Below are 144,179 nucleotides of genomic sequence, written 5' to 3'. Positions count from 1 at the left end.
CTTAAATGTTAAAATAGCTAAATACGTATTGCTGAATCACTTTGCTTTACACTTGAAACTAACACACTGTAAAGTAAATATACTTCAATTAGAAAAAGAGATTAAAAATATAAATAAAATAGCTAAACAGTTAACCACGCAAACCACTTAAGATATGAGAATACAGAAATAATTTGAGTATATTTAAGTATGTCAAGTATTTAAAAATTCCTGTAAGTATTAAAAAGTTCTGGAAATGAAAATCTTTTTAACCTTAGCCAGGCTGTCCATTTATAACACTCATTTTGTTTTTTAACTTTCTGGCGTCATATAGACTTCTGAAAATCTGGTGAAAGACATGCTTTTTCTCTCATAAAATGTGAATTTACCTTACAAATAAAATGTACTCTATGAAACCCACCTGTAGAGTTTCTAAGAATCCTGGTCTATAATTTTACATCTACTTTCTTATCTCTGTAAGTAAGTTTTGTTTTAAATAGTTATCATACTGACCCACATTAAATGTTTTAAAACTTTCTGTTCTATACACTACACAAAACAAACAAATCTACATAAGAAAGAGCGGGCAGTGGATCTACATTGTTTACCATTTCATTTAGCACACCAAACCACACTGTTTATACAAGTTTTTAGAATTTATCCTCCAAACACAATGAGCTTTCTCTTTAATATTTAACCTTGCATAAGATGATACAATCTAATACTATTGCTAAACATATCCATAACATATCAATATAATATGTCAAACATCAAAATTCTGTTCTGCTCTTTGAAATCACTGTCATTTAAAAGAACTCAGCCATAAGAATCCGCCTGCCAATGCAGGAGACCCAGTTTCACTCCCTGGGTTGGTCGAGAAGATCCCCTGGAAAGGAGAATGGAAACACACTCCAGCACTCTTGTCTGGAGAATTTCATGGACTGAGAAGCCTGGTGGGCTATAGTCCATGGGGTTGCAAGGAGTAGGACATGACTGTGCAACTAACATAAGAAAAACCATTTAAGAAAGGTAACTATGGGAGGTGATGAATGTGTTAACTAGTCTGATGGTGGTAATCCTTTCCCAATTTGTATGTGTGTCAAATCATCATATTGTACACCTTACACAGTGTTATATCAATTACATCTCAATAAGGTTGGAAAAAAATACAGCTTCTCAGTGTGGAAGATGTTGAAAAATTTAGCAAAAACAACAAAAAAAGAAAATCCATAAATAATTTGAACGATGATTTCTAATGGATATTACCAGTACAGGTATTTTTAAAGGCCATATCAATAACTTTCAATTAATTATGACTCATAAGCACCAAAGGAAATACCTACCTAGGTGAGTGCTGTACTTCGAATTAAATACTTATATGAAACTACTCCCTTTGACTAAAATAGCCCCCAAAACAATCATGACTCTTTAAAGTAGCAAACCCAAATGGAAGGAAAAAAGCTTGAAAACATTATCGATCATTTCAATCGATTAATATTAGTACCAGAATAGGTAGTCAACGAAAAACACTCATTAGGTCAAAAGAAGAAAATTAATAGTTATTACAAGGAATTTTGAAAAGCATAAACTAAACCGCTTACCAGGAAGACACTTCAGCCCTTTACCAAATTCTTTCATTAATATCAGAATCGTTAGGACAGAACTGTCAGGAGCTCACTGACAGAGTTGCATTAAGTAGCTGTTTTTAAGGAAGTGCTACAAAAGGGGATTTTTTTTAAAAGATACAGTGCCTTCATTATTTCTCTTTCATGATATGGCCAGTAGACACCAGGGGCTATTATTTTGAAGTGGCACAGAATATTTGTATACTATAGGCCAAAACCATTAGAACAAACCCCATGAACCCCCACCCCACCCAGCATGAGTTGTGGCCCCCGGGCCCACACAACCCGACTGGGCACCTCTGATCTGAACAACCCTTGTTCATATTTCTGTTTTTAAAAAATTATTCTTATATTTCTTCCCTGATTCTGGAGCCTGTGTTGCTTTTCTTGCCTGAACCATTAACAGCCTTCACTCTGGTCTTTCCTTTCAAATCATTTTCTTGATAAAGTCATTCAATGACTGCCCCCACCTCTACACACACACACCTCCCCCACTTAGAGATCTTAAAGGCACAGGCCCTGGCCCTGGCACTCAGGCTCCTCATTTCACCTTATTTACCACCACTCCTTTAAGAGGAGGCAATTGAATCCATGCTATAGTCTTCCCTCCACACCTGGATAAAGAAACAATTCCAAACCAGAAGCTTGTGGACATGTTTGAGGCCCGTGCACTTAGAGAGCAGGTCCAGCTCTCTTGTTTAGCTTGAAGGTTTATTTGGGATGGTTTTGATGGCTCTGATGGAAATGATGGGGACTCCATTCACCTGTAATGCTTCCTTCACAGCCCACCCCTCTGCCTATGTACCCATTTTATCTTACCTGTCCATCAGAGGCCAATCCAATATTCACAAGTGCTCCAGATGGAAACAACTTTCCCCTCCGAAGCACAGGTCTGCAACACTCTCAAGTAACTGTAACCTTCTGTCGTTTTAATAGATGTCACAGTTAGCCAGGGGGAAAACCACCTAAGAATTTTTTGTAAACCTTGTGGGTGGGGAAGAGAGATTTTCTATTTTGCATAATTGGAATCTGAGCTCACCTTTGATATGGGACTATTGTTCTAGACCAATTACGTTTTTTGCCGAGTTTTATTATGCAAATATAAACACACATTCCCCTCTTGTGAAATGTAGATGTTATAAGTAACAACTGTATAAAACCAAATTGCTAATGCTGATGAGTTTTTAAATCTGTACCATCGCCAGTCTACGCCCTTTTCGCGCCTTTTGATTTTCTTTGGTTCATTTAGTCAACAAATACATATCAATGATTTCTTTCCTCTGATGGATACTGTCCTGAGTCCAGGGATCACAACCCTCAACAAGTTCTGATGAGGAAAAATGAAGTTTTTAAAAAGCAAACTATAAAAATGTTATTAATGATGAGTACTGCTACTGCTAAGTCGCTTCAGTCGTGCCCGACGCTGTGCGACCCCATAGACGGCAGCCCACCAGGCTCCCCCGTCCCTGGGATTCTCCAGGCAAGAACACTGGAGTGGGTTGCCATTTCCTTCTCCAATGCATGAAAGTGAAAAGTGAAAAGTGAAAGTGAAGGCGCTCAGTCATGTCTGACTCTTCTCGACCCCATGGACTGCAGCCTACCAGGCTCCTCCGTCCATGGGATTTTCCAGGCAAGAGTACTGAAGTGGGTTGCCATTGCCTTCTCCGAATGATGAGTACTAAAAAAACAATAACAGAAAGGTCATAGTGAATGTATATGGCCATGGTGAACGGTCAAAAAAATTCTAAGGGAATGTGTATGAGCTGAAATCCAAGGATAAGAAAGAGTGAGCAAAAGAAAAGCAGAAAAGCTGCGAAGCACCTCTCATCAGAAGAAACAGCAGATGCCAGGAATCTCAAGTGGAAATGAGTTTGGTTTATTTAAGGCACAAAAAAGAATGGCAGTGGGGCTGGGGTAAAATGAGTCTGGGGGCCAAGAGGCAAAGGTAGCAAGAAAGGAGGATGGGTCTGGATCAAATACACACATCAAGCCCCCCCCCAAAAATATTAGTAATATAAAAATGTTCAAAAGAATCTAAAAATCACATGTGATAGTAGTTACTGCTCTGCTCCATTTCACAGATGAAGTCTCTAAATCAAGGCTCAAACACATTTTATGAATTTTTTTCCCCCTAAAGTCCAATTGCTAGTGAGAGATGGGCTGTTCTGGGCCCAGATTTGGGCCCAAATGACTTCATGCAGATGCTCTCAACTGCCATGTGCTGAAGTCCTATGTCCGTAGATTAGGTTCCATTGGACCAGGGTTCTCAGTATTGATAGCAGTCTCCATAGCACCCCGAAGAATCTCATAGCAGCACAGGCTTGGTATGTATTTGAAATAAAGGGAAAAAAGAACAAGTCAATATTCTAAGCCCACATTTTCCCCAACAGGTGTCTCCAAAGTTTTATTTTGCAAGATGTAAATAAATGGACCCTGAAGAATAGTTGAGTGAAACCAATGAGCACATGATGTTTGCGGGGCATGATTCTATATTATAGATGAAAAGTAGAAATGCAGTTTTGAGTCTTTTGTAAAGGTAAAGTAAGAAAATGCTTCCAGCAACTTAAAAAAAAAGATACATTCTTTTAGCATTCTAGGGGTTAAGGCTCCTATTCCTTGAGAACCTAAGGAAAGTTATGATCAGCTATTTCTTCAGGACAATGTCATCAGCACATTTTCAGGCAAGTTCTCCTAGTCAGGCCAACAGAACCCAGTTTAGGAACTCCTACTATATTCTATTTTCAAAGCCTTCTTATCTAAGTATTCCTTCTTGAGATATTTGTAACCAATGTACACGTAGAGCATCTTTTTAAAGGTGGTCATCAGTGTTTCCCTTCCCTCTAGGTCTGAGCTGAGTAACAAGAGCTCTACAGAGAGGATCCCTAATCAACAGATTCGCTTTTGCAAAAATTCATTGTCCTTGGTGGCAACTGATATTATTTTATAAAATTGTAAGTAACAGATGTGGTAGAGTCTAAATCATATGGTGCCAAACTTCAGGTGGAAACCTGCATTTTCTGAGAATAGAGAACTTCAGAACCTAAGAAAAGAGAGACTAAATTCAGGTTCTTTCTTCATAGTTGCTATGTAAATAATTCGATTCTTTAGGGGAGTTAAGAACTAGATCTTAATCTTGATAAGATCTCTGAAAACCTAATAATCGAGTAATATTGCTAGACCAGGAAGAAGCTGCTAGAGAATTTGTTACGTCTGAGTAGCATTCATAGAACCATAGATTACAAAATACATAGCTAACTCTCATCCTCATTTCACCCTCATGCACTGGATTATTCTTTGAAATTTATTGAGACTTGTTTTGTCCTAGGCATAGGGCCTATCTTGATGAGTGTTTCATTTGCATTTGAAAGAATGTGTGTTTTACAGTTATTATATGTGGCACTGGATAAATGTAAATTATATCAAGTTGGTTCATAATGTTATTCAAACCTTCCAGATCCTTACTGATTTTTTTTCCTTTGGATTTTCTATCAGTTACAAAGACTACAGAGATTACAAAGAGGACTGTCAAGCTATAATTGTGGATTTTTATATTTCTCCCTTTAATTCTGTCAATTGTTGCTTTCATGTGTTTTGAAGCTCTATTATTTGAGGCAAACTTATTTAGAATTGTTATGTTCTAATGAGTTATGTTCTAATGAGTTCAGCCTTTTATTATTGTAAAATTTCTTTCTTTCTTGTAATCCTTGCTGATAATCCTTGAAGTCTACTTTGACATGAACCACACTAATTTTCTTATTCCTTTTCCTTTCAACACGTCCAATTTGTCTGTGTCTTTGTATTTAATGTCTCCTTAAAGTAGCGTATAGATGGGCATTGATTTTTTACCTAGTTTGATGACCTCTACCTTTTTAGCGCTTAGTTTAATTTAGTAATTACTGCCACAGGTAGATTTAAGTCTACCATCTTGCTATTTGTTTTCTATTTATTTTTTGTTTCTTTGTTCTTCCTTTCCTCCTTTCTTTTGGATTAGATAAGTATTTTACTATTTCATTATATTCCCCCATTAGCTTTTTATTATGTCATGGTGTAATAATGGCATGATATACTTCTGTACTTTGTCTTTAGTGGTTGCTCCAGGGGTTACAATATGAATTCTTAATTTATCGAGTCTACCTTGAGTTACTATTATATTGCTTCATGCATAATATAAGAAACTTATCATCATGTAGTTCTGTTTACAGCCCCTCTCATCTTTTGTGCTACTCTGTCATATATTTACTTCTACATAGGCTATCATAATATATTATTTAATCCTCACAATAACACCCTAGGAAACTGTTACTATCCCTGAATTCCAACTGTGGCTCCATACATACCACCCATCTGTGTAAACTTGGACAAGTTATTTAAACTTCCAGTTTCCTCTACAAAGTGTAGATAATGATTTTACTTACCATATACACTGTGAAAATCGAAGTGAATTCATGTCACATACTTTGAACTGTCCAAACATCTAATATATGTTGAACAAGTGTTAGGTCCTACTTTGTAATTATACCGGTATTATATATAAAGTAACAAAGTGACGAGGGAGTGAAATGACTTACTTAAGGTCAGTGAGTGATAGCAGTCAAACCAGTTCTACCTGACTCCAGCCAAAGGCTTTTAACCATTCAATCCAACTTTGCTTCTTTATCTATGGAATAAGACTGAGAATGAGCATAAGAACAAGAATTCGATAATGGCCTTATGTCAAAGGGCTCTTGAGAGGTTTTACTGAGATAGTGCAGAAGAGTAGTAAACATGCCTGGTGGTAGCTATTAATCACCAAAACTGCTCCTGTTTTACTATACCTGAGACCTTCACCACACCTGTCCATGGGATTCTCCAGGCAACAATACTGGAGTGGGTTGCCATGCCCTCCTCCAGGGAATCTTTCCTATTCAGGGATTGAATCCCCATCTCTTACGTCTAACCTGCACTGGCAGGCGGGTTCTTTACCACTAGCGCCTCTTGGGAAGCCCATAAACTCTAATAAAAATTTTTTTAATTTTTAAATAAAAGAAGCAAAGGCAAAAAAAAAAAAAAGCGCTCCGTAGGCTCTAGTATTTATTGTAATTACTGTAATAGCTCCCACAGTATTCATACCAATGGAGGAAACTCCCCTGACACAGGATTGGTTAAAAACAAAAAAACGACGCAGCTGGGGACTCTTTACCCCCTCTCAGTGTCTATGCTGAGAGCTTTGTAATTTCCTTCTCTTTAATAATTTTAATTTGCTTCCTAATACAAAAGATGGGGGAAAAAAAAAAAAAAACAACAAGCCACGCAGCCATATAGGGAGGCAGGGAGAAAACAGATTGACTCTCCTGGTTTCCATGGAGGCACTGACTGAAGGGGTGGAGGTTTGTTTAGAGCCAGGACAGAACCTGTGCAAGAGCTGTCTCCAGTCCTCTCACAGCTAAGTTCTGAAAACCTACTGTGTATTCTTGGCAGGGAGAGGTGAGCTAACCCATTGTGAAATTCTTATACATCTTTATCTGGAACCTCAAGAGCAGATATGCCCCTCCACTTCAGCCCTTCTAGCCTGCTGCTGCTGCGTTGCTTCAGTCGTGTCCGACTCTGTGCGACCCCATAGACAGCAGCCCACTAGGCTCCTCTGTCCCTGGGATTCTCCAGGCAAGAACACTGGAGTGGGTTTCCATTTCCTTCTCCAATGCATGAAAGTGAAAAGTGAAAGGGAAGTTGCTCAGTCGTGCCCAACTCTTAGCGACCCCATGGACTGCAGCCTACGAGGCTCCTCCATCCATGGGATTTTCCAGGAAAAAGTACTGGAGTGGGGTGCCATTGCCTTCTCCGCCTTCTAGCCTAGAAACTTCTAAACCTAAACCATTCACTGGCCTAGGAAAGGGAAAAAGAATGACTCCCTAGTACTGCCATCATGCCTATTTTCACTTTCTAGTTCACTAAGAAGACAGGCTTGCAATTGATTCAGCTTCATCTCCAGACCCTCTTGGCTAGGAATTTTTTTTTTCCCCTAGCCATTTGTGAGTGGTAATTCCCTATATTTTAGCAGAATCAAATAGCAGGGCAATAATATCTCTCACTGTGGAGAAACAGGGATCCCATTCCCAGAGAAGTGAACTGAGTAGGAACTGATAAGGAAAGTGGGATGAAGTGGGGAGGAAATTGTCTGAACTCAGAATAGTTTGGGAAACTGACAGATTAAAGGGATCCCAAGTTGCAGCTGTGTGCCTATCGCAGCTTAGATTTTCTAGCTTCAGGTACTTTTCATTATAAAATTTATAGTTTCTTTGTATTTAACTTTTATCAGATAACTGCAATTAGCAAAAAATATACTCATTTTTGACCTTCCCAGGTGGCGCTAGTGGTAAAGAACCTGCCTGCCAATGTAGGAGACAAGGGACCAGTTCAGTCCCTGGGTTGGGAAGATCCCCTGGAGGAGGAAATGGCAACTTACTCCAGTATGCCTGCCTGGAGAATCCCATGGACAGAGGAGCCTCGTGGGTACAGTTCATAGAGTCGCAAAGAGTCAGACATGATTGGAGTGACTTAGCTTGCATGCATACTCATTAAAAAAAAAAAAATCTATAGAATGCCTCTGGTATGGTTAGAAGAGAAAGCTTTGAAATGTCTTCTTAAAGGGTTTCTCAGTATTGTTTTGCTTCAGTTTTTTTTTAAAACTTTCATATAATCTTCATATAACCACCATGATCATACAACATTATACCTTCATAACATTCTGTCATTTTCAGCATTATCTCTGTTATAATAACTTTGCCAACTCCAAGGGGTAGGGGGTGGATGGGAAACAATTCTTACATGTTTTTGTTTTCCCAAAACACATGGTAAAATACTATAATCCAACATAGGACTTCAGTGGAAGTGGGATGGGTGAGTACTGCATTGTATCATTTAACTCACAATAGCCCGTAAGGCTGGCAGGGTGTTATTTTCGTTTTGCTGGTGAGGAAGTCTACACCTAGGGAGATCAGAGATCATTCAGTGAGTGAGTGTTAAGTGAGAATTGAGATCTCCTTGTTCTCAACTCAGTTTTTCAGATAATGTCTCTAGAAGATATTGGTAAATACCAACTGACTTTTAAATTTGTATTTTCTTCAGTTCAGTTCAGTCGTTCAGTCGTGTCCGACTCTTTGAGACTCCATGAATCACAGCACGCCAGGCCTCCCTGTCCATCACCAACTCCCAGAGTTCACTCAAACTCACGTCCATCGAGTCAGTGATGTCATCCAGCCATCTCATCCTCTGTCATCCCCTTCTCCTCCTGCCCCCAATCCCTCCCAGCATCAGAGTCTTTTCCAGTGAGTCAACTCTTTGCATGAGGTGGCCAAAGTACTGGAGTTTCAGCTTTAGCATCGTTCCTTCCAAAGAAATCCCAGGGCTGATCTCCTTCAGAATAGACTGGTTGGATCTCCTTGCAGTCCAAGGGATTCTCAGGAGTCTTCTCCAACACCAGAGTTCAAAATCATCAATTCTTTGGCGCTCAGCTTTCTTTACAGTCCAACTCTCACATCCATACATGATCACTGGAAAAACCATAGCCTTGACTAGACGGACATTTGTTGGCAAAGTAATGTCTCTGCTTTTCAATATGCTGTCTAGGTTGGTCATAACTTTCCTTCCAAGGAGTAAGTGTCTTTCAATTTCACGGCTGCAATCAACATCTGCAGTGATTTTGGAGCCCCCCAAAATAAAGCTAATATACACAAATGTAAACAGTTTTAGCACATAAAACTAGGTTTATTTTTACTAAGAAAAAATGTCTTTAAAAAACATTACACAGCTGCTTTTCTACATCAAAGTTTTGTGGTTGGGGTTTATGAAAAATCTATTTGAAAAGAAAGGAAGAAAAAAGAGCATGAGTTATCAAAATATCATGAGCTTCTAAAAGGAGATCAGTCCTGGGTGTTCATTGGTAGGACTGATTTTGAAGCTGAAACTCCAATACTTTGGCCACCTGATGCGAAGAGTGACTCATTTGAAAAGACCCTGATGCTGGGAAAGATTGAGGGCAGGAGGAGAAGGGGACAACAGAGGATGAGATGGTTGGATGGAATCACCAACTCAATGGACATGGTTTGGGTGGACTCCAGGAGTTGGCGATGAACAGGGAGGCCTGGCGTGCTGCAGCTCATGGGGTTGCAAAGAGTCAGACATGACTGAGTGACTGAACTGAACTGAACTGAATGCCCAGATTGGATATAGCTGAGATCACTTTGAAGTGTCAATTGGTATACATTGCAATGTATGCAAAATTAGACAGCTGCCAATAAGACCAGCAGTGCGTCCCTGGTGGCTCAGTTGGTAAGCCTGAAATGAAGGAGACCCAGGTTCTATGCCTTAGTTGGGAAGAGCCTCTGGAGAAGGAAAGAGCAACATTCCAGTATTCTTGCCTGGGGAATCCCATGGACAGAGGAACCTGTCCGGCTACAGCCCATGGAGTCACAAGAATCGGACTGAGTTACTAAACCACCACCATCTATAAGACTATCAGGAACTGTGATGCTGCTTCCACCTGATGATGCAGGGACAAGTGGGAGCTGCCATGTGGGCAATCAGTTTCTCATGGCCAAGTGCTGCAAGAGTTTCAGTTTGGAACCAAATCCATCAACTTTGACAAAAGGTTTTATTCTGTTTTTAATGCTGTGGTTGAGATTAACAAAAATTAAGAAGTCTGATTTGTTGTTGTTTTGCTAAGTCCTGTCTGACTCTTTTGCAATTCCACGGACTTGTCACCTGCCAGGCTCTTCTGTCCATGGGATTTCCTAGGTAAGAATACTGGAGTTGGTTGTCATTTCCTTCTCCAAGGGATCATCCCAACCCAGGTACTGAACCTGTGTCTCTGGTGTCTCCTGCATTGGCAGGTGGATTCTTTACCACTGAGCCACTTGGGAAGCCCAAGAAGTCTAATAATACCAACTAAATGAAGAAGATGTGAATCAATGGGAATTCTTCCCATTACTAGTAGGAGTCTAAACTGGGACAACCATTTAGGAAAACGGGTATTTACTAGTAAAGCTTAGGAGTATACACAAGTGATACTTTTGTACATGAAAGCCAGGATATATGTGAAAGATGTTAGCAGCTGTGTTTATAATGGAAAAGCTCTGCAACATCTCATCTCTCTCAATCTCTCTCTTTCTATATGTATATATATATATATAGGTAGATAGGTAGATAGGTAGATATGTATCTACCTATCTATCTATATGTACACAAAGACAAGGATTGATAAATAATACATATATGCCTACATATAGCCCAGATGGCACAGTGGTAAAAGAATCTGCCTGCCAATACAGGAGACGCAAGAGAAGCAAGTTTGATCCCTGGGTCCAGAAGATCCTCTGGAGAAGGAAATGGCAACCTACTCCAGTGTTCTTGCCCAGAAAATCTCCTGGACAGAGGAACCTGGCGGGGTACAGTCTGTGGGGTCGCACTAAGGTGGACGTGACTGAGCACAAGCACAAGCTCTATATATACATTTACGTGTACCGGTAAGAGAAACGATAAATTGAGATATGTTCGCATAATGGAATAATACACAAAAGTGAAAATGAGTAGACTATAGCTAAATGCAATACCACGGAAGAATCTTGAGTATATAAAGTTCAGTGGAAAAAGTAAAACCCAGAAATTTACCAGGTTCAGAAATAAACAACTAAACAATATATATTTATTCAGGTTTTCTTTTTTTCTTTACAAAAAAGGTTATCTAACAAAGCAAGTTAAACTCCAAGACAGAAAATTCGAAGGAGGTGATTTTGCTTTGGATCATGAACACACTCATCAGTCAGTATTATAAATTTACTTTTTTTTTTTGCCTGTATCGCTTGTGGGATCTTAGCTGCCCAACCAGTGGTGGAATCCAGGCCCATGGCACTGGGAGCACAGAATGTTAACCACTGGACCACCAGGGAAGTCACAAATTACACTTTTAATTCTGTTAAAACTCCAGCATGATTTAAACATAATCTATACATTTATATCATGAAATAAATATGATAGTAATAAAGATTTACAAAGCACAGAAATAGGTTTTGTCCCTCTCATCTCAGCCTTCAATCAATTCCTAGTGTTATTTCTTATTTGAAGCCTTTTACTCAAATGGGAATAATTTTGCCATCAGTTCAGTTCAGTCGCTCAGTCATGTCTAACTCTTTGCAACCCCAGGGACTGCAGCACGCCAGGCCTCACTGTCCATCACCAACTCCCGGAGCTTACCCAAACTCATGTCCATCAAGTCGGTGATGTCATCCAACCATCTCATCCTCTGTTGTCCCCTTCTCCCCCTGCCGTCAATCTTTCCCAGCATCAGGGTCTTTTCAAATGAGTCAGTTCTTCACATCAAGTCCAAAGTATTGGAGTTTCAGCTTCAACATCAGTCCTTCCAACGAATATTCAGGACTGATTTCCTTTAAGATGGACTGGCTGGATCTCCTTGCAGTCCAAGTGACTCTCAGGAGTCTTCTCCAACACCATAGTTCAAAAGCATCAATTCTTTGGCATTCAGCTTTCTTTATAGTCCAACTCTCACATCCATACATGACTACTGGAAAAACCACAGCCTTGACTAGACGGACCTTTGTTGGCAAAGTAATGTCTCTGCTTTTGAATATGCTGTCTAGGTTGGTCATAACTTTTCTTCCAAGAAGTAAGTTTTTTTAAATTTCATGGCTGCAATCACCATTTGTAGTGATTTTGGAGCCCCACCTACCCCCAAAAAATTTTTTTGCCATCAAATAATACAATACCTCAGGCTGCCCTGGTGGCCACTGCAGTGGAGGAGACTCTGGTTCCATCCCTGGGTTGGGAAGATCCCCTAGAGGAGGAAATGGCAACCCACTCCAGAATTCTTGCCTGGAGAATCTCATGGACAGAGGAGCCTGGGAAGGGGCCACAGTCCATGGGATTTCAAAAGAGTTGGACATGACTGAGTGACCGAGCACATATACGAAAAGCAGACCCACCTTCCTTTACACATATTTAGTAAGGCATCTTATTGTGTTTAATGAGAAACCAAAGAGCTTGGCTATTTTTCTTTTGTATTCATGGTGTGAATTCCCATGGTTTCTGTGGAAGTTAAGATCAGTTGTCAGGTTTACAGTGTATATAGATGCCACTGTGCCAGAATGTGGCACATTCTGTGAGAGGATGTGAGAGGATCATTACCAGTTGAGGTCCAAGTGAGAGACTCGTGGATCTTGGAAAGGGAAAAGCATAGCCTCCATTAGCTGAAACAGCAAGAAGAAGAAAAACCAACCTCAAAGTCTCCGAAAAAGAAGGACAAGAAGGAATATCTGAAAGGAGATGAGTCATTCAGACAGGAGGGCTGTTACTGAAGGAACAAGCCTATTCTAGAACTCCAGAAGGAGAGGTAATCTGCTTCTAGGCAAAAGAATCCATATCTAGATGCAGGGTGTGGTAGTGCATGAGTATTAGAAATCTCTATCATCTTTATCTTGAGGTGCAGAGCCAGATAAAGGGTGGGCCAGGCAGGCAGGATCCAAGACCTAAAATATGTAAATCCAAAATAAGACCACAAACAGATGTAAGGGAAATGTTTTTTTGTTTTGTTTGTTTGATTTTCAGCAAGATCCTTTATTTACCTTTTGTTCTCAACCACATCACATGAGTACAGGTAGCCAGGTACCTGTGTGGGCTGTTGACTTTGTAAATGTAGAGCAGTCAGTATGTGTAGAAACCATGCATTTCAGTGATTCTTTAACAAGAAACTTAATGAGCAAAAAGACTTCATGTGTGTTTGAAATGTCTGCCCTTTCCTGCATTCCAATCACTGAAAATTACGTGTTGAAATTTTACTCAATGTAGACATGTTGTCTTTTTTTTCCTTTGACCACGCCACACAGCTTGTGGGATCTAAAGGGATCTTCAACCAGGGATTGAATCTGGGCCATGGCAGTGAAAGCACCAAGTCCTAACCACTGGGAGTGATTGAGAGTCTTCTTGAGAGTCCCTTGGAGCAAGATCAAACCAGTCAACCCTAGAGAAAATCAACCCTGAATATTCATTGGAAGGACTGATGCTGAAGCTGAAGTTCCAATAATTTGGCCACCTGATGCAAAGACTGACTTATTTGAAAAGACCCTGATGCTGGGAAAGACTGAGGGCAGGGGAAAGAGGGGACAACAGAGAATGACTTGATTGGATGGCATCATGTCAAACTCCAGTTCAAGCAAACTCCAGGAGACAGTGAAAGACAGGAAAGCCTGGCATGCTGCAGTCCATGGGGTTGCAAAGAGTAGGACATGACTTAGCGATAACAATGACAACTAACCACTGGACCACAGGGAAATCCCTAAACATGTTTTCTTTGCACATTTTGTTAGTAACTACCTAGTGTGTTTCAGGTCATCTTTACTTCTGACAGTTGTTCCTCCCAGAAGCTGCTGGTTCGCTCAAGGACAAGACTATAAATAGTTGGGGGAAAAAATGTTTGATAAACTGTGGGTTAGAGGGGAGAAGTGAGACATCTGAGATACTCCCTCTCATATCTCTGATAGTCTCAGAACTGCCTTCATTTATTCCTTCCGATAGTTGCTGTGGGTTTCCCAGGTTGCTCAGTGGTAAAGAATCCAAGGGTCAGGAAGATCCCTGGGAGGAGGAAATGGCAACCCATTCCAGTGTTCTTGCCTGGTAATACCCATGGATAGAGGAGCCTGGTGGGCTACAGTCCATGGGGTTGCAAAAGAGTCAGACAGGATTTAGTGACCAAACATGCACACCTATATAGATGCTGTGCTAGGTGCTAGGATATATTTGTGGATAAAACAAAAATTCACATCTTTGTAGCATTTCCATGGGGGAAAGACAGATAATGGGCATGACAATTAAGTACATCACATAGCATAGTAAACAGTAAATGGTTCATGAAAAAAAGAAAGCTGAGTAGGGTAATGAAAAGGAGGAAGGAGAACAGTTCCTCTTTTAAATAGGGTCATCAGCCATGCCGTTTTAAGATGGTAGACTTTGTGCAAAGACTGGAAGGAGGTGAGGAAGTGAACTGCTCAGTTGCCAGTGAGACAAGTCAAGGACTGAAAGAAGCTTAGGATCAATAGTTTCTTAGGAGGGAAAGCCGCAGTTAATTCCTGGGATTATATTGGGGTCACAGAAGTAGTCTTTATTTCACCTTTCCTGCTTTCAGAACCCACTTCTAAATGCTTTAAATGTCACATTACTATCTCATGGATATTGATTTGAGTATTGACAAAATCAGGTTCTCAGGATGCCCACTTGTTTCTCTCTCTTCTTGTGCCATTAATGCTATGAGTGATGTGTGATGTGTGCTCAGTCACGTCGACTCTGAGACCTCATGGAGTGTAGCCTAGCAGGCTCCTCTGTCCATGGAATTTCCCAGGTAAGAATACTGGAGTGGGGATTGGAGTTGCCATTTCCTACTCTGGGGATCTTCCTGGCCCAGGGATCAAACCCACATCTTCAGTGTCTCCTGCATTGGCAGGCAGATTCTTTACTACTGTGTCACCTGGGAAGCCAGTGCCATGGGTAGTGGAGGCATAAATTTTCTAACTTCCCTGGTGGCTCGGATGGTAAAGAATCTGCCCACAATGCAGGAGACCTGGGTTCAATCCCTGGGTTAGGATGATCCCCTGGAGAAGGGAATAGCAACCCACTACAATATTCTTGCCTGGGAAATTCCATGGACAGAAGAAGCTGGCAGGCTACAGTCCATGGTGTTGCAAAGAGTTGGACATGACTGAGCAACTAACACTTGGATTGAGAGCTTGCAAGCCCCTATGCTATAATTAAGTCAAAATTGGAAGTCAAATTGCCTTACTAGAAGTTTTAGCCCAGTTTGTAGCTATCATTTTAATTCCTGAAATTGGATTTAGGGACTCAAAGTTGCTAATGCCCTGTGGCACTTCTAGATAGAAGATAGCACTATGGCCTCAGGGTTTCAAATACAATGCCCACAGGCATTAAAAAATCATTAAACCTGTAAGAAGATAAGGCAATTTGAAGGAGAACAAGTAGTAATAGAAAACAGAGTTACCACATCAGGGCTTCTGATATTGGAGTTGTCAGCCACAGGCTTTAAAATAATTATGTTTGATAATGTTTAAGGAGATAAAATACAAGATTGAAAATCTCAGCAGAAGACTAAAAATTATTTTTGTTGATAGCAGAGGTTAGGGGTATGGCAGATTTGAAGAAAAACCAATGGAAATTCTAGAAATAAAAACATGCAGTAATCTAGATTAAGAACTCAATACATCCATTCATGTCTTTTCTATCTTAGAAAATAGAAAAACAAACCAAATAATTTTGTTCACCTTTTTGAAAAATTTTGGCTTTGCTGATTCTAATTGTGTGCCTTCTTCTATTCTTTGTTCTCTGTATTATCTATCTCCTTTCATTCTGTTTGGATTTATTCTGTGTTCCTTTTCTAATCTCTTATTTGAGATACATGTCTTTAATTTTTGTTTGTTTGTATTTTATTAGCTAACATGAGCATAAAAAGATAAAAGTATTTGCTTTATCCTACAAGTTTTGTTTGTTTTTTTCTATTCAGCAAGTTTTTTTTTTTTTATGACTAAATTATTTATTTAAGCCATCTCCTCCTGCTATAAGCAAAAGGATGGAAGATCAGTATAATGGTCCTCAAGTGTAATGGTCATCAATGGATACAAGGTGGTGAGCTTAAGGTCCCGTGTACTTTTCCGGTCCATGCGTGTAGAGTAATGGTCCAAACAGTCCTGTGGTCCCCACTGGGTAGTGGTCCAGGTTCTCTTTATTCGTCTTCATAGCCGGTTGGAAGTGGATTCACATGAGGGTTATGGAATAGGGTATGGTTACCATCTCCCCAGGGAAAGGGCTTGGATCTGATGCGGAGATGGGGGTAGGCCACGAACTCGGGTCTCTCCTCCTCTCCGTGGTGCGACTTCAGGAAGACATTCAGCATACTCACTCCCACCCCGGGGAGCGCCACGAAGTAGGTGAGGGCCTTCCATATGCGAGCTGAGCCCTCCTCGCCATGGGTGCCACTGGACATACACCGACTCAGCTCCAGCCCGGAACGACCCAGCAGCCCAGAAACCCGAGATCCAGCTGCCGCCGCCATCTTCGACCTGGGTCCCCATTCAGCAAGTTTTGATGTAGAGGGTTTTCACTATCATTCTGTTCCAAGTATTTATTAACTTTTCATTATTATTTCTTTTTTACCCTGGAGCAATGTATATTTTAAATTTCTAAGTACAGTATCTCAAAGGGCTTTAAATATGTTTTTTGTAATCCTGAGACCATGTTCTCTAATTACTCACTATTAAGTTAAGAATTAGCAACAAAAAGAGAACCCAAAAAACTTCCTCTGTAAAAGGCCAGGTAGTAAATATTTTAGGCTTTGCACAATATATGTAATAGTTTCTGTGACATATTCTTTTGTTTTTGCCACACCACGTGGCTTCCTGGATCTTTGTTCCCAGGGCAGTGATGCAGTGGTGTGTGCTCAGTCATGTCCAACTTCTTTTGACCCTGTGGGCTATAGCCCACCAGGTTCCTCTATGCCTGGAGTTTTCCAGGCAAGATCCCAGACCAGGAATTAACCCAGACCCACCGCAGTGAAAATGCTGAGGTCTAACCACTGGAGTGCCAGGGAATTTCTGTGGCATATTCTTTAATGGACTGTTATGTAGGCATTACAATGAGGCGTTTTTAAAATATCAATATGGAACTCTAAGTTACATTATAAAATAGAAAATGCAAGATCTAGTGTATATATGATAATTCAATTTGTATTTTAAAGAATATATTAAATACATGTGCTTACATATGCATGGAATATCCTGGAAGGATATATAGGAAATTGTTAAAAATGAGTGTCTCTGGAGAAAACTGGGGACTGGATACCAAAGATGTGAGACTTACTTTTCACTATATACTTTTTGATATTCTGAATTTCTTTTTTATAATGTGTGTTATCTAGTTTAAAAAGCATTAAACCTTAAAAAAATTATAGGCTGGCATTTTATCATATAATACTGTTTAATATATACTTTCCTCCCTTGTCCAGAAGAAATGTCACAATTAGAAATAAAAGTTACTTTGAAAACAGGTAAGAATATTTTATTAACACCTAATCTCAGTAAAATAAATCTTCTTAAATGTTGATAACAGAAAAACAAAAAACCTTAAGCATGCATTTAAAAACTGGCTGTTTGTGGCCTTTAAAAATTATATTTTAAACAGAATTACCTCTTGTCCAAAGTCTGTTGCTCCGATTCCAGAATAGTTTAGCACTTTTTTTTTCTTAATATATGTATTTTATTGAAGTATAGTTGACTTACAATATTTTAGGTACACAGCAAGGTGATTCAGTTATACATATACACACGTTATTTAAAAATTATTTTCCATTATAGGTTATTACAAGATATTGACCATAGTTCCCTGTGCTATTTTTTAAAATTTTAAAAAATTTTTTGGCCCCACCATGCGGCATGTGGGACCTTAGTTTCCTGGCTAGGGATCTCAGGGATAGAACCCGCCTCACCTGCATTGGAAGCAGAGTCTTAACTGCTGGACCACCAGGAAAGTCCCAAGTTTAGCTCTTTTAAAAAGCTGAGCTGACAAAAGTTAAAATCTAGCAGAAAAAGTCCAAGAGTCATAGAATTTAATATGAGTTAGGAAAGTTAAATTTCAAAGCCTTACTTCTTACTTACTTAAGAAGTAGCAGAGGGCACGGCAAGAGCATAAACTTTGAAAATCTTTCACCTTGTAATAGCTACAGGAATTTGAATAATGGCTTACCTATTGGTTCATTTTCTTATCTGTAAAGTTTATCAACTACCTGACTCCTTGGCTGTTCTGGATCAACTGAGACCACACATTCCAGAATGGAGTATTGAAAAAGAGTTGGTTTTCTCTCTCTTCCCTTGGTATATTGTCACATAGAAGGAACTATGATGATATAAATGCTGCTTTGACTTTCTTTATAATAAGAAGAAAATGATAAAATAACACTAAAGAAAATATATGAATGATAAACATATGAAATGTTGCTCATCAGTATCATTGTCATTGGGGAAATGCAAATTAAAAACCACGATGAGCTACGTCTACACACATACTAGAATGACTGTAATTAAAAAGATTGATAATTACCAAGTGTCAGCAAGGGTATGCAGTGATTGGAACTTTCATAAGTTGCTGGTGGGAATGTAAAATGGTATAGCCATTTGGAAAATAACTTGTTAGTTTCTTATAAAACTGAACATGTGTACCTCCTGTTATGACCCAACCATTTCACTCCTAGGTAGTTGCCTGAGAGAAATGAAAACATGTTCAAATAAACACTTGTATGAAAATGACCATAGCAGCTTTATTCATAATAGCTCCAAACTGGAAAAACCCAAATTTCTATCAACTCATGAATAAGTAAACAGTTTGCTATATAGCCATGCAATGGAATTTTACTCAAAAGAAAAAGGAACAAATTATTCATACACATTCATTCAACATGGATAAATCTGAAAAGCATTATGCTAACTGAAAGAATCCAGACACAAAATACTACAAACTGTAAGATTCAATTTATATGAAATACCAGAATAGGCAAAATGATAGTGTCAGAGATCAGATCAACAGGTGTCCAGGGTTGGGGACTGGGGGAAGGGACTGGCTATAAAGGAGGACAAGAAAAATCTGGGGGGAGGGGTTGATAAGTATTCTATATCATAATTGTGGTGATGGCTGTATGAGTGCTAAGTCGCTTCAGTCATGTCCGATGACTTTATGAACTGTAGCCCTCCAGGCGCCTCTGTCCAGGGGATTGTCCAAGCAAGAATACTGGGCTGGATTGCCATGCCCTCTTGTAGGGGATCTTCCTCACACAGAGATCGAATGCACGTCGCTTACACCTCCTGCGTTGGTAGATGGGTTCTTTACCACTAGCGCTACCTGGGAAGCCCACGTAAGTGTATACATTTGTCAAAACTCTTTGCACGTTTAAAACTGGTGAGTTTTATTGTGTGTAAATTATACTTTGATAAAGCTCATTTTTTAAAAACTAATGATAGAAGATATAATGAACAACCTTATGTCCAAAATTTAAGTTTAGATGAAATGAGCAAATTCTTTGAAAAACATAACTTACTGAGGTGACAAAAATAGGAAGGTTTTCTAAACTAAGTACATTTGTGAAAATGAAGCTAATACTGGCAAACAAACCAGCATCATACTTGTCAGGAGCATGTAGAAGATGCAATTAGGACTTGTTATTTTTTGTTATTGTTGCTGTTTCATTTTGAACTAGTATTTTGAAACCATATTTATCCCTCCTTTTTCTGTTTGCCTTTTTTTCTGCACCAAAAGGCTTGTGGGATCTCAGTTCCCTGGCCAGGGATTGAACTCTGGCCACAGCAGTGAAAATGCCTGAGTCCTAACCACTAGATCGCTGCTGCTGCTGCTGCTAAGTTGCTTCAGTCGTGTCTGACTCTGTGCGACCCCAGAGACGGCAGCCCACCAGGCTCCTCCGTCCCTGGGATTCTCCAGGCAAGAACACTGGAGTGGCTTGCCATTTCCTTCTCCAATGCATGAAAGTGAAAAGTGAAAGTGAAGTCGCTCAGTCTTCCCTCCATTTTCTTAGGAACTTTATCAATGAATACTATATTGCTTTCAGAAAAAAAAAAATTCAACTACATTTGTTTACCAGAAACCTGGAGACATGTATTGTTAAAATTAATTATGAAAACCACAAAAGAAAAACAAATGATTAAATATATGAAAGATATACATAACTCAGTGTGAAAATAAGTATATACTCAGGATATTAAAAAAATTATAGTAGAAAGAATTTTTTCCCCCATTTATCCTGTCTTTGTAATCCCCAATTTGGTTTTGGTAGAAAATAAAATCTTACTTAATATGTTTTTATGATCATCTGGTAGTGGGTAGGAGAAGAAGGTAGGTCTCTGGATGGTATTTTTGCTTTCTTTAAACAGAAAACTATTAAAGAGATTATTCCTACTCCCATTTTTCTTACCCTTAAAAAAAGCTAAAGCTAATGTTGAATCTGTAAGTTATTGACCTTGCTTTTGTGTATCTGCACTCATTCAAACTCATTTACATAGTGTACTTCCTCTTGGATATCTTCTCATCTATTTTTGCTCTTTTTTTTCTCAATTTAATAAATCAAGAAAAATTGTCAAGGGCACAGAGTCCTAAATCTGGAGACAGATTCCTTGGGTCAAAATCCCAGCTCTTCCATTTTCCAAATTCAAATTTTCCTATACCTAATATTAATAACAATAACAACATCACTGACAAATATTTACTATATGGCATAGAGCAGTTAAGCAACTTGGCCAAGGTCACGTAGCACTCGATACCTGGGAAAAGCCTCACCTTTATGGAAATTCTATGCAGAGGCAAATTAATCTAGACACTCCCATTCAAGTCCGGGAAAGCAAAATTCCCTTCAACCCATCGTTGTTGATTGAGCAGCCACAGAAACAAGACAAGACTTACAACCTTAGGTCCTTGATCATCTCAAGGGGAGGTGAATGAGGAGATAGCCCAATAGTCATGTGTGAGAAATAGACATGGGAAAAAGAATTGGGGAGCTGATTTAAGTATGGATATGAGGTCCTAGAATAAATCAGGAAAAGCCAAGGGACATTGGAAAGGCAACCTTAAAGCATGCTCTTTAGAATCATCTTGGGGCTTCCTAGGTGATGCTAGTGGTAAAAGAACCTGCCTACCAATGCAGGAGACATAAGAGATGAGGGTTCATTCCCTGGGTCGGGAAGATCCCCTGGAGGAGGGCACAGCAACCCAATCCAGGATTCTTGCTTGAAGAATCCCATGGACAGAGGAGCCTGGTGGGCTACAGTCCATAGCGTCGCAAAGAGTTGAACGTGGCTGAAGCACCTGAGCACAGAATCACTTTGAACCTACAGATTCTGCCAATGTCTGCTAACACAGTTTTGGTAGTTTTTCTTCCAAAGTGAACTGACAAAGCCAGTCTGGTGAACACAGGGTTCCAAGCTGTTTACCTGGGACTGAATGGTCTCCTGGGATGTGGGACTTTCAATTTTGAAACTGAAGATTTAAAACAACCCTGGTCAAACTGAAAGAGTTAGTTGCCACTGCAGAAGTAAACCATACCAATGCTTGCTAGCATCTGTTGATTACCTGCACTGTGTTGGGGGCTTCTCAGGTGGCTCAGTGATAAAGAATCTACCCGCCAATGCAGGAGATGCAGGAGATGCGGGTTCGATCCCTGGAGGAGAAAATGACAACCCACTCCAGTATTCTTGTGAAGAAAATTCCATGGACAGAGGAGCCTGGTGGGCTACAGTCCATGGGGTCGCAAAGAGTGGGACACGACTGAGTGACTGAGCATGCATGCCTACTATGTTAGATGGACAATGTTCTAAGAATTTTTCATATGTTTGTTCATTTAACTCTTCTAATAACCTCACCCGCCATTTGAATACTATCAGTAGCTCCATTTGGAGAAGGAAATGGCTACTCACTCCAGTATTCTTGCCTGGAAAATCCCATAGATAGACGAGCCTAGTGGGTTACAGTTCATGGGGATGAAAAGAGTCGGACACGACTTGGTGACTAAACAACAACAACAATTAGCTCCATTAGGCAATGAAGGACACAGATGCTCAAGGTCATGGTTCCGGGAAGTGTTGGAACCAAACCCAGACATTGTCCTTCTGGGGTCGACCTTCACATTGTTCTATCCTGGACAAACATCCAAATATCCAGCTGTGCGTTATGTCTTAGTATCTTGGATCCCCAGGAAAAACAGAAAGGTCAGACTTGCAAGGGGCCAGTATTACAATGAATAATGCATCTGACTACGGATCAGAAGAAAGGTCAGACTTAAGAACCAAAGCATTAAAAATGTCTCTTAATTTGAACCCAGGACTGCTAGACTCCCAAGTCCATAACTCTCTAGGGCAAAATTCCTTCTGCTTTGGATGAAGTTCTAGGTCCTTAGGATACTTTGCAATTGGTTCTTATGGGTTCTGACTTGTTCCCAGACAACAATGGTTTAAATGGGATTCAATCTCAATACCGCTTAGCCAATATTTTTTTCTCTTTTAAAAAATAAGTTATCATTAGTTGATAATGTACTGTGTGCCTGGAATTGTTCTGAATACCTTGCCTATATTAAATCATTTAATCCTTATTTCTTGTAATTAGTTGTATGCACACCTGCAGAAGAGAAATTTGAAAGTTATCTCTTTACCCTCTTTTAAAATTGATGATGGCTCATGAGGAAGGGGAAATGTGTATATTTATAGTTGATTCATATTGTTGCACAGCAGAAGCTAAAATTGAATTTCACCAATTGTCCCCAATCCCCTCATTTGGAAATTGATCATAGTGAGAGTATATATAGTTCATTTATCTGTAATGAGGTTTTGTAATAAAGCACTTAGCTCTTGGCTTGGCACAAAGTAAGTGCTCAATAAAAATTAGTGATTGTTACTATTATCATCAACGTGTACAATGGCAGGCAGAGACAGCTAGTTCTCCTTAAAATTTTCTCAACTTCTTTCACCATTGGGATGGGGTCATATGATCCAGTCTGGCCACAGGACTATAGGTGGAAGTGTCATGTGCCACTTCCAGGCTGAGGGAGAGCCTTACAAGCTGGGGCTCTTCTCCTGCCACAGTGACCCTGGAGGCTTTGCGTTCCAAATGGAGTAGCTATAAGGTGGAGATAGGCTGCCTATTTAAGTTGGTGTTGGAAAAAACTCTCTTGGTGACCAGAAGTGTCTTAAGTGGGGTGTTCTATATGAGTAGTAAAGGAGAAGAAACACACAGGGAAGAAACACACAGGTGGGAAACTAAATTTAAAATAAATCAGAAGTAAACTTTTTTATCTTAAGCCACTGATATTATATTTTACTACATACAGTAACACTTAACATTTCCTTGATTAGGTAGCATGTCCACATAATATGTGAACAATAATTTGAAATTATTCAAAAGACTAAAACATACTGTTAATTCTGTCTTTACTGCTGGTTGACTCTGTGTTTACTGATACTCATTTAAATGTTTATTGAGACTGCCTGACTGTCCTGCCAAGTAGCAATGCAAAACCAGAGTTCCTGTAATCGTGAGTATAATAGTCTAGTGGGGGAAATAGGCATTAATCAAATAATGGCATAAGCAAATGCAAAAATGTAACCAGCTTATGCTATGAAGAAGGGAGAGGACCATAGTGCTTTAAGAGGCTATGATTGAGAAACAAGATCTGACACTGGCAATGTCATCTTGGGTAACCTGGCTTGTTGTTTACTTGCTAAATTGTATCCAACTCTTTTGCAACCCCATGACCTGTTGCCCACCAGGCTCCTCTGTCTGTGGAATTTCCCAGGCAAGAATACTGGAATGGGTTGCCATTTCCTTCTCCAGGGGATCTTCCCGACTCAGGGGTCGAACCTGAGTCTCCTGCCTTGGCGGCAGATTCTGTACCACTGAGCCACCAGGGAAGCAACCTGGCTTAGTATCCTTAGTAGTTTCTCTATAAAATGAGTACATTGGCCTAGTCGATCCTGAAGGCCCCTTCTTTTTTAACTCTCATAGTCTATATTTCTGTGTGGATTCCTCTTTTTCCCTTGTTTGTGTGAGCACTTTTTAATTAAAAAAAAAAAACAAATTTAGCGGAAAATTTGGCTAGCACATGAGGCAATGTGACTTCTTTCCTTATAGCTAACTTAAATACAATAGTGTTAGGCAGCCTCCCTCAATGTTTTTGCTGAAACTTTGGAATAATGCTTACTAATCATCTGCAGGGGAACCTTGTGAGCCATGAGTAAGCAGTTTCATTGAGTGACAAAGGCAGGAGGCTGACATCCATTTAGCAAATTCTCTGGGGGTAGAATTCGAAAAGTCCATGAAGAAATCTGAGGGTGGAGACAATATTTCCCCCTTTGGCTACCTGAATTCCCATATTATTTATAACTTCAGAAAATCTTGAAATAGCAATGAAAGAGTTTTCTCAGGAACATCATAGTTCTTTTTTTCTAATGCTTCAGTGCGAATGTTTTAGGGTAGCTGGAAGTCACTGAGGGATAAAGAAGAGAAAGAGCTCAGAAAAACTGAGTTTATGGTAGCTCGGTCACTGAGGGATTGGCCAGAGAATGCAGATTTGAGTCTGTGTGCAGAGGTCATGTGCTCTCGGAAGGCCCTAGCTATCAGGCTAAAGACAGCACCCACAATGAAGGATCCAGGGACAACAATCCTGCCTCACAATGTTGCCAAGGGCCAACAATGAGTACCTGGCTTGTTTATTATCAAAGTTCACTGCCTCATACCAAGTACCATAATAACATGAAATAGTGGACTTAACACAATCTAAAGAAAGAAACAAAGTACTCTGAGAAAGAAAAGTAAAAGGCATGATTTATCCCCCTGGAATGATTGGAGGTCTTTGATACCAGTTTCATAACACTTGTCTGCCCTAGATAGGTGTCAAAGAGGAAAAAATGACAGAAAAACACTAGCACAAACTCCAGTTCATGTGACTTTGATTCCCACGTTGATGGCAGCGAAAAAGCCAATACATAACTGCAAAATAACTTTAAAAAATTACATGACTAAGCAAAACTGGTATTAATAAGCCAGTTCTTCTTTTTATAAAGGACTCGAAACTTGCTAACATAATAGGAGCAGTTTTCTCATGCCCATAGAACCATTTTCACATCCCACATCTTGCCAGTTTGGTATTTCCTTCCTTTATTGCTTAAAAGATTGTCAGACATTTTTGAAAGGAGAGAAGAAGTCAATTAAAATACATTTAGACTGTTCTTTAAAAATTCTAATAGGACAAGGAGAATTTAAAATATCAAAATGATTAAATATGAGGAGTTTATTTTTTGAGAAGGCAAGGAACTTTGGTTAATGTTTTGTATCTCTGAGGGGAAATACTATATTTTGTTCAAAGTCAAATCAGATCAGATCAGTCGCTCAGTCATGTCCGACTCTTTGCGACCCCATGAATCACAGCACGCCAGGCCTCCCTGTCCATCACCAACTCCCGGAGTTCACTGAGACTCACGTCCATCGAGTAAATATGGTTTTTTGATTCATTCAAGCAAAGAAACTTACTTTACTTTATATTCTTGAGTTGTCTCAAACATTATGTCTATATAAAGTTCTTAATGATAATACACATACCTAAGATTGTATGGAGACTTTGGGGACTCACTGACTTTCAAATCCTTTTCTTTTTTAATCAATGGAATTAGTGTCTCATGGGAAATGTCAACATATGAAACATATGAAAGCCACTTTGATGGGAGAGATGATTGAAGACCCACCTCAAACTCAATCCAATATTCATATCAAATAAACTTCATTTCACTACTTTATCACCAGAAACCAACAAAGTATCTGGCACAAATGTTTGTTGAAAGAATATGTTATGCTGCTTCAGTCAATATCAAATAGAGGTCATCACTTATAATACATATTAGAAAAATTATAAAAATAAATAAACCCCAAGTATTCACCAATAGATGAATGGATAAAAATATTATATATATATATATATATATATATATATATATATATATATAATCTGTGCAATGGAATATTACTCAGCCATAAAAAGAATGGAATTTTGTCATTTGCAGCATCATGGATGAACTTGGAGGGTATTATACTTAATAAAATGTCAGAGAAAGACAAATACTGTATGATATCACTTATATGTGGAATCTAAAAAATACAACAGACTAGTGAGTATAACAATAAAGAAGCAGAATCACAATGCAGAGAACAAAGTAGTGGTTACCAGTGATGAGAGGGAAGGGGAAAGGCGAACATAGGAGCAGGGGCTTAAGAGATACAAACTATTAGGTATAAAATAAGCCACAAGGATATATTATACAACACAGGGAATGTAACCAGTATTTTGTGACTATAAATGGAGTATAACCTTTAAAAATTGTGTATCACTATACTGTACACCTATGATGTATAATATTGAATAGCAAATATACTTTACTATAGAAAGAACAAATTAAAAAATAATGTAATAACAGAAACTACCATTTAGCATATTCTTTTTAATAATGGTAATTAGCCAGGTAACAGCCTTTGAATAAGTTTTAGTTCTTGGCAAAGCAATGTGAATTCATTTTCATTAGAGAAATATATTTTGAGCTTGATAGGGTATGTGCGTGTGTGCTAAGTCACTTCTGTTGTGTCCGATTCTTTGCAACCCTATGGACTGTAGCCTACCAGGCTCCTCTGTCTGTGGGATTCTCCAGGCAAGAGTACTGGAGTGGGTTGCCATGCTCTCCTCCAGAGGATCTTCCCAAACCAGGGATCAAACCCACATCCCTTATGTCTCCTGCATTGGCAGGCTGGTTCTTTACCACTGGCACCACCTGGGAAGCCCCTCTCAAATGCTACAATGAACTGACGAGCTCAAGTAACTGGTGTCCACTTTGCCTGGACGCTCTTCTCTGGTCTTCACATGACTGGCTGCTTCTTCTCTTTCACCTTTTAGGCTTCAGTGAAGATGTTACTTTCTTCCAGGCCTTCAGGGATCCTTCTATCTAAAACAAGCCTTTTCCCCCAGTTACATTTTATCACACTACCCTACCCATTTCCTCCACAGAATTTATTGCAATCTATATGTACCTTGTTCATTTATTTGTTTATGTGTTGAAAGTGACATGTTCTGCCTCCTTTGCAGGCGAAACCCAGGGCTAGGCACAGTGGCTGGCCTATTGTCAGGGCTCAATGAATAAAGAATCAAACATGTAGTGCCCCAAAGTACATAGCTGTCCATGATGAGCTTAGAATTTAATAGGAGTTTGAAAACAGTTTGTGATTGGAACGGCTGTGGATGGAGGGGTTCCCCAGCTCTGGGGAGGCACTCTGGAAGTACAGAAGACTTTAATATCAATTGATTAATATCAGCCCCCTGTTTGAACACCCCAGACCAACTTCTTCCCATCCATGGTACTGAACCTCACTTTCTTCAACTGTAAATAAAAACAGTAACATCAAATTTGATGTCTATTGATAAAAACCTTCTCTTCTCCATGCATATTGATAAATTTTGCACGAGGCAAGGGGACTCTATGGGAGCGCCTCATCATGTATATTTAGGAGATGGGAAGTAGAGGGTGGGGTGACTCATTTTGAGCCAATGAACAGAGTTTTATTACGTAGATTGAGATCCAACTGGGAATAGTTGGACTTTAGTTAGAGAGGGTCTACCAATTTGTATGAAAGGCTCAGGAGCTTCCTAAAAGGCTCTTATTTCAGGGGAATTAGTTACTGGAGAAAAAAGCCAGTTTCGAGTGTTGCCTATCATTTATCAGTCAGATTGAAGAGCTTGTGCATCGTGTCAAAAGCAAGAACTGGACAAGCTGTTTTGACACAAAGGTTTTAGTAGGACATAGTGGGGGAAGGAATGTCCCATTGTTCTCTGTAGTGCAGTGATAGGGTTACCGAATCAGGTCCAGCTGTTCAGTGCTCAAAAATCGATACTCATGAGACAAGACAAATTTTGGTAGGAAAGGAAAGTTACTTCTAATCAGAATGCCAGCAATCTGGGGAGATGGTGGACTCAGTGCACCACCCCCCTTCTCAAAACCAGGTCCAAAGATTCTGCTCAGCCATGAACGTTTTTAAAGGGAAAAAGGGAAATAATCTCAATCATTGAGATGAGGGGGTCAGAGTCGTCACCATCCCCCACTGTTTGCAGGCTTGTCGACTCTAGATGCTCTCTTGTTCACACAGTTTGTTGATGAGGTTACTGAAGGGGAAGCTAGGGAAGACATCCGGTCATCTGTTAATTATTTATTCTTCATTTCTACTTCTTCGATCTACAGAAAGAATCAACAGATTAGGTGAAGTATTGTGTGGTCAAAAAGATCTGAAATGTGTCCTTAGACCAGAAATGTGTAGAGTGTCGGGGTGCCTGGTTTAGGGTTAGTAACAAGACAAGGAGACCTCCTGCAGAGAGCTCTGTCTTTACAAAATCTACTTATAAGAGCGCAGTGTGAACTCCCTGTATGATGGCACCAGTATCCACCTGTATCTATTCCCATTAAGTGCAGGTTGAGAGGACATATCTGTGGACTTTGCAGGGGGCCTAGGAATCTTCTAGTCACATCTAGAAGGTAGAACCTAAGAGATGTTCTTTATTACTGTTACTCAGTTTCCAACTTTTCATTTCACTTTATTCCTCCATGTCTCCCCAACAGAACATTTCACGAGTGTTAAAGAGAAGGAAGTAAATCTATGTGTATAGATATAGAATATTCTCCAAGCTATATCATTTAAAAATTTTTTTATTGGAGTGCAGTTGATTGACAATGTTGGGCTACTTTCTGCTGTGCAGCAAAGCAAATCAGTTACACATATACACACACCCACTCTTTTCTAGATTCTTTTCTCACATAGGTCATTACAGAGTATTGAATAGAGGCCAAGATATATTAAGTGTAAAAAAGTACAGAAAAATGTAAATATTATACTACCATTGATAATAAAGGAAATATACATATAATGCATAGAAGACATTGGAAGGATACACAAGACCACTCAGATCAGTTCAGCCTCTCAGTCATGTCTGACTCTTTGCAACCCCATGGACAGCAGCACGTCAGGCTTCCCTGTCCATCACCCACTCCCAGAGCTTGCTCACACTCATGTCCATCGAGTTGGTGATACCATCCAATCATCTCATCCTCTGTCGTCCCCTTCTCTTCCTGTCTTCAATCTTTCCCGGTATCAGGGTCTTTTCAAATGAGTCAATTCTTCGCATCAGGTGGCCAAAGTATTGGAACTTCAGCTTCAGCATCAGTCCTTCCAATGAATATTCACGACTGAAGTCTTTTAGGATGGACTGGTTGGATCTCCTTGCAGTCCAAAGGATTCTCAAGTGTCTTGCTCCAACACCACAGTTCAAAAGCATCAATTCTTCAGCGCTCAGCTTTTAGTCCAACTCTCACATTCATACATGACTACTAGAAAAACCATAGCTTTGATTAGACAGACCTTTGTTGGCAATGTCTCTGCTTTTTAATAGGCTGTCTAGGTTTGTCATAGCTTTTCTTCCAAGGAGCAAGCGTCTTTTAATTTCATGGCCGCAGTCACCATGTACAGTGATTTTTGGAGCCCAAAAGGCTCTTTAGTTTGTAGTGATTAATTCTGAGAAGGTGACTCTAGGTGTGGAAATCTGGGGAGAGAGAGACTTTTTTATTATTTCTTTTTCAACCATATCTACATATATATATTATCACATATCTTGTATAACTTTTAAAAACTATGCATTGCAAAAAATAAAATTAAAAATGACTGATAAGGAGAGTGAAAAAGTTGGCTTAAACCTCAACATTCAGAAAACTAAGATCATGGCATTTGGTCCCATCACTTCATGGCAAATTGAGAGAGACTTTATTTATTATTTTTTGGGGCTCCAAAATCACTGCAGATGGTGATTGCAGCCATGAAATTAAAAGACACTTGCTCCTTGGAAGAAAAACTATGACCAACCTAGACAGCATATTAAAAAGCAGAGACATTACTTTGCCAACAAAGATCCGTCTAGTCAAGGCTATGGTTTTCCCAGTAGTCATGTATGGATGTGAGAGTTGGACTATAAAGAAAGCTGAGTGCCAAAGAATTGATGCTTTTGAACTTTGGTGTTGGAGAAGACTCTTGAGAGTCCCTTGGGCAGCAAGGAGATCCAACCAGTTCATCCTAAAGGAGATCAGTCCTGGGTGTTCATTGAAAGGTCTGATGTTGAAGCTGAAACTTCAATACTTCGGCTACCTGATGCGAAGAACTGACTCATTTGAAAGGACCCTGATGCCGGGAAAAATTGAAGGCAGGAGGAGAAGGGGTTGACAGAGGATAAGATGGTTGGATGGCATCACCAACTCAATGGACACAAATTTGGGTAGGCTCCAGGAGTTGGTGTTGGACAGGGAGGGCTGGCGTGCTACAGCTCATGGGGTCGCAAAGAGTCGGACACAACTGAGCAACTGAACTGAACTGAACTGATAAGTTAGTCTGAACTTTCTAATATTGACTATCTAGCCTAAATAAAAGGAAAAGAACATACCATTTAGAAAATAATATGTAAACACTTTCAGTTTTCATATATATGAGAAATATTTTCAGTTATACATATATGTTCAGTCACTAAGTCATGTCCAACTCTATATGTGTATAAATATATGTATATATACACACACATATGTATATATATTATTATTATTTTTTAATAAGGAACTTTCTTATTTTGGGTAGGCTGGTTTCTTTCCCAGAACATAGCAATACTGCTGAAGAGGTCTGGCTCTAACATCAAACAGCTTGAGATTTAATCTTAGATTTGCCACTTACTAGCTATGCACCTAGGGTAACTTAACCTGTCTAAGCTTCAGTTTCTTTGCCTTTGAAATGTGGGAGCATAGTTGTACCTAATTTATATGGTTGTTAATGAAGACTACATGAAGTAATGCACTTGAAGTGGTTAGCGTATTGGCTGACCCTAAGTAAGCACTTGATAAGCATTATTAGAAAATGCATGATGAAAATGAAGGGCACACAGCAGTGAGGATTTGTGGGAAGTCAACATCTGTTTTCCGTTTTGAAAAATGTGGACATCCAGTGACAAATATCGATAATAAAACACTTTAAGAGACATTCCATTGTGTAATTAAAAATCTAGTAATTTCCAGTCACTGGTTGAAGTTTTGGATGTGGATTAAGTGGCAGGGCTCAGTCAGTTTAGAAGAGACTGTATTACCTGTGTTATCGACACGTCTTTCTGGATTCTCTCACTGTTCCTAGTTTTCCCATGTGTCATTTAACAAGGTGGATAGAACCAGGGAACAAAGAGAAAGAGAAGAGTCCAAGCCTGACTGTAACTAATGAGCTGGGCAACCTCAAGGCCCCACTGGCCCCACTTGAAAAACAAGGAGACTGGCCCAGATGATCTCTGAGGTTCTTCTAGATCTAACAGTTCTACAAAATGCCATGCCTGCTTAAGCTCTTCTGGTCTCGACTGATTCTATATCCTGTGTTACTCCATTCTGATGAACTCAGGTTATGAGGTGACAGAAAGCTTTGTAAAGCGGGAGCTAAAAATAACCTCTTCCCATAAATATTTTATGAAAAGCTAGAGAGCTAAATAAAATAAAGGTAATTAAAAATCAGTATTAATGTCTGTTTTCTGAGAATTTTCACTTGGTTATTCATTTTGTGAAGAGAAGTTTCCACCAGAAACTAAATTAAGAATGAAAATCCTTCAGAGTTTAAATAGAATAAACAGATTTAAATGACTAAAATCTGCTAAGAATAAAAATCGTTTTGCTTTATATCTCCTATTCAGGTGACCCAGTACTTTTAACAGGTGTACTCATTTAGCTCATATTTTCTAGCATTTTGTAGAAATGTTATAAATTATGTGTAATAATGATTAAATGCTTTACATTTGTGGAATTGGTGTCTCATAGTTTACCAAAAGATTTTTACAGTTTAATAATTTACAATCAAAACACCTGTCTGGTCATGAATTTGATAATATACAACATAGCTCTTTTCTCTTGTCAAAATGATAAATTGATATTTGAGTTAGGGTTTATTTTATAAAGCAAATATTGCAAATTGGTTAAAAAAAACTGTTCAATAGAAATGCAAAATAGGGTGGTATGTTCTGGAATGCTTCTTTTTTCCCACAATAGTGAGTTAGGCAATATTCAAAGAACTTCCTTATTTTAACTTTAAAATTTAAAACAACTTCTCTATATCAATAATAAAGTTTCTTTGTTTTTCACCAGGCAGGGAGTTCACTTCATTATTTGATATGCAACATGGTATTTGGTATAAAGCCTGTTGTTTAACCAGGCTACTAAAATCATGCTATGATACTAATTCATATGCCATAGGACCAATCTTTTATTCTCTACAATCCTGAAGTTCTCATACAAACTATGTGCTTTTAGTTTTGGGACGGAAACAGCAGTAGCAAATTTCATTGTTTCATTGTTTCAAATACCAAAGAGAAAATTTTATAAACTCATTTTAGGAATTTTAATATCATTAATTTTTGAACAGATCAAATTATGGGGAAATTCCACATTGCCTCTTTCCTCCATGTTCTGGAAAATGACAGTATAGACAAGCAAAGCATTTGATTTATCTTTGGGATAATAATGCTGAAGTGTCATTCAATCATTCACCAACACTTTATTGTGTATTTACAATTTCTTTCCTCACAGCAAAGAAAAAGAAGTATATAACTGTGTTCTTGCACATACACAATGATAATCATTAATTGCTTGCAGATGATGGTTTCAAACTCCAAGTACCAAAAATGGATACTCTAATATATTAAAAAAAACCCAAAACACTGGGAGCAGAAGCACTAGGTTAGCCAGGGAAGGCTAGAAGGTAGAATTTGGATCACTAAGCAGAGAAACAGGAAAGTGGAGAGAATGAACCATATTTGGGGGGGTTTGTTTGTTTTACTTTTTAGCTGGGCAACACATATGTTCAATTTTAGATATGTGAATCTTGAATGCATGTTCAACAAGAACTTTCTAGTAAGGAGTGGGAGGTTCAGAACTGGAGCTTAAGAGAAAAACAGGGCTGGAGAAATGATTGATCAGATGTTTTTTCTTCCTAACAGATCATTTGAATCATTGGACAATAAATAGGATTGATTGTGCATTTTGAAGTTGTCTGTTGCAGGTTTATTACATTTTGTTTATTTTAAAATAAATCTTCAAACTTCGCTTTCTTAGCTGAGAACAACACAAGCTAGTTCAGTGATCTCAATCACAACTATTATGTTCACCAACATCACTTTATTTCCTTTTCCTGCTAGAGCAACTCTAACAGCAAAAAAAAATTACAATAGCAAGTTTTTCTTTAAATTCCATTTGCAAAGTCCTACTCTAGTACATTTCGCCTGTGTTCACTTTTTAAATGTGTTAGCTAACTTCGGAAACCACAGCTGTCTCGTATCCTACAAAATGTGAACAACTGTATCAACGGTTATTACAGTCAATGCACAGCTGAGTGACTTAAATTTCTCAAAAGTTAATCGTGCAATTTAATTTTAACATGCAGATTTCATGCTATATTTACCTATTATGCTCTTGCTCTCCCCCAGCTTCCGGCGAGATTTATTGACAGATTTATTTCAACTACCAACTTCTACGTGGTATTCTCATTTGGTAGGGACTGAGTCTTATTGTGGTAGACTCGGTGGATGGAGTGTCCTGGGGTGATTTCTGAGCACTGACGCCATGACTCAGCAGTAGATCTCTCCTACATACCTGTGGTGTTGATTCAGTTCATATAACGGAGCTTCCATGTTGGTTTCCAGAGAGACCCTTGCAATGCAGACAAATACATTCACTTTATAGGGGAGAAAACTGAGACTCCACACGAGGAAATTCAGAGTTACAGCTGATGGTATGGGCTTTGGTGTTAGATACCCTAGGACTTAAATCTAGGCTCTGTCACTTTTAACTAGATGACCTTGGACAAGTAAAAACAAACAAATAAAAAAAGTCAGCTAGTTTACTTTTATTAAAAGAGTAATTCACGTACATGGTATAAAATTCAAACAGTACAAAGGGTATACAATAAAAAATGTCTCCCCGCACTTCAAGTCTGTAGTCTGTGCAGAACGATTCTTAAGTGTTTCTTGTATAAATGTTCAGAATGTCATGCATTTGCAAGCACAGCATAGTACAAATGTGGCTGTGCAAACGTGCAAGCATATGCATAATTCCTAAAAGTGACATTTTGGTCAGGGGTATGTATATTTAAAATTTTGTATGTAGATCCTGCCTAATGGTAAATGGACTGTGGGTGAGAGTGACAATTTTCCCACACGGAACTACTTAAAAAATTTACCAGTTAGATACGTGAATGTCATCCTAATGTGCTTCCTTCAAATTATTTTTAAAATATAACACAGACAGGAAAACACACAAAATATAAATATGCTATTCAGTGAATTATTAAAGAAGCAAACAAGTCAGGTCAAGAAAGAGAATATCTAAACATTCCAGAAACTTTCCTCGTGCTTCCTCCTACCCCATTTCTCCTTTCCCAAAATTAACATAATAGTTCAGTCATGATAGCTTTGCCTGATTTTGAATTTATATCCATGGAATCATACATAATATACTTTCTTTGGTGTCTGCTGCTTTTGCTCAGTAATGTGTTTATGAGATGTCTCCAGGATACAACTCTAGTTCTTTTATTTGTTTTGTTATAGATTTCCATTATGTAAATACACGGCAATTTATGAATTCTTCTACTGCTGACAGACACTTGGGGTGTTTAGTTTTTTATTCTTTATGAATAATGCTACATAAATGTTTTTGTACATGTCACTTGGTGCACATGTGCATGCATTTCTGTTAGGTCTATACCTAGGACTACAGCACTGTCACAGCCATGTCAAGATCAGTCTAGCCTTTGCGAAGATGAACCACCACATGCAGAGAGAAGCCAACCAACTCAGCCAGTGTACCAGTTGCATATAGCTGCATGAATAACCTCCAGCAAGATCAGGAAAAGAACTGCTTAGCCAATCCATATGATTGTGATAAATACTACTTACTGCTGGTTTAAGTCCCTACATTTCAAAGCAGTTTGTTACACAGCAGTAAATAACTGACCTAGAAATTGGTACCAAAGAGATACGGTACGTAAAAATTGCATTTCCCCATGTAAGGAAATGACAACCCACTCCAGTATTCTTGCCTGGAGAATCCCATGGACGGAGGAGCCTGGTGGGCTGCAGTCCACGGGGTTGCAAAGAGTCAGACACAACTGAGCGACTTTACCTTATGTACATGCATTGACTTAGGAACCATACTGTGGGTGGGGGCTGGAAAAATGAAGAGGCTGTTAGTGAGAGCTGGAGGACTGGCAAAAATTATTTTAGGAAAGGATATAAAGGTGGTGAGAAAATATTAATGAAGGCTTGGAAAAGAGTGAACTGTGGTAAACAGTTGTGGAATAGTGGATAAAAATGCTGCCTGTGGTAACTTGAAATAGAGATAAATGAACTTGCTGAACTGATATATTTCCAGGAAGAATATTGATAGTGTCATCTGGCTTCTTAGCACTGAGTATGATAAGGTATGGGAAGAGAGAAAGGCACTAGAGAGCTTTTCAGTTTGTAAGAAGAATTTGGAGGAAATACAGAGAGCCCAGACTTCCTGGGTCAGAAAATAAAACTGTTCCTTATCCCAAGTTTCTCCAGCTGGCAAGAATTTCAAAATAAGAAATATCCCCCATTCTATAATGAGGTTTGAGAGGAAATAAAGCAATGAGAGAAAAGCTCTCACTTCCGGTATAATAACCTTGATAGAGAGACAAGCCGGTCTTGCCCTTGGGGAAAAGGGGAAGGTGGGAAGAAGGGGTAGGGTTGGTCAAGAGGCAGTCTATAAAAGAGACCACAGACTCTGTGCTACTGTGGCTTGTGTCGTGTCCTCTGGAACAGAGGGCAATCACAGTAAGACATAGTTTAGGAGGAGCCATTAATACTGTACCTAACGCCTGCCACATCCACCCCCAAAGGACAAATGCTGGTATTAGAAAAGAACTATAGTGAATACCTATTGTGTCCAGCTTCTATAACTTCCCCATTCCTGCATCCTTATTCATGCATATGGTGCATATGAAAGCAAATATGATTTTCCAGTGGGCACTGTTCTGAGCGCCAAAGTTGATGCTTTTGAATTGTGGTGTTGAAGAAGACTCTTGAGAGTCCCTTGGAAAGCAAAGAGATCCAACCAGTCCATCCTAAAGGAAATCAGTCTTGAATATTCATTGGAAGGACTAATGCTGAAGCTGAAACTCCAATACTTTGGCAACCTGATGTGAAGAACTGACTCATTTGAAAAGACCCTGATGCTGGGAAAAATTGAAGGCAGGAAGAGAAGGGGACGACAGAGGATGAGATGGTTAGATGGCATCACTGACCCAATGGATATGTGTTTGAGTAAAATCCGGGAGTGGGTGATGGACAGGGAGGCCTGGCGTGCTGCAGTCCAGGGGTCACAAAGAGTTGGACATGACTGAGTGACTGAACGGAACTGAACTGCTCCCCTAGCCACAGCTGACAGGTCCAAGTGTGAGCAGCCTCGTTACAAAGAATTTAGTGTGTGGGTTGTGGGGAGAGTGGGTACAAATGGTAGGGATAATTATGAAGCAAGAGTGACTCTGAAGTATGGCCATAAATTGATGATTATTACAGATGAGTGTTAAGTGCATGGGTGTTCCTTGTAACTATTCTCTCAAGAGTATTTTGAAATTGTGTATCAAAGAGAGTATGATGGAAGTGCTAGATTGTCTTTCTGGGAAAAAAATGCATGTACACAGAGAGAGAAAATTCTAGAGATAATTTCAGTAGGTTTACAGTCTCCCACAAGTCTATCTATGGATTTGTATGATGCCAAGTTAAGAACCCTTAGTCTCAAAAAAGCTCAAAATATTCAGGAATAAGTTTAACCAAAGAAGTATAAGACCTGTACACTGAAAACTATAAAATATTGCTGCTGTTGCTGCTGCTAGTCGCTTCAGTTGTGTCTGACTCTGCGACCCCATGGACTGCAGCCCACTAGGCTCATCCATCCCTGGGATTCTCCAGGCAAGAACACTGGAATGGGTTGCCATTTCCTTCTCCAATGCATGAAAGTGAAAAGTGAAAGTGAAGTCGCTCAGTCGTGTCCGATTCTTAGTGACCCCATGGACTGCAGCCTACCAAGCTCCTCCGCCCATGGGATTTTGCAGGGAAGAGTACTAGAGTGGGTGCCATTTCTTTCTCCGACAAAATATTGCTAAAAACAAGTAAAGATGACCCTAATAAATGGAAAAACATCCCATGTTTGTGAATGGGGAAGACTCACTATAATGATGGCGAAATTTCTCAAATTAACCTACAGAGTCAGTGCAATCCTTACTGAAATTCTAATTGCCTTTCTTTGCATTAACAAACTGATCCTAAAATTCATATGGAAATGCAAGGGATCTAGAACAGCCAAGACAATCTTGAAAAAGGACAAAGTTAAAGAATTCATAATTCCTGATTTCAAAATCTATCACAAAGCTACATGATGGTATTGTATGAGAACAATACATGAGAACAGACATAAGCATCCCAGGACTAGAACTGAAAAGTCCATAAATAACTGAAAAGTCCACAAATCTGTACATTTATGGTCAACTGGTTTTCAACAGAGTGAGTGACATGACCATTTAATGGAAAAATCAGTTTCAACAATGGTGTTGGAACAGCTGAATATTTACATGTAAAAAAATGAATCTGGACTCCTACCTCATAAATTACACAAAAAACAATTAAAAATGGATCAGAGACATAAATGTAAAAGACAAATCTACAAAATTATTAGAATATGGGTGTAAATCGATGTGAGCCTGGATTAGGCAATATTTTTTTAGATATGACACAAAGAGCACAAGCTAAAAAATAAAAATACATAAATTTGGCTTCATTGGATTTTAAGTTTGTGCATTAAAGGATACTAACAATACAGGGAAAACACAATTCACAGAACTGGAGAAAGTACTTGTGAATCATGTATTTGATAAAGGTCTAGTTTCCAAAATATATAGAGAACTTCTACAACTCAACAATAAGATGACAAATAATTCATTAAAAAATAGGTAAGGGATTTGAGTAGACATCTCTCCAAAGAAGATAAACACATAGCCAATAAGCACTTGAAAAGATGTTCAACATCACTAGTCACCAGGAAAATTCAAATCAAATACACAATGAGATACCATGCCATAAGTTAAAAGTCAAAAATAAGTGTTGGTGAGGAAGTGGTGAAATAAGAACCCTCAAATGTTGGTTTGAGGGAAGCAACCAGGGAAGTTTCCTTGGGGAGAGCAGTAGGGAATTATTGCTTAATGGGTACAGAATTTCTGTTTGGGGTGATGAAAATATTCTGGGATTTGACAGTGGTTATAGCTGCAAACTTCATGAATATATGAAAAACCACTGAACACTTAAAAAATGATGCTATTGTATGTGAATGACTTCTCAATTAAAAAAAAAGACCACATAGTCTAACAAGAAATTCTGACAAAGTACATTATTGCAAAGAAACATTTGAGATATAACACGTATCTAATATGTGAAAATCACACATCTAGTTATAATTTCAAAATGTTGCTTAGTTTAAAAGACAATTATAAATGCACAGTGTGAAAAGCCCTTCTGAAGCTTATATTTACTATCCTTTTAGATTTATTATATTTCATAGGTTCTGCTTCACTCTGCTTGGAATTTATTCTACTTGGAATAAAATCTAAGCAAAGAATGTAACTTTCACTAGCAATGGAACACACAAGTCTTAAGTTTCTAACTTCGGAAACTACAGAAAACTACAGTATGGCAGTTTGCAAATCAACTTACCACATGTACAGTTACAGAAGGCATCATAATGTACTTTAAGTCTGAAGTCAAATGATCACAGTAGATGTCCTAGCTTTATCGCTTAGCTCTTTTCCACTTCTTCATCTGTGACTGAGATAGGTGGAATTGAAGTTCCTTCTAGCTTTAAAATTTTAAACTTACTCCATCTAATTGTGGCTTTACAGTCAAAAGAATTTTGGAATTATTTTCCTTGCTTGGACTATATTAAAGCGTTCACATTTTAAAATTTAACATAATATTATTGTACCATAACATTTGAAAGGGATTAAATCAATTAGACCAACTGATCTCATTCTGCTGAGAACTGGCCTGAGGCAATACCTCCATCTGGTGGTTTCTCTTCAAACATAACATTCTAGAAGACAGTTTGGCCTCTCATCAAATTAGGACAGGTGGTTTAGATATGCCTATTTTAGGAAACATTTAATAATGTTGCATATGTTTAAGTTAACTAATGCTTATGTAATTGGTCTTAAAAACTTGTAATTCAACACATTCTCTCAAATATTTGTTTAGTGCCCAAGTATAAGAACAAAACAAGTATAGTTCAAAATAAAAATACGTTTATTCATAGATGTAACAGTCTAGTGACAGAAAGTAGACAGATAAGCATAATAAGTAAGTAAATTATGTTAACTGGTAAGTTCTATTAAAAATCAGGATAAGGGGGATGTAGGGTAGGTTGCAATTTTAAATAAAATCTGAGCAAATACTTTAAAGAGGTGACGTCAATTCTACACGCTTGTCTCAAGAGTAAAATTTCACTGACTTACAATCTAAGTATCTAGCTTTAATTCTATCGTGCTGCTATACTTCTGCTTCCTCAAATGTGCCTTTTTAGTAAGCAGGGACTGCAATACCAGGTCAATATTAACAAGATAATTAACAGGATAATTAACAATTAACAGGATAATAAAATACTAACAATATTAACAAGAAGGGCTGCATTTTGAAAAATGACGCTGCCCTAAAGATACACACCTTTCCTAGAGTAATGACTTTAGTATCAGGAAAGGTACAGGTGGAAGAAAGGACGGGCTCTAACGCTGACCCTACAGACCACTGCGACGCCTAAAATCTCGATAGCGGCCTCAACTGTAAGGCTGCTCCGCAATGGTGGCGCAGGGCTCTTCCTATCATTACTATGTAGTTCTATTTCCTGATCCAAGAAAGGAACGGGGGGAAATCAGATAAACTCCGCAGGGTGCTTCTGGACCAGGAATGTCTGCTACGCCGCAACCTGCGCCCGCACCCAGTCAGACAGCCGTATCCAGACGTGACGCGCATTCCTGGTTGGCGGATTCGTCATTTCTTGGTGTCAGAAGTTAAAATGAAAATTCGAATCTATATACCTCGGAATCCCTTCTTGTCCAAGAAAACAGAAGCAAGAGCAACCGGAGTCCTTGAATCTTTTTTTTTTTTTCCCTCTAGTGACTTCCACAATATCTACACCCTGTTTGCCGGGGACTTGCGTCGAAAGCGACGACGCGGACGCTCAGGCCTCGGTTTCCAGCGCGCAGTCGCGGCGGCCCCTAGCTCCCGCCCCTGCCGGGAGGTCCGACGTGGAAGTTGGCTGGCTGACCAAGCTTCCAAAGAAACTGTCTGGGAGCCAAGAGTCCGAGCCGGATCCGGAGCGCAGGCCTAGGCTAGGGGAGGTGGCGGCGCCGAGACTCGAATAGGAGTCGCTGCCGAGGTCGGGGCCAGTCTCTGACAGTGGACGAGGGCGGACAGGCGGTTCATCATGGGTGAGAGATCTGAGAAGGGAGCCTGGGCGCACCGAGAGGCCGAGGCCGAGGGGACGGGTTGGGGAGAGGAGGAACAGAGGGGCAGGCCTGGGGAGCCCAGCTAGCGTCTCAGGGAGCTGGTTGCTGAGGACTTCAGTCACCTTGGCTCTTCACTAGTGTGCGTGGACTCTGCCTCGAACCTTCGCTTCCTGTCTCCCCGCGGCGTCAGGGGTGGGTTACCGTGGGTCGGTGAAGTTTTCCCTTAACTCCTCGGACCCAGCGCCGCTTGCTGGGCGGAGCTGGTCTGCGAAGCTTGGCAACATGTCAGTCGCAAGTTCGCTAAGGTTTCTTGGGTGAAAGATGAGCTCTGACCTTGTAGTGGCAGCTTGATACTCTGTCCCTGGTCGCTGAGACAGCGTCAGTTTAAAATCCAAAAGGTGTTGCTCGTAATGTTTTATTGCCAACACGGCATTTATCTGCTTGCCTGTAACTTTTTCTGAAAGAGAGGAATAGGGAGGGGGAAGTGGGCAGGGAAGGTATTACTGGTCAGTGATGACGTTTTGAACTCAATTTTTGGAGTGCTAATTGAGAGAGCTACATTGTCGTCAAGCATCAGGTAGAGCTTCGCTCCCCACTGGAGCCCAAATGAAGGTGCAGATTTTTTAACTTGGTCACAACTCTCCAAGTGATGCAAATTCTTTGGGTTATTTAAATACCTCGGCTATTTTCTGGGGAGTTTCCATCTTGCTCTGAAACATCAGAAGCGCCTTCTTGTCTTTTTGCATAACCCTTTCAGTTTTTTTCCTACTGCCTCTTTTTAACCTGTAAGAAAGGATTTTGTCAAGTCACACTCCTTATGTTACAAACTTTCAAGGTTCTCTAGCGCATGGTGGATTCATTTTTCCAGACTTGTAGTTTTTAATTTTTTCATTTCTTTGTAAAATAACCAGGTGGTGTTTGTGAGCATCATTTCTGTTGTCAACTTTTTTATATTGTTAGTGTAACTTTTTTTTAATCTTTTCAAATGTCTTTTGGTAAGAAAGGGCCAGAGTGCTTTTATTGGGTGGGGAAGGGTAATTAAAGAAAGAACTTATTTTAAAAGAGCTTCTTGTTTGATTGTAGAAATAATAAAGATTCTGAATTTTCACCTCCGTCACTCTTCGGGGTTATTTTATTTAAACACACATCAACAATTTAATCTATTACTGGGAGGCCCTGCTGACACAGAGAATGATTTTAAATTTTAACATTTTTTCAGCTGTATTGAGGTATGAATGACAAAAATTGTATATATTTAAGGTGTACAGCATGATATTTTGATATATGTATACATTGTGAAATGATTACCACATTCAAGCAGATTAACACATCCATCACCTTACAGTTACCCTTTTTGTGTGTGTGATGAGAACACTTTGAGATCTGCTGTCTTAGCAAATTTCAGGTGTACAATATGTTATTAATTAAATATAGTTACCATGATGTTCATTGGATCTCCGGAACGTATCTTCTAATGAAAGTGTGTACCCTTTGACTGACACTGTCTCATTTTCCCCACTCTCCCAGCATCTGGTAACCACCATTCTATTCTCTATTCACAAGTGCTTTTGTATTACACAATACCTTGTGTATAGGAAGCTTTCTGGGAATAGTTCATGATATGCTGAATGTTGCTTTATTACTATTTTTAAAATGTTTTCATCAGAAATAATTTTTGTTATTTTTGGCTTCTGTCTCAATTCCTTTGCAAGTTACATTCCTTATGGAGAATTCTCAGTGATTGAAGGTACTTACGGTACTGCTGTTGTACAACAATAATAATTGCTTTTCATGTTCAAGGACTTCATTGTCCCACTGTCATTCTAATTTGCCCTCTTAATTTCTAGGGGTAATGAGGATATCACATTAAGCTATCCATATTCTCTTGTTTAGAAAGTAAGCTCCATGAGGGGAGTCATATTTCTCTTATTTTTGAGTATATCTTCTGAGCCTGCCTAACATAGTATCCAGGACATGGTAACAATCAGTAATTACTAGTTTGATGTTGAATGATGTGTTTCATTGGAAGCAATGTTCCTATGAATGGAGGAAAATACTACAATGTTATTGAATTTAGTATAGCTTTTAAAGATCAAGATTAAATGTTTTGTGGATCTAGTTCGTGAAGTGATATTGAAATACATTTTTGTTATTTTCTAAGGTGGCTTTTTCTCAAGCATTTTTTCCAGTCTGTTTGGAACTCGGGAAATGAGGATTTTAATTTTGGGATTAGATGGAGCAGGAAAAACTACAATTTTGTACAGATTACAGGTTGGAGAAGTCGTGACTACTATTCCTAGTAAGTGTTGGTATGATAAACTAATCATAGGATAGGGGCTTTTGTTTTCCATTGAAAAAAAACTTTATTTCTGAATACGTATGTAATGTAATTAATAAGATTTGTAGACTTCTATGAGCATAATATTGATAACATTTTTTTCATAAATTTACGGACAGTTTGGTGTAATTTATGAACCCCTGTCCATGGCTGGGTTCTGCTGTTTAGAGTTGTTTTAAAAGTTGGGTAGAGTTAAGCTACAGAATATCATTGAGAGCCAGTATCTTTATTGATAAAATGAAGATAATAAATATTCATCCGCTTTGAAAATAAAGCCAATGAATAAGGAAAATGAATCAAGTATATAAAATACTTTGTAAATCTGAGTAAAGAATTATCAGTATGTTGATACTAAGTTATATATATATATACATGTACAGTGTTTTTTTTCTGTACTTGTTATTTGATTAAGATTAGTTTTTTGGTTTTTTTTAAGTAATCATATTGATTATTTTTAAAGATCTGAGTTGAAGAGACTGAGTGTTGAATTAGTCTGGAACTTAAAAATATCAAGAAAAGTAACACCTTTATTGATATCTTAGAAAAATATTCTTCAATAGTACTAATTTACTACATAAGAAGACTGTTCTGTTACTTATACTATTTTCATTTTTTTGCTCTGAAGATTAATATACTTAATAGTTTGTAGAGTTTGCTCAAGAATGTCTTTAAGTTACTCCGTCACTCAAGGTATTTCTATTTAGTACCTATTTAAACTTCCAGATTAAAAAAGAAAAGTCTAGCTTTTACAAAAGAACTTTTTGAACCATGTCATCTGTTACTTCTTGCTACCACCTTCAAGAAATTTCAGTTTCTTTGGTTTTTGGTTCTCAAATCTCCCATCTGTGCTGCAGTTGAGTCATGGTGGCCGCTGTGGTGCCCATAGCTCAGTGGATTGCGTTTTAGCAAATGTGGTTTATATACCATGTTCTTCTCTGCAAATAAACAGCATTTGTAATTGAGGTTGAAGATGATGATTACACTGCTACCTAATTCTGAGGGAGACATCATGAACTTGCTTTTTACTTTTTCACTCAGATTTGCTATAGTAATTTTTTTATACTTGCCATATATACTCTTAAGCATCGTTTACCAGTATAAACTTAAATCTAAAAAGTTAATTGTCCAATTATAGCTGTAAGTTACATTTTACTTTGATTTTTTTTTAAGTTTGTAAATTAGTAATTTTTATATGTATAGCTTCTAAGTTTTTTCAGCATCCTCTCCAGCTGCTCTGGATTCCTTTCATTGAAAGTAATGGTATCTTGCCTTAGGCATGTGATGCCAAGCTCCACCTAAGAAGGATGGCAGGGAAAGGGGTTGAGACTCTTCCCCTTTGACCATCTAGCTGTGACCTTATTGTGGATGAGCTCTTGAGGAAGTCTTCAGAGGGTCTGTGAGAGTCCCTGCCTTAGCGAACTCAGCCTCCATAAAGAGGTATACAGCCATTGCTGTCCCTTACTGAAGTTTAGAATCTAGGCTTTTATCCTATTTGCTACCTACCAAAATTCCATTTTTTGTAATACGTTTACAACTGTCCTTTCTAAGTATAACTTTCTGAACGCTTTTGTATGCCAGCGTTTAACATAATAGGATTTCCATTGAGCCAAGAATTATCTAATTGCAGAGGTGGCTGGGGGTTCTTATATACCCTGAAAGTGGGGTTGATCTTGCTTATTGTGGGGGGGTGTGTGTGTATATGTATAGCACAGCATACTGTCGTAAATGGAATAATATTTGAACTAATAATGTGATTCAACAATTACCACTAATTGCTGAAACTCAGACTGGACGCTTTGAAGACAGAATGTATTAGTCTTCATATACTATTAATATGCTTTTTCTTCCAGCCATTGGATTTAATGTTGAGACAGTAACATACAAGAACCTTAAATTCCAAGTCTGGGATTTGGGAGGACAGACAAGCATCAGGTATGGTACAAAGGCCAGACCATTTTGTAGTATTGGGATCTTTATTGTTCTTTTAGGGCTAACAGCAGTAAATCAAAATATGTCTTCTTTTGTAATGTAATGGGAGCCACCTAGTTTAAAATGAGGTAAAACCATCTTATTCTCTCAATTAAAATCTGAGAATTAAAGATTTTTAATTGAAAATAATTAAAATCTATGGAAGTCAGTTTTTCCTATATCACTTAGATGAAAGTTTTTTCCATGAAAGTCTCAAGACCTGATTACTTCAGTAATTTTTAAATAAAAAGAATCCTCTAGTTAATTCTTGTCAGTCCCTTCCTCTGTGAGACAGTTTTGGATTTCATGAAAATACCTTTTGGGCCCACCATTTAGGACTAGATGCATTCCCCAAGCATTTTGCTGCCTTTTAACTCATTTTATTTCTTGAACCACTTTGGAGTCATTTGTTAATTTTAGCCATTTCTACTTCTTGTCTTCAGTGATCAATTTAAATCTGTTACTAAAATTATTTTTAAAGAACCCATTTCTCTTAAGGAGTTTCTAGTTAACGATTTATAAGATACAGTGCTCAGGTCTGTATGAAACATTTTTTCATCAGTACATTTAGTGATTTTATAGATTCTTCTCTCAGCCTGTAGTCTAAACTCATTCTGAAGCTCCTTGATCCTATGTTTTATCAATATTCTTTCTACCCATTCCCATCTGAGGGATATGATATATGTCCATGAGAAACAATCATTATGGCATTGATACTGATATGGGTGCGAAAGGATTGGCAAGTAATACACTTCACCCCACCATAGCCAAGTCCTAGCATATAAATTAACCTATCAGTTTCATCTTTCAAATAGTAATGTATTCTCCCTTTCTGAATTTTCTTTAGGCCATACTGGAGATGTTATTATTCAAACACAGATGCAGTCATTTATGTAGTAGACAGTTGTGACCGAGACCGAATTGGCATTTCCAAATCAGAATTAGTTGCCATGTTAGAGGTAAGAAAACTTTATTAAAATGTGGCTAAGTCATTTATATTTGCTTGCTCTTTTTATTATTTATTGTCACATGCAGAAATAATTAAAAGGGAAATAGGGGTCTCCCCCACACCCATGTCTTTAGTATCATTTTCTTTTATGCAAATTACTTTCTATTCCAAAAATACTGTTGGGGAGTGTTGAAGACAAAAAAAAAAAATTCCAGTCCTATAACTTCCTTTAAATTAAATTCCTTAATTTCCAGAAAATTGAGAGCTAAACCCTTTCTAAACTGAAGTGACTATTCTAAGTCACTTCTGTGAAGTGATTGTTTTTTTAATGTCTTTATTTCTGGTTGTATAATTTAGCATATGGGAGCAGATTTATTATATAAGTATATAAATAATAAAGTATATTTGTTTTAGGAACATTGAAGTTCAGAATGGATTTCTGGCACAATTCTGGCCTCTGTTTACCTCACCCAGCTTTATCATTTTTTTACTCTTCCCTGTGTTTACAGTACCTCAGCCATACCGGTATTTCTTTTCTTTGCTCACTGAATTTGTGTACCTGACACCTGGTTTAGGGTTTTGTACTTGCTTCTCTTGCTTGGAATTTTCTTTCCCCAAATCTTTGTGTTGCTGTCTTCTTGACATGTTTTATCTCACATGTTTCTTCCTCATAGAGGAGGTCTCAGTTATCTTCTAACCCTTTATCTTGCTTTATTTTTTGTAACTACTTACCATTTCTTTCCATTATTTTAAACATATTTGTTTACTTATGTATGCTTCCCACCCTAAAGTGTAAAGTTCTTTTGTTTACCTTGTTACCCCTGATGTGTGGAACAGTGTATAATAGCTCTTAACTAAGAACCCAATACATTATATTCACTGAGGTTTGTAAGATACTGATAAGCTAACTGAATTTAGAGGGTGCATTAAGTAGTCATCTAAAAGATTTTAAAATTGTTAAATAAGCTTCTCAAATGTACTAATGATTAACTTAATAATGAAATTGCCTTTGCTTGAGAAAATTAGATGTATAGGTTTCCTTTTCCCACTAAAACTATGATTCTGAATTACTCAATTATTAAATGTTTAAGTTCCAGGTAACTTGATTCCTAGTTAGAAGCAAAACTTAGAATATTTCGGACTTCTGAGTTTTTGGATGATTAACTTCTTAGTAGCTTCCAATTTATAAATTTCAACCTAAAGTTTTAAAGTTTTGCCTAAATTTTTTTTTTTAAACAACATAGCATTACATTTATCATAAGAGCTTCTTAGACCAAATTCAAAGTATAAGGAATTTTAAGGGACTGGTTAATTGCCTTGGCTATAACATATTTTTAAAATATAAGCTTTCAGTTCAGTTCAGTTCAGTCGCTCAGTAATGTCCGATTCTTTGTGACCCCATGAACCGCAGCACGCCAGGCCTCCCTGTCCATCACCAATTCCCAGAGTTCTCTCAAACTCACATCCATCGAGTCAGTGATGCCATCCAGCCATCTCATCCTCTGTCGTCCCCTTCTCCTCCTGCCCCCAATCCCTCCCAGCATCAGAGTCTTTTCCAATGAGTCAACTCTTCGCATGAGGTGGCCAAAGTACTGGAGTTTCAGCTTTAGCATCATTCCCTCCAAAGAAATCCCAGGGCTGATCTCCTTTAGAATGGACTGGTTGGATCTCCTTGCAGTCCAAGGGACTCTCAAGAGTCTTCTCCAACACCACAGTTCAAAAGCATCAGTTCTTTGGTGCTCAGCCTTCTTCACAGTCCAACTCTCACATCCATACATGACCACTGGAAAAACCATAGCCTTGACTAGACGGACCGTTGTTGGCAAAGTAATGTCTCTGCTTTTTAATATGCTATCTAGGTTGGTCATAACTTTTCTTCCAAGGAGTAAGCGTCTTTTAATTTCATGGCTGCAGTCACCATCTGCAGTGACCCTGGAGCCCCCCAAAAAATAAAGTCTGACACTGTTTCCACTGTTTCTCCATCTATTTCCCATGAAGTGATGGGACCAGATGCTATGATCTTCGTTTTCTGAATGTTGAGCTTTAAGCCAACTTTTTCACTCTCCACTTTCACTTTCATCAAGAGGCTTTTTAGTTCCTCTTGACTTTCTGCCATAAGGGTGGTGTCATCTGCGTATCTGAGGTTATTGATATTTCTCCCGGCAATCTTGATTCCAGCTTGTGCTTCTTCCAGCCCAGCATTTCTCATGATGTACTCTGCATATAAGTTAAATAAGCAGGGTGACAATATACAGCTTTATTTAGCTGTAATTCACATGGTATAATAAATTTTTATTGTATAAAGTATGGCATAAAAGAAATGGATTATTAACTTCAGTTCCCAATTCTCAAAATTGTATTGGATTGTTGTTAGGTTTTTTGTAGTATTAGGATTTGACTTGTGTAATCTTTCTTCCTAGAAAACTAAAAATTGTATTCATTCTTTAGGAATTAACTTTTAATTAATTCAATCAATATTTATTTATTAGTGATATAAAGTACATGTGGAGGTTGAATCAGGACTATTATATTAAAACTTACAGACACAAAACCAATTTGTTTTACCTTTGTACACAAAACTTCTAAATGGAGTAAAGAAATATAAAAAGGAGTTAGGAAATATGCTTTTAAAATAATAGATTTTTTTTTTCGCATGTCTTCCTAAACTCAGGAGAAAATTGATTAGAGAGTATTTTTTTTTTATTTTATTTAGGAAGAAGAGCTGAGAAAAGCCATTTTAGTGGTGTTTGCAAATAAGCAGGACATGGAACAGGCAATGACTCCCTCAGAAATGGCAAATTCACTTGGGTTACCTGCCTTGAAGGACCGAAAATGGCAAATATTCAAAACTTCAGCAACCAAAGGCACTGGCCTTGATGAGGCAATGGAATGGTAAGTATCATGTTTCCAGAAGCCATTTGAGGATTTGTGTGTATATACATTTGTAATTTCCCTTTGGTCTTAAGGATGAAATCAGATTACTTTGCATTTTGTCATATTAAGTTCCTCCATCCTTTTCTTCCACTGGTTTTCATGTATATCTGCTTTTGTTTTAGCCACACGTACTAATTATAGTTAGGTAAACCACCTCTCTGCTATATTTCGAGCTTTTTCCCTTACTCGGCTCACCCTCCAGTTCCTTATCCTTCAGGACTTAGGTTGAGGCTCTCTGCTTCTCAAGAGCCTTCCTATCTCCAGGCCCACTGCCTTAGCACACACACAGATGTCCTTGTCCGAGATCAGTGATAGAGTAGTAATTGTTACACTGTATTGTAGTTGGTTTGTGCATCTGCTCATTAAATTATCATCTCCTTGGGAACTGAGGCTAGTTTTCATCTCTGAATCATCTACATCTGGCCTGGCTATAGTAGCAGCCTGGAAAGTGGCTATTTGGTTGTTTTTGATTTTTCATTCAAAGCACAGAGTGAGAGCTAAAATACACCCTTGTGGAAATTGAGTCCATAACCTCATTCTTCTAATATAACCATCTTAACCTTCATCATTTAAAGTGCTTTGGAATTCATCTTCAGTATAAAATTTATATTTAAATGGTCATTCTCTATACCTGAAAATTTGAAGTTAATTTTATGAAACTGTTCATTTTCTCTTCACAGGTTAGTTGAAACATTAAAGAGCAGACAGTAATTCAGTCACTTTTGCTCCTCTGAAACGAAGACCACATCACATATCCCTTTGGAAACAGTTAAGTGTGCTCCACACTACTAAATGTTAAAGCTGTCTGATTGTCGGCATATACCGAACTGACTGGAACATTTGTAATACGTATTAAAACTAAGTGGTTGGTTGGAAGGGTAACTCATTGTGATTGAACCAACTGAATGTCTGCCCTATATAATGTAAAATATTCCCTCCTTGTTATCTTGTGTTAAGGTATATATTCTATTTGTATGCAGTTCTTATTCAGATACAGTCCTATTAAAGAATGTACTCTTAATGAGGAAAAAAACCCTCCGATTTTTAAATTAGTGGTTGCATCTTGTTTGTATTAACACTAATGAATATCTTAACTCAGATTTTTCCCTCTAAAATGAATTAGGTTTTTCCAAAGATTAGGCTCAACAGAGTAGGCCAAGAACCTAGCGTGGGTAATTGTAGTCTTCATTTGCTTAATGACCACTTTATGTAAGCTGTTTCATTTAAAAGCTTTTGGTTATAGGCATGAAATAATTATTTTGGTGGCTAACTTCACTGACTTATCTGTAATTATTATTTTATACTATTTATAGTTGTTTGGAAATTTTTTTCAGATTTGGACCTACTCAGTCAATTGGTACAGGAATCCTGCCATGTAGCTAGGACATCATTTTTACATCTTCATTTTTATGGACATGGACTCAAAATGCTGATAGACTGGCTTGACTAAAGTCATCTGCAAGGGAATCTTACAGTGAGATTTCAGGGTCAGACAGAAGCTTGTCCCATGAACTATAAATTCCTGGAAGTGCCAACATTGACAATACAACTTAATTCCTTATGTAAAATTAAGCTAATAGAAGTAGACATGGTACATTCAAAATAATGTCTGTAAATTTTTCCATACTAGTAGAGGTAGTAGAAATAGTCCTAGATGGTTATATTTGATTGAATTCACAACACATTAAACAAAATTTCATATTAAAGGAAATTTTTTGAAAACAAGACTTATTTTAAGAAGCATTGTAAAGGATGTTTTTTACTGCCTTTGGTTCTATCTGCCTGTAATTGAACATGTGACTTTGGTGAAAAGTCAAAATCTTATTTGATTCTAGAGGGAGAAAGTATTCCTGATTTTAAAAATTAGACTTACTGCTGCTAGACTACCAAAAACAATTATTTCCTAATGGACTTTTAAAAGGAACTTTACAAACAACCCAGTCTACAGTGAGACAGAAATGGAGACCTTAGTAATTACTAAAATTGGGAGCAATTTTTTTCAGGCCTTCTTCCAGGAGCATGTGTTCCCAGTGTACCGCAAAGTACTAACAGTATATAACTGACATCGTGTCATAGTTTGCAAGGCACTCCGGATGGGCAAACTGTCTTATTCATATACCTAATGTCCAGTATGGTGCCTGGCACATTATGGCACCTCAAAATATGTTCATGGTTAAAAATGGTAGGCTGTATGTTTGTCAGCTAGGAAAACAGTACATCAGCACTTTATACTTGGGTCCCTTTCTGGTCAGTGGCACATATCTCGTGTTAGACTTGTACCTAAATGGATAAGCACTCCCCAGTGGTTCACGAACACTGTGAAAACAGAAGTATGGGGAGGTGCAACCCTGGCAGGCAAATGCTGCCTGACAAATACCCTTGGTAGCAAAGGCCTGCACTTGGATGATCCTGATCCCTCTGGTTTGTCACGAAGAATAGGATGGGATAAATAGAGCATACATTGACATTAACCTGGTATAAATGAGAAGGTCCTTGTCTAGCAGCAAACAGCTGTACAAGTATGTTACAGGAGGTTGAATGTTTATATTTATAAAAATCTACTGAGTCTTGTTTCATGAGAAGCCTGAAAAGGACCAAACTTGAAATCAGAGCATATGAGTTCTAGGTGCAAAGGGCCACTCCATCAGTTTCTGTTTGGTTTTTCTTTTTGTACAGATAATATCAAAGGTTTCTTTTAGCGCTAACATTCTATTTTATAATTCTGTTTGGTAGTTGTGCTGTGTCATGTGATCAAATTTAAAAAGAGAAATTGAGAGTGGAATTCTATTATCAGAATACCTGAGATGCACTTTAAATTGTGGAAATGTAAGCTCCTTGAGGGCAGGGACCATACCTTATTTACTGTTAGAATCCCTTGCATCTAGTGTGGTGCACCTGGCTGGTACATACTTGGTACTGGGCTCTCAATAAATATTTACTGGAATAAATATTGATTAAATACTGATTAAAATGATTAAATATTAAAACAAAGCTGTGCTCAATATACTGGAGATATTTATTTTTCCTGACTTTGCCTTTAGTATTAATAACTTTTGATTTATAAATTTTTTATAAAAGCAAATACCTGCACTTTAAATCACTTAGAATTAGGTCTGCTTTCCAGGATGCCCCATGTTTATTGTTTTGGGATATTACAAACACCTTGCAAGTGTGAGAACTCCTGTTTGAGATACAAACTACATCACAACACAAATTGTGAAGTTCATGAATGTTTGAACATTTGATTCCTATGCCATATGCTGTAATATTCTAACCCTGTCACCATAAACAGCATGGGCTTTCAAGTCCTAGGTTTAATCTTGACTCTGCCACATTCAACCTGTGTCACCTTTAGCTAGATTATTTAACCTGAGATGAGATTCCTTATCTGTAAAATAATGAGTTTTAGGAAGCTGTCAGAAAGACTTAAATAAATGAGTTAAATAAAATGTAAAGTGTATGATGATTTTTCCTCCCCCTACCCTTCCAGATGTATTGGATACTAAAGAATATTGCTTCTGTTTAGTACATCAAGTGTAGAGAGGCAAAAGATACCACATGGTTGAACAACATGCCAGACTGTTTTCCATAGTATTTTAGAAAAAAAGGTTCCCTTTCTTCCACCACGCTTGCCAACATTTGGTATTGTCAGCCTTGTTAATCTGAAGGGTTCAAAATGGAGTTTCATTCACATGTTAATCTGAAAGGTTCAAAATGGAGTTTCATTCACATGTTAATCTGCATTTCCCCAATTATTAACAAGGTTAATACAGGAGTGACTCAAAAAAAGGACATAACTGATACTAAAACCCTACTAGCACAGGTTTTAGTCCTTTAATTTCTGGCGTGGGGAGACAGTGGTGTCTAGGGACTCCTACAGCCAAAGTGGCGGTTTTGAAGTTCATGAGTGCCACCACAAGGTGGTCTCAAGACAATGACTTACTAACCAATACACAAGTACTTTAATATTCAAGACCTGTTATAGCCTGTTATTTGGTAACTGGGTTAAAGGGCCTGTTATTTGGTAACTGGGTTAAGGGCCACTTACATTTCCTTTGCAATGCCTGTTTCTATCTTTCGCCACTTTTTCAACTGTATCATCTTCGTTGGTTTTTGGTATTTGTTATATAGCCTGGGTGCTATTAATCATCTATCAGTATAAGGTACATACCACGTCCCGGGTGTGTCACCTTAGAAGTTCTTAATCTTTATCACATCATCCCTCTCTAGATAGCACTTTTTGTCTTATTTTTCATTATCTGACAGGGCAAGCCCCTTACGCTCTTCTAAGAGTATCATGGCTATTTTCGACTTAACTATCTTCCATATAAATTTTAGAATCAGCTTGTTGGGATAATATGAAGAACTCCTTTGGGATTTTGCTCAGATTTGTATTTAACCACAGGTTTCCAACTGGAGACAAACTAGCAACTTATGATACTAAATCTTCCTACCCATGAATGTAAAACTCCATTTGTGCAGGTCTTTCTTAATGCTCAAGTGTTCAGTTCAGCAGTCACTCAGTTGTATCTGACTCTTTGCTAACCCGTGAACCACAGCACTCAGAGGGTTCCCTGTCCATCACCAACTCCCAGAGCTTGCTCACATTCATGTCCACTGAGTTGGTGATGCCATTCAACCATCTCATCCTGTCATCCCCTTCTCCTCCTGCCTTCAATCTTTCCCAGCATCAGGGTCTTTTCAAATGAGTCAGTTCTTTGCATCAGATGGCCAAAGTACTGGAGTTTCAGCTTCAACATCAGTCCTTCCAAAGAATATACAAGACCGATTTCCTTTAGGATGGACTGGCTGGATCTCCTTGCAGTCCAAGGGACTCTCAAGAGTCTTGCTCCCAACACCACAGATCAAAAGCATCAATTCTTTGCCACTCAGCTTTCTTTATAGTCCAACTCTCACATCCATACCTGACTACTGGAAAAACCATAGCTTTGACAAGACGGACCTCTGTTGGCAAAGTAATGTCTCTGCTTTTTAATATGCTGTTTAGGTTGGTCTTAATTTCATGGCTGCAGTCACCATCTGCAGTGATTTTCAGATCAGATCAGATCAGTTGCTCAGTCGTGTCCGACTCTTTGCAACCCCATGAATCGCAGCACGCCAGGCCTCCCTGTCCATCACCAACTTCCGGAGTTCACTCAGACTCAAGTACATCGAGTCAGTGATGCCATCCAGCCATCTCATCCTCTGTCATCCCCTTCTCTTCCTGTCCCCAATCCCTCCCAGCATCAGTCTTTTCCAGTGAGTCAACTCTTTGCGTGAGGTGGCCAAAGTACTGGAGTTTCAGCTTTAGCATCATTCCTTCCAAAGAAATCCCAGGGCTGATCTCCTTCAGAATGGACTGGTTGGATCTCCTTGCAGTCCAAGGGACTCTCAAGAGTCTTCCAACACCACAGTTCAAAAGCATCAATTCTTCGGCACTCAGCCTTCACAGTCCAACTCTCACATCCATACATGACCACTGGAAAAACCATAGCCTTGACTAGACGGACCTTTGTTGGTAAAGTAATGTCTCTGCTTTTGAATATGCTATCTAGGTTGGTCAGTGATTTTGGAGCCCCCCAAAATAGTCTGTCACTTTTTCTGTTGTTTCACCATCTATTTGTCATGAAGTGATGGGACAAGATGCCATGATCTTGGTTTAATGTTGACTTTTAAGCCAGCTTTTTCACTCTCCCTTTCACTTTGATTAAGAGGCTCTTCAGTTCCTCTTTGCTTTCTGCCATAAGAGTGGTGTCATCTACATATCTGAGGTTATTGATATTCCTCCCGGCAATCTTGATTCCAGCTTGTGCTTCATCCAGCCCAGCATTTTGCATGATGTACTCTGTATATCAATTAAATAAGCAGGGTGACAATACACAGCCTTGACATACTCTTTGTCCAATTTTGAACCAGTCTGTTGTTCCATGTCCGGTCCTAACTGTTGCTTCTCGACCTGCATACAGATTTCTCAAGAGGCAGTTCAGGTGGTCTGGTATTCCCATCTCTTGAATTTTCCAGTTTGTTGTGATCTACAAAGTCAAAGGCTTTGGATTAATCAATAAAGCAGATGTTTACCTCTTGCTTTTTCTATGATCCAATGGATGTTGGCTATTTTATCTCTGGTTCCTCTGGTTTTTCTAAATCCAGCTTAAACATCTGAAAGTTCATGGTTCACGTACTGTTGAAGCCTGGCTTGGAGGATTTTGAGCATTACTTTGCTAGCATGCGAGATGAGTGCAATTGTGTGGTAGTTTGAGCATTCTTTGGCATTGCCTTTCTTTGGGATTGGAATGAAAACTGACCTTTTCCAGTCCTGTGGCCACTGCTGAGTTTTCCAAATTTGCTGGTGTGTTGAGTGCAGGATTTTCACTAGCATCAACTTTTAGGATTCGATCTAGCTCAGCTGGAATTCCATCACCTCCACTAGCTTTGTTCCTAGTGATGCTTCCTAAGGCCCACTTCACTTTGCATTCCAGGATGTTTGGCTCTAGGTGAGTGATCACACCATCATGGTTATCTGGGTCATGAAGATCTTTTTTGTATAGTACTTCTGTGTATTCCTGCCACCTCTTCTTAATAGCTTCTGCTTCTGTTAGGTCCATACCATTTCTGCCCTTTATTGTGCCTATCTTTGCATGAAATGTTCCCTTGGTATCTCTGATTTTCTAGAAGAGAGCTCTAGTCTTGTCTCCTTGCTATTCTTTGGAACTCTGCATTCAAATGGGTACATGTAGCTTTATAAATATCTATATAAAATTTTGTAATTTTGCAAATCATCTGCTTGATTTACTCCTAACTTCTGTTGTCTTGCTATTTTAATGTGTATTTTTAAAAAGAAAAGTACATTTTAAACTCTTTATCATTAGTGTCAAATGCTTTTTAGACAGTGAAGATACAGTAGTATTATGAAATATTTTAATTAAAAACAAACATGAATTATATTAAACTGTATAATATTATACAATCTATGCCAAAGTTTAAATTAAATAATAAAACCTGCTATGATTTTGGACTAGCAGGTACACCAGAAAGTTCATGTTTCAGGCTAAGTTCGGACACAGCACAGGGAGCACTTTATTCCACCATTGCTAAATCTTTCAGGCTGTGGCTCTTTTGTCTCTTGGCCTTATAGCCTGGCCGCAGGAACTCAATCTTTCTCTTCTTTGCTTCGCTTTTATTTTTGTGTTTCTTCAGCTTTTTCTTGGCGGCAATATCAGGATTAGTTACAAACTTGAAAAAAGAAGAGAAATTTTGTATTACTTTTAAAGTAAATGTTAAACCAATAAAAATCAAATGCAGAAATGGACCATTTTTGAACATCACAAAATTTGGAGCCCCAGCTATAAAGTCCCACCTCTCAAACACAGCCAATTCCTCTTTCCTCCCTTGGTAAGTATGATACACACACGCACACATGCCTGGTTAAAAATAGTTAAGCCCAATGAACAGGTCAATTTCAAGCAGCAAGCCTACCTCCAAAGCCTTTCTCTTTTTCCGGAGTGCCCTTTTCTCAGTAGCCTGTTTCTGTACAGAGGCAAAGGCTAATGAGAAGCTCTCGAGCCCAACCAGCTTTTTCAGTAATTCTATGATTTCCTGGGATAGATTCTTCAGTGAAGGATCTAATGACACACAGAGTAACAATCAGGAATGCATAGGAAAGAACATATTTGGATATGTACAAAATTAACATGCAAAATTTAAATTCCCAAGGCATGATCGCTTTTATTACTTTAACATTAAACACTGATCTAAAAACTAGTCTCTTCGTTTCTGAGTTCCTGAGATAGGAGAATAAGCAGAAGTGTTGGACACAGCATTCCATGGCACCTCCTCATCAAGGATGTGGCCAGAGATCAGAGACCGTGAAGCACTTTCCTACAGGGATCCTGGCTCAGAAGACATTAAAGTAATTTGAGAACTGGACAAATGTTTTGTGTTACCTTTATTACCCTGCTCAGGTCTGTGCAGATGGGGGCAAAGAAAGGTAAGCATGTATCTCTAGGTCCTCTCTAATTCATGGGTCACAGAGGCTTGGCTCTGGCTGTAACCTCTTTTTTTTTGGGGGGGGTGGACGGGGCAGATCAAAGACTTTTAACCACCAGTGCCTGGCAAATATTCAGTGCTCAATAAATGTTGGTTGAGAGCCAAAGCCAACCTGACCTACTCTAAGGAAACTCAAGGTTGTAGGAATAGATAGCTCCTGTTTTGACATTTACGTCATTTACTAATATTTTAAAACTCTTTTTAACATTTTTTTTTTTTTTAACATTATTCCCTTGCTTTCCAATCCCTAATTTCCACTAGTCCTGTTACCAAAAGAGATAACTTAAGGATCACTGAGGGAAAGGTACCAAATAAACCAGGCAAGAAAATATACTGGGAAAAATGAGAACATCTGAAGTAAAAACTATTTGATAGTTTTGCCTTATAATTCTTAACAGACTTATAGTGACATTTGTTCTTTATTGTTCACAGTACTGTGAGGTTTAGAACCACTCCAAATTAGTTTTCTTTTAATATTTAATCTACACTTAGGAGTTAAAAAACATCATCCTTTAGGAAAGAAACCTTCACTCTTAGACACAAGAAAGCATACAGAAGATAGTAAAAAATAACACAAATATGCCTTATTTGTTTGCTGTTGCCTTGATACCTAGCTAGTTTTCTTTCTTAAACTCTGGCAGAAAGGGAGGACAGAAAAGAAGAAGGAAGCATTCAGGAGAGAAGATAGGTATTTTAACATGTAGAAGAGGATGCAGAATTACCCTGCTCTGAATAGGTGCTGTTCAGTTCCCGGAACAAAGGCGCTATGATCACTGGGAGGTACGGCTTCACCTTGTCTATTCCAAGGTCCATTGCTATGGCTCCAAGAAATTTAAAGATGCATGTTCTCTGAAAGTACAGATCATTTTTCGTTTGTACTTGTAGCTACAGAGTTAACTTAGAAAACAAGGTCTATTTAGGGGCAGATATTATGCTACAGTTGTGGGTTCAAAAGGTTCTAGGGACTTGGGAGGATAGCTAGTATCATTAAAAAAAAAAAAAAGACTGCTTTTCAGCCATTCTGCATATGCACACCTTTAAGGGATTTCTAGGTGAATACGCAGCTTCCACTTTTGCGATCCGGGACAATTTCTGGATCAGCCAGAGCAGTGTGGCTGGCCTGCTGTGCTCTTCTTTCTCATCTGCACACGCCTTGTGTTCTTCCACACCCTCTCCGGCCATGCCATCACCTAAAACTTCCTGTTCTTCCGTGTCTTCTTTTATGTCCCCAGAATCAGGTTCCAGTAAATATAAGACTTTGGCTACAAACAACAAATTCTTAACAACCTTAAAAAAAAGGGGTGTGGGGAGGTGGGGAGAGGGGAAAGGTAAGAATTAGATTCTGATTTTGCAATAAATATGGCTTGGTAAAGCAGAAGCTAAAACAGGTATCCTATAATTAGACAAAAAACTGGTATTCCAATATTCATGAGCAGTCCCTTTTTGTAAAAATTCAGTTTACCCAACAGTATGTCCAAATCTATTTCCATGTAACTTTTATCCATTTGGCCTGCTTCTGTTCTTTAAGGTCTCACTGAGTAATTTCATTCTTGACCATCCATTTATATTTTTCAAGAGAGCTTTCATCCTCATTGCATTAAATTCCTTCAGCTAGTCCTCATAGAAATAACAATTTTCATTTTTTGAGCACTGACTAGTTGCTTTGTATACATTCCAATTCACCTTTAAAATATCCCTATCAGGTACTACTGGGCTTCCTGGGTGGCATTAGAATCTGCCTGCCAATGCGGAGATGCAAGAGACATGGGTTTTATCCCTGTGTCAGGAAGATCCCCTGGAGCAGGAGATACAACCCACTCTAGTATTCTTGCCTGGAGAATCTATGGGCAGAAGAACTTAGCAGGCTACAGTCCATGGGGTTGTGAAAAGTCAGACACAACTGAGCACATCAAGTACTATTATCAGCAGAGAAAACCAAGGCAGGCTCAGAATTGTTGAATCTCACCCAAAGACAAAGTGGTAAACCAGAAGTCAAGGTCTTTAGAATTCAAGCCCAAGTTCTTATATACTGAGCCTCTTCTTTCCCACATATCCCATTAAATTAAACGGCCCAGGGGTGGTTTTTTCAGTCTTCTAATAATGGACCCATTTATTAAATTCTAATCTTGGGACATCTATGAAATCTCTGCTGTGGGTATTTCACACCTATTGTGTGAAGGAGGAAATCAAGTTGGTTTTGCACACACCTTCATCATCCTGGCTACTCCAAGGCTACTGTGTGCCTAAGGTTCCCCCAAATGTGGTACTCAGAGTACTACACGCTGTCCAAGGCCAGCCTGTCCATCAAGAGTTAATGCCAAGAGTATCACTTCCTTCTAGAAGCTGGGCCTTTGTGAGGACAGTACCAGATTTGGAGGCCTTTCCCCCCTTAACAGCCACTTCACATTGTTAACTCCAAGATTAAGGTGAACTAAAATCCATAGTTTCATTCATCCTGGGTCAGTATAGTCAATCTCTTCCTACCTGTCCTGAGTATGTATGGTTTATCAGCCTCTACTAAAATATATTGTGTGAGACCCCACCCACTGTCCACCCTGGCATGACTGCTTTGGCCTCACTGTGCCATCCATTCCCCCTGCATTGGGAGCATAGTCTTAACCACTGACCACCAGCAAAGCCCCCAAATGTACCATTTTTATTGGTAATTTTAAACAGAGCCAGGAATAATCCCAGTATGCACTCCAGAGTCGATTAGATATGTGTGCCTAATTGATCATGTATATAAATGTTTGTTTATATTTCATTTAATTCCCCAAGACTTAACTAGGAAAAACAAAAACCAAATGTGAGCTTGTTCCTATACTGTTGGTAGCATAGGTCCCTTATATTTAACTGGAAGGATTATTAATACCTGCTCTCCTAGAGACTGGTCCAAGAATTTGGAGTGCAACTGATGGCAAGAGGCTAGGGAGATACTTTTCATCTGTGAAAAGAAAATGGATATTAGCAGACACAACACAGGGTATTCCTGATTGTTTTCAAAAACTTCAAGTAACTATAATAATGCAACTAAGGTAGTAGATTTTTCTCTGAATGAGCACCTGCATAGATCTGGAGAAGGAAGGTTCATGAGCAGAAATTAAATGTTCTCTTCTATCTGTCATAAGCGTTTTAACTAAAGGACACGGGGAGATATAAATCATAATCTTTAGATTACCGGTAGACAACTTTACAACCTTCAAATACTTTCCCTCCCTCTTTTCTTTTCTTCCACCCTCCACTCTATCTCCCCAGAGAAAAATCCGCTACCTTAGTTACACTATTATAGTTACCTGAAATGTACCAAGGGAACATTTCATGCAAAGATGGGCACAATAAAGGACAGAAACGGTATGGACCTAACAGAAGCAGAAGATATTAAGAAGAAGTGGCAATACACAAGCGAACTGTACAAAAAATACCTTCACGACCCACATAATCATGATGGTGTGATCACTCACCTAAAGCCAGACATCCTGGAATGCAAAGTCAAGTGGGCTTTAGAAAGCATCACTATGAACAAAGCTAGTGGAGGTGATGGAACTCCAGTTGAGCTATTTCAAATCCTAAAAGATGATGCTGTTAAAGTGCTGCACTCAACGTGCCAGCAAATTTGGAAAACTCAGCAGTAGCCACGGGACTAGAAAAGGTCAGTTTTCATTCCAATCCCAAAGAAAGGCAATGCCAAAGAATGCTCAAACTACTGCACAATTGTACTCATCTCACATGCTAGCAAAGTAATGCTCAAAATTCTCCAAGCCAGACTTCAACAATACGTGAACCATGAACTTCCAGATGTTCAAGCTGGTCTTAGAAAAGGCAGAGGAAGCAGAGATCAAATAACCAACATCTGTTGATCATAGAAAAAGCAACAGAATTCCAGAACATCTATTTCTGCTTTATTGACTATGCCAAAGCCTTTGACTGTGTGGATCACAACACTGTGGAAAATTCAAGAGATGGGAATACCAGACCACCTGACCTCTTGAGAAATCTGTACGCAGGTCAAGAAGCAACAGTTAGAACTAGACATGGAACAACAGACTGGTTCCAAATACGTCAAGGCTGTATATTGTCACCCTGCTTATTTAATTGATATAGAGAGTACATCATGCGAAATGCTGGGCTGGATGAAGCACAAGCTGCAATCAACATTGCTGGGAGAAATCTCAGTAACTTCAGATATTCAGATGACACCACCTTTATGGCAGAAAGCGAAGAACTAAAGAGCCTCTTGATGAAAGTGAAAGAGGAGAGTGAAAAGCTGGCTTAAAACTCAACATTCAGAAAACTAAGATCATGGCATCCAGTCCTATCACTTCATGGCAAATAGATGGGCAAACAGTGGAAACAGTGACAGACTTTATTTTTTGGGGCTCCAATATCACTGCAGATGGTGACTGCAGCCATGAAATTAAAAGACACTTGCTCCTTGGAAGAAAAACTATGACCAACCTAGACAGCATATTAAAAAGCAGAGACATTACTTTGCCAAAAAAGGTCCATCTAGTCAAAGCTATGGTTTTTCCAGTAGTCACGTATGGATGTGAGACTTGGACTATAAAGAAAGCCGAGTGCCGAAGAATTGATGCTTTTGAACTGTGGTGTTGGAGAAGACTCTTGAGAGTCCCTTGGACTGTAAGGAGATCCAACCAGTCCATCCTAAAGAAAATCGGTTGGTCCTGAATATTCATTGGAAGGACTCATGTTGAAGCTGAAACTCCAGTACTTTGTCCACCTGATGCGAAGAACTGACTCATTTGAAAAGACCCTGACGCTGGGAAAGATTGAAGGTGGGAGGAGAAGGGGATGACAGAGGATGAGATGGTTGGATGGCATCACCGACTCAATGGACATGAGTTTGAATAAACTCTGGGAGTTGGTGATAGACAGGGAGGCCTGGTGTGCTGCAGTCCATGGGGTCACAAAGAGTTGGACACGACCGAGCGACTGAACTGAACTGATCCTCCACTCATTCAATATTTATGGCATTCCCACTGTAAGCCAGGTGTGCTAGGCCCTAAGATATGGGAGACAGATATAACATGGTCCCTGCCTAACATTTTCATGAACATGATGATCTCACTGAGGCATCAACAAGGTTATGAAGGAGGCACGACAGACAGTATCTTCCTTTCTAGCACTGATAAAGAACTTAAATATGTAATGGAGGATACATGTGCTAAACAAGCAAATAAAAAATCTGATCAGGGTCTAAAATTTTTCTTCGAAAAACCTTGGCCTTGAGGGTGACCCCTCTCTAGTTACTAATGCTCGTGTGGATCCACATGTACATCAAATTGTTGACTGGAAGAGTTCCTCCCAAGGGCCAACCCCAAGATAGTAACATGAACCAGAATGAATACCTCACGAAGATGAGGGAAGGAAAAGGTGTTAGAAAAATCTTACCTTTTGCTCAAGGTCACTTGTTAGGAAGCGGATTGCGACAGATTCCGAGACTTTCTTTTTAGTTTTTTTGACATGCCATTTTCTAATAAGTTCCTCAGGTTGGCAAGAGGCAAAGAGCAATCCAAAAATCTGGGCTGCTGTGAGCCACACCCAGCTGTGCGGATATCTCAAGTGGGAGTGCACGTGACCTGAGGGAGCCAAAACACATTCTCAGACGCCTTGAGACGTCTGACTCTATGGTGGTGAGCACGACTAATTAGGCATTTCTTGAGTATCTATTATGTGCTTGAATTTAGGAACCAAAGATGAACAAAATAGTCCCTGCTTCTCGGAAGTGAGGTAGAGACTGAAATAACTAGAGAACCAACTCCTACCATGAGAAATGACATGAGAAAAGAGATCTGAGTAAGCCTAAAAGCAGGCCAGTTTCATAAGAACTTGGCTTCAGATTCAAGGAGGTAAGGTAGCATTAACAACTGCAATTTCAAATTAAAATTAATGTAAATATATATATGAGTACACTCGTTTCTCCTAACTGTTGAAATCAGTGGCACCAGGTAGCTGACTGGAAAGGTATCATTTAATAAGGCATTCTGTGTGCCAGCCATAGGCTAAGTGTATTACACATATTAGCTCATTTAGACCTCACAACAGTTCTGTGAGGTTGGAATTGTCATTCCCAGTTTATAGTTCCAAAGGGGGCTAAGTAATGTGCCAAGCTGTAACAGGCAGAACCAAGCCTGGACCCAAGCTCAATCTGGCCCCAAAGCTCATATCCTTAAGTATGACCTCTTAAAGGATCTTCATTATGCGCCCTCAAAGCTCATACTCTTATGCTATTCTCAGAGCAACTCTCCATATACCACACTTGGGAAGTGCAATAGAAAAGCCTTGTGTTGGGGAACAGGCCTAAAATTTTGAACAATCCGTGTCATATCTTAGTTTTAGTCTATGCTATATTTCACAAAGATGGTTTTACTTTTTTTTTTATATGAACCTTTGTAATATCTCAATGGAGCCATACCAGAGTAGGCTATACAGTAACTTAGTAACTGGATGATTTTTCTCATAAAATCATGAGTTCTCTTGAAACAAATGGTTATTTAAAGCATTCATTGCAGTGTCTATTTCCTAGTATTTAGTTTTGATTAATCAAAGCGAAAATGTTAAATTAATAATTCTAGGATCTTATTTTTTATTTAAAGAGTGTTACCTAACTTAAATATTTCCATAGCAATGAAATGATTTAGTAAATTATGGCACATTTACACACAATGGATTATTTATAGCCAATTAGAAGGATATCTACTAAATATGTTATATATAATATGCTTGCTGCTGCTAAGTCGCTTCAGTCGTGTCCGACTCTGTGCGACCCCATAGACGGCAGCCCACCAGGCTCCTCTGTCCCTGGGATTCTCCAGGCAAGAACACTGGCACTGGAGTGGGTTGCCATTTCCTTCTCCAATGCGTGAAAGTGAAAAGTGAAAGTGAAGTCGCTCAGTCTTGTCCGACTCCTAGCGACCCCATGGACTGCAGCCTACCAGGCTCCTCCGTCCATGGGATCTTCCAGGCAAGAGTACTGGAGTGGGGTGCCATTGCCTTCTCTGAATAATAATATGCTTACTTATATATAAACAGGATATAAAAGTTTATATGGAATCAGGCAACCTCAAAAAAACCCTATGGCTATTTGACAAAAGTAAGACTGGATGGACATGTGTAACAAATAAGTAGCAAGGAGGACTTCGGGAAACTTCTTCCTTTCTTTTACTCTTCCATAATTAACATAATTGGGCTTCCTTGGTGGCCCAGTGGTAAGGAATCTACTTGTGATGCAGGAGACACAGGTTTGATCCCTGGGTCAGGAAGATCCCCTGGAGAAGGAAATGGCAACCCACTCCAGTGTTCTTGCCTGGGAAATCTCATAGATAGAGTAGCAGCTTGGAGGGCTACAGTCCATGGGGTCACAAGAGTCAGACAATACTTAGCAACTAAACAATAATTAACATAATTTTTTTATTTATAAATGATATATATTATTTATGAGATTATATAATTTGCTTTTCCTCCCAGAAAAACATACTTTCACTGTAATCAATCTGAAAGACCTATTAAATCTTTTTCTTATGAACCTTCCCCCTGATACTATATATTCCATTTATTTTTAAAGAAAAAGGAAATACTCACTCCAGATTTTACTCAGAGTTTCAGAGGGCTTGGTAAACTGAATGATATTACATTCCTTGATGAGTTTACTTATCAGTATAAGAAAACTGAACAGAAGGCGATCTGCAGCTTTTTCTTCAGTCTCTTCCATGATCTAAAAGTAGGAAGAATGTTAAATTAATTAAGACAATAATTTCAAAGTATTCTATGGACATTTTTACTCCAGGATGTACATCTGTAGCAGGGTTTCTCAACCACAATATTGCTGACATTTTGGTCAGGTAATTCTTTGCTTTGGGGGACTGTGCTGTGCATTAGAGGATGTTTAGCAACACTCCTGGCATCCACCCATTAGACAACAGTAACACTCTTCTATCCTCCAGTTGTGACAACCAAAACTGTCTCCAAACATTGCTAAATGTCCCCTAGGGGCTTATGAAATTTTGATCATATACTATGGAAGATAACTTACTTTAATCTTCATTTCAAAAAAGAAGAACTGCACTGAGTTCTTACTTTTATTAATAAAAAATTTTTTGACACAAATATGTAACCTGTTAGCTACACTATCTCAAGTAAAACTACAAAAATAAGCCAATACTTTTACTCCCTAACATATAACTTACATCTGTAAAGTTTTCAGGATCAATCTCCTTTTCAATCACAGGAAGAACAATTCCAAGTCTTCTCTCAAAATTGACTCCTTCACTCTCCGCAAAAAAGCCACAGATCAGGGCAGCTAGTTGTCGATTTAAGTGCTACAGAAAATAAAACCATCACAAGACAATAAACTTGGGAGGCTGTTTCCAAAACTGAAATGAAGGTGGTTATGACTGCCCTCAGTAGTTCTTTATGATACCAAAAGTCAACAGAATGTGGATTTTTGGTAGCTAATATGAAAAATACAAAGAAATCTTCATCTCCCTAGAACAAAATTTTTAAAAAGTGGTATTCATGATTATCCACTGAATAACTTTTCTCATTTTTTCATTAAAAAAAAAAAAAAAAAGCATTCCAGGCCCCCTGCCCAAAATCCCATTCTGATTTTAAAGCCAGTGTTACGTTACGATGTGTTGTTTGTATTCTACAAAGATGGGCCAGTGATGATGGGGCTAGATTTAGCAAGTTGATACAATTATTGGCAAAATACATTCTATAAATTGTATAAGCAGATATTCATCAATGGGGATGAATTGGAAACAAAGATATCAATGGAGATTGGTTAAGTAAATTATAATACATTCATGTAGTGGAGTAACTGGGCAACACTGACCTTGTTGTGGGAATACAGGTGATTTTTATGTTATTCTCTGTTTGTTGTTACTCTCTGTAACTTCTTATATTTTCTAAAAGTTTCCTATAAGCATATATTATTACCATAATCAAATAAAAACAATAAAGCTACTTGGGAAAAACTAATTCAACAAAGTATAATATGTATTCTTAAAGTATAAACACCAAAAGCTCAGTATTTTCTTTGCAGTATGACTATTAGCAACCCTGACCTTCTTTGCCCCAAACCAGGTGGTAACCATATCGAAGAGCCAATCTTTTTTCTCAAGGCTGATTTTACTGAGTAAGGATTTGATTGCCATGGATGCCATCTTCTTACACATGGCAGAGTCATCGTTCACCATCATTAGACAAAGAGGAATAAAGAACATTCCACAGTTCTCATGGAGCAGTCCCTAAAAGAAAACAGATACTTCTGAGCACACCGAGACCAGAATTCTCACATATGTCCTACCAAAGGAGGACCAGGGGCTCCCAGGAGCCACAGCTAACAGACAGTCTGTCTCTGTGATTCACAGTACCTGAGGGAACGTGTCAAAGAGATAAGCAATCATTTCCAAGGCGGACTCTCTCCCGGTCTCATGTTCATAACTAGGGTAAGAACATCAGAAGGACTTGTTAGTAACTTTAAAATTGACCAGTAATTATTTTTAAGAATTTAAAATATTGCCTCAAGGTACCAGTCTATTTCTTAAAAAGTGGGAAAAAACTCCATTTTCCTAACTTTAATACAGGTACTTATCAGGCTACTTTGCAGTTTAAAATATAACTGTTAGATTTTTACTGTTCTCCTAAGCAGACTTTAGGGACAACTGATGATCAGACTGAACTGAAAAGCAGCTTACAGAACTGCTCTATGAAGCCAGGTACAGTGGTTGGCAGTCAAGCCAATGGTTCATAGGATAGCACCCCGGGAAAATGTGCCTTTATGTTTTGACTTTGCTCTTTTCCAGACAGCCCACACATCGAAAGGAGAACGAACCTACCCGCCCCCACCCCTGCCTTGTATGGTTTATGACTTCAACTTACGTCAGTTGAGCAAGCATGAATTCCAAGTTTGGTCGCAATTTGTCACCCAGAGGATAGTCAAGAATGTATTTCAGAAAAACCTAGAAACAGAAATCACACAAGAGATTACTGGAGCCTGTCTCTCTAGGATTCCTTTTTCCTGACCTGCTTTCTGGGACACACTGCTAGGCTACAAATAGTAGGGTGATCAGTTAGGTGAAGTCCACCTCCTGAGTCAATAACTGTGCCTCTCCCCTCTCCTCCCACTTCACTTCCTCAGGTCCTGCCTGGTGAAGAGTCAAGTCCTGGCCCACCATGAGCCTGGATGTTTAGAGCTCCAAATCTCAGCTCACACCCTGGCAGCTCATCACTCTGAAAAGAGGCTTTGGTGAACTGAGTATGGACTGTGGTTCAACCCCATATTTCTCCTGAAATAAAAATAGCAATAATAGTGATAGTAATAATAACCACTGCATTTACTGACTATCTTCTGTGTGTCAAGCACGGGATGAAGTGTTGCTCAGTTGGTTTTCATACTCCCTTACGAAGTAGACATGATCCCTTTTACAGATGAAGAGAACAGGCACAGAAGCTAAGTAACTTGCTCAGGTGATAGTAGCAGAATTCCATGCCTAGTGTATCTACATCCAAAGGCTCTCCTTTCAGAGCCTTCAAACTGCTGTATTATTCAGCTTCCTTTATTAATAAGCTGTGAGAACTAAGCACATCATTAACCTTTCCAAAGCCTGTTTTTCCATCAACCATAAAACGGTGGTACTATTTCCTTTGAAGGGAAGTTACAAATAGAAGCCGTGTATGTAAAGTGCTGGGCGTGCAGCTAGTGCTTAATAAACAGCACCTGGCCCTCCTGCTTCCTAAATAAGTTAACTTTCTGTGAAGACAGCCTCAGCAGCCCAGCCCTCCTTTAACTCCTGAGTTCATATTTGCAATTCAGAACCTTCTATTTCCTGGGTTGATATGCGGTCATATTATCAGGACAGATTTATGAAAATAAACCTGCTAATGTCATTCCTCTGCCTACTGATTTCAATGACTTTTTGTTATTCTTAGAACAAAGCCATAAATCTTTAACAAGACTACAACAAGGTCTTGCCATATCTGGCAGCTTCGACAAGCTAAGCTCGTACCCACCTCAAGGCTTATCTTCCAACCTGCAAGGCTAAGCCTTATTCTTTCTTCAAATTCTGCTTACATGCCAATCCTCAGGAAACCTTTCCCTCACTGTCCCACTAGGGTGGTCTTCCACTGTGTCATATGTTCTTCCATATTTTGCAGATTTTAAGAAGTACAGTTTTCCACATTTTAACATATCGACTGAAATTGAGATATCTTACAATGAATGGCATCATACCACTATGTCAAAGTTTTTTTCTTTCTCTGAGGTATATAAGTAATGCTGTGTCTTTAAGTGATGAAATAGAAATATGACAGTATTGTTTTCCTCATGGTACTTAGGATAATTATAATTAAATAACCATTCATGGGATTTCTTTTTTTTTTTTTATTCGTGGGATTTCTGCTTTGTGTGTGTCTGCTATAGGACAGATAGGGACTCTGACTGGACCACCATATGGAAATCTTTCTTGCAGGTTACCATGCTGCAGAGGAAAATGTATTTCTTCATCCACCTGAAATATGCCACGTAAGGGCTATACTCAAAATGCTCCTTATACTGAAAAATGGCCCTGTACTTGGTATGTGAATGGGTTCCTGAGTCTCAGAATCAAGCAACAGCATGACACAGTTTTCAGAATTCAAGCAGTGTTGACATCTCTCTACCTAAAAACCAAACAGAGGAGGCAGGGCCCAACCATGGGAAAAAACTTCTCTTCACAAACCTGTCTGCACTGGACTCTGGCAGGTTCGCTTTGTGCAGAGATTGCCAGCTTGGATACTTTCCGCATGACATCATCCATTTCTGGGACCAACAACTTTCTTGATAAAATGGCCTAAAACACAAACGAGAAGACATACTCATTTCATGTTTTACTGCAACGGCCTCTTGTTTACTAAGCTGACCTGATGTTCAAGTAGCCTCAGGCAGTTTTCAAACATAATGAAAGTTATCTCCAAAAGAAAAAAAATATAAACTTAAAAAAAATGGTTATAATGGTCAATTTTATGAAATGTATAAGTAAAGTACCTGCCTTTGTACAGAATTCCCCAAAGTTTAATATAGAGTTCACATTCAAACATTTTGGTAAGTAGATATGTTAGCTTATAATTAATCAACCAAAAAATAATAATCTTTTTAAGAACTATCTACAGCTAATCAGAGCACTATGTTCCATATAATTCTACATATCTGACATGAGGCTCGTACACTGCACAACCCAACAATCTGGTGATGCCATACCTTCAGAAGACCAAATGCAGTGGCTTGTCTTGTAGTATCATAGATGTCCTCCTCAGCATATGCTAGTAGAACCTGAAGCTGCTTTTGAGTTATCTGGTACGACTTCACTTTCTTCACAAGTATGGTCACACACTGCAGGTCAACAACAGTGGGTTAACAGAGCATCTCATAGACCAGGATCCAGGGGAATCATAAGCACTCAATACAACAGCAATGTTTTTTCACACAGTATACTAACACTCTGGCCTTACCAAATTAATCTGGAAGAAATTTTGACCAAGACCATAAAGGATGATGAGGAAAATTCACTATGTTGCTAGTCCTGGTCCTGGCTTTTTCTAAGTGCAAGTGAAAACACCTCACCTTGAAACAGTTTACCACCAGGTGGAAGTTCTGGCCCCTGGCAGCCCCGAGTTTTGCATAGTCCTTCAGCAAAATAAAAAGGTGTTTTGTCAGCTGCTCTGCTTTTGTTTCTATTGATGGCAGGGGGAACCTCAAGATCCAGATCAGGCATTGCAAAGCACCTGTGATCACCTGAAAAACAAAAAACAGAAAAAGCCAATCAACTGATGAAGTGACCGAACTCAAGAATAAAGCACCCGAGGCTGTGTAGACTCTGGGCAATCAAGTTGAAGGAATGAAGTGCTCTGCCATTCTACTCAGGAAACACTATGTCCGAAGTGTAAGAATAAGATAAGGAAGTTTCCTCTTTCCTGACACGATGGAAGGTACAGCCCAAGCAAGTGAGAAAAGGTGCTCACTGACCACATTCTTAACCTACTATGTGTAAATGATTAGATGGGCTGGCCAATTTTAGCATTTTTTTTTTTTTTCCTGAAAATCACATTATAAATGCCTTTCCAATTTTCTAGAATGGTTCTTTCATGTAATCCATTCTTATTGAGCTTATATTATGTCACAAGACACTCTACAGAGTGTTAGAAATACGACAAAAAAAAGGATGCCATTCTGCCATTTAAAGAGTAGATAGCTGACTCAGAAATTAAGCATGAGAACTATGACCTATAATTTGATATAGTTATGTGGAGTGCCAAAGATATGAGAAATGTACTGGGATCAAGTGACTACAAAAGGATCCCTGAGCCTTCGAGATTATCTAGATCAGCTGGTTCACTTGGCTCAGCACTAGCCAATAGATGCCTACACTCTGATTGCTGGAATGGCCTTATTGGTCTGGATCAGATGAAGACAGAGGAAAGAGCTTGCTGCTGCTGCTAAGTCGCTTTAGTCGTGTCCGACTCTGTGCGACCCCAGAGACGGCAGCCCACCAGGCTCCCTAGTCCCTGGGATTCTCCAGGCATGAACACTGGAGTGGGCTGCCATTTCCCTCTCCAATGCATGAAAGTGAAAAGTGAAAGTGAAGTCGCTCAATCATGTCTGACTCCTAGCGATCCCATGGACTGCAGCCTACCAGGCTCCTCCGTCCATGGGATTTTCCAGGCAAGAGTACTGGAGTGGGGTGCCATTGCCTTCTCCAAGGAAAGAGCTTAGGAGTCAGAAAAACCAGGGCTTCAATCCCAGTTCTGCAGCTTATTACCTGTTTGACTGCAGAGATGTTCCTTTACCTCTTGGCACCTTTACTGTAAAACAGGCCATCTGACAAGGTTGGCAAGGTGTGGGCTTTGGAGTCTGACAGACTGGGGCTCATATCCTAGATCTGTCATAGGCGACGAGTCACTTAGCTAAAGGCCTGGATTTCTCATCTTTGAAGTAGAAGCATAAATAATATATGCTTCATGGGCTGTTATGAGGAATCATGGCAGTGAGCAGTAGTGACAAGGAGAAGATGATCACTGCCATGGGGACAGCACCACTTACCCTCACGAAGTTGTGAGGATCAAATGAAACAACTAATGTACCTAGAAGGGCTTTTTTTTTGGCCTCACTGAGTGGCATGCAGACCTTCCCAACCAGGGATTGAACCTGTGATCCTTGCATTGGAAGCACAGGGTCTTAACCACTGAACCACCAGGGAAGTGCCTTAGAAGGGCTTTTATAATTATTAAGGGCTCTCCATTATTATTAAATTGCTGTTAAGGGAGCAATTTAATGCAGGGAACAGAGGTGGTTCATGTTGTTATAAATGTCTTTAAAAACTCAATCACCCTGTGAAGCACAAGCCTAGAAACAAGTTTTAGGTATTCTGCACGACACAGGTCCTGTGAAGCAACAGATGCTCACCTTCACGTCCATGGAACCCAGGCAGTCTATGAGGAGAGACACAAAAGGATCCAACATTTCCAGGACATGTTCACTTGAAGACTTGACCTTGGAGGTCTTCAGACTAAGGTGCAACAGCTAGAAGTTTTAAAAACATACATCCTAAGAATGAGGTTAGGCATAAGAATAAGATTAGAATAAGGGCATAAGAATGAGGTTAAGGTGAAATGATTTTAAAAGACTAACGTGAAAAGTTAAGATGCTTCTATTTGAAATCATAAAAAGTGCAAAGAAAAGGGAACCACCTGGGAGAGTCTCAGTAAATGGAGAAGGTAGGAGCTCACCATGCAGCTGAGATTCGAAGTTCATTTACCAAGTGGTTATTGCCCAGCATCTACTTTGATTCTATGCACTGGCCCAGCATAAAGGATGTGTCAATAAACCAAGATGGGCAGGGTCCTTGCCCTGATGGATCTTGGCCAGGAAGACAGACTCTAGGGAATAATTCACTATAAAAGGAGGGTGCTTTGAGAGTTCTGTGGGGACCTGGGCAGAGGGAGGATAGATGGTGAGGTACTGGGGTGGGAAAAGTGTAGTGACTCGAGAGAACTGAAGGGAAGCCCTGCATCCAGCACGAGGCTGTGGCCCAAATGAAAGACAGGGCTCTCTCCTGGGAAAATGGGAGCCAATGAAGGATGAAAAAAATATATACAATAAAATGATCAAACTTGTGTTTTCAAAACCTCACCATCTTTTAAAAAAATTTAAGAGAAGTTCAGAGGTACAAACTCATAGGCAAAGCAACAGTGAAAGCACTGTAAATATTAGGTCAGAATCACTAATTCTGAGAAAGTTCTACCATCAAAATAAGTAATAAATAGTAAATGGACCAATGCACCTTAAAACGAATTCCGTAATTTATGGTAAAAAGCGTTTCCAGTGGAAATGAGCAGTACTGGAAACTCAGCAGAGGATTAAAAGGCACAGAATAACTGTGGGCCGCAAGTCTTACTTACGGTTAATTCTTACCCGAAGTCCAGACTCAATAAATATGTGCATGTTGGTTTTCTTGCTCACGACAGCTTTCTGTCCACCTCGAACTGGAGTTGGGGGGAGCAGAAGACAGCTCTGGGGTGGCAGGCGTGGATCTGGTGCAGGGGCTGCTGGATTTCTGTCAGTCAAATGGAATGAAAACCAGTGGAAACAAACACATTGAGATGCTGCATCCCCAGAAGCCACTGTGTCTCTTTCTGGTGAGGAGCATCCAGCACCAAATAACTGCTCTTGGCTGTGGGGTTTTTCTCCCTTAACCATGAGACACAGAAGGGATGATCAGGTTGCTAATCAAAGTTTCTAGAGCCCCAGAAGCAGAGGTCAGAGGGGTGAACGCACATCTAAGTTAAAATGAACAGCAAAAGGACGCTCCCTTTGATTTCTGAAAACAAATGCCAAGGAGTCTTTCTTAGAACACCCCAGAAGCAAAATCCAAAAGAAGTTTCACAAACAGGTATTTAAAAATCTTTGGAGGTCTAAGACTCTGTTTGGTCAGAACAAGAAGTATATATTTAAAATCTACCCTAACTTGGATTGAATAAATATCTAAAAAGTGGTGTCAGAGAAATGTTAAAATAATTGGTAACCTTCACAGATACTTCATTCAGCAGAAAAATCATCTTGTGTTGACATGTATCACTTGGAAGGACATCAGTCCAAACACAAAGTAGCACCATCTCACACCTCAGATAAATATACCCTTTTTTTTTTCTTTTACTAAAGCCAGTTATTAAATGAACCCACTTAAGATGCTGAGAACTGAATGGCTTATTTGAAGCAAGTACCTAAAGGATAGTTGTTTTTTGCAAACTTACTTTTCTTTCTGTGTTAACAGGGGGAGATTTTCGCTGACCAAACCATAACTAAGCAACAGAATGGATTCTGCTGTCATTTCCTGGTTTACAAGTAATCCTGATATGATTCGGCGTAAGGTTTCGTGAACTTTCCGGGCCAGTTTTAAACTTGTGGTATTTTGCAAGATCTAAAGGCAAACACAAATGCATGCTGAGGTGACAGAACTGCATTTTGATTTGTTATATATTTGTTTGATTTGTTTTATCTATTATTTTTAAAATATGTTTTTTCCTAATTAAAAAACAAACATTCGTAATAAAATTTCAAATATAAGTATAACATAAAATCAAATTTACCCATGACCTCAACACCAGAAATAATCACTACCATTAGTGTATGCCTCTGGAGTTTTTGAGCCTCCTCTGTATTCCCTTTGTTGTTGAGGTCTGGGCACAGGATTGGAGATAGGATGTGACACTTGGAAGATGCCAGCCTTCCAAGTGCATTAAATGGGGTGATTTACAGACAAGCACATATACATCAACACAACGCAGTCACTCCTCACAGGAAACCATGCTAATAAAGACATATGATGGCTAAGCCTCAGGGCTGGGATATTAGGTATTGGGCCAAATCAGAGGAACTTAATGGGAGCTTAGCACCATCACCCCAGGAAAACCCTCAGTGTGTCACAGCTAGTCCTCTGCACAGGACATGGTATTAGTAACTTTTATTACCTTGGAGGGACTTGATAATTTACATGGAAAGCATGTGTGCTTTGTCGATTCTTTCATCTTAAAAACATATCTAACATTCTTAGATTAGGCTCAGATAAGCTAAATGTATTTTAGGAACAATTAGGGAGTGAATCTAGCATCAAAGCAAGTGGAATTAGTTAATTTACGTCATTAGATAGGGTTTTTTGCTCTAGGTTTAGTATGTAAAACTGTAATAAAGTGAATTAATAATGCTTGTTGAATGTTCACCCCTGCAACAGGCACAGTGACCACTCCGAAGGCAGGTAAAGTACAGTCCCTGCCCAATAGGAGGCAGAATGAAAATGGAAAGAATGTGAGCTTTGAAATTACAGCTTCAGAAAGATCTGGCATGAAATCCTGGGTTTTCTACTTATTCATGTTTCTTTCTACCGTTTTGAGCCTGAATTTTCTCGTGTGTCAGATGGAAGTACTGTCAATCTCAGGGATGGCTGTGCAGATTAGAAGACATAATGAAGCACAGTGCTAAGAACACAGTGTATGTTCAATAAATGCAGTTCTCGTCCTCTTGGCAATCTGGGAGCAGCATCTCACGCCAAAGGCTATTCGCAGTTACTGATGGGACTCAGCTGTGTAATTCACCTATAATTCAATTTCTGTTGCCTTTCCTTCTGCATCTCATGGTTTACATCTGACTCCTGGATCAGAATGCCCATCGAAGGGCTGCCAGACACACAGTACTGGTGTTCTTAGTACTAAAGTGATTCATGATGCTCAAGGCTCTTTTCAAGAACTCAAGATACTGAAAGGTGGTGATTCCCTATATTACATTCAAGTCCTTACCTCTTTTAGTGGAAGGATAAGTTTTGTAACCTGATCTTTTCCTACAAACTTGCCCAAGATTTCATAAGAATCATAACTCTTGCTTCTTCGTGCCTCCATGACCTTGGAGAGGATCTGCTTTACTTCCTTCTCTTCAGCAACGGCACCAAACAACTCATGGTTAAAAATCTTTAAAAGAAAAAAGCTAAATGGTAATTATGTACACTCAAGCAAGATATGCCAACATAAGCAGTTTCTGCTTATGATTAATTTCTATTAGATTTCACTTTTTTCAATGTAGCTTAGAGACCAATTACAGAAACACTTCAAGGTTTATACCAATGGAAAACAAAAGAATACTACATAGATTTACATATATAACTATGTAATACACAAACAGGGACTTTTTTTGATTATTACCAAAAAGTAGCTTAATTTCCCTTTAAGAAAGTCTCATGATATTTGAAATTTAATTATCAAAATTAATGCATTTAAAAATGTAGTATCTAAACTTTTAATGTATAAACAAAAGATTGTGTGCCAAACTTAGTGTCTTTCTAACCCACCCTCCAAATTATTGTATTATCCAATTTTAAAAGTTGAGTGTTATTAATTTTTCACTATTATACATACAGTTCTGGTGAATATACATTTGTACAAACCCCAGATTACACCTGATTATACCAACTCAGGACCTACAGCAGGGCACCCATCTCATGTCACTTGAATCTTAGTTTTTTAAACCTCTGCCATCCTAAGAGGTGAGACAGTACATTATTTTCATGTTTATGTTTTATATTAATATATGTTTGTAGGCTATTACTGTGTCTTATTTTATGATATAATTTGTGTTCTTTGAACTCTTAAAAAAAAATCAGAATTCCTTTCTCTGAATCTTACCTCAATCATTATATCCAAACAAGAGTCCAAACTCCCGACTTGTAGCTTGTTGGTAAGGCCTTGCAGCAACATATAGACAGTGAAAGTTAGCACATGGACCTGAAGTGAGATGTATGAGAAGAGCACAGATGGTCAGGAACACCACAGTAGGAAGAACAAGATCAAGGAGGACTGCAAAGGGTACACTCTGATTATATATCTGTCAGCACTGCAGGAAGCTTTGCTAAACAACACATACTTATATCAGGGTCTAAAGTCCTTTAGCCAAATGGTCACTTTGTAGAAAAGATGCTCAGAAACACATCACATGCACAGGGTCTATCACTGTGACTAAATCAGGCCAATCATTTTTAAAGAACAGCATGCATGCTAATTTGCTTCAGTCATGTCTGACTCTTTGTGACCCTATGGAGCCCACTGGGCTCCTCTGTCCATGGGATTCTCCAGGCAAGAATACTGGAGTGGGTTGCCAGGCCCTCCTCCAGGGGATCTTCCTGACGCAGGGACTGAACCCCAGTCTCTAATGTCTCCTGCATTGGCAGGAGGGTTCTTTACTATTAGTGCCACCTGGGAAGTCCATAAAGAACGCACAAATCTTGAACTTTTAAAAACCAACCTCTGAATTAAGGAGCCTACATGAAAAAAACAAGTTTCTGCCCTAAACAGTGATCACACCTAGCATTCCTTAGAGCTTACTATGGGCTAGACACTGTATTACTTCTCACATGTACTATATCATTTATTCCTCACTCAATCTATGGTGTAGGAGAAATAGCACCAGCGCTTTCACTTGAGGAAGCTGAGACACAAAAAGGTCAAGCAACTTGCCCGAGGTTACAGGAACAGGAAGTGGTGAAGTCAGGATCTGAAAGCAGATGGTGCCAGAGTATACAACAGAGTATGTTCTCTACACTGCTTCAACTGCTGTAAGTTATCAAGGTAAACAGGTAATGACCATGTGCTAAGAAAATACACTTGGCTGTCAATATACAGATTGGATTTTAAAGGAATAATTTCATATATATGCCTTTAAAGGTACTTATGATCTTTAAGTACCTTTATATATTTAAAGTGTTTGCTGAAGACACTGGATGCATGGAACCACTACTGGGGAAGAACACCAGAGTGCAAGTACCACCAAACTTCCAGTGAGTTTACCCCTGTTTTCTATATGGCTATCCCCCAGCCAACATGGAAATCATGCTAGGATTCAGAGAAGTCTATGAGAAGTCCTGTGGCTTTAGGAATAGGAGAGAAAACTCAAGAATGTTCCAAGAGAATAAGGAAATCTATTTTGTTTTTCTTTTCTCCATTTCCTACACCCCAAGGATCCTGTGGTGGTGGTGGCAGTGGCCTAGACACAGGGGCTGCTGCAGCCACAACTCTGCAGGGAGACCTTCCTTTCCTTCAGTGGGACTGCAGTTTGGAAAGGGTGGGCCCACAAGCTGCTCGTCTCCTCTCCAACTTGCCACTGCCTAGCCTCTGTGTGGTTACAGTTGTGGGAAATGTGTGGCAAAGTAGGAGAAACAGTGCCAGCTTTGTAGCTGGAGATGTGAGACATGGAGAAATAAAGTGTTAACAAAGAATCAGAAGATATAAGGAACTAAGGAAACTTGAGAAGTGAAAAGAAAAATTACTGACATAAGAAAATTTACTGGATGGGTCCAACAGCGGGATGGAGATTAAAGAGGAAGGAGTCAGTGAACTTGAATATGAATCAACAGAAATTATGTAATCTAAACAGGAAGGAAGAAGACTGAAAAATAAACGTGAGCCGCGCATCAGGGGTGGGTGCTGCTGCGGCCTAGTCGCTGCAGTTGCGTCCAACTCTGCGTGACCCACGGAATGCAGCCTGCCGGCTCCTCTGTTCATGGAGATTCTCAGGCAAGAGTCCTGGAGTGGACTGCCATGCCCTCCTCCAGGGGATCTTCCTGACCCAGGGATAGAATCTGGGTCTCCTGCATTGCAGGCAGAGTCTTTATCACTCAGCCACCAGGGAAGCCCCCAGGGATGGATGCGACCCTTCAAAAGTCTAATATACAGTTCACTGAAGTCCCAGAAGACGAGAAAGAGTGCAGTACAGAAAAGTATTTGAAGAAATAACAGCTGAAAAGTTTCCAAAGTGACCAAGAAGCTCAACAAACCTCAAACAGGGTAAAACCAAAGAAATCTGTGCTCATAATCCAACTGCTGAAAAAGTCTTTAAAGCTGCCAGAGAAAAATAACGTGTTACTCAGAGGGGAAGAACTATTTATCAGAAAGGCCAGAAGAAGTGGCATGACATTTTTACAGTGCTGAAAGGAAAAGAAATAACTGTCAATGCAGAAGTATACGTCCTTCAGGAAGAAGGTGAAACAAAGACAGGCACAAGGGAAAGAAAACAAAGAGGGTCTGTCGCCACCACACGTGCTCTACATGCTTGCCTAGACCGAAGGGAAATGATACCAGGAAGAAATCTGGAAATTCAGAAATGAAGAAAAAGCAGTAGAAACGATAAGTGTCTGAGGATTAAAAGCAAAACTCTGCGCTGCACTCGCCGTATGCAGTGGCCCACACTCTAGTCTGCGGAGCATGCCTCTCTCTGAATCTGAGTAAGTCTACTTCTTACCTATCAAAACAAAACAAAGCAAAACAGCTCTAACACTGCCCGATAAGTTTTCAACATATGGTGAAGTAATACATAAACAACTATTAAACAAAGGAAGGGTGAAGGGATCTGTATTTTTACATTCCACTTGAAGTAGTAAAATATTGATTCTAAACAGATTATTAAAAATTAAGTATGGTTATGGTAACCTAGAGCAACCACTCTACCAGGAGTCTTGGCTGGTTACTTCAGAAAAACAAGCTGTAGTGTTTCTCAAACTTTCAATCACTTGGGATCTTTAAAAAGGCAGATTGCGTAGGTCAGGGCTAAGGGCCTGACTATTCTCCTAACAAGTTCCCAGGTGCTGCTGATGCCATGTGTCCAAGGCCCACATTTGGGAGCAGCAAGACAGCCAGGTAACTACTCAAAGAGCTCTGCATTCCACCTGGTGCTCTTACTAACTTTACAACATATGTTTCAACTCAAAACAAATTTATATTGTTCACATTTGTGGCAATACAGTCAACAAGAATTTTATTAAGAACTCACAGAGTACAAAACCTGATCAAGTGATTTGAGAGAAAATCACAGATTCTTCCAAAAAATAAAAAGGCTTTTTAAAAACTAGATTTTTTAAAAATATGGATTAGAAATTTTTAAATATTTTTGTTTGCACTTAGTAGATTAACTTTGCAAAAGATAGACCCAAAGTACCATGACTTAAGTGTTTAAAATGCAACTATGTGAACTCCAACCCAATTTTAATATAAAATGCATGATGCAATTTACCTGATAGCCACGCACAAGCGTAGTCTGTAATTCTTTTAAAATATATTGTAGATAATGCACACCCAGATCCTCTATTATTTTTGCGAGGGTACTACGTGCAATGTCTCTGATTTCCTGTGCTCTGTTCTTGAGGAGGGCACACACTTTCAGCAAAATACTAGAACATGAGTTGAAAATCTAATTAGCAGAAACAAATAAAAATACAAATATTCTTTTGTTTCTTAATTACTCATAATCCAAATTATTCCAGTTAGGATTCTGAATTATAGCAAACTGTGACAGTGCTTCTAACAAAAAAGAAGAACCAATTTCTGATTTGTCACATAACATACCTTGGCAGATTAGTTTCCATAACTTCTCTTGGAAGGGATTGCATTAGTTTAACCATGGCAAAAGCTAAAGGAACTCGAACTACTTCCTCATCATTCACAACCTTCGATTTTATGAGTTTGTGTTCTTCGTCTCTTTTAGTCTGTAAGAAAATAAATAAATAAACTGAAACAAAAATAAATGCATTAGGGACCTACCAACACTACAACCTTGCAGCTGAAAAATTATCTACCGGTATCAAAATGATCATGAAGAAGGATCATTACTCCCTTAGCTGCAGGAGAGGAATCTGAAGATGAGGAGATAAGAGAAGGAAAGTGAAATGTGAAATGTAGAAAAAAAGAAAATCCAAAAGCTGATGTCAACCCATGCAGTTAGGAGCCTCAGTCTGATAAGGCCCCACAGACACCTGAGTTCAAAAAGACCTGCTGGGTCCCAGACAGAATGATTACCGTAGATGCCAGGCATTTATGGAGCCTGGGCAGGATGTCCCCAGTTATGGTTCCTTGGATATTTTTAATTGTTCTCTCCAATTCTTCTTTATTCCGAGGAAGGAAGGAGATGGACTTTGTGATACACTCAGATTCCTTAGCCGCTGTCCCTTCATGATCAGCTGGGTCAGGGTTTTCTGGCTCTTCATTCTTGTCCAACAAAGTCTTATTACATTCATCCTCCTTCTCGTCCTCATCCATATGCTCTAATTCCATGGCTTCGTGCTCTGGCAACTCAATCACTTCTGTGGTATCTATGTTTAGTAAACAACAAAAGTCAACTTAAATAAAGAAACAACAGAGTTGTGTTAAGTAGTCTTTCCTACCAACATCTAATAAAAAAAAAATCACCAACTACAAGGGCACGATAAAGACTGAGGAAACAGAAGTAAATGAGAGTGTTATGGCTCTTCACTTTCTTATAATTTAGTCTAATGAGGAATAGAGACAAGTAAACTGATAATTATAAAAAAAAGTGGAATAGCAAGTACAGGGTACTTGAGGAACACATGGGGAGGCTGGGAAAAAGGAGGTTTCTAAAGCTTCCAAAGTACTGTGGTTCAGTTCAGTTCAGTGGCTCAGTTGTATCCAACTCTTTGCCACCCCATGGACTGCAGCATACCAGGATTCCCTGTCCAGCACCAACTTCCAGAGCTTACTCAAACACATGTCCATTGAATCGGTGATGCCATCCAACCATCTCATCCTCTATCATCCCCTTCTCCTCCCACCTTCCATCTTTCCCAGCATCAGGGTCTTTTCAAATGAGTCACTTCTTTACATCAGGTGGCCAAAGGACTGGAGTTTCAGCTTCAGCATCAGTCCTTCCAATGAATATTCAGGATTGATTTCCTTTAGGATGGACTGGTTGGATGTCCTTGCAGTCCAAGGGACTCTCAAGAGTCTTCTCCAACACCACAGTTCAAAAGCATCCATTCTTCAGTGCTCAGCTTTCTTTATAGTCCAACTCTCACATCCATACGTGACTACTGGAAAAACCATAGCTTTGACTAGACGGACCTTTGTTGGTAAAGTAATGTCTTTGCTTTTTAATATGCTGTCTAGGTTGATCATAGCTTTTCTTCCAAGAAGAAAGCATCTTTTAATTTCATGGCTGCAGTCACCATCTGCAGTGATTTTGGAGCCCTGCAAAATAAAGTCTGTCAGTGTTTCCCCATCTACTTGCCATGAAGTGATGGGACCAGATGCCATGATCTTAGTTTTCTGATGTTGAATTTTAAGCCAACTTTTTCACTCTCCTTTTTCACTTTCATCAAAAGGCTCTTTAGTTCCTCTTTGCTTTTGCCCTAAGGATGGTGTCATCTGCATATCTGAGGTTATTGATATTTCTCCTGGCAATCTTGATTCCAGCTTGTGCTTGCTTCATCCAGCCCAGCATTTTGCATGATGTACTCTGCATGTACGTTAAATAAACAGGGTGACAATATATAGCTTTGACGTATTCGTTTTCCGATTTGGAACTAGTCTGTTGTTCCATGTCCAGTTCTAACTGTTGCTTCTTGACCTGCATACAGATTTCTCAGGAGGCTGGTCAGGTGGTCTGGTATTCCCATCTCTTGAAGAATTTTCCACAGTTTGTTGTGATCTACACAGTCAAAGGCTTTGGTGTAATCCATAAAGCAGAAGTAGATGTTTTTCTGAACTCTCTTACTTACTTTTTCGATGATCCAACAGATGTTGGCAAAAACCTACATTCCTGAGCATGAAAATCATAATGGCAGCCAATAGGGCTCATGCAGAAACGTCCCTTATTACAGGATTCAAACTGGGCAGTGTGGTGGGGCAAATCCAGACCTGTCTCTGCTAACAAGCCATGACTACAGTCCATTAATTGAACTCTTGTGAGCTCTGGATTCTTCACCAGTAAACTGGAGATGGTTTACTTGCAAGGCTATTATAAGTATTAAATGTGATAAAGTCTCATTTCTGACACTTCACTGACCTTAATAAATGACAGCTATCCATTAGTCTTTGTTTTGTTTATGTGCTGTGCAGCTTTAGGAAAGTTACTTTACATCTGAAATCTCAATTTCTCATATAAAAAATATGGAGTAACTAACACCTAAGGTTCTAGTAAGATTCTTATGAAGACAAATGAGAATTTCTGTGTAAATAACCCATAGCTCAGATTTTTGCCCTGTACATTTTACACTGGACTTCTCTATTGTTAAACAAGTTTTCAGAATAATATTCAAACTATTCATTTTAACTTCTTCCTGACTCATTCACTGGTCACTGCTACAAGAGCAGAAAAAGGGGAGTTAAGCTGAATTTTGTCATCTTTAATTCATAATAATAAATAACAGAAGAACAGGAAGGAAATTTGGTTTAAGAAAGTTTAAAAAACTTACCCTCTTCATTCTGAAGTTTTCTCATTTGTTCTTCAAGAGTTTTGTGGTCAAAGTGGAATGCTTCTAACACTATCACTAGCAAACTGTTAAAAAAAATTTCATAGAAACATTCATTTGATTAATTAGTATCATTTGACTCTTAAAAGGAAAGTTAGACTTATAAAAATTGAAATTACTTTTTCCTATTTTAGGTAATTTTTTACTTTAACAAATCTTAGTATCACCTCATTGATACAAATTAAAAGTAATTTGGGATTATAGAAAGGTTATTTCAGAAAAGAATCCAAATTTTACATTTCAAAAACAAAACAAAAATAAGAAGTTTGGCCATACCTGACACCCAACTTTTGATTGATCTGTCCCGCCTGTAAGACATGAATGAAATGTTTCAAGTAGTACACGTATGCTGACCAAGAGAGATGTTTGCAAACAGCTCCAATAACTTCTGTGGCAGCAATGGTTATATTTTCATGCTGTAAAACAAATCAAGAGCATCAGTAAAAATAAGTATTTGCAAATAAAATACACATACACAGCTAACTTGGTACAATAAAAATCTTAGACAGCAGGTGATCAGAAATTATAGAAAGGAAAGAATGCCCAAACTATGTTAAATAGTTTTCCTCTAGTTCTGGAAAAGCTTCTGTCAATTTCAAATGATATCTTCCTTTCATTAAAGGCTTTAACACATTTTAGACTCTATTTCACTCAGACCTCCTTTATAGGTTCAACCCTACAACTGTGAAGTAAATTCAAGGTATAAAAGTTGATAAATGTCAAAGTTAACTATAGATTGCACTGTTGAGCACTCATAAGAACAATGCTTTGGAGACAACTCTTTCAGATCTCATGAAGAAGAGAAGCTAGATTTACTCTCATACCTTAATGAGGAAAGTAGAGAAAAATATATGAAACAGTTTTCAGACTTTGGACATCAGTGTAGGATAGTGACCCCTGAGAGAAAGAAAACAAATGAAAAAAGCCTTATAACTACCCTCAGTTGATTGTGTGGGGATAACTGTCAGGCCATAGCACAGGAGAAGAAACCCCAAGAGAGACCTGTATTTCTTTGAGTTAAGGGGTCAGAGTTGAGGCTGTGGAGCTAAAGTCCATAGGGCAGAGTACCAGAGAGAAGAGTTCAGAGAGAAAAGCTGCCCAGAGAAAGAGCCCCTTAAGCTTCAGCTGAGAATTGACCAGTATACTCTGAATAAGGAAGAGATGAGAAGAGAATTACCAAAAAGGAAAAGATGCAACAATCATCAAAGACCATACAGGGATGAGAATAGTTCATGTTCCTCTCAGCCAGAGAGAAAAACCTCATGATACACGGAGTACTGGGTATTCAGGTACTCAGAAGGTTAGTACCTCAGTGGTAGGTTCAAATGAGCATCACACTAAGAGCTACTCGTGCCTAACAGAGCTTAAAAGTGAGCCTCAAAAGGACCAGACTACTTACAAGTAGCCTAAATGCATCTGAAAACAATTCTCAGAAATACTTAAAGAAATACAAAAATACCCAGCACATAGCAAAGTCAAATTTATGATGTCTGGCATCTGATAAATAATTACCAGGCATACAAAGAAGCTGAAAAATAAATCTAATAAGAAGAAAAATCAAACAACAGAAGCATAGAAATGACACAGATGACACAGCCCTGAAAACAACTGATATAACTGTATTGCATGATTAAGAAGGGAGAGGAAAGCACGAGCATGTTATGGGGACACATGCGAGGCATAAAAAAGGCCCAAATTGAACCACAGAGATGGAAAAGACAATTCTGAGGGAAGATATACTGGATGGGATTAACAATAGATTACACATGACAGAAGGAAACACTAGTGAATGTGAAGACACAGTAGTAGAAAAATGAAACCAAATGAAACCCAGAAGGAAATTAAAAAGCCTCAGTGAGTTATGGGCATGGGACAATTTGGAATAGCCTAATATATGATGTAATCTCCAAAGACAAGAAGCTACTGCTGCTGCTAAGTCATTTCAGTCGTGTCCGACTCTGTGTGACCCCATAGACGGCAGCCCACCAGGCTCCCTAGTCCCTGGATTCTCCAGGCAAGAACACTGGAGTGGGCTGCCATTGTCTTCTCCAATGCATGAAAGTGAAAAGTGAAAGTGAAGTCGCTCAGTCATGTCTGACTCTTAGCAACCCCATGGACTGCAGCCTACCAGGTTCCTTTGTCCATGGGATTTTCCAGGCAAGAGTACTGGAGTGGGGTGCCATTGCCTTCTCCGAAAGGCAAGAAGGGGAACCAAAAATATCTTTGAAAAAGTAATGGCAAAAAATTCAAAGTCTGACAACGACTACAAATCTATAGATCCAAGAAGCTCAACAAACTCCAGGCACAAAACAGTAAGGCACTAAGGCACCTGATAACCAAATGGCTTAAAACTAGTAATAAAGAGAAAAATGGGTGGGGGGTGGAGGGGGAAAGATATGCTCCACTCAGAACAAAGGATAACTTCTTTTGGAAACAGTATAAACGAGAAGTCAGTTCAAAGTATTCTTAAAGTTATTAGGGAAAAAAATCCAAAACCTGTCAAACTAGAATTCCATACCTAGAAACACTATCTTTCAAAAACAAAGATGAGAAAAGACAAACAAGAGCTGAAAGAATTCATTACCAGTAGACCTGCACTACAAAAAATTTCAAGAAAGTCTTCCTATCAGTAGTAAAATGATACAGGGTGATTATCTGGACCCACACAAAGGAATGAAGAACACTCGGAATTAAAAACATGGAAACAAATACAAAAGATCCTTTCTTTAGTTTTAAAGATCTCTTCGAAAGATAACTGATGGTTTGAAGCAAAAACAACAGTGTATTATGTGGTCTAAAGCTAACATACAGGTAAAACTTATGAAACAAACAACAGCACGAAGATAACTAACAGGCCAAAAGAAGTAAAATAAAATCACTAAAAAAATATCCAGTTAATCCAACAGAAGAAGAAAAGGAGGAAAGAGAGGAAAAAATGGGACAAATAAAAAATAACAAGATCATAGATTTAAACACAACCATATTAATAATCATTAAATGCAAATGGTCTAAAACTAATCAAAACGCAGAGACACTCTGATTAAAAATGCAAGATACAGCTATATATACTACCTATAAGAAACCAACTTTAAAAGTAAAAGTAAAAATCACAAATAGGTTAAAAACAATAGAAAGGTATACCAAACCAATACCAACCAAAGCTAAAACAGTTTATTTTTTCTACCTACACCTCCTTCCTGTTTTACTGCCCTCTATCTCTGAGGTGCTTACCGGCTCCTTAAACTGGAATTTAGGGACTCATTCTTTTACCTACTTAGGAAATTAAAAAAAAATTCTTTAAACATCCTGAAAATACAGAAGAAACCTATCCTTGAACAAAATCATAAAATCAAGTCATAAATCCTGCTATTAGGTCAATTAGACTTAAATATTCATTAAGTCTTTACCATGTGCAGGCACTGTTCTTAGGCACTGTGTCAGCTGCTCAGTTGTGTCCGAATCTTTGTGATCCCATGGACTGTAGCCTGCCCGGCTCCTCTGTCCATGGAATTCTCCAGGCAAGAATATTGGAGTAGGTTGCCATCTCCTTCTCCAGGGGATCTTCCTGACCTGGTTCTCCTGCATTGCAGGCGGATGCTTTACTGTCTGAGCTACTAGGGAAACCCATTCTTAGGCATACGTAGTATAAATCTGAAGACATTCTGAGTTCAAATATAGGTTCTGACTGTATGTTTCTGAGAAAGTTATATAACCTCACTTATTCTCAATTTATTCTCCTATAAAATAGTGGTAACAGTCCCTACCCCCATAGGGTTGAGTTGCTGTGAGGATTAAATCAGAATTGTGCCTGTATCTGGTATAGTGCTGAAGAAAGGCAGCTATTGTTTTATTTCATTTCTTATGAGCCATTTGGGAAAATAATGAGAATTAAGGCCTATGATACAAAAATAAAAGTATGACATCTTGGTGATGTGATCATTTCTGTGAAAGGAAATATTCTGTGGTTAGCCTTTGTGAGCTAATAATAGTGAACATAAAATAATAGCCACCGTTTTTAGAGCATGTGCCTGGCACAATTTTAAGGGCTTTTATAAGATCTATTTTTTAAAGAACTATTTTAAGTCTCTTAATTATGGTGAACAACATCAGTATGGATGCCACCAGCCCCACCTACACTTTGCAGAAGCTCTGTCACGGTACAGGGAAAACTTTACTGGCTTCTACAGCTAACGCCCTACCTTGAGCATTTTCTCATCAAAAACTGGTGCCATAGCATAAGGCATGATGTAATTCTGAAGAGATTTAGAAGACAGCACGACTTTGCCTTCCATTAGTTGTTTTGCCAGTTTCTTCAAGGCTCTTGCTCTTCTGTGGATCTATGAGTTAGATAAAATATAAATTAGTTACTGAATGAGCTCACCAACAATCAGCTCTATTTCAGTATCATATTCCTCTTTGAAAAAAAGATTAAAAGAGTGAAATACAGTCCATGTGTTACATGAGCAAACACCTGTGCCTTGATTTGTTTCCAGAGACATAATGCATAGCATTTCTTTACCAATGAATCCTAGAGCATTTAAACTTCTTAGCAAATGGCAGGGAAAGGTGACACTATTATTATGGCTTGTGATACCACCAAGCAAACAAGCATGTCCTATGCAAATCTGATGACCACAAAGACCAAGAAATGAGAAGCTCAAAACTTTCTGGAAAATTAAAATATATCTTTTAAAATGAGAACCGTTGAAATGTTTGTTTCAAAGACAAGGGGGAAAAAAAACCAGAATTGTCTTCTACCTGAATGTGCTTCATATTCTCAAAGAAGTCCATTTCTGGATCATGGCAATCAGTAAGCTGAACCAAGTCTTCAAATTCTGGTTGATTTGGAAAGGTTTGAATTAAACAGGAAAGCAGTGTGGTATAATCCTGTTGAATAGTCTGCAAATATCAAGTTAAGAAAAAAATTTTTTTTTTAAGAATTTGATTAAATAATACAAAGAAACACCAAAGAGTCATTAAATTTTTTTAAAAAGTTAAAACATTCCCAATGTAAAAACAAACTACATAAAATCAGAAATGATTGCTCTCTTCTCCGTTCCCACTCCCGTTAAAAGTCTGGTGAGTATTTATACAATCAGCTATTTTAATTAAGTGTACTAAGGTTGACTGCTTTTCCACAAATTATAGCAGAAGTGCAGGAAAACAAACAAAAACCCCACAGATAACAAGTACTTAATTGCAAACCTCAATACCTCTGTCTGGCTCTTCAATCCTTTCCTCAGTTTCTCCAGCAGAGAACGATGAATGATTTCTCTATATTCTTTCTCTGTGACATTCAAAGCAGCAAGCTTTTTGATGATACTCATCAAGCACATGCTTGCATTATCACTTAAAGACATGTCTCCTAACTGGACACAGGAAAAAGCCCAAATTATACTGTGCAATACCTGTGATATGGACTATTATTTCCCAATGAAAGAGCTTATAACATTTAGCCACTCTTCTGTATAAAACTCTCTACTAAGAAATGTCCCACAGGCCACTTCACACTTAACGAAGAACAAATACAGGGGTGTGAGGAACACAGTAAGTGACTTGGAAAAATTATGCTTACTGAGAAGGGCTGGTTATTTGAGAAAATATTATGGTATGTACTTTTGTAAAATTACTGATTTTGTCTTTTGAAATTTGGTATTTTATACATCATGGGTTGTTTTTCTCCCCCCGCCCCCCACTTTTAATTGAAATATGAGATACAGTTTTTAATTAGCTTTATTTCTCAAAGCAAAGAGAATAAAAGGTTCCCTAAAGCCAGTTTCAATATTCAAAATCAGCCGTTCACTTAGAATGACAGAGTAGGCTGGTATAATTCTGGTTAGCTGCTCCAGAGCTCCTTGTTTATAAAGAAGGTAGGTTTAAGTGTAGAAAAATATTCTCAACTACGCTAACCAGGCAGTGATTCAGAATCCCTTATGTTGAACTCTGATATATGAAGAATGAGCCCCAAATGGGGAGATTACTTTTTCCTCTATTACTTAATCCTTAATATTTGACAAATAACTGTAAAATACACCCAAAGATTACTGATACCACTACATAGTTAACTATTAAGCAAGGGTTTCATTTTCCCTATTTTTGAAATTTAATTCATTTTAGCAACATGGCACTTAATATATAGCTCCAAACCTTTTTATTTCTACTGTATCAATAAAAGAGGGAAACTGTGAAATAATATAGCTATTTAACTTAAAAAAATTGATATTTAACTGACACACTATGAAATTTATCCTTTTAAGTTGTATAATTCATGGTTTTCAGTATATTCCAAAGGTTTTATAACCATGACCACTAGCTAATTATAGAAAATTTTTACCATCCCCAAAGGAAATCTTGTACCCATTATAATATAATCACTCATTCCTCATTTCTTTCTCCCCTCACAGCTCCTGATAACCACTAATTTATTTTCTGTCTTTGTGAATTTTCCCATTCTAATACACAGCTTTGACTTTTCAAAGTGCTTCCACATACATTATTTTTTTCAAAATATCTGCCTTTCATATCATAACAGTATGGTCTTTGCTAAACTAAATATTGTGCAACTAAAAGAAATTTTATACTAAAAATCCCATCCCCCTCAAAAACCAAATTAAGAAATTAGGTTATACGGCTGTACTGTCAAAACAATAAAAAATAATCCATAAATTTTTACTATAAAAAACCTACCTCCATGTTATAGAAACAATTATGCATAACTGGGATTAGGTAGTTCATGTCTACAGTTTGCATCTCTTTAATGTAAGAGGTAATGGTCTGGAACGCCGAGAAGCGAACATCAAAGTTGATATCATCAAGATGTCTTTGATCAAAGGCGTTAAGCTACAAGAAATGCCAGTGAAACCATATAAATGAAGGTATATAAATCTTAAATAAGGAAAACAGTAATAGTTTTGAAGCAAAAAAGACTTAAGATTTTCTTTCTTACCTTGACAACATCAGTAATATATGTTAATCCACTCTCAAAATCAGAAAGGGTCTAAAAGGAATGAAAGCAGTGTATTATTAGTGAATACAACCTTAACTTTTCTGCTCCCGTCCTCTTTGATTCCCTGCCTGCACTCAAAAATACATGGAAACATCATATTGGCACCAAGAAAGCTGCTAGTATACATTCCATGTCATAGTGATCTTTTGAAAAAGGAGTGATTTAGGATAAAAATGAGTATTACAGACCTGGAAAACTGTACAAAGTAACTGTCTTGACAACTTGTTCTTAATAACTGAGAAGAGTTTTGCTAGAGGTTTGAGGAAGCTTGTAGGCTCCAGACAATGTTTCAACAGGTTTTGTACTGTCACCAGAATGTCAATTTCTGTATCCTTAAGAAATAATAACATTGAGAGAAATCATATTTCAGTAATTCAGAAAACTGGTCATGTTGTTTTTAATATATTACAGCACAGAAAACAAATAAACATGTGTAACAAGTAGTAGTAATCAGAAAAGTTATTTTATGGTCTTTTAAAGTTCTTAACATTTTAACTTGATCAAAACCCCATAATAGTGCCCATCAACAGTTTCTTCCTTTAGTTCTAATAGAAAATATACATGGTTTTAAATCATAATTTCTTCTATTTTCTAGTCAAAAAAGAAACAAAGAAAATGAACTTGCTGACAAAAAACACACACTTTCAGTTGTGCAGAAATGCGTGGTCTTCTAAAGCTCAATTACTACATGCTAAGAGTCGTTTAGTGTAACTACTAAGGCTTTATAAATGAGTGTTAGAAATGGGGAGACTCTTTTAAAAAATAAAGTCTAAACTAGGGTTTGAAAATCATACCAGAGACTCTCAGCAATGTGTGAATATATGTGAATATGAAACCAGTTTGACTTTTCATTCAGTTTGCCATTTATATTTAAGATCACTATCATTCACGTTTAAGATCAATGCACACCTCAGGTTCCAGATTTGTTACTGATCAAAGCCGGGGGAGGGGGGGGGAACCCTGAAACAAATAAGAAGCTAAACAAAGGAAAACAAAGAGGTGAGACTTTTACTGTAATAGTAGATGATGAAGTCTTCACTTTCTTATCTGCCCTCATTCCTTTCTGTCCCAATTTTTCTCCCCTGTTTTCAGTTTTATATTTCTTTATGAAGTCTTCTCACAAATACTCTGAGACAAATATGTCACAGACTCTAACCAATAAAATTATTTTTCACAAATAAACCTAATAATAAACTGTCACTTCAAAGATAAATAACTGCTGTGAATTCATACCTGAGCAACACTGCCACGGTAGAGGAATGGCAGGAGCAGTGTAATGAGCAGAGAACTTTGTTCTTTTTCTTTCACAAACTTGCTGATCCTGGACAAGGAAAAACAAATGGGATAGGTAAGGAAGATATGTAAGATAGGAATATTTCCCAAGAAGTTAAACTTTTTGTAGAAAAACATCAGCGAGGAAAGACCCAGGTAGCTTGTAACTATGTGAACATGTGTAAAAAGTTTAATTCAGTTTCTGAACAGTGCCCACTCTCCTTCCATCTTCAGGTTGGTGGCTACTGTTCCATTGTTCTTGTGACATCTGATTGTGTGCTGTTGCTGCTAAGTCGCTTCAGTCGTGTCCGACTCTGTGCGACCCCATAGACGGCCTCCCACCAGGCTCCCCCGTCCCGGGATTCTCCAGGCAAGAACACTGGAGTGGGTTGCCATTGCTTTCTCCAATGCATGAAAGTGAAAAGTGAAAGTGAAGTCGCTCAGTTGTGTCCGACTTTTAGCGACTCCAGGGACTGCAGGCTCCTCTGTCCATGGGATTTTCCAGGCAAGAGTACTGGAGTGGGATGCCATTGCCTTCTCCGGATTGTGCATTGGTAATCGCTTATTTTGCAAGGAAATAACATTTTTAAGTGTCGAGATTCGTTTTAGGCTTTATATATATTTCAACTTAACTTCCACAAAAGCCATATAATATAGGAATTATTAACCCCACTTTGCCCAGAGAAAAGTGAGGCTCAGAGAGACTGATGTCACACAGAAAGGAAGTGGCAGAGCAGGGCCTGAAAGACCCTGGTCTTTCTGGTGCTAATCATCATCATCATCTCACTACCACATAGCCTATGATAAAATGTAATAAATACATTTGGTATGGTTTCCCATTCTGTGTAAGTTAGAAATACACTAGTATAAACAAAACATTTAAAAGAAGTTCCTGGAAGATTTAACACATCATTTTCTGTTGTTGCTGAAAGTAACAAAAAAAATAAACTTTCAACAACTAAATCCTGTAACAATTTAGAGTTTAAGATATAACCATTCTGGGGGAATTGCCTGGTCGTCTAATGGTTATGACTCCGTGCCTCCACTGCCGGGGGCAAAGGTTTGCTCCCTGGTCAGGGAACTACGATCCACATGGCATGGTCCATCCCCCCACAAAAAAGACACAATCATTCTGTGCATTCAGATTTACCAACCAGACACTGTATAGAAATCACAGTTACCTACTACCTGGTCTACTAGTATATAGAGAATTTTTAAGAAAATCTTTAAAAATCCTTATAAGATCTTGACTCTTAAAAAAAACAAACATAGCAACCTGCTCTTTTAAGTTAGTTATTTTTATCAATCCCACTAAAAAACTACAACTTTATGATCTCACATAATGCAAAATCCTAATTGAACAAAATATGCAAAGGCTAATAAAGCAAATCTATTAGTCTACCTTAGAATTTTGAAAACTCTGTTATCTTTTATAATAAAGACAGATGCCATAAAAAGTCTATTCCAGCAAAGAAAAAGAATTCTACATAAACTGAAAACTGGAGGACATTTAAAATACTGAAACCTTTTTAGGTTTAACCTAAAACCTTTAACCTAAACCTTTAACCTTTACCTTACCAAAGCAAATGAAAAACCAAATATAATTTAAAAAAATTAAAATCACAAGTTGTAACATTACCTTTTAAGAACCAATAGACCACTTACTTTGAAAGAATGCCAAGTTCCTTACTGACTTGTGCTCTATTCTTCTTCTTTTTTAGCTTTTCTGCACTTATTGTGGTTTTGCTGAGATACTGGAGAATAGCAGGTACATGAGGTAGAATTAATCGTCCTCCTGTTGTGATAGACTCTGAAATATAGATAAATGTACTGATTTTAATTAACTACACTCTTAAAAGATAACTATACAATATCTTCTCAATGCCAGAAAAGGCAAGTACTCAATTACCATGAAAATTTCATACATTTCAACCTCCAAGATTAACTAAATTTCTTCTTAGTTAAAACATCTATACTATTGTTCAGTCACTAAGTCATGGCTGACCCTTTGCATGTGGCATGCCAGGCTTCCTTTATCATTATCTAAATTGAAAATCCGATATGAGACCCTTGAAGTTTTATTTAAACCACTTTCAGTAGCACTAAAAGACTGTTAGGATAATATGGTAAGAAGAATTCAGAGACATGACAGTGGAAATCATTTGATAATGTCCTAGAGGACAGTTGAGCTTTCTGGAGAGTAAATACTCTGAATTTCTAACTACTGCAAAGAAGATTCAGTTTATATAAACTGAATTATTAAGTATTTAATTAATCTGGGTATTAATTCCTAGAGAAGAGAAACTCTCTTAATAGCTTAGATTATCTGAAGAATCAGATTCTATTGACTTTTTCACTCTGAGGGTACAAATGATACCTCAAAAGTAGAAGAACCGTTTGCTCTGTACAGCTTACATACCATCTGCACTTTCTGTGTATACACATCCTGTCACCGGCAAGCTCAAAACTGCTTCTGAGGGTTCAAAATCTGGAAGGCTAAGAAGGTCGTCGGCTATTTCCATCACAAGACTAGCTGTAGCTTCAGAGAGGTTTTTTGCTGAGAGAATCGCAAAAACATTGGTCAGGATATCACATTCTGGGTGCCCAGGTTTCTGTTTAGCCAGGAAACAGAAATATCTGCAAGAGGAAACATTGAAACAGTCACCTTCTTTCTCAATATGTTTATTTCTAAAAACATGTTCCTTATGGATTTTCAGTTTAATGAAGATATATGTGTATGTGTGCAGATGAATGCTAGCTAATAAGCTCAGAAGGGAAATTACTTTAAAATTTAATGGATTATAATTCTAGGCACCATACATTGTATTATCTTGACACTTTATGTATATTTCTCATATTATCTTGGCACTTTATGTATATTTCTCTTTTTATGTATATGTTAATCTTTGTAACATCTCTGTTATGGTGGTATGCTTATCTCTACATTATAGATGCAAAAACAGAATTGTCCAAAGCCACTAAGCTAATAAGGGGTAAAACTGAGCTCTGAACTGCTAGTTCTAAGAGAAATGTACTAAAGACAGGCTATTTTTCAATTATAAGCCTTCTAGAATGTGAATGTTTACGCTGCTCCTGCTAAGTCGCTTCAGTCGTGTCCGACTCTGTGCGACCCCAGAGATGGCAGCCCACCAGGTTCCCTCGTCCCTGGAATTCTCCAGGCAAGAACACTGGAGTGGGTTGCCATTTCCCTCTCCAATGCATAAAAGTGAAAAGTGAAAGTGAAGCCACTCAGTCGTGTCCAACTCCTAGTGACCCCATGGACTTCAGCCCACCAAGCTCCTCCGTCCGTGGGATTTTCCAGGCAAGAGTACTGGAGTGGGATGCCATCGCCTTCTCCGGTAAATGTTTATACACTCACATAAAAACCAATGTACTACAACATGAAAATTAGGAATACAGACCACAGGTCAAATAAACACTTGCTGATCTAGGATATGCAACATTCAGACTAGGATCATTTGTGAAAGGAAAGGTGATGAACCCATCCCCAATAATGAAAGCCTCAAACAATGCCCCGGAGAGCGGGGAACACAAAAGCTTTCTAGCTACACATAAACCAGCAACTGTTTTACAGCGAGAGATGCGATCCTAACAATTAGTAGGAAGGTCAAACTGAAAAAATTCAAATAGTTTGGCTTTACCAGTTCATTATCACCGGAAAAAGAGCTCAAGCATTTGAACATGTTTAGTCCTGACAAACTCAAAGAAAAGTCCTAAGAGGTTATGTTCATACAAGTTTGTCCAGTAGATACTGGGGACAGTGTGGGCAGGCACCAAACAAGACAGTTTACATATTATCATCTCTACTGTCAACGAGAGGGAAACTGTAGAAGAGAATGAAATGGCATCCAGTGATATGGCTCTATCCTTGATGAGGACCTAATTCACATAAAAACGGAATCACTATTGTAAAGTCTTTTTTGGTGAAAGTTCTTCATACCTTATTTGTGTAACAATGATACAACTATAAAACGTTTTTCAAGTATGCCTATGAAGTGCGGCTTATAAACGTCCAATAAAAAAACAAGATATGAAATTGCTTTATCCAACTGGGAATTAAAAGAGCCCTTCTGACAGTAAAGACAAAACAGGCTTTCCTGAGGAAGACAATGTCAAGGTGTTCAGTTTGTTTTTGAAGACTATTTAATGACATGGGGAAATGTTCATGACAAAATATACATGAAAAATCAAAATCAAAAGATAGCTATATGGTATGATCCCAATTTTGTAAACTGATGCCAAGGTTTTAACTTCACTGAATCAATGACAAAACACATTTTCCTTTATTCTATCTTTTATTCTTCAAACTGGATAGGACAAACTTAAGTCTGCTGCCATCACCCTTCAGTAAATACATTTAATTTTTGTAACATAGCATCTCTGAACCATCAGTCAATGAAGGTTCTGTTAATGGCTCATAATGTCCATAAAGGAATACTGATTTGTGACCATCAGTGCTGCATGTAAATTTAGATGGCGTTTTATAAAGAATAGAAGAAAATGACCTAGAAAATCCAGGAAACCTATGAAATTTTTTAAGTGGGAACTGAGAAAAAGACTAGAATGCCAATTACAAATCAGCTTTTACTGATTTTCTGTTTCATTTTATATTTATACATAGATACACATGTAAAAGCATTTTTCCTGGATCATACTGCACCTATGATTTGGCAAATTGCACTTTTCTTTAAACTATGGATTTTGAGATTCAATGACTTTATTCTCTTTAACTGCACTAAACATAGTTCACTATGTGTAAAGAGCATAAATGACACTATTAGTTCCCTTTATTAGTTTTGACTAGATTAGTCTAAAACACTGATGTTTTTAAAGGTACAAAAAAAAAAATTTTACCTTGCATTTCTGCACCAGATACTAATTAGTTTCAGTAGAGGAGTAGGAGAATACTGACTTTCAGATCCAAGCCTGCTGATCTAGATACAAAATAAAAACAATACAAGATAAGAACATATACAGACTTGAAGGAAAAAATCAAACAACTGAAAAGCAGAACAAGAACAGAAGCCACAGGAGGACATAAGAGCCAAGAGATAGAGATTAATATTTAAAGGATAAACTGAACAGTGAGCAACTGTGCCTAAGATCAAGTCTCTGCTACAGTCTTAGCTATAACTACACCAGTTATCATCACCAAGTGGGGACAACCAGAGAAATCAAACAAGGAAACATGCAACAACAATCCCGGTATATTTTTTCTCACGCTTGTCAAAATCCAGAGGCATATCATGTGAGGTGCTACAAAAGTTACATGGCATTTGCTTAAGAGACACAGTCATATTCAAATTAGCCTTAAGTATAAATGCTACTATACCACAGAAACTAGCTCTTGAGCTTTTGGTGGTAGTGGAAGCAAAGAAAAGTGTTCTAAACTTCCAGAAACAAAGAAAGGCTTGACATGACAGAAAAGACCAGGATAAGCATTCGTGCCTGGGTGTAGACTGTGCGGGTGAAGTAGTAATAAAGGAAAAAGCAGATGATATCTGGGCAGAATGTGGGAATCAAGGTTTACCTGGGGCCAAACTACACCATGAAATACTGCATCAATTTCTTCTGTTCTGAATGGATAGGACTCCCAATCCAAAAAGATATCAGTTACCATTTTGATTCCAAGACGTCTTAAATTTTTCAGTGGGTTAATAAGCCTTAGCTGTATCTGTAAAATAAAGATCTTCTATTATAAGAAAATATTGTCTTTAGCTTTGATTCCTCAGGGAGGCACTTCTGCTCAGACAGCTAAGAATCAAGCTGGAAATCCTGCTAAGTCTGTTGACTCTGGTTCTGATTCACATGGAAAAATCAGTAAGTCATATTGCTTTTCTCACTGAACAAGAAGGGAATACAGACTTCAAAAAAAAAAAAAAAGGCGGTGAGATGTGTTCTATTATCAATGTCCAGCAAAATCACACTAAGTGTTCTCAAGGCAAAACAAAATCTCAGTGGGAACATCGGTTTTGTGTTCCACATTGTTTTACTTTTTTATTTAAGCAATTGTCTCAAGTAAAATTCTGGTTTCTTTTCACAAATATAACACTCTGCCATTATAATGCTTCAGATTAGGAAAAATAAAATCTAAATGTTCATTTCAAATGAAAGCCACTTTTCTATTTTTTTAAATTTGTATTTTTATTTTTACTTTTTTTTTTTTAAAGACTATGAGTTTTTGGTTATTCTTGTTAAAATTAGTCCACAGGACTGAAGAATTTATAGTTTCTTCAAACAGTGAAATACTTTGTGCAGTAAAGGAGAATGAAGTGACTGAATTAAGGCCTGCAAAGATCTCAAAATACACAGCTCAAAGGAAAATACAATTTGGAGAAAAATAAGATTTGTCTGTCTAGAGGCATAGAAGCTAGAGTCAGTAGATGTTTAAATTAACAGCAAATTTCTTTTATTAACAGGTATTGCTACTTCTACTGGCATCTCCTTTCCTACAAGTTATAAAATATAAATAATGCAGCCAATTTTTTAGGCTCAGGGTAGAAAAATATACTCAACCTATACTAATGAGTCCAATGGTATGCTAGCCATAGTCCTGACCTCAACTTATAATCTTCCTAAACATTTATTAAACTACAACAGAGATGAAAAATACCAAAGATATTTGACTTAGGACAAGAATTACTATAAATTAGAGAAAGGTTAAACTTTAGGGAGAATTTCCACTGGATCTTAAAAGATGAAGAGATTTAGGTCAGGCAGAGAGAAAAAAAGGCCTCAGAGAGATTTCTCCCAAGTACAGAATGTTGTAAAACCAAACAAATGGGAGAAGATTCAAAACCTAATTGTTTTTCCACTTGATTAACATATTGTGAGCTCTGGATATATAAGTGGCAACTTATTTTCTACACTTGACTTTAATTAGTGACGTTTAAAGCACACTAAAATGTATGAAGTCAGCACAAGTGCTGTAACACAATGAACATCAAGTCTTGTGGCAATGATAACATGGAGCAAACTCTCAAGTTACTTGTCATAAGAATCTGATAATCTGATGAATGGAGGTATCTGAATATGAAACTGAACATTTTAAATTCAAGAGAGTATGAAGATGCCATTGATTTGCTATGTAAATCTAAGGAATCACGATGGCTGACATACCCATCAAGTTTCTGCCATTCACTTTTAACTAACTATTACACAAGTTACAAAGAGAGGAAATGCCAGACAAGCACAAGACAGTGACACTGTTACAAGTCATTCTGTTCTGCCTCAGTTCCACTGACAGTATTTCCATTATTCTCTGGATCACATCTGGCGAAAGATAAAAACTATTACTGATATTTGAAGAAGCATGGTATCACGATACCCTGGAGCAGTAAGAAACTAACCTTGGCAAACATGACACCAAGTCAGAGGCCCCACTTTCCCCCACCTCCATCAGCCCCGCAAGGCCCCCATCAAGTAGAATCTGCATGTTCTATTCTCTTTTGTAACTACAGGGCCAACTGCCCAGTCTTCTCAGTAATTGTTGAGAAATTAAACTGGAGAAAAATCCTAAGAATGAGCAATTGCAGACTTTAATTCCTAGAGGAATACTCCATATGATGGAGTTTATGGACATTTACAAGTTACTTCCTTGCTTAAATATACCAATACAAAAAAACACAAAAAACTAAAACCAAATCAAAACAACCTTCAAGACACCATTTCAGTGTCAGTCAATGCCCTGAAGGATCTGAAAGCTACAAAAAAGTCAATGTTTGACTTCACTCAAATACACAAGGGCAGAATTTTAACTCACTTGAGCATATTACTGTGTGATAATTCATTACAGAAACTCAAGGAATTCCCTGGATTTGTTCAAGAATTAACAAGAAAGAAGAAAAGAAGGCTCTTATGTGTCAGGAAGGCTAGCACCTCACTGTCTAATGAACTGTGAAACTGTATAAATGAGCCTTTGAATTACTGATTGTTGACTCAGGAGTAAGGCTGCATTACTGAGTAACATCTTCTAAGTTAACCAGAAAGTCAAAGGACTTTCATGATTTAACATGTCCACATATAGGCAGTCACTGTCACTCACTATAAGACAAAAACTAAAATTCTGTTTCTTCTTGGGATATGTCAATACTGTTCTGCCCCAGGACTTTGTGCTACTAGTCATTTTCTCTGCCTGAAATGTTCTTCCAGCGGCTGGGTAGGTATAAGCTCAAATATCAGCTCTTGAGAGGTGACCCTGAACACCCTACTAAAAGCAGCACACATCTACCTCTAGTTATTTTAAATTCTTTACATCTTCATGTCTTTCCCTAACACGTTAATGCTTTCCTTTCCTTTTGTGAATGTATGGCACATATTTCTTAATGTCCTTGTCTAATTCTATCACCTGTATCATTTCTGGGTCTGATTCTATCCATTGTTCCAAAAGGTTTTGAGCTTTATTCTGGGATGCAGTTGATTCACTCAGAAAAGTTTGGTCTTTTTAGGCTCTGTTAGATGGAGCCACAGTAGCTTTTATGCCTGGGCTGATCTGGCTCCACTACAGAGACAATCCCCTTCCTAGGACACTCCTTGATGCCACATCTCATGAGGTTTCTGCTCTGGCTGTTGGGAACATGAGCTGCTTCCAGCCCTGTGTTAGCTGCAGGGCTGCTCTGCCTGTTCTCTTCAGGTGGTTTTACTGTTTCTAGACATGATAAAATAACAGGGACCAGATTTAGCCTCCCCTCTCAAGACACTGAAGAATATATGAAACAATGATTTTTTGGACACTGGACAGCAGGCAACAGAGGACATCCCCGAGAGAGGAGAAACAGTTGAGATGAGTCCTACACATTCCCTGACTTCCTGCCTGCAGACTTTGACCTTGGTATGGGAAGGAAAATGAGGGGACAATGGTGCAGCTCAGGGAGGCCAAGGTGGCTAGAAGTCACGAACAGAGGACTAGAGAGAAAACAGGGACACAGAGAATGACTTACAGATGTCTGCAGAGTCACCTCCTGAGTTTATTTTCCTCTTAGAACTTACCAACTGATGTTCTTCTATCATTTGGCTATTTATCTATAACCTCCCCAAGATACTGAGTCCTTACTATTTCATTTTCCATCTACAACAATGTCTGGCAGATAGCAGGTGTGAAGTAAGTATTTACTGAATAATTAAACGGACAGGAACTTTTGTTTGATCCTTCGCCCCAGTGCTTAGTACAGTATCTGACACACAGTAGGGGCTCAATGAATAAAGCAGCATAAAATTCTGGCTGTATCTAAGAGGCAGTTCACCAGGCACATCAATAAAACAAATGAGTTTTAGCCAAATTAAAACTGCCTATTTGTCATTAACAACAACAGCAGAATGTGAGTTAAGAATCAACAGCAGAAACCTGAATGTGGATTTTCACTTCAGGTCCTATCTCCTTCAAGAAGTCTTCAGTCCATAAAAACATTTTAAGTTCCCCTAAACTCCACAGAGTAAACTTATGTTCACACACTTGTTTCAACAGAACATAAATATATCATCTTTAAAATCATTCAGAAAACATTTCCTAAGCACCATCTCATGAAGCCTCCTGGCAGTTAGCTAGTTGGCTTGTCATGCCCAATCTTGCTACTTACCTTCACTTAAAACACTGCATTTAGAGTAGGTAAGCATTTATTTTTACAAGAGCTCTGGGCAACTCTATCTCAACAAGGACAATGCCAACAGTGTTGTCTTCATTCTCCAAATACTCTGAATAAATGAGAGTTAGAAGACGTGTTTCATACTTTCAGGCTTCTGAAATTAAAAATCTAAGAAACATCAGTTTAACTATACCAGACTTTGGTCTCTGAGACATAGACAGAACTAAATGCCTCCCTACCGTTTCACCTCCTTTTTAAATAGACACTTGATACAATCTGCATTTTCTAGCTATTCGTAAGTATTTATAACAGTGAAGATTCCCATTAATAGGAAAGGTCATTTTAAAGAGACACCTTACATAAGAAAGATTTAACTTAGAATGATGTTAGCTATGGGCTCCAACCAATTTTCCAAGTAAAACACCAACCTGTATTAGCCCAAGAAGAAAGTGATAAAAGTCGCTCAGTCATGTTCAACTCTTTGTGACCCTGTGGACTGTAGCCTGCCAGGCTCCTCTGTCCGTGGAATTCTCCAGGCAAGAACACTGGAGTGGGTAGCCGTTCCCTTCTCCAGGGGCTCTTCCCGACCCAGGAATCGAGCCAGGATCTCCTGGATTGCAGACAGATTCTTTACCAGCTGACCTACCAGGGAAGTCCTATTTGCCCAAGAAGAAAGCTAAAGTTTAAAGTGAATCTTGCTCACCTTTTCTCGTTGGTCAAGGATGTGTGACACAGTTGCAGTCATGCAGAGCAGTAGCTGCAGAATCTTTGGTAAATATGTGCTGATCAGGTGACTAATGTTCTTTAAGACTATCTCAAGGCTATTTAATATGCCGTGCTGACGACCCAAAGGAAGAACTTTAGACAAATCTAAATCTTCTACTGCTTGAATGACAGCGGTATGGCATTCTCCTGGTGAAACACAGAGGAGCAGAGATAGCATGTGAAGCGAAATATTAGCTCGTTCCTATTTACAATTATAGCTTCCTTTCAATTTCTCCCAATAATACAGCATTTTCTACTGTTATAATTTACAGATGATAATATATTTTCCTTATTTTTCTCCTTTTGATTCTTACCAAACATTAAATGAGCTAGATATAGTAGGTTTTACTATTATCACTTTATAAATGAGGAAACTGAGGAATCAGAGAGAGTAAGAAACCTGTGAAAGAACTAAGTCTCTAAGCCCAATTCTTCCCCTATTTATACAATTCAGCAAAACCTGAGGAATTCCATTTTATTAATATTCTATCAACTTTCCACATTTTTCCCTCTGAGCTTTCACGGACTATGCTAATTTTAGCAGTTTCAAAGAAAATACCTTGCTATGTGATAAACTCTTTTAAAGCCGAGAATCAAATGTTTTATTTCTCTTGCAGTCGCTTGCGAATAAATAAAACAATAGTCCTTTATAAATGGGTGCCAAACTGATTTCATAATTTACTTAAAAGACTTGAATTGTTATTGTTTGAGCTTTACTTCAGACCAACTGGTATGAGATCATGAGCTTGCTGATTCATATACCTAAGTGGTTTATCCATAAGGGTATCATTTATAGCTACCCTCTTACAACAGAGGCCACTGCACTGAACAAAAACTTTTGTATTCGTTAACAGCCAACTTTCTTCACAGGGCAATATTATACTGAATGAAAACTTTTTAAAAAGCTATACCTATCATTAAAAAAAACAAAAAGCAACACATGACCCTACAAATAAATCTATGTTTGCCTAAAGCAAAGCAATTATAAAACTGGAACACAGGTATTGTAGTCAGGAAGATCTGGATTTGAATCCCAGCTTCATCTGGGTTCAAATCCCAGGGCAAAGTACTTACCTCTCTAAGCCTGTTTCCTACCTGTAAAATGGCAACAAATAAATACTGAACCCTACTGTGGCTGTTTTAAGGGTCAACTGAGTTGTAGGTAAAGGAGCCTGTCATTAATTCTGGCACGAAGCAGATGAACCTCACATACTGGAGAACATATGACAGAACATCACACTGTATACAGTTACTAATCCACTTTGTTTAGACTGTGAGGTTAAGAGCAGAGGTTATAAATGCTCAGTTTTCTATTTTCAACAGTGTCCAGGGCACAGGAGGTATTTGACAAATTACTATTTAGTAGGTGAATGACTCAGTGAAACAATACATGCCAGGACAATTAAGATTCATTTTGCAGCACACTTTAAGTTTCTAAGGAAAAACCTATTCATCGTATATGGAGAAGTACCACTTTTCAAGGGCTTCCCTGGTGGCTTGGGTTGGTAAAGAATATGCTTGCAATGTGGGAGACCTGGGTTTGATCCCTGGGTTGGGAAGATCCTCTGGAGAAGGAAATGGCAACCCACTCCAGTATCTGTGCTTGGAGAATTCCCAGGGAGAGAGGAGTCTGGCAGGCTACAGTCGGTGGGGTCACAAAGAGTCAGACACGACTGAGCGACTAAGCGCTTGGCACATGCTCTACAACTTGGCACCACTTTTCAAATGGCCAAAATGTACAAGAGAAGCAGAAAACACACATTTTCTAATCAGGGGCTTATTAGCGCAAGGCCGATGATAATCCCAAGATCATTTGTGAGGTCTACCTAATTCAATCAAAATTTATATGAATTGCATGTCAGCAAAAAGACCACCACTGAGACTGGGAGGAGCAACCAACCCCGAGAAAGACGCCCAAGAGTGTGGGGGAACAGCCTGAGACAGCAGAGGTCTGAGCAGAGAATATGCATTCACAGCGCGGCAGGCAGTTGATACCTACCGTTCCTGAAGTGCTTCACAGGCTCAAATAGCAGGTCTAAGAATATCTCGATCTCTTCTGGCTGCGTCCCAGCCAGGAACCTCAGGACGATGGACATGCGGGTACCAGAAGCAGATTTCCCCTGAGTTTTACTTCCAGTCTTATTCTTCATTCGACCATACAAAATTCTAAAATGTCCAAAGAAGGTTATTTGTTTGCACATTAACCCCCAAACATTATTTTCTTGCACATTAATCCTAAAACACAGTTGTTTTGTTTTCCTAGAAGGCTGGAATAGCAGCTCAACATATTTAAATCAATGTATTCTAAAACAGGGAAGAATGAAATAAAAATCAAATTTTTAACATGGAGATTTTAAAATAACAACAACAAACAAGGCAAAGGGAAACAGGAAGAAGAAAATGTTAAAGACAATGACTGGAAGCTGGTTCTTTGGAGGAGGGAAAAAAAGAAATAAAACAGGCAGGCCAAAGATAAGTCTCAACAAGGAATAATGAAAACAGGAATATATAGATTAAAACGAAGTAAAATAAGAGAGTACAACTATAAGTAAAACAAGGAAGCTGGAAAGATTTCAATTAAATGGGTAATCTTCTGGAAAAAACCGACATCTATAAATAGTCAAAAGGAACCTAACAAAACCTGAAGAGATCAGTAATCATGAGTAAACTTGGAGTCAACACAGTTTTACAGATGAATTGTTGAAACTTTCAAGGAGAAACAATCCCCATGATATAGTTCCACAGCAGGGAGAAAGAAGGAAATAGTCCTTTTTCAGGCATGGATCTAGAGATTATCATACTAAAGTGAAGTTAAGTCAAAGACAAATATGGTATCAATTATATGTGGAATCTAAAAAATAATACAAATGAATCTATATACAAAAACTGACTCACAGGCATAGAAAACAAACTATGATTACCAAAGGGGAAAGAGATGGGGAAAGGGATAAACTAGAACTACGGGATGAACAGATACAAACTATGCATAAAATAGATAAGCAATAAGGATCTACTGTATAGCACAGGGAACAACTATATTCAATATCTCATAATAACCTAAAATGTAAAATAATCTGAAAAATATATACAAATAATAATCACTTTGCTGTACACTTGAAAGTAACACAATATTGTAAATACTTCAATAATAATAAATACATAATGGGGAGGGCGGGGGAAGTCCACAACATTTCTGAAAACAGTACCCAGCGCTGCATTAAAACAGTATTAAAGCTGAATAAGGATTATTCCAAGAATGCAAGAAAGAATCACTAGTAAAATCTATTAATACAGATCAATGGCTTGTAGAAAAAAGTTAATACGATCATTTAAATACATGTCAATAGGCATTCTAATAAAATTCAACATCCATTTAGTAAAAAAACTAAATAACATAGCAATAAAAGCTACCTTCTTAGCATGGTAGAACTACTGACTTAACATTCAAAATTTAGACAATGGTTTTCAAACTTTTTGATATTAGGATCCCTTTTTACTCTTAAAAATTACTTAAGAGCTTTTGTATATGTGACTTTTATCTATTATTATTTGTCGTAGTACAAGCTAAAACAAGTTAGCATAACTAACATTTTTAATAAAAATTGTATTTTCCAAACCTGCCCCTCTCCAAATTAGAGATCAGAGGCATTGTTGTACATTTTTTTCCTCTCCAAATTTCTTTATTGCCTGGCTTATCAGAAGATAAATGAATCCTCGTATCAGCTTCTACATTCAATCTGTTGCAATATACTGTGGTTGAAGAAAATCCAGCCTTACACAGATATGCAACTGGAGAAGGGGAATATATTTTGTAAACTTTCAGATAATTCTTCTCAGATAATTGTGAATATTCTACTTGGATTCTGCACCAAAGCTCAAGAAGAGGCAGTTTCTTAAAGGCTAGTTGCAAGGTGGAATCTAAAACCATTATCAGTGAATTTTGTAAACTCTGTTACATTAAAATCCATCTGTCTACTTTGCACTTTGAACAGATCTTTACCCATGAATGATTCTGTAATATGCATCAGTTACTTGGAAAATCTGAAAAAAAATTCCATGGAAACTAGTGAGCTGAAGAAGTGTTTTATGCATACCTCTTAATTCATACAGAATAATAAAAAGACAAGTACTCAAGGCTCAAGACTCAATAAGGGCAGTGAGTGAAATCAGCTTTTAATTTTTTTTTTAAACTCTAGGTCTGTGGCAATGAAGAATGACTAACACAGTTTGGAGCCACTGTCCTGATTCATGCTAAGCACCTGGAGTTTTACACCTCACTGCTTTTGCCTGGTCAGCACAAACAGCAGCACAATGAGGAAAGGGAATGTCTTTATGAAGAAAGTTTTAACGTCGTGGATGTCCTAAAAGCATCTCTGGGAAAGCCCCCACCAAGAAGGAGCAGACCACACTTTAAGACAAGCACAACTGTTCTAGAAACATTACTGTTAAATACAGTAGCAAGACAAGGATAACTACAACTACCACCACTCCAATTAACTCATGTAGGCTCTGTAGGGAATACACAGATCAAACGACACAACAGTGAAGGGGGTATTTATATCAGAAAAGAGAAGACAAACTTCATCTGACCACTACTGACTAAGAGGCATGGAGTCTGTCTTCTGGTAGAGAAAATGGATAATAAGAGGCCATGTTGGATGATTAAGTACTGTGAAGAAAGACTGTGGTGTGGGCTCTGAGAGGGGTGGTAAATGAAAGAGATGTTAGAGAAGCAGGTCTAGGCTAGGTCATACCATGCCCTTAAAGGAGTAGTAAGCACTCCATTTGTTGTTCTCAGTAAAATGGGACCTCAAAAGGTTTTTAAACAGGGACTAACAAGCTGACTGATGATTATTATTTACAATTATTTTTGACCCAGAAAAATCCAATGAAAACTATAAAAACTATAATAAAGTTTTATACATGGTTAGTTTTTATATCTCATAATTAGTTACCTATCAAACAAATACATTATTTTTACTATTTCTCAATGGTTTAAACCTTAGAGAAATACTGGATTTAATTTTAATAACACAATTAAAAAAACAATGTCAAGATTTTTCCTCATATTAGGGACAAAATATTTAAAATAAGTCTCTATAACAATTTGACTTTCCCCAAAGAACCAATTATAAAAATAAATAAAATTCAAGATGAAATATTCCATTATAATTGCTGAAAGAATCATAATACTATATTCACAACTGTTTTTGGGACCAACCCTTAAAATATCAGTTTTGAAAGAGTATATATTACCTCATCAGAATAGGAAACAGTTCTGCTCGGTGGGCTGCTTTCACCACTGTATTATCTTCAGAAATGCTAAAATGCACTATCTCTTCCTTAAAGTTTCTGTCTTCAAGCAATCTTTGTAGGTTTTCCCTTTACAAATAGAATTTAGCATAAATCATCACTTAATCAAAAATACTTTTTAAAAATATAATAGAGTAATAAATATATACATAAAAGAAACAGGCATTAAGAATATTTTACATTGTAGCTGACATCCATAAAAGAAAGTCTTCACACAAATACCTTCCAAAATGGCAAGTTTCAAATTTTAAAATGTAAGAGGGATCATAGTGAAAGTAAAAGTGGCTCAGTTGTGTCCGACTCTTTGTGACCCCATGGATTATATGGTCCCTGGAATTCTCCAGGCCAGAACACTGGAGTGGGTAGCCTTTCCCTTCTCCAGGGGATCTTCCCACCCAGGGATCAAACCCAGGTCTCCCGCGTTGCACGTGGGTTCTTTACCAGCCGAACTACAAAGGAAGCCCAAGAGGGATCATAAGGGGTTAGTCAATAATTCAGCCGTTTAAAAAAACATAATATGAAAGCTTTCTTCAGTTCTTGGAGGGTAATTACGACGATTCCTTAAGTAATCATCAAGATTTTAATGCCATTATATAAGCAAGAAGAAATGACATAACCTCAACACATATTTTTCAATTAATACTCTCTCTCCTACCTTATTATCTATGAAGAAGCACTCTTAACAAACAAATATACTTCTAGTTTTCATTGCTTACCTGAAAATAGCATGATTACCTTAGAAAAGAGAGTAATTTCCTGGGGCCTTTAAAAAATTATAAGAGGCTCTCTGGTGAAAAGAGTAAAAATAGCCCCCTAAACAGCATTTCTTTAGCTTCAAATAACTTACCTGTAAGGGAGAATATGTGGATGTTTATATGTCAGTATGCAATCCAGTGTTATTTTTTGTACCATCTGATCCTGATGTAGCAACAACTAGGAATGATATTTTATAAAATAAATGAATGAAGTCAGATATACACATGCCATCAGATAGTAATTTACTTTTACTAATTTGCTAAATTAAAATTCTTAGAATCTAAATGTTTAGATGTGGGTTAAAGATGATTCATGACAATAGCTTTACATTGTCCTGGAGGTAACAGAAAATAAACAGAATGTATGTAGAGAACAAAACAAAAACACAACTCTGACAACTGCATCCCACATGGCAGACTCTCAGGTCTGTCTTTTGGCCAAGGCCAATTCCCTACATGACTTTAGGTTTACACCAACTGGATTGGTCCTGTAATGAGGGAAAGCTCTTATACCATGAAGGTAACCACAGTCAGTAAGATGCCAGGAAAGACCCAGCTCTGAGGCCTCTCTGATCAGTCCAGATTTTTGCTTCCTGTCGACAACTGAGAGTTTTGACTTCTGATTTTATAAACAAGTTACATCTGAATTATACATAAAATACGGATAAATTCTGCCAAAATAATGTTTCATTTAAAAAACCTCCAAGTGAAAAGAGAAAATCTTATTTCCCCAGATAGCTTAGAATGACATCCCATGCTTAACTCTGCTTCTGACACCAGTTTTTTTTTTCTTCTGCAACCTTTTCTGAATTCAAGGTCATATACTATAACTGCAATGGACTACTACTCCACCTACTTTCATTCAGTCTACCGGATCCTGAAATGCTAGGGCTCCATAAGGCTAACTCGCCTAGCAGTGCAAAGTAGCAGCTCTCTTGGTACAAACCCTTACTCCCTTCTAAAACCTAAATCTCATGAGACAACTAACATTTTGCTAAACCCACTGTTAACACAGCCAATCAATGTTTCAGTTCAGTTCAGTCGCTCAGTTGTGTTCGACTCTGCGACCCCATGAATCACAGCAGGCCAGGCCTCCCTGTCCATAGCCAACTCCCGGAGTTCACTCAGACTCACGTTCATCGAGTCAGTGATGCCATCCAGCCATCTCATCCTCTGTCGTCCCCTTCTCCTCCTGCCCCCAATCCCTCCCAGCATCAGAGTCTTTTCCAATGAGTCAACTCTTCACATGAGGTAGCCAAAGTACTGGAGTTTCAGTTTTAGCAGCATTCCTTCCAAAGAAATCCCAGGGCTGATCTCCTTCAGAATGGACTGGTTGGATCTCCTTGCAGTCCAAGGGACTGCAAAACACCACAGTTCAAAAGCATCAATTCTCTGGTGCTCAGCCTTCTTCATAGTCCAACTCTCACATCCATACATGACCACAGGAAAAACCATAGCCTTAACTAGATGGACCTTTGTTGGCAAAGTAATGTCTCTGCTTTTCAATATGCTGTCTAGGTTGGTCATAACTTTCCTTCCAAGGAGTAAGCGTCTTTTAATTTCGGCTGCAGTCACCATCTGCAGTGATTTTGGAACCCCAAAAAATAAAGTCTGACACTGTTTCCACTGTTTCCCCATCTATTTCCCATGAAGTCATGGGATCGGATGCCATGATCTTCGTTTTCTGAATGTTGAGCTTTAAGCCAACTTTTTCACTCTCCACTTTCACTTTCATCAAGAGGCTTTTGAGTTCCTCTTCACTTTCTGCCATAAGGGTGGTGTCATCTGCGTGTCTGAGGTTATTGATATTTCTCCCAGCAATCTTGATTCCAGCTTGTGTTTCTTCCAGTCCAGCGTTTCTCATGATGTACTCTGCATATAAGTTAAATAAGCAGGGTGACAATATACAGCCTTGACGTACTCCTTTTCCTATCTGGAACCAGTCTGTTGTTTAGTCACCCTCAATTTCTTTAAAATCCACTAAATCAGTACTGTCTAAAACTGTTTCTCAAGGTATAGACAGTATCTGTTAGTTAAAAAATATATATTTAAAATGTAGAAATCAGCCCTAGTCAACAATTACTGAAAACCTAGAAGTTATTTGGGTAAAGAAAATGGTAGAGAAAAGTTCACAACTAACTACAGTGACAAGAATTAATTTTACTTACCTGAAGATACAGCTCATATAATTTCGATTCCAGATATAAGGCTCGTGGATTTGAAAACTTAGAGAAAACTTGCAAATGAGCAATTAGCTGCCTAAAATGCACAAAACAAACAAACAAAAGATACAGAGAGAAAAACAGAAAAAAGAAAAACCAGAAATAAAAACAGACATTATTTTTGTAAGATGATAGTATCTACCAGTTTTCTCTGACAAGTACTCTAAACATCTCAAATACAGTTTCACTGTTAATTACACTAGCAAGTTTTAATTACTTGAATTTAGGAAATCATTCTCCAGAAATTCCAAATCTCAGGCAGGCCCTTCTCTGAAATTCAGGCTCCCAACCTCAGAAAATCATTCAGGATGTGCTTAGAATGGTTTAAACACATATGGTTAAGCAAATATAGAAAGAAAGTAATCAAAACACTAACATATTCCAAAATTGAACACAGATGATTTTTGGAATGATCCTTTTTTTTCTGTCTAGTTTTTATGCAGTAGACAGGAAAGTGGAACATACTACGCTTCCTCACTTTCATATAACATAAAAACTGATGTCAGGCAACAGAGGTCCAAGTTTGGATAACCATGGCTCTTGCTTACCAAGAAACAGAAAGACAGAACAATGTTCTGCGGTTGGAATTTAAATTTGAAGATGGGGTTGCCTTCAAATAAACGGTACCATCAAAACAGAATGAGCAGAGAGCTTCTACTACATTTACATGTTCAACTTCCTAATACTTAAGATTCTGTGAGGCTTTAAAAACACTTGAGAAAACTGTTTTCTCTCTTTGTATAATTTAAAAGAGGTATTAAAACTTAAAAAAAACAAAAACAAAAACCCTGAATGAATAAATTACAATCTTGAGAGATATTATTTGCCTATTTCAAGAACCTAAGCAGGGAGAAGTGAAGAGAGGTGGAAACAAAGCCACATGTGTGGTTCTGCCATTCTGAGCTGCTGACTTTGGGAAAAGTCACAGAATGTCTCAGCGTCTCATTTTTCATCTCAACTAAGAACAAGACTTTCAGCTTTTCTGCAGGACTGAATTAAAGAAAACAAGCTGTGGTACTTCAGTTCTTAAGAGCTTAGGGAACAACATATTTCTTTGCCTAAGAATAGGCAAAAAAAAAAAAAAAAAAAGCAAAACTGAAAGTCTTACTAGTTAATATAGAGAAAAACAGTTGGAAATTATGACCTCTTTAGATATTGTAGAAAAACAGGGGTAAGGGAAGCACTATTATTATATTTAGCCTAAATGCCTGTGTTGATTAGTCTTATGTGTCAATCTAATTTACCGTCCCAGCTATATAACAAAACACTAACCTAGGTGTTGTGATGAAAATATTCTTGTACATGTGGTTAACATCCACAACCAGTGGACTTTAAATAAAGGAGATGACCCTTAATAATGTGGGTGGGCCTTATCAAGTCAACTGAAAGCTGGAAGAACAAAAACTGATGTTTCCCAGAAAAGGAATTCTGCCATAAGGTTGTCACACTGAAATCCTACCCTATGAATTTCACATTTAAGACTACAGCATCAAATCCTGCCCCGGTTTCCAGCCTGCCCAACAAATTTTCTAGTAAGCTCTGACTGATACAATGTCTCTGTAATTACTTATCACTGAGCCTTTGCAGTTTTACAAAACACAATTTTAAAATCTACGGAAACATACATTCCTTTCCTCAACATTTACTAAGTACTTTTTATGTGCCATGTAGCCTTCAAGAGACAAACAGAAGTTACTTTACAGATTCTCATTAAATACCTACCAGTAAGGGGTATGTTCCACGGGTTAATAAAATTGGACTATGAATATACTGAGATGGCCTCCAGAAGAACGTGTTTATCCGTTTACTTATACTTTCAATGATGGTGAATGCTAGCAACATTCTAGGTTTGGCTACAGGGGGCAGGGAAATTAACCAAGACATGGAACTTGTCTTTAAAAAGCTTTAAATTTACATGGAAGATTTATTAAAAAAAAAATAATATCCATGGCAAGGAACAGCATCTGACCAGAGGAGGTGTTATCAAAGTTTGAAGGTGGGTAGATAACTAGATAATTTCCAGTTTAAAAGACAGGAAGAGCTTCACTGAAGAGGCAGTGTGAGAACTCAGCCTTGAAGTTATGACTAGAATTTCCCTTGGCAGCAATGAGGCAAGGGCACTGCAAAAAGAATGCTATAGCAAAGGTCCAAGGATAAGAACAAAGGATGTATGAGTGCCTGAGTAGCTTATTCATTCACTCAGCAAACAGGTATGAGGACAAACCTTTGGCCAGCTGTTATGCTGAAGCACACAAAGACAAACACAGCAATCTCTGTCTTAGGGGAAGTAGTAGGCGACAGAACGCTCAGAGCTGTGGAGAGGCAGAGCAGGGAGGTTGGGCCATGATCTTTCTCGCCCCTGTGCTTTATACACTATTTCCATCAGCCAGCAAGTCCTGTGCCTGGTAAACTTGTTTTTCTGCTCCAAAGGTGATTTCCTCTTTGTAAAAGTCTTCCCTTTGTGGTAGAATTATTATTATCTTTTTTACTGTGCTCCTGTAACTTCTTTAAAAACATTTCTTCTATTAAAATATTTCACCAGGCATTAGACTGCTTCCAGCTCTGCAGAGGCTAAAGACTGTTCATCTCTGTAGCTCTGCAATTAGCAGAAGAACCTCAATACAGCTGCTAAATGCTAGGCGAATAGATGACTCATGGGAAAGACTCAACAAGTGGGCATGTGAGATTGAGATGCAAAATGTTACAGTAACACAGCAGCACCAATCTGGTGAATCCCTGGCACTTCGATTCAGACAATCTTTAAGTAAGCTGAAAGCACAGTCCCTTCTTTTTTCTAAGATTTCTAACAATTTAGGTAAATGAATAATCCAGAGAGCCGGAAAGAGAATATAACAGCATGAAAAAGTGAAGAAAGCCAAAAGTAATCAAGACAGAAGTCAAAAGATAAAGTTGAGAGTGCTGACACCCTTATTTATAAAAGAAAAGATGTTCCATTCTGTGTTCCCCTAGCACACAAACATAATGTCCCAGTGCTATGGAAGAGAACGGCAAAGGTCAAGGCCATTTAACTGCTACAGGCCCCAGGGCTCTCATCTATAAAAAGGTGCTACGAGCAGATGATTCCAAAGTCCCTCAACTCTAACACACTGCAGCTAAACAAGAAAAAATAAAAAATAAGCAAGCAAAGGAAAAACACTCAGAACACTAGCAGTTTTCTTAGGCTATAAAAGAAAATCCTGGGAAGATGCAGCAGTCTGGTAAATAATTATCTGAGTAATTTCATCTCATTCCTGGCTACTTCACAGGCGGTCATTCGAGGTCTCTTCCTGCCCTTCCCTAACCCTAACCCTGGGCTGGAGCCCTGGACCTTTCAGCAATGTTGAACCTACTTTGCCGCAGCTCTTCTTGTCTTTTTCTTCTGTGCGGGTTCCTCTTGGGGCCCCAGCTCTTCCTCCAGCTCGTCGTCGTCTCTGGCGGCAGTTTCCTCTTCTACTTCCTCTATTGCCAGCCCTCTGCCTTTTCTTCGAAGATCCTGGGTTGGCGCAACCTGCAGATCTGCTGGGTAATACTCATTGCTACAGTGGAAAGACAGTGATAAGAGACAGATATCCTAAATGCTTGTGACAAATGTGTGCCCCCAGTTCACAGACTCACACACAGAAAAACACCAGAGGCCCCTTAGTGGAGGTCTTCTACAACATTTAAATTCAGCCTCTCTTAAGGACCTTATTTGACAAGTCAATCACTAACTGCAGAAGAGAGCCTGCTTCATTGTTACACTGTTGAGAATAACTGAAATGTCTATTTTGGACTAAGCTGAAATCGGCCTCCCTGTCTCTGGAACCACAACTCGGGGAGGAGTGCGTAGGGGTAGATTATATTACAGTGTTTAGACCATGCTGTATGTGTATCCCAGATACATTGTTTTCAGGATGTCCTTTCAAAAAGAGGGCCACAACAAATTCCAGTCCTCCAGGTATGGCCTGGTAAGACAGGGGGGACTATCAATTCTGTTGCTTTTGAGGGAAGTCACAATATGACAGACTCGAATGGAAAGTCCAGGCAATGAAAATCATTAATGCTTCATGTTTTGGCTCCTCTAAGCTTGTGCAGTTGGTGTTCGTATGTGTTACTGAATTCCATAGCTTAAATTTTGGTCCACTGTTGTAGGTAACTAATATTACCTTGAAGGCTATTGTTCAGTGCATTACTTTTGTGTCACTTTGGTTCATTAATCTAACAATTATATTGTCTATTCTGTGTATAACACTGGGTTATAGATGTGAGGAAACTGATCAGCCCGACTAAGTCCTCACTCAAAAATATACTGACACATGTTTGAGGACAGCATCCTACAAACACACCTTGAAAAACTATACTACAGGTTAATACACTACACCACACCTGGAGGCCTAAGACACTATCATGCTCAATGCTATATTCTTAGCTAGCAGGATCTTTCCCTTAATAAATTAAAAAAAAAAAAAATGAATGAATTGAATGAATGAAATGAACAAAGTTGCTCTGTCCTTTACAAATTGTACCATCACTATTTAAAAACATCTGTATTATACTCTCAACGCTCAATTAACCAAATGACGTATTTTTAACCTTTACCTCCAAGCACAGCATGCTCATTCATTCATTTACTAAATAAGATAGTTCATACAAAGCACTTATAAGAGGGTCTATAAGACACAGCAAGTAGTCATTAAGTGTCACCTATTATTAAGATACTGTTTCTATTGTTAGTCATTCATTCCTGCTGCTGGTTTGGGCTTCTTAGAAAATGTTTACAAGGGATTCACAGTTAGTACTAATATCAAATTATTTGAAAAATATTTAAAAGTATAAATGTATAACCCCCCAAAAGTAAAAGCCTATAATGTACTTCAAAGCCAGACTTAAAGGTAACTCTTGGGTTTTCCATTAGTTTGGATCATCTATCAAGATATTGGTTATAGGTAATAAGTGCCAATTAATGTTAAACATTTTTTAAAAATTATATCTTTTCAGTCATTATCTTTTTAAACTCAAGAGACTCACTTCCTGTTACAGCCTCCTCTCTCCATCCCCACCCCTACAGTACCTAGCCCTACTAGAGATAGACGTTTACATGAGACTAAGGAGTAATTTATTTCTTTACGGAAAAACTTAAAAAATCAACATGACAGGAACTTCATATCCTACTAACAGCTTTAATACCAGCTTACATAGGTACAGCTCCTTGAAATTCACGAAACAAATGATAAACATTACTTTACATGATCTTCAAAACAAGGAAAGGAAGCTAAATGTCACTGTTCTCATTCTAGAAATAAATTAAAGCCCAGAGTGAAAAAGAGAAAATCATTACACTACTACCACCATATCTGTTGACTTGTGTGCATCTTTGCTTTGTAACCTTTCCCAGAATGAATTATTCATGCAAACCTTTTTATTTATGCATGGGATCCTTTCTCCTCTTACCTATTCAAAGACAGGGCTCTATCGATTTTACCCCCTCTGGCATGACTAATTTCCCCTCCCTTTTGGATCACTCATACCAGCATTACATATAGAGACTGTTTAAGTTAAACAGTAACACCACAAAAGGCCCTCTTTCCGTTCCCACACTTCCTTCCACCTATGTCTGCTTCCTTTCTACAAGAACTGTCCATCCTTGTCATTTCCATTTTTCTTCTCCATTTTCTCTGAAGCCCATTTTAATCATACTTTCATCCCTATCAGATTAACTAAAACAACTCTTGTTAAGGTCAATTCTAAAGCCAAAAGTCAATTCTTATTCTTCATCTAATTGATGTCTTAGAGATCTGATTCCACTGATTACTTTAAGAAATACTGAGTGGTCTTAGTTCTTCTATTACTCTTTCCTGAACTCCTTTGCTGGTTCCTTAACCTCTGAATATTGCAGATGGTCTTTGGAAATCTTTGCTCCCTACATTTACACCCCAGGTGTGACTTCACTCCCTATACTTTTAAAATCCATCCATATACCGATGAGTCTCAAATTTCTTATCTTAAAAGCAAACCTTTCCTTTGAACTTTAAACTTCACATTCAACTGTCTACTTGAAATCTCTACTTAGATGTCTGTTTAGTGTCCCAAACTTAATATATCTTTAAACAAAACAAAACAACTCTTAATCTTCCCCACAAATCAGCAAACTTCTGCATTTCTTCCAATCTCAGTCAATGGTTAACTTTCTTCTTCCAGTTGCTCAGGCCCAAAAAAACCTTATAGATATCCTTAATTTCTCCCTTTTTTCCTTCCTGCATAACCCCCACCACTCACAATCCCTATCCTACATGTAATGTTAGCAAATGCCTCAGGTTAATCTAGTTGTGATTCTTCAAAAACGTATCGTTTTAAATTGAAATCTGAAAAGTGTCCAGAATTCAACTACTTCTCACCATCTGCATTACTCCCACCATGGTCAAGTCACCATCATTTCTTGCACAGATTTTTGCCATCTCCTCCCAACTCCCCTCCCCAGTCCTTCTGCCCTCACCACTTCTGTCCCACAGTCCATTCTCAAAACAGAAGCCAGAAAAATCCTCGAGAAAACATTAGTTGCGTAATCCTTGTTTAACCTTCCCAAAGGCTTTCTATTCCACTGACGATAAAAACCCAAGTCTTTACTGCCACTTCAAAGCCCCTACACAAATTCATTCTCCTGTTAAATTTTTTGCTTTCACCTCCAACTACTTTCTTCCTGGATCACCCTGCTGTTCCTTGGGAAGGCTGGCAGGCCGTGGTTTGTGGTCTGCCCAACCCAACCCTACACCATTTTCCCATGTAACAAAATGATAACGGAAAATTTACCTTTGATTGACTAGTACTGTTCTATATTCTGCACCCCTTATCTTTAGCGTTTCAAAGCAATCTGACTCTTCACAGAGCGTATCTAGTCAAAGTAAAACAGTACTCCAGAAAGTTCTTGTTATTCTTTGAGAGCACATTCCTCAGCGTCATGAGAAACATTCAAGAGGTTCAAAACAGAGTGGCTGGGGTTGAGTTACCTCAAAGTACTTTTAAGCCCTAGGCAGGCAAAACAACAATGAACAATAGGGCAAGAAACAACAAGGCCACTGTGCATTGATCTAAGTCAGTATGGCCTTTCTCACTTTGCAACCTGGAATTTTTTATTAACACCATTTATGAGCTGGTTAGATTTTGATTCATGTAAGAACAAGTGAACAAAACTAGTTTATTTGTTATTCACAGAGCCAGTGCTTTAGAGATGTGCTAGTGATTTGAAAAGATGACAGATGTAAGAACTCAGCCAATCTGGGAATTTCACTTTGTACCTTCTCTTCCTCATACCCTACTAGGGACATATTCCTAGCAAAGAACACTTACTTGATAAATCTCAAGAAAAGTGGGGAAAGCTCCCTGGACCGTGGCTCTACCCTTTCTGGGAATTTTGCCAGAGCTCGCCAGAGCAAAAAACGAAAATTGGTGTGGTCCAGTCTTTCCTGAAGGGCAGTTTTCAATGTCAACTGCTTGTGATAAAGAGCTCCAACGTTTCCTTCCTGAGTCTGCTCCCAATTTGCATCTCCAATAGACTTCTCCTCATCTCTTGTGTCATTCTGCAATTCTTTCTCTGAAAGAAAAAAGGTCATCATAACCAGAAGAGAAATATTACTAATAACATCTATGTATGTCTTCCAGTGGGGGAATTTCCTTCTCTAGTAATACAAGCAAACAATAAACCGTATCCAAAGGTTATTAAAGATAATTTATTTCTCATTTCTGTTTCCCAATTTCATGTGTAATTAAGCAACAGAAATTAGGGAATTCCCTGGCTGTCTAGTGGTGAGGACTCTGCCCTTCCACTGCAAGTAGAACAGTTTCAACCCCTGGTTCAAGAACTAAGATCCTGCAAGCCTCACAGCGTGGCCAAAAAATAATTAATAAACAATCATTCCCCCCACTCCTCAGTTCTCTTCTTTAAATTCCTTTACATACCAGCATGTGTAGCTGCTTTTTCTAGATGCTCATAGTAGACTTTCCAAAACTGCTTATTTTCCATTCCATGTGCATAAGAACTAAGAGTAAAGATTATAAAACAAACATGTGATATGGGTTTTATTTTGAGAGATCTCATAGGGAAAAAAAAAGTAAAAAAGGATATAATTAAAATATTAAGTTATCCCTGAATTGAGTCATAAGCAACTTTTATATTTATTTTTCAAAACGCTTGCACTACTTAGAACTAATAGTTACGCTTTTGAGAGGGCACACATAATATATTTCCAATCTGACAAAAAGGGTAGACCACCTGAAGACAAATGCCTACAAAAGAACAGATTTCTATAAATGAGACACAACATATGCATTTTTCATATGATTATGACAGTCCTTTAGAATTAAACAGTTTTGGATACTAGATAGCGAAGGTTTTAAGAAGTCCTTATTTTTAAATTAAAGTTTGGCTCAATGATTTTATATATATATATAAATAAAATTATGTATTATAATTTTTAGTTTTATTATTATATTACTGTTACTATAAAAAATTCAATAATATAGACATGCAACATAAAGTAAAAAGAGGAAGTTCCTCAAAGTGATTTCAAAGCACAGAGAAAAATATATAAAACACCTGACTTGTCAAACACTTGGTATCAGACAGAATAATTAGTGTTTATCTTTTCTTCACCTTGTCCCAGAGTGTCTTTAAGGTAACTATAAATACTATACACATCCAGTCATTTAAATCATGCCCTGGAGGACAATACTGGCTCCATCATTCTGCAGTAATGAAAGCACAACAGCTTCATCCATTTCACCCAGGCTTACCTTATGAGTTCAATAACAGGATCCCAGAGAGCACTGAAGTTTACATACAACATGCCTAATAAATAACGAAGTGGCACCTGCAATCATAGAGAACTAGTTCAGATCAGCATCGAAATGCAAATATCCTGACTTAGGACAACCTGAGGTTTGGAAGGAAGCTTGTGTTTTAAGAAAAAAAACTTCTGGTACCAATTCAGATTTCAGTTACAGTAATTTTCCTCCTCTCCCCAAAATGTCACTGGCTATTCAACAGAAAAGAATCACTAAAGCAAACCTAGTATTCGAACCCACTCCAGATGTTTATGCAGGAAAAATGTATCTGAATAAACAGATTTGACTCATGATTAAACTCATTCCTAACAAACATTGCCATCACCTGACTAGACAAAATGTGAACAGTAACCAGGAAAGTACAGGTGCCTAAGAATCCAGCACAGTACTCTGTGAGTGGCAGCTGAGGCTTCACAAACAGATATGAGTTCTTAAGACTATACATCAAGAATTTAGTTCAGAGGATCTGAAGTCTTCTCAGTCCCTTTTGGAATGACAACCACTGTCACCAGCATCCCTGTGTGCTCAGGAAGCATCATGTAACATAGTAGTTTCACTGTTATTGGGGGGTGGTGCTTGTATCTACTTTAGTAGCAGAACCCTTTTCCAAGTGAAACATAACATAGGACATACAAAACAAGTTAGGAATAGAACTGCTCTGACAGAAAGGGGAATGCCTCCACTGGCCTTCTTCCCAAAGGGATCATGATATATCATCAAGGGTCATGGACAGAAAATGCCTCATAGAAAAGGTAGAGGGCTGACATCCTGCTGCACTGAAAAAATCTGGAGGTGAGTTGCTATTCAGTCGTTACGTTGTGTCCGACTCTGCAACCCCATGAACTGCAGCACATCAGGCTTCCCTGTCCTTCACTATCTCCTGGAGTTTATTCAAACTCATGACCATTGAGTTGGTGATGCCATCCAGCCAAGAGACTCTCAAGAGTCTTCTCCAGCACCACAATTTGAAAGCCTTAATTCTTTGTATCTGGCTGTTAACTGGACATTTCTCCTCCTGCTGCCACCTACTTACTATTTACCCCTGTGTGTGCTTAGTCGCTCAGTTGTGTCCGACTCTTTGAGACCTCATGGACTGTAGCCCACCAGGCTCCTCTGTCTGTGGGGATTCTCCAGGCAAGAATACTGGAGTGGGTTGCCATGCCCTCCTCCAGGGGATCTTCCCAACCCAGGGATCAAACCCAGGTCTCCCACATTGCATGTGGATTCTTTACCATCTGAGCCACCAGGGAAGCTCCCTTATTCTCACATACTATACACACTCAGAAGAAGGGAGGATAATAGAGTATTGTTACTATTGAAAAGGCTGCAGAGTCATTTATCTCAAAACACTGAACAGAGCTGGGAATTTATTTAAAATTTTTTTTTTAATTTCTTTTTTTAAAAAAATTCTCTCCACTTTTCTACTTGGTATACTTCCCTTTTATAAAAAAAGCTAGCGAGGCAGATCTTAAAGTATAAATTAAATAATAAAGTGTTTTACCTCCTGTAATGGCCCATCAGGGACTACAGACTGCACTACATCATGCCTGAGTTTTCTCAAATGAAGAAGCTTCTCTCTGTAATCGTTCACAGTGGCTGGCACGAGTTCTGCCTGGCGCAGTATAGCGAAGACAGACTGATGCTCTGAGAGCCCATCATCCTGAACAACCACAGGAAACCAAGAGGAACGTCAGTGTTTTTATTTTCCAAAAAGAGTATCAAATGTGCACAGAAGTCTGAAAGATAAAAACTGGCATACATTAATGTTTTAAATTAAATAAGTAACACATTTTTGGAGTAAATGATTCTTTCTTCTTCACACTACTTACTTTTTGGTCAGTAATTTATGTTTAAGGTCTAGCACGGGCATGAAAAGTAAAAAAATCTCTAGACTGGCAACATTTGTCAAAATAAAGCAAATGTATATATACTTTTACTATACAATTCTATTTCTAAGTAGAAGTAATTTCTACTTCTGGAAGCAATCATTTGTGTTACTGTACAGATACCTGTGTAAGGATGTATACAGCAGTATTATTGGAAATGATGAAGACTACCAATAACCCACCTAAGCATCCACTGAGAGAGAACTGGTTAAATACAACATTTTAAACCGTGGAGCAGTATTCAAACTTCAAAAGAAATGAGGTAGGGCTGGAGGAACTGATATGGAAAACCCTGTGTGACACCATTTGTTTAAATTATATAAGTATGTACTAAATTATATACATATGTACAAAAGTCTAACAGTCACCAAGTAACTGGATTTTCAGTGATGGCCTTACTGAAGGGGTGGGAAAAAGAATTACAATTTTTCTTTCTTCAAATTTTGTGATAGATATTTACATAGTATTTGAATTTTCTGCAAAATTATCATTTTAGGAAAAATAATATCATATTACTTTTTTTTAAAGTTATCCAAAATGAACAGTTAAAATACCTCCATTAATTCCGGAAGCTGAACCTCAAAGTGGTTTAGGATCCTTATTGTCAAAAGTCGAATCTACAGGAATTAAAAGGCATGTTTCAAACTCCAAAGTTGAAATGCAAGAAGAAACTGATAGAGTCAATGAGAGCTAGAGTTAAGTTTCATGGAATTATAAATGATACATCTACCACTTGTCAGAGTAATACATGTTTATTCTATTTTTTATTTCATATTCTAACACCAACCAACACCTTACTCAAATGGTCCATGGGACAATTAATGACCAGACTAGGCTGAGAAGATAACGAAACCAAAAAACCATGCTCATAAAACCATGTTGTTATTTTGAACTATGACACTATAAGCATCTCTATAATATAAGTGCAAAGATTCTGACTGAACTTCTAATTCCATTGAAATTAGTGATCCTTATTTATAAATAACATGTTCTGGTATTTCTATATACCTTAAGGAGCAGCAGAATCACCTAGAAGTCTTTGAAAAATCATGTAGATATTTTACTTCAACCCTATGCCTGCTGAATCAGAACTTGGGGCTGTGGGGAGTCAGAATCTATATCTTTAGAAAGCTCCCTAATTAATCCTGCTGTAATCAGCTTGTAGGTCAGTGTTTAGGAATCACGGCTTTAAACAGAAACCACCTCAAAGCAGCATTTTCTGATTAAGGAGCTCGACAACCCCTGGTAATACAAATAAAAACAAAAGATGAGAGGCAGAGAATATACCACAAAACCACAGTACCTTGGATATACCAGTCGAAATGTTTGCTTGTAACTTGGGAAATAATTCCATTAAAGCCTCTTCCGAAAGTGGCCCCCTGCAGCCACATAAGGATAATCTCTGATAATAGAGATCAGCCAACAGCAACACAGACGGCTCCAAAGGAAACGTTCTGCAACGAGATATTTATTAGACCCCAAGTGTGCCACACACCCCAAAGAAGTCAGGCTATACTAAAAACCACAGAAGATTATCACTGACGGAAATATAAGACAGAACAGGTAAAAATTATATGTGGACATTTAGCATCACTTAAGACATGAAGAATCTGAGGCTCAGCAATAGTGAGTCACAAGCTCAAGGACACACAGCCAAGTGGAGGCAGAGATAGGATTATAATACTGTATTGTGACTAAAGTCCAATGCTGTCTTTTCAGCAATAAATGACAATGACATATGAGAGGATATGTAATATTTGTGGGGTGTTTTCCATGTGCTAGGCACTGAGTTACGAGGGAAGAGGTACAGAGCAGGGGCTGCCACACCAGCTCTGGGGTAGGGTAGTCAGCCCATCCCCATCAGAGATGGAACCCCGAATAAACCACTTAACCACTGTGTACTATCCTCCAACAAATATGTATTGAGTGTCTACCATGTACCAGTGACTTTTCCTAGATATAGCAGGAAACCATGGAAAAAGTCCCTTTTTCTAATAGCAGAATGTAGCCCACAAGTAAATAATTAATGACAGTGGTGAGGATGGTGGACAAAAACAAACTGGGGAAAGGAGGCTGGACTGAGAAGACTGGTGTGGGGGAGAGGGGGAGGGTGAGGGGTGGTCACGGAAGGCAGAAACTGAAGAAGTCAAGAAGTGAGCTGCAGGACACCTGGAAGAAAAGCATTCCAGGCACAGGGAACAGCAATGCTAATTCCCAGATAGGTGTGCCTGCCTCTGTGAGCAGAATTGAGGCAGCCACTCCAGCTGGAACAGACAGAACGAGGAGTGATGGGGGATGAGGTCAGAAGCCAGGGCTAAGATTACAGAGCCCCAAGGAACACCGTGAGGACTGTGGACTTCATCCCACGGGAGCTGGATACCATGAGTGCAGGGTTTCTCAACAGTGGCTCCACTGTCGTGTGGACCAGGGACTTCGTTGTAGGCCCGTCCTGTGCGCTGCAGGACGCTCCTCTACCCACCAGACCCCACTGGCAGCCCCCAGTTGTGACAATCAAAAAGTCTCCAGAATTGCCCCTGGCTAAAATTCAGTGTCAGAGGGTTGTTGGCAAAAGAGTGACATGTACTCTTTCAACTGAAAAGAACTGCTGTTGATGGGTACAAAACGGACAGCAGCAGGGCCAGGATGGAAGCAAGGAACCTTGTTAGGAAGCTAATGTCGTCATCAGATGAGAGATGGTGGTTCCCAACAGGGCAGCAGTGGGTACTGAGCACCTAGGAGTCTGGACTTAATTAAGAACGTTTTTTGGGTTGTGCTGGGTCTTCACTACTGCACGGACTTTTCTCTAGTTGCAGAGAATGGGCTACCCTAGCTGTGGTGCGCAGGCTTCTCATTACGGTGGCTTCTCTTGTGGAGCAACAAGCTCTAGGGCATGCGGGCTTCAGTAATTGCAATTCCCGGGCTCCAGAGCACAGGCTCCAGAGCACAGGCTCAGTAGCTGTGGCTCACGGGCTTAGTTGCTCCACAGCATTTGGGACATCCCCATATCAGGGGATCAAACCTGTGTCTCCTGTATTGGCAGGCGCATTCTTTATCGCTGATCCACCAGGGAAGCCCCTGAATTTATTTAAGAGCTCTAATTCTCCCATATTATAATGTGAACAGTACCTCCAGTTCAGGGAGTTGTGAAGATTGCATTAATTAACATACAGAAAGTACTCAGAAGAGAGACCAGCACAAAATAAAAATACAATAAATGCAATTTGCATAGTTATCACTGCACTCAGGGTTTGATTCAATCTCTAGAAGGGATATACTGCTATTCCTTTTTGAGAATAAAGTGGAGATGAACTAACTCAAGGCTATCGAGCTGGTAAGTAGTAGAGACAAGGTTCAAATCCAGATTGTCGTGGCTGTGAAACCTCTGGCTTAACCAACAACCAGCCCACATCAGCACATAGGCCTCCACCTACAACTTTTACAACTGGAGTTTTCACCGCCACCCTCCAAGCTGATCCATTCCTGTTAGAGGTTTCCAGACCTCCAAGGCTAAGAGCACCTGCCTGGGAGACCAGCTGGCCTTCTGCAGGGGACAGACAAACCCTACTCTGTTATGAGTGCCTTTCTGTTTCAAAACCTCCACAGATGCCTTAAATTCTTCCCACTAAAGAACACAGTGTGAGAACTTTGATGATTTTAAAGAAACTGTGGTTAGGGGGCAACATATGTAATATGATAAGTAGGATGACAGCAAATTCTCTCCTTAAAGGAATTTAAGGCAATTCAATTAACAGTAGAGACAGGGCTGCCTTGCCCAGATTGTATTATTGCAGTAAATCTCCAAACTGGTCTCTTTTATCCTCCTTCAGTCTCTTCTCAATATAGCAGCTGGAGTGATCCTGCTTCAGCCTGAGTCACTCCCCTATCAAAAAAAAAAAACAAACCCAGGGCTTTCCCTTTCACTCTGGAGTAAAAGCCCAGGCCCTGCGATGGCCAGAGGTCAAGCTCTGCCCGCCACCTCCACCTCGCCTACTACCACTCCTAGCTCCGCTCAGGGACAGTGGCTCCCTGATGCTCTAGTCAGGCACTTGCATGGAGCCCCAGCGCTCACATCTCCCCCAGGCCCCCAACATCCCCATGGCTTACTCCCTTACTGCTTCTGTGATTCTGCTCAAATGCCCCCTTCTTCGTAAGGACTTCCCTAGTTAAAAATCCTATTGTTCCCAACCTCCAGACTCGCCCTATCCCAACTTTACTACTGTCCAACAGGCTACATATTTTAAAATATGTAGTTGACTAGTGTGTTAGCACCATGATGGCAGGGAATTTTGTGTTTCATAGACTGTGTCTCCCAGTGCCCAGAATAGGGTCTGGTATATGAGAAAAGCAGTAACTATTTATTGAATGAAGTAAATGAACAAATATATTTTTAAAAGCATGGAGATAAATTGGATTAGACTCTGGAAACGGAAGCAAACTACAAGAATTTCAAACAGCCTGATCTTTAGAAGTGGTGCTAAGCTGAATGGCTCCCAGTAACGGCCTGTGATACTACAAATTTACATGCACAATACAGTACCTTTTACAAAGATGAATCATCTTTAAAGACTGTATCTGAAATGTTCTTATTTTAACTGAAGTATATAAATTGATAATAAATTTGCTATGTGAATACAGCTCAGGTAAAAAACAGATCCAAGATTTCACAAACACAGAAGCCTTTATATCTGATTCATCATTAAGCTGAATGGAAGGTATGTCTACTCACAATACTAAGTTCTTCACCCGTTCCACAGGAACCAAACGAAGAAGTTCAGAAGATTCTTCCAAACCTAGCAGAGTATTTACAGCTTGACAAAGAACAAATAAGTTTCCTAAAGGCAGAAAAACAGGAGAGACCACATTATTTATTTCTTTGATACAATAACTATCAGACCTCTCATTTATCTACCACTTGGTATTTATACAGAGCTCCTAAATTAAAGTGAATCTGTGCCTTCTAAAGGATTTTCTGTCAAATGTCAGAATATAACAGAAAGGAACTGAAAGAGGTTTCAAGTCTTTAACTTTCTTAAGAGAAAAACATATTCAGAAATAGAGAGTAAAAATATATGTTCCCTTCAACTGAGATGAGAAAATTCAATGGTTCTACTGACTGGCATTATCAAAATTAGAACTTTTGAGGAGAACAGACTTAGACTTTCTAAAAGCTAAAAAATTATCTTTGTATAAAACTCAAGTTGATTTCATGACTCCAATTTATAAGAAATCACATATCTAATGGCTACCATCTATAATCCACTCAATTTATGTTAGTTAGATAATCATCTAAATCTAGATCAAAGGTTGGCAAACTATGACCCCCAAGTCAGATTGTGTAGGTAGTCTGGTTTTATATGGAGAAGGCAATGGCAACCCTGGTTTTATATGGGCAACAAAATGAGAATGCTTTTCCCATTTTTAAAGGGTTGTTTAAAACAACAAATAAACAGAATATGCCACAAAGACTGAAGACTGAACGTGGCCCACAAAAGCTAAAATCTTTACTGTGTGGTCCTTTACACAAAAAAATTGCTGACCTCTGCTCTAGCCTTAGAACAAGGCTATCCAATAGAACCTTCCGCAATGGTAGAAATGCTCTATACATGTGCCAGTGTGTAGCCACAATCCAATATGGCAGTCACTAGCCACACGTGGCTACTGAGCACTGGAAATTCTCTAAACATGTCTGTTTAGTATCTAAATAGATACTAAACACAGAACATAGTACATTAATATTTAAATGAGTGACTACCATATATACAGATTAGGAAAAAAAATACTGAGCTAGAATAAAACAAAATACCTACTTTTATTTATTTTTTAATTGTAGCAAAATTTTAATACTTACCTTCTTTTGATCAAAATGCTTACTTTTAAACTGCTGTTATCAGGGAGTAGGGAGAGATGGACAGGTATACAACAGGAATGGTGTTTGGGACAGGGCAATCTAATTCTCCCTGGATGAGTCGAAGGCCTTCCTAGAGATACTGTGCTGGCATTGTTTTGAAAGCTAAGTAAGAGTTCACTGAATGATGACAGACCTAGAAAGGACTCCAGGCAGAAGGGACACATATGTAAGGGTAGCTGGAGCGGTTACAAGAGAGTGTCTTGCTCAGAATAAGTAAATGCTGAAGGACAAGTGTACACTGGGGCTGGACTGGGCACAGAAGATGCGAAGAAGACACAAGCTGGTACTCGAAGTTGTATCTCATTTCTTTGACAGTAGCATTACTGAATTTACTGAATTTACTCAGGCAAATATTCAGACCATCCTGACCTGATTACGAGGTGGAGCCCTCGTAATTACATCTCAGCCTCTTTCTTCCCTATTTATACTCGGGGGGGTTCTGCCAGAATACAACGACGGTACTATTCTCTGGTACCCATGTGTTTACAGTTCCTCTGGGTGTGCCAGGAAAGACAGACAAGAGAACAAATGGTGATTGTAACTGACCTTTTCCAAAGCTCCCTCTGTCAACAGTCATGAAGAGTGACTCGATGAAGTAGGTGACTAGTGGTATCACCTTCTCTTTCTCCAGGGGCCTGTCCAAGAAGTGGAGAGAAAAACAGAAACACTCAAACTGGCATTCAACAACTTTTTCATGAAATAGCAAAAAAATGACTAATAAATATTTTCATCAGTTTGCTAAAATACTTTTCACAATTTAACACAGTTGATTTTCTCACCTAATATGAGGTAACACAACAAGGGCCGCCCAAGAACATGAAAGGTAAGTAGTATCTTGATTCGGGGGTGACTGAATTATAGATAAAAGATGTTCCAACACTGAGATCTGTTCCTTTCCTTCCTTGGATTTTGTCTTCTTCTGCCTTATATAGGATCTGAAAGAAGAAAAGATGAATATTTAAAACAAGAAAGGAGATAATTGCTTTTGCCCTCTGAAATTCAAAATAAAATTGGTTCCTCCACTGATACTATGTATAAAATAGACAACTAGTGAGAACCTACTGTATAGCATAAGGAACTCTACTCAGTGTTCTGTGGTGACCTAATTAGGAAGGAAATCCAAAAAAGAGGGAATATATGTATACATACAGCTGATTCACTTTGCTGTACAATAGAAACTAACAACATTGTGAAACAACTATACTTCAATTAAATTAATTTTTAAAAATTGGTTCCTTTCCATGTGTGGAGATTAGCAGAGAGGAGGAAATTGGTGCTGATGGTTGAATACAAATAACTAAACAAATGTGACTCATTTACTGATTTTCAGTGACAAGGTTTTTTTCAAATCCATTGGTTCTGCTTTCTTTTTCTATTTTAATTTGCTTCATAACTTGCAAAGCAAGTCTCTTCCAGTTTTAGGTATTATTTCTGAATTTGAACTACTGATGGACAAAGTGTTTAAGGTAGTTTATTGGCATGAACTGACTTCTTCCATCGCCCCCTTTCCTTTTTATCATGATAAAATGATTAAGGGGCTTCCCTGGTGGCTCAGACCATATTAGAAGTTACTTCCTCTGCTGCTTTAATCTGGTAACTGTTTACTCAATGATATTTTCTGACATGACACTCAGTTTTAGGTACCTGTTATTTTGGCAGTATTTTTGTTTACCAATGAACTCTACCTCAGTCTTATTTCAAAGACAGAATCTAACAGAAAGGAAAGTCAAAGAAACAATAAATAAAATGATCTGCTATTATAATTTATCCTTCCATGACCAGTCTGGTAAACTTGTTATGAAATTGAAGTAGAATATCAGGTTTTTATTCCTACACCCTTTTATCATTAAAGTTAATGAAAAAGTTGCACTCTGTTTTGTTTCATACTTATCAGGATACTGAATGCTTGGAAACTACGATAGATAAAAACCAAGTTAATTTTATTGGTAATTTCTAAAAGTTGTTTTAGAACTTGTTTATACAGTCTTTCTAGTACTAACCATGACTCAATAATCTGCAAAAAATCTTACAAATAAAAAAAAATGAGATGCTTTATAAAGGTAAGTCATTAGTTGCTATGTCATCCCCCTGCTTTATCACACCTGCCAGTGAGCTCCTCCAATAAAATCCATAATTCTTACCTCATCCTGTGAGGCCTTGGGTGATCTGACCCTTGTCTCCTTCTCTCATTTCCTCTAATTCCACTCTCTTCCTTTCTCGATGCTCTTTACCTGCACAGGCTTTCCTTTAGTTCCTCAAACATACAGGCTTATTCCCATCCTATGGTCTTTGCAGGAACTCTCTTCTCTGTCTGGAAAACCTTTCACCCAGCCTTTCTCTGCCAGGCTGGATCCTTTTACCATTACAATTGGACCAAAGGTCCCCTCTCCAGACAGGACTAGTGCTGTTCTCTATCTACTCTCTCTCGACACCCTGTTTTACTTTTTCTTTTATCACTATCTAAAATTATCCTGTTTATTTACCTGTCTCACAAGCTTGCCCCACTGAGAGTATCATTTCCTCCAAAGAAGCCCTTTTTCATTATTATATCCCAGTGCCTCGAACAGTACCTGATATGATAAGTATTTGTCAAATGACAGAATACATTTATCTTCTGAAGACTCTTTTCACTTCTATTATCTTCTTTAATTTCCACTATAAATTTGTGGATGAAGTGTGACCAGGAATATTCAGACAAAGACAAGTTATTCTACAGGGTGACAGAAATTTTCTTAGTGATGGAAGTTTTCTTACAGAAAGAAAACACAGAACCTGTGGCACTTGCATTAAGTTAATATGCTTCCATTTATTAGGAATGATAATTTCTACTTGAAAAAAGAGTAAGCAAAATCCTTTCAAATACCTACATAAACTTTGCTTTAACTTCCAAAGAGTATCTATCATTTTTAATAAAACCGAAAAAGTAATCCACAGCCCTTTTAACAATTCAAACAATGCAAAAGTGTATAATCTAAAAGCTAATAATCACATCTTTCTTCCTCTTACCATCCTTCTGATGTAAATAAAGGTAACAGTTTTGTGTATCTTTAGGGAGTTGTCAAATCTCCCCAAACTGACCTTTAGATTTAATATAATTCAAAACAAAATCCCAGCGAGGATTTTTTTGTAGACAAGTTTCTTCTAAAATTTATACAGAAGAAGAAAGGACCAGGAATAGATGAAGCAATTTTGAAAACGAAGAACACAGTGGAAGGATTTAAGATTTCCTGATTCATTTTATTGTAGTAATAAGACAGTGTGGCATCAGAGGAGAAGAGACACATAGATCAATGGAACAGAAGAGACAGGCAGAAAGTCCCACACATTAATGTCCAGCTGATTTTTGACACAGATGCAAAAGAGATTCAATGAGAAAGAAGAGCCTTTTCAACAAATGTTGCTAGAGCAGTGGACATTTAGAGGCAAAAAAGGAAACTTGATCTAAACTTCACACCTTATATAAAAACTAACTCAAAATGGATCATGGACTTAAATGTAAAACATAAAATAAGATTTTAAGAAAAATAGGAGGAAGTACTTAAGAACTACAGCTAGGAAAAAAGTTGTCAGACTCGACATCAAAAGCATTATCCATAAAAGGAAAAGCTGATAAACTGGACCTCGTCAAAATTTAAAACATCTGATCTGTGAAAAATCTTAAATGAAGGAAGATAAGCTACAGACTAGGAGAAAATACTTGCAAAGCAGGTGAAAGGATTTATATCCGAATATATAAGCATTCTTGAAACTCAATAATAAAGAAACAATCACAATCAAGTTAGAAGATGGATCAAGGAAATGAACATATATGTCACTAAAGAGGATATGCAGATGGCAAATAAGCATATCAATATCCTTAGCCACTAGGGAAATGCAAATTAAAACCACCATGTAGATATCACTACATCCTACAGAACTGGAAAAACCAAAAAATCAGTGATAATATCAAACGTTGGTGAGGATGCAGAGAAACTGGATCACCTATACTTCTGGCAGGAATGTAAAACGGCACTCAGTTCAGTTCAGTCGCTCAGTCGTGTCCAATTCTTTGCGACCCCATGAACTGCAGCATGCCAGGCCTCCCTGTCCATCACCAACTCCCGGAGTTTATTCAAACTCACAAAACGGCACTACCACTCTGCAAAACTATTTGACAGCTTATCAACCTGAACATGCCCTTATCATATAATCCAACAAGTCTGCTTTTAGGCATTTACCTCAGAGAAATGGAAAGCTATGTACATGAATGTTAATAAGAGCATTATTCATAATAGCCAAAAACTAGGAATAGCATAAATATCTTTCAACAAGTGAATGACTAAACAGACTGCTCCATCCATTACCTTGGAACACTACTCAGGAGCAACACACAGAAATATATTCAAAATAAAAAAGAACGGGTTACTGATGCACACAACTCAGATGGGTCTCAAGGGAATTATGTTGTGTGAAAAAGTCAATCTCCAACGCTGTACAGTATAATTTCATGTATATAATATTCTTGAAATGACAAAAGTGTAAAAACAGAGTGTAAGATTAGTAGTTGCCAAGAGTTAGGGTTGGAATGCAGAGCCGCAGGGTGACTATGGCTACTGAAAGTAGCACCAGAGATCCTTGCAGTGATGGAATAGCTCTGTATCTTGACTCTGGTGGTGGTTGTGAATAGACATGAGATAAAACTGCACAGAACTATATATCCATATACATTTACACACAGAGATGAGTGATGTAAAACTGGTAAATCTGAATAAGGTTGGTGGATTGTACTGATGTCAATTTTCTTGTTGTGATATTGAAATAAGTTTCTGTAAGATGTTGCCACCGGGGGGAAACTACAGGAAAAGTACATGGAACCTCTCTGTTCTATTTATTATGACCACATGTGAATATACAATTGTTTTAAAATAAAAGGTTAAGAAAATTAATAGTGACTTCTTTTTTCCACTTACCACCTTCCTGAAGTTAACAACTTAACCTGTTTTTGTACCATTCCACGTGTTCCTATGCTTATATATACTTTCGATTTTAACTTTGCAAAATGTGATGGTATTAGACGTACTCTCCTACAACTTATTTTTTTCACCTAACAATATATCACAGACATTTTTCCAGTTAATACATGTAGATTTTCAGTTTTTACAATATTTTGAATGCATTATTTTTAAATGTAACCCTACCAAGAATATAGGAAATTAGGACTTTAGAACTTACCCTACTGTCTGCTGGGAGAAAAGCAGAGGGTACTTCTCAATCGCCATGGAGCCAGTGGTAGGAGGTGCTGCTTTGTTAAGAATGAGCTTGGCCAAAATGGCCAGAGCTTCATCTCTGACTGCAGCATCATTCGTCAGGAAGCAATTCTCAATATACAAGAGAAAGCTGGGTAGGAAAAGCTAAAAATAAACAAGAAAATCACACTTATTAACAGACATAAATTTCAGAACACCTAATGAAGAGATTATTCTAACACTTCCACAAAGAAAAAAAGATCATAAACAAAGATACCAGACCTCTCCAGAGGAGCAAAGGATGCAAGAAGACAATGGAGCAAGGCCTGAAAAACTGAGGAAGAATGAAAGAATCTAAAATGCTATACCTGGGGTACTGGAGGTATAGAGCGAGGAGATAGAGTGAGGAGACAAGACACTTTCAGATGTACTAAAGCTCAAAATTTTACTACCGTTCACCTTTTCTCAGGAACCTCTGGAGAATGTGTTTCATCAAAATAAGAAAGTGAACTACAATGTAAGAAAGCAAGCTATAGCAAGAGAAAGACATGGGACCCAGGAAACAGGCAAGTCCCAGTATGGCATCTGTGCAGTGCGCAGAGAAAGCAACCCGTTCAGAGTTAAATGGTTCTGGCAAGACTGTCTCCAGAAGAGAAAAGATCTGTTAAATGATCTGCTAATTTGCTGTGTGGAAGGCATTCTACGAGACTGCTGGAAGGCTCGTTGATGAACAGTTTTAAAGAAGCAATTTCCAGTCCTTAAAGAATGAGGCAATTGGAAAAAATGAAAGGGTACACAAAAAAGGAAATGTAAATATAAAATATTCCTTGCTTATAAGGAGTACTCTCAGCCAAAATTTGTGATGTTAACTCTCTATTGAGAAAAGTAGTATAAAAGAATAGAATCCACCTACTCAGGAGGAAGCCTACAGATAAGGACTAAAATTAATGTGTCAAGAAAAAGCAGTATATTCAGATGATTTAAAAATATAAAGTAAATACTAGAAAAAAAAATAGCTAAAAAAAAAATCATTAGGTGCGCTTGTTCCTGGTGAGGAAGATGGGGGTGGGAATTTTTAGCCCTGTGTGACCTTTCAAACTACATGCATAGGATACTCTGATAAAAATAAGTTATTAAAAAGAAGACCAAAAGGAACAGGGGAGAAGGAAAAGATGCCGCTGCCAAGGAAATCAGAGGGCTATAAAGGGTCCTCACTGGGCAGGAAAGAACAGAGCTAGGACATGTCTAAAGAAGTGGGGTTTTTTTTTTTGGAGACAACCAAAAAATATATATTATTAAAGACCAAAGGGGAAAATGAGAGAAGAGATAGATTTCTATGAAGTACATATTAGGACCACCAGTTTTAAGGAGTAGCAAATGTTTGATGCAGGTGAGGGGAAGAGATAAGCTCAGGATTTGATGACACAGTGTTTTATAACTTCCTAAGTGAAAAGTGTGAAAGTGTTTGTCACTCAGTTGTGTCCAACTCTTTGCGACCCCAAGGACTATAGCAAGCCAGGCTCTTCTGTCCATGGGATTCTCCAGGCTACCAGAGTGGGTAGCCATTTCCTTCTCCAGGGGATCTTCCCAACCCAGGGACTGAACACAGGCCTTCCACACTACAGGTAGATTCTTTACCTTCTGGGCCACCACTACAGGCTATAACTTCCTAAAAGATTACTAAAACCAAATTGGTTACCTATTATAATTTAAAATGCTTAGCATGTGGAATAAAGTTTCACATGTGACTTAGAACTGGAATATAATTGTTTCAAAAAAAAAAGGAATTAAAAACATCAAATCCTTTCCTATTCCTTTCAAAAAACAAAAATCACAGGATTTTTAAAATTGATCATTTCATCATGACGGAGTCAAATCCAAGACTTAATAATCTCACTCACCTGCTCAAACTGCTTCATAGTAAACATGACTTCTGAAAAATCCAAAATTAAGTGTCTTTCAAAGCTGCTTTCAAAAACCTGTGGCAAAGAATACTAATGTAAGTACAAAGAGAGTACTCTCCCATTCCTGAAAATAAAAACATCCCAAATCTTCAAGTCCTCTAGCTTGCAAGGAGTAAGTAGTGGGATGCTCAATCCAAGTTAAAGTAGTCATGGGAAGCAAAAAGAACTGGCCTGCTGAATCTGCCACTGCCAGGTATGAGCCCAGGCACTGGGCCCCCCCTACACAGAAAAGAAACAACTAACCAGCATTCTAAGTGCTCAGCCTTCTCCAAAGGGACTTACAGATTCGAAGGGCACTGTACTTCCAGTGATTAACACAGGTGCTCTGCCTAAGACTTGCTCATTCTTTCCCAGCTACGCAGCAACATAAAAGGGCAAGCAACACTTTATACCTTCTTTGTAACTTTCCACTGCTGTCCTACAAAGAACCTAACTGATTTTTACTTTCAGTCCCACCTCCCTCCAATTCATTTTCTTAACTCACTAAGATGCCAATCTCATTCAATTATTTCCCTGCTTATCGTTTCTCCAGGACCCTCCACTACTTGCAGAGGAAAAAAATCCAACCTAATTTTTCAAAGCCAAGCAGAGCCTTACTGATAGATATCACACTTCCTGTTCCCACAGCCCAGATGGCATAGATTTTTGAACACATCTTTGTTCTTCTCTCTCCTAGAGTTTTTAATACCTCCTCTGACTGGCAGACTGATATTTAACCTTCAAGGACTACCCAAAATATAAGTCCGTTGAAAAGCATTTACTGTTCCACAATCCCAGACAGAATTGACCTTTACGTTTCATTTCAGTTCAGTTGCTCAGTCGTGTCCGACTCTTTGCAACCCCATGAATCGCAGCACACCAGGCCTCCTGTCCATCACCAACTCCCGGAGTTCAATGTGACACAAATGTTGACAGACTGATTCAACAGATTTTAACTATATACTACCAGGACCCCACCTCCCTAAAAAAAATCACAGGGGAAAAAAAACCAAAAACTGTCCATCCTACCATATCTAGTCCATAGCCTGCACTTGGTTAAGTAAATATTTGTTCAGGTGAATATTTGCTGAGCAGATTTAGCTTTTATCACATTTGTTTTATTTCCAATACAGCATGTGATTCACATCTCCTTAACAAGATTATAAATTCCCTGAAGGCAGAGCCTTTGCCAGGCTTCACTGGTATTCCCCTGAAGGCTTACTCAATGCTAAACATATTAACTACTTGATTAATATTTGCTGAAGTAAATTACTTTTTCTATGGTTTCTCTGATGAGGGTCTCTGGCAAGGAAACATTTTCGCCTAGGATCAAAGCAGAAACTACACCCAAGAGCGTCTCCCGGCAAGATGTAGAGAGATGGGCTGTCTGTAATGTTTGAGACAAGACCTGTAAAACAAAAGGGAAAACAATGCACACTTAGCAGTCAGCTTCTAACAAACATGCTCTAAGCAAACTAAGTTGGGAACTTACTTTACAAACATCAACAGGTTTGGTTATCTTTGATCCATTTCCATGTTTTACAAGTATCAGGTATGTTTCTAACAACCTTTTAATCTGTTCAGAACTTTCACCACAATTAGTTTCCGTTACTTTTGTATGTAGATCCAGGAGTGATTCCTGCAAACAAAGAATTTAAGAGAGAAAAACTATCAACTATCAAACTCATCTGTTAATGAAAATATTATGTGAAGCCACTCAAATTTTCACATTTTTTTGCTTTGAAAGAAAAAGACACCTTTATTGGGAGCCACTAATGATAACTACGAACGTTACTCCCATCCAAGTACTAACCAGGGCTGATCTTGCTTAGCTTCTGAGATCAGATGAGATTGGGTGAGTTCAGGGTGGTGTCGCCATAGACATAACCACAAACGTTTCTGAGTGCACTGTTTCAAGTTCTTAACAAGTATTTCCTCACCATCCTCACAGGTAGAGAATACTATACTCTTAGTTACCAGATGAAAAGACTGAGGACTAGACACTTAAATAAGTTTCCTAAGTCACAGGAGCAGTAAGTGACAAAGCCAGTATGCAAAGAGGCCATCTGGCTCCAAAGCCTCTGCTCTTATCCACTATGCTCTACTGCACGCATCTCAAGATACTGAAAGCAAGTAAAAATATTAGTACAAGGGGTAGATGGAAGGAAAATCCTAGTTAGTGTGTAAAATTATAAAAACAATTATAAAATATAATCTCCAGCAGAAGAAGGAGATTCTAAGCTAAGAACAACAGCAATCAACTCTTGGACTCCTAGTTACACACAAATACTTAAAAACCACAACTCACTTGCAAACATTCAAAGAATATTCCAAAATGTTCCTTGTAGATATAGAGTGCAGTGGATTTGACCATGTTTTTGAGTGTTTCTCCAACTAAAATCCATGGAAGTTGAGCTTCTGTTTCTGTAACTGGTCCGAGCTTTTGCAAAATTAGTTTTATTGCCTGTGGAAATCCAAGAGTCATGAAAATGAATATGTGTACTCTTAGTCTCAAGTATTTCACTGTTATTTCCACTCTTGATTATTCTCCACTCTGATCAAGCTATCTTAAAATCTGATTCAGGATTATCAAGGATATGACAGTTTTGGTGGTTAACTATGTGTCCCAAAAGAATTTCAAAACTAGGATTAGGAATTTTATCATACAACTGCCCACCTCCATCACCCTCGCTCACTGATCAATTTATGTTACCTTCCAGCATGCAGGATGAAAAACAGAGCAGTGATTTTTTAACATGAGAAATACCTAATAACCCAGGGCCTATATTAAGTAAGCACTGCTTTTAAAGCCCTAATGCTCCCCAAATGTTTTCTATTTACTCTACGTAATCCTCTCTCTGAATCACCTGTGTATATCTTATCCATTTCCTTTTTAATCCTTTTCACAAAGACTCAAGGAACTCCTCTAGCTTATTTACCTTCTCTGTGCAAGAGTGAAACATATTTCTAACTCCTTTGCACATTTCAAAGAGCAACTGTCCAACGCCTTCTACTTTTTCTGGATGTTCATCAAGATCAAGAAACATTAAATTGAAAAGTGCATTTTTATCAGAAACCTAAAACACAAAATGCAAACAGAAAACTGCATTTACAACATAAACATATCCAAAAGAATTATTATTATTTGCTATTCTACAGATTTATATTTAAATGTAATAAGTAAAAAAATTCTGAAAAGAAAAGACACTTGCAATGATTTCAAACTACTGCGAGAGTACAGTAACATTTGTAATGTTACACAGGAGTGATTAATTCATTGGTATAATATGAAGGTATGTACCAAGAAAAACTATGTAAGGCAACATTCTATCTTTTATGAGTATAAAAGAAATTTAATAGCAATGATTTTATTATAAAAACTCTTATAAAAACAAAATGACACTATACAATCAGTTGCTTATAGGAAACTATTATAAAAATCCCTGTTAATCTCACTGTTCATGTATAGACTGACATGAATTAGAGAATGTATATACACCAAATAACAACAAAAGAAACAACCAAATTATTTCACATTAGTAAGCAAAAACAACCTTATGATGAGATAACCTCAAAACAGTAACAGGTTTCCATTTACATATATATATGTCAGTCCATAATAACCATATTGTAAAAGATATTGCCTTCTGTTCATCAGATTCTTGAGGATTAATGAGCAATAAACATACAATTATCAAACTAACCTTTCTCATCAAAAAAGTAAAGCTTTCAGCAGCAAAATTTCTTATATGTAGCTTTTTATGAGCCAGAAGTGTACTATACATGCTATAAATGAGAAAATAAGACATTTAATTAATCATTTAATAAAGATGTATTAATAGTACATGTCAATTATGTTCTTAATACTATGCAAGGAATGCAAGGAAGGTATAATAAAATAAGCAGTTTAAAATCTCATTTGATTACATGACACTCACATGTCAAATGGAGACTGAAGGTAACAGACATTAAAAGTTCTAGGATTGGTTGTTGTCAGTATCAATAAAAACTGCCTGGACTTCCCTGGTGGTGTAGGGGATGAAGAATCTGCCTGCCAAAGTAGGGACATGGGTTCCATTCCCGATCCGGGAAGATTCCACGTGCTACGGAGCAACTTAGCCCCCGTGCCGCAACTACTGAAGCCCACGCACCTAGAGCCTGTGCTCCCACGCACTGAAGCTAGAGAGCAGCGCCTGTTTGCCACAACTGGAGAAAGCCTGTGTGCAGTAACAAAGGTCCAGTGTGGCCAAAAACTAAACAAATAAAAACTTCCCTTGACCAAAAGACAAAAACTTAACACAACTTAAACGCTAAAAACTATCATTGTAGAAGAGGATCACTCTTCTGAGGGGCTTCGAGCACACAGTTGTTTCCACAGAGGAAATCTCATGTTCGACAAGTGCATATTGCTTTTGCTCTCAAAGCTGACACAGATGGCGAACAGGACTGACCGTAGAAGGGCATGAGAAATCTTTTGGAGATGATGGAAACATTCTTAAACTGGATTGTGGTGATCGTTGCATAACTTTATAAATTTACTAAATAGCACTGAATTATATACAAAATAAAATTTTAAAGCAAAAAAAAAAAAAAGAAGAAGAAAAAAAGAAAAACCTATATGAGAGAAAAGGATTACCTGTATATATTGGACATGTCTTTCACCATCAGTCTCCAAAGGTACTTGTACAGATATGACAGAGAGGTGAAAGCCCATTCTAACAACTCCGTGTCCTGAGTCTCCAGGATTGAGGTGATGGTCAGAAAAAAATCCTGAAAATGGGGATAGAAGTCTGTCTGCAGATCTCGTGCCAACTGTACAACCAAACTGGATGAAAAAAATAAAGGAGGTAACTGATTCTGAGACATGAAGATCAAAAACCGAACACTACAAATCTAGTTCACAAATGAAAACCAATCGCCTATGATGAAAGGATTAATTGAACCTTCTAAACCAAGTCTCAAGAGAAGTATAAAATTTTTTTTTAATTAATTTTATTTTTAAACTTTACATAATTGTATGAGTTTTGCCAAATATCAAAATGAATCCACCACAGGTATACATGTGTTCCCCATCCTGAACCCTCCTCCCTCCTCCCTCCCCATACCATCCCTCTGGGTCATCCCAGTGCACCAGCCCCAAGCATCCAGTATTGTGCATTGAACCTGGACTGGCATCTCGTTTCATACATGATATTTTACATGTTTCAATGCCATTCTCCCAAATCTTCCCACCCTCTCCCTCTCCCACAGAGTCCATAAGACTGTTCTATACATCAGTGTCTCTTTTGCTGTCTCGTATACAGTGTTATCGTTACCATCTTTCTAAATTCCATATATATGCGTTAGTATACTGTATTGGTGTTTTTCCTTCTGGCTTACTTCACTCTGTATAATAGGCTCCAGTTTCATCCACCTCATTAGAACTGATTCAAATGTATTCTTTTTAATGGCTGAGTAATACTCCATTGTGTATATGTACCACAGCTTTCTTATCCATTCATCTGCTGATGGACATCTAGGTTGCTTCCATGTCCTGGCTATTATAAACAGTGCTGCGATAAACATTGGGGTACACGTGTCTCTTTCCCTTCTGGTTTCCTCAGTGTGTATGCCCAGCAGTGGGACTGCTGGATCATAAGGCAGTTCTATTTCCACTTTTTTAAGGAATCTCCACACTGTTCTCCATAGTGGCTGTACTAGTTTGCATTCCCACCAACAGTGTAAGAGGGTTCCCTTTTCTCCACACCCTCTCCAGCATTTATTATTTGTAGACTTTTGGATCGCAGCCATTCTGACTGGTGTGAAATGGTACCTCATAGTGGTTTTGATTTGCATTTCTCTGATAATGAGTGATGTTGAGCATCTTTTCATGTGTTTGTTAGCCATGTGTATGTCTTCTTTGGAGAAATGTCTATTTAGATCTTTGGCCCATTTTTTGATTGGGTCATTTATTTTTCTGGAGTTGAGCTGTAGGAGTTGCTTGTATATTTTTGAGATTAGTTGTTTGTCGGTTGCTTCATTTGCTATTATTTTCTCCCATTCTGAAGGCTGTCTTTTCACCTTGCTAATAGTTTCCTTTGATGTGCAGAAGCTTTTAAGTTTAATTAGGTCCCATTTGTTTATTTTTGCTTTTATTTCCAATATTCTGGGAGGTGGGTCATAGAGGATCCTGCTGTGATGTATGTCAGAGAGTGTTTTGCCTATGTTCTCCTCTAGGAGTTTTATAGTTTCTGGTCTTACGTTGAGATCTTTAATCCATTTTGAGTTTATTTTTGTATATGGTGTTAGAAAGTGTTCTAGTTTCATTTCAAGAGAAGTATAAAATTTTTCATGTTTTAAGAGTTGAGCAAAGAAATCAGGCTACAGCAAGAAGATACATTCTATCACAAGTTACGGTCAATCATTCCAAAACTGTAAAAAATCAGGTTCTTATAAAAGTAGAGAAAGCAAAACAGTATATATCCCTAAGATTCTGCTTTACAGTAATGTACCAATATTTTAATCTAAAAACAATAAAAAAAGGTAAATTCTTGCTTCTACATTACAAACACCAGATCTAAAGCACATGTAGCTATAAAGCAACCTTTCTTAAAATTCAGATAAATGTTGTCACCTTTTTCTCAACATGCTACTTACTCCAAAAGGGGTTGATAGGCATAACTGTTCTTGATTTGCAGGTGAGTCTTCAAACTCTGAACTATCTCATTTTGATGATACACCAGCTGATTGAATGACTGGCATTTGTCAATAACTTCTTTGTAAAATTTCCCTGGGTAGGGGGAAAAAAAAAAGTTCTACTTTTCTATCACACCACTCTTTAGCTGTTTTGACCATATTCAGTGCAAATGACAGGTGAATAAAATAGAAACAAAACAGAAAATACCAAAGTGTTCCGTCAGGTTCAATTCTCTCCACTTCAGCAGACCCTCAAAAAAGTAGGTTTCAACTTCCTGCCAAGATTAAAGCAGTCCATCAATCAGACAACTCAAAGAAAAACTATAATCAAGGTAAATAAGAATAAAGATACATTAATATTTTAAGACAATGATGATAGACAAGAGTTGAAAAACTCTTCTTAGTTTTTTTTTAGCAAAGGGCATTAACTAACACACCTTAAAAAGCAATCAGGTATACAATATGGGCAGCAGATTTAAACATATGCAATAGTCACATTTAAAAAAAAACTTTTTATTTTTCTCACAATTTTAGGCCAAGAAAAATGTTGACTCTTACAGTTCTTTCATTCTGCTTTTGGAAATATGAATTGCTACACTCTTACAGAGAAGTAATCTGGCATTTCTATTAAAATTAAAAACAGGTAAGTCCTTTGACCCAGCGCTTCCATTTTTGGAGATATTCTTATAAAATTTGTGAATATATAAGTATAAAGATGCTCATTCAGCTTTATTGTGTGTGGGGGGGAATATAAAAAAGCCTAAATATCCAACAATAGGAAAATGGTTGGCATATACCTTATGGTCTACACATAAGATGATATACCATATGTCTATCAAAAAAAATTATATCTATTACTGAATTAGAAGGATGTTGACAGTATTTTTTCAAAGTGAGAAAAGCAGGTTTTATAGTGAGGAATATGGTAGGAACCAATTTTTCTTAAGAGAAAAAAAAAACAAAAACAAAAACAAAAAACCTCTTTAAGTGTTTGCACATATTTATATGAAACTAAAGTTCTTACTTAGATGACTACCAAATCATCAAAAATGGTTGCCCTGACTCCAGTCATGCTCTTTCCTCCACATTAAAGCCAAAGAGATCTAAAACTTACACTTGGATCATGTCACACACTCCCCTGCCTTATAATCCTAGAATGATTTCCCACAGTTTCAGGATAAATTCAAACTTAGCTGGATATGAAGTTTTTCATGGTCCTTGATTATCTCTTCAGCATTATCTTTCACCAGCTACCCCTTTCACCCATTCACAGTTACCATCAACACAAACATCCCACATCCAATTATAAGCGCACCAAAATGCTTTGCAGGTTCTTGAATGTGACATGCTCTCTTTAGCCTCTATTCCTTTACAAAGGTTTCTTCGTCAGCCTGAATCAGCCTTTCCTGCTTTCTTTGCCACGCTAAAACCCACAGAAACAAGACTCAATTCACGTAACACTTTGCCTACTTAACCTTTTTTGACACCTCACTTTACACCCCCAAAGAATCTTGGTTAGGCTCCCTTCACTGTGAGCTCCCAAAGCATTATGTGCCTACCTAGATAACATCATTTAGCTGAACTCACATATTGGTAACACTGAATTCACATATTAGAGACAAGGCATTCAAAGTGACAGTGAGCAGAGCCTGACTAGAGTCAAGCGAAAAACTGTAAAAACTGAGGTTGAATCCCAAGTTGATGGCATGTTATAAAAATGTTGGTAGAGAAATGATGCAGTGATTTTTGAATACAGTTATGGCTGAATTACAGCATGGTCAGAAACGGAAAAAAGTTATATGGTCAAGCCCCCCTTTTTTTAAATAAAGGAGGAAACTAAGCCCTAGTAAAGTAACTTGCTCAAAATCGCTTTATTTATTTTTTAATTTAATTTTATTTTTAAACTTTATAATATTGTATTAGTTTTGCCAAATATCGAAATGAATCTGCCACAGGTATACATGTGTTCCCCATCCTGAACCCTCCTCCCTCCCCATACCATCCCTCTGGGTCGTCCCAGTGCACCAGCCTCAAGCATCCAGTATCGTGCATCGAACCTGGACTGGCAACTCGTAAAATCTCTTTAAAACTGTAGTTTCAGGAATACAGATCTGCAGCAGGGCTCAGAATGCATAAGGGAAGGGAGAGACTGGAGTCAGAGGCCACCTGAGAATCCAGTCAATTTCCTAACATCATCTAATAGATCTTTTGCAATGATGGAAAATGTTCCATATCTGCATTTGGTCAACATGGTAGCAACTAGCCACATACAGGACTGAGCACTAGAATTTTTTATTTAATTCTATCTAATCTGTCAAGTGTGGCTACTGTTTGAGACAGCACAGGTCTAATGCATTTCACGTTCATAAAAGAATGGCTTGAGAAATAATTCACGTCTCAGACTGAAAAACCAACTATGAGTACTTGAAGATCAGCTAATTTAACATTCTCTTACCTCGTCATAGCTTGCAGTTCTATCAATCCGGTGAATAATGTCGATATTCACATTCCCCAGTCGCTCAGCAAATGTAAGAAACTGAAGAGGAGGAGTATATTTAAAATACATTATCATTTTATACGTTTCACATCTTGAAATATCTGTTTTAGTGCTATATAATCATATGTTGACAATTTCCTTGTGAAAGTATAAAGTTTAAAGCTTCCATATGCCGCCTCATGTTCTATCATTAGAAATGATGATACGCTTCACTTTCAATTTCAGACGTGTATTTTCAATCAATCATAAAATGTATAACTGAGTTTTACAACTAGAAGTAGACATCACTGATGAATCACAAAAGACAACTTTAAACAAACTGAACGGGCGTTAAACAAATGCACTGCACTACTATAGGAAGAAAATGAAATATTTCTATGAGTGTATTTGCAAAATGTTTAAAATCAAATTCCCCGGCTAGACTGTGTTAAAAGACAGCAATGTAGCCTCGCTAGATCTACTGCTAGGTTTCATTCATACCCTGCTGCAAGCACAGAATCTGGCGAAGTCGTTTCACCAACTGTATTTTTAAATATACACAGACCTACGGTTGTGGAGGAACAAAGAAACCCTCAAGAAACAAACAGAAAGCGGTGTTATCAGCCAGAAGCTGTAAGTCACTTACCTCCTCCACCGACCCGCCTCCCCAATTCGGTCTTCAAGGATAAAAGAGCAAAAATAAATTCCTAACCGGTTAGTCTGAGATACTGAATTTAATTCTGGTCTGAAAGGACCTCTCAAGCAGGCCAGACCCCACAAACCATAGCGGAAATCTGGAGTTCGGGTTTCCTTCCCCATCCCATTATTTACTACGCCAGGAGAGAGGAAGGCTCGTTTGCCAGAGCCTCCGGACAGGAGACTCCCGCTCGGTCCGGAGCACGGTACTCCTAGAATCCCGCTCAGAATCAGGCCCCCCGGCAAGTTCCCTCGCTCACCCGGTACGTGTTCTCGGTCTTGTGGGAAACCGGCTTTGGCTTCATGGCTGCAGAGGGGCAGCGGCCCGCGAAGATCTCGGGAAGGGTCGAAGGGATGCTACAGGCTGTAGAGAAGGAAAAGTGGTTCACACACTTGCACTCCCACGTACTTAGACTATCTCACGTGCGGCTTGAGTTAGTGGGGGCCGCCATATTGGAAACGGGGAGGAGCCTGGGAGGATCACGTGAACGGAAGTAGCGGACGGAGCAGGCGCGCCAGTCCCCAGAGCCTTCTGGGAACGGCGGAGTGTCTGAGTGAGTAGGTGGGTGTGGAAGTTTATCCGCTCTCTTGAGCGAAGGTTTATAAGAAAAAGGTGCGTTTTTATCATAAAAGAAAATACGCCCGTCGTCATTAACATCTGACCATCACTAACCCTTACTATGTACCCTACACCAAGCAAAGTTCTTTACCTTCATGGTTTCACAGTAAAGCGCATTGTGAACGTTCAGTTCAGTCGCTCAGTCGCGTCCGACTCCTCGCGACCTCATGATGATTCGAAATGTACATATTTTTAAGTCTCTTTAGCCTACGAAGAAAGCAAGGATTAGCAATCGGTAAGTGGCAGTCTGGCAGAGGTCACTCGGCTTCAAAGTCTGATATTCTTAACACGCCTGTCAACGCAGGAGATGTAAGAGACGCGGCTTCAATCCCTGGGTTGGGAAGATCTCCTGGAGAAGGGCATGGCAACCTACTCCAGTATTCTCGCCTGAAGAATGCGATGGACAGAGAAGGCTGGAGGGCTACTAGTCTGTAGGGTCGCAAAAAGTTGGACAGAACTGAAGCGACGTAGCACGCACACATAGCACAGTAACTCATGGTTTTATGCACAACCAATTAGCTTTTTGTTATTTTCTTACCAGTTTTATGTCCTGTTGTTAAACATAATT

General features: G+C 38.4%; 3 protein-coding genes and 1 pseudogene across 5 annotated transcripts in view; 1 reads left to right on the top strand and 3 right to left on the bottom strand.

The window, feature by feature from the left end:
- The window catches only part of SPIC (Spi-C transcription factor), a 13,884-nt gene extending 12,185 nt beyond the window's left edge, over window positions 1-1,699 (bottom strand). For both annotated transcript variants that reach the window (XM_070789613.1, XM_070789614.1), the window contains exon 1: window positions 1,581-1,699. The gene's annotated coding sequence lies outside the window, so the exon portion shown is untranslated. The remainder of the gene's footprint in view (window positions 1-1,580) is intronic.
- Window positions 1,700-16,320: 14,621 nt separating this feature from the next.
- Window positions 16,321-16,718, bottom strand: LOC109558786 (cytochrome c oxidase subunit 6A1, mitochondrial pseudogene; annotated as a pseudogene).
- A 23,890-nt stretch (window positions 16,719-40,608) lies between these two features.
- On the top strand, window positions 40,609-52,040 carry ARL1 (ARF like GTPase 1). 2 transcript variants are annotated; one of them, XM_070789612.1, is made up of 7 exons: window positions 40,609-40,829; window positions 41,931-42,076; window positions 43,009-43,146; window positions 45,036-45,117; window positions 46,001-46,112; window positions 48,816-48,994; window positions 49,717-52,040. In XM_070789612.1, exons 3-7 carry the CDS (start codon window positions 43,056-43,058, stop codon window positions 49,745-49,747), a joined length of 495 nt encoding a protein of 164 aa, XP_070645713.1. In that variant the 5' UTR covers window positions 40,609-40,829; window positions 41,931-42,076; window positions 43,009-43,055; the 3' UTR covers window positions 49,748-52,040. The 2 variants fall into 2 exon arrangements, with proteins under 2 accessions (XP_070645713.1, XP_019816728.1); XM_019961169.2 differs by lacking the exon at window positions 41,931-42,076 and having other exon boundaries at window positions 40,610-40,829.
- A 3,900-nt stretch (window positions 52,041-55,940) lies between these two features.
- Window positions 55,941-143,452, bottom strand: UTP20 (UTP20 small subunit processome component). The gene is made up of 62 exons (XM_019961167.2): window positions 143,253-143,452; window positions 142,276-142,356; window positions 140,029-140,095; window positions 139,782-139,914; window positions 137,782-137,970; window positions 136,850-136,931; window positions 136,085-136,222; window positions 135,454-135,609; window positions 134,638-134,784; window positions 134,419-134,553; window positions 133,104-133,181; window positions 131,189-131,367; window positions 126,757-126,912; window positions 126,524-126,612; window positions 124,796-124,901; window positions 121,373-121,523; window positions 120,624-120,686; window positions 119,685-119,843; window positions 118,133-118,209; window positions 117,299-117,378; window positions 116,690-116,933; window positions 112,717-112,902; window positions 109,313-109,403; window positions 107,237-107,322; window positions 106,333-106,458; window positions 103,076-103,242; window positions 101,015-101,223; window positions 96,261-96,404; window positions 95,585-95,664; window positions 93,129-93,346; window positions 92,375-92,519; window positions 90,671-90,758; window positions 89,626-89,769; window positions 89,378-89,428; window positions 89,119-89,271; window positions 87,645-87,800; window positions 87,190-87,330; window positions 86,631-86,768; window positions 82,708-82,847; window positions 82,375-82,457; window positions 79,964-80,256; window positions 79,514-79,653; window positions 79,182-79,338; window positions 75,806-75,904; window positions 74,927-75,094; window positions 73,388-73,554; window positions 72,549-72,690; window positions 71,541-71,657; window positions 69,702-69,872; window positions 69,339-69,470; window positions 68,821-68,931; window positions 66,983-67,062; window positions 66,475-66,544; window positions 66,166-66,348; window positions 65,287-65,418; window positions 64,682-64,814; window positions 62,492-62,679; window positions 59,955-60,026; window positions 58,118-58,369; window positions 57,805-57,931; window positions 56,513-56,658; window positions 55,941-56,269 (listed from the first exon to the last, which is right to left on the bottom strand). The coding sequence occupies exons 1-62, from the start codon at window positions 143,295-143,297 to the stop codon at window positions 56,114-56,116; spliced, it is 8,337 nt and encodes a 2,778-aa protein (XP_019816726.2). The 5' UTR covers window positions 143,298-143,452; the 3' UTR covers window positions 55,941-56,113.
- Window positions 143,453-144,179: the final 727 nt, after the last annotated feature.

Source organism: Bos indicus, chromosome 5 (assembly GCF_029378745.1).
Source record: "Bos indicus isolate NIAB-ARS_2022 breed Sahiwal x Tharparkar chromosome 5, NIAB-ARS_B.indTharparkar_mat_pri_1.0, whole genome shotgun sequence".
Classification (NCBI taxonomy): domain Eukaryota; kingdom Metazoa; phylum Chordata; class Mammalia; order Artiodactyla; family Bovidae; genus Bos; species Bos indicus.
This window is presented reverse-complemented; position numbering and strand designations above follow the sequence as displayed.

Bases quoted from the DNA above. Each gene is read 5' to 3' on its own strand.
- UTP20 (XM_019961167.2), bottom strand. From the start codon at position 143,297: ATGAAGCCAAAGCCGGTTTCCCACAAGACCGAGAACACGTACCGG. The intron at 118,210-119,684 runs GTAAAACACTTT...CTATGATTGCAG, and splicing joins CTGATGGGCCATTACAGGAG to GTGCCACTTCGTTATTTATT. The intron at 92,520-93,128 runs GTATGTAAGCTG...TCTATATTTCAG, and splicing joins ATACACAGAAAGTGCAGATG to AGTCTATCACAACAGGAGGA.
- ARL1 (XM_019961169.2), top strand. The intron at 45,118-46,000 runs GTATGGTACAAA...AATTTTCTTTAG, and splicing joins GGAGGACAGACAAGCATCAG to GCCATACTGGAGATGTTATT. The intron at 46,113-48,815 runs GTAAGAAAACTT...TATTTTATTTAG, and splicing joins AATTAGTTGCCATGTTAGAG to GAAGAAGAGCTGAGAAAAGC.